Source organism: Xiphophorus maculatus, chromosome 21, assembly GCF_002775205.1.
Source record: "Xiphophorus maculatus strain JP 163 A chromosome 21, X_maculatus-5.0-male, whole genome shotgun sequence".
NCBI classification, from domain to species: Eukaryota; Metazoa; Chordata; class Actinopteri; order Cyprinodontiformes; family Poeciliidae; genus Xiphophorus; species Xiphophorus maculatus.
In genome coordinates, this window is record NC_036463.1 from 9,795,789 (window position 1) to 9,920,692 (window position 124,904).

The window sequence follows — 124,904 nt, forward strand, 5'->3', positions numbered from 1 at the left end:
CCTTTTTCTAATGTTGAGAACCCTTTTTCTCAAGATGAATTTTAATAAGGGTTGTGGGAGTCATTAAAGCATTTGCGCAACAGCAGTAATGCTGTACTGTAACATAACTATGAAAAATCATTTTAAGGCGGAGGCCAAACTATAAATGCTGAAACTCTAACCAGTGGGAAAACACTTGTCTCTAAACTTGAAATCTACACCTCTGTGTGTTGTAGTGGTCTCTAGTGGTTGTTTATAAAATGAGCATACAATTGAGACTGAACAATTTAACTGCAATATCATCTAGAGAAAAACAACAGGCAGGAGACCAATTTTTTTTATCTCAAATAAGTGTAAGCTTGAAGAAATGACAAAATGATGCAAAAATCACAAAATTTGAATCTCTGGAGATGAGGCAAGATGGACGATAAAACAAAGGTGTTTTCATAAAGGTGACCCCAGATGACGAGTTTCCTCATGCATATCAACACTCTCCTCTCACGCCCGAGCCAACGGGGAGCCTGGAGCGTCTGCAAATGAACGATCTGTCAGGAGGCTGTTTATATCGCCTCTCCCACTCCTTTATTTAACACTCGGGCATTAAAAGGGAAGAGCTTTTTAATTAGCTGTGGACTCTCCTATTTTAATCAACTCACAAGCGGAGTCCTGCTGTGGCAGTCCTGACAGGCGAAGAGTGGTGATGTTCTGACTATCTCCTCAACCTCCAAAATACATGAGTGAGGAGTTCAGCAGTCCAGTAGTCTTCAGTTTGAAGACCAAAGCAATATAGATTGTCAATTGCTTAGGTAATTGTGAGTATGTTTGTTTTTACATTTATAGTCTTTGCGGAAGGGCAAACACTATAAATTTTGGTGTCATGATTACAGTGGTCAGATTCATCACACGTATCAAAAGATTTGAAAAAATATTCTTAAGGCTAAATTAAGTCTGAAAAATCACTTGATTCTTCTCACAGATTAAGTTTAGTATCAAGTAGTAGAAGAAGCAGCTACATGATAAGAAAGTAGTGTAATCTTTGTTTTTGCTATATTCAGTTTGAACCTAAAAGTTTAATTTAAAAAAGATCTCTGCTGAGAATGAGACCCAGTGTCTTAATCAGATTGCAAAGATACATAAAAAAGACATTTAATAAAAGCATAAACCAATAAAAAAAATAAGGGGCGTATACGTTTTTATGGAGTTAGCAGTTGGATATCCACTACTGACATTTTTAGTCTTAGAAAATATTTGCGAGGAGATAAAAACTTTCTGCATTTTGAATGAACAAATATTTAAACTTCTTGATTTCATCTGCAGGGGATCACCTCTAACACCCTCAGGACAGAACAGGTAAATGACAAAAATTGTCACAGGGTACATAAAGTTGGTGCAGTTAAATAACTTCTTAACGATGACCAACCGCTTTGACGTCGTCCAGTCCGGTTTCCATGCTCACCTCAGTACTGAGAGTTTCCTTTTCAAGGTGTTAAATACCATCCACGTGAATACCGACTGTGGAAGGGTCACAGTGTTGGTTCTGTTGGATCTCAGTGCCGCATTTGACACTGTTGACTATGGGTTTATTAAACGACTGAAGCGCTGAATAGGAATCTGACACCTGAAGGGTTCCAATCTTGCCTGAAGAACAGGGAATTCTTTGTGCAAATACAGTAGGTAACGTTTAATCGGAGCTGATGGAACTCACATGCGGGTGAGAATTGTACTCCAAGGTACAATTCTGGGGCTCCTTCTATTTAATATGTGCATGCTCCTTCTAGCTCAGATTGTAACAAGTAGTAAGATTAGGAACCATAACTACACAGATGATCAACAGCACTACATTATGATGTCTCCATCTATCACTGAACAGATGCTTAGAACCAATCAATACATGAATGTCTCATAACTTTCTTCAACTGAGCAGAAACAGAACAGAAGTTACTGTCTTTGGACCTAAAAAGGCACAATCAAAAGATAGCATGTTATTATATCCAGTTGTTATAGCTAGAAATTAGAGATCAGTCAGTAATGGACTCAGACCTGCACCTTCAGACACATCAAGACAATTTTAAAGTTGGACTTATATCGCCTGAAGAATACTTCCAGGATTAAAGGACTAATGTCCCAGCATGATCTGGAGAAACATAGATTTCTGCAACAGATCTCTATAAAGTCAGTCAGACAGCGTGCAGCTGATTCAGGACATTGCTGATTGTGTTCTCACTAAAACTAGAAAAGCAGAGCACATCAGCCCAGTTCTGACGTCGAGCCATAGGCAGGCATTGCCTGCCTAACGTCGAGCGAACATAACGCTTGAAGTTATTTTCTGAGCTCGACGGCTCAGAAAATAAACTTTAAAATACTTTTCTTAGTTTATAAATAACTGAATGGGTTAGCACCAAAATACGTTAAAGATCTATGGTCTTTAACTAGGAGATCTGAAAGGACTCATGTCTCCTTGTTTAAATCTGCTTTGCTAAAGAAGCAACACCCAGTTTTATGCACCACAAATCTGTAACACACTTCCAGAAAACTGCATAGATTATTGATTAACACATTTCATGTATTTTATTATTATTATTATTATTATTATTATTATTATTATTATTATTATTATTATTATTATTATTATTATTGATGATTGTGATGATGGCATATCACGAAATGTAATGTTTGTTATGCACAATTAATAACGGTAATGTTTTCTTCATGTAAAGCACTGAACTTCCTTGTTCCTGAAATGTGCTACACAGATAAACCTGAATAAACTTTATGAAATGTGTGTAGGATTTGAACAAAATCCATCCTGCAAAAACTACGGGATGGAAAGATGGAAAGAAAAACAGAAAACATAAATGTTTTTCCATACTCCTACATTGATTCCTTGCTTTATTTGACTACATAGGAACTCTGCATGTGTTTATTGTAGTTGTTCTGCAAAAATTTACAGATTTCAATAAACTTGGCACATAAACAATCAAAAAAATCCACATTCATTAACGTCAGTGGCATCTCCTGTCCTTCAGTGCAGCTCCTGAATTCTGCTGTGTCTTTCATCTGTGGAGCAGCTTTAAGGTCTGCACCAAAAAACACCAACAGACACAATAAAAGTCACAGGAGCTTCTCTTTCTAGTCATTTGATGTAGTTGCCATGCAGTCAGTGGGACACTTTGGATTTTGTTTAGCTTTTCAAGAAGCATCTTTTATTTAGATGACAGGACTGAACAGATTGCACTGACCTCACACACAAACAAAGATGAAAACAAAAACAACTCAGAAAAATCAAAGAAGACATTTGCCAAATAATGTAATGCAATTAAAATCGAGAGAGCTGTCGAGTCCACTCCCTTCAGCCACCAGTGACTTTTTGATCTTTTATTACACGTTGGAGAGTAGCCCACTGTTCGACTATGATGTGCAATCTGCTCGCCTCTCATATTGTCATGCAAATACATTAGCTCAAGAGATGGCTTCCTCCACAGTGCTCTCCGTGGACAACACTCATTAAACTAATTACACATTGAACCTAAACTGAGAGGAGCGTAATGGGCTATGTGATATTCACGAGAAACTTATGCCGCTGGGAACATGCCAGCGCAAATTTATGACACCACCATTCCACACCTGCTTGAAACTCACACCCAGAGAAAGCATGATGGGTCTTTTAAAACTATTTGAGTAATTGGACATGCAGTTGTAAAAAGCAATAGAGGGGAAAACGGGATGCTATTCTGAATTTAACAGATTTTTCCTTTGTTTGAGCCAAAACAAAATTTATTTTGAGTCACGATAACTTTATAGGACTGGGATCAAATGATGTTAAATGATACAGTGTTTTAGAGGTTGCAGGTCAGAGCAATCCTGAACCGTCTCGCATTTCAAGCATGGGTGATCTGCTGTTTTCTTCATTTCCTACGTCCATTTCCTTTTCATTTACAAATAATGCAGAAAACCTTTTCACATCTAATTCATAGAACAGCTGGGTAGAGAAAAGGATAAGCCAATTCTAAAAGACACTGCCGCACACCGTAAAACTACAAAGTTTAATACACAATGTTTTGTTCATCAGACAAATACATTTCAAAGATTACAAATTCCTAAGGATTTAAACTCCCAGTGTAATACCTATATGTTTGATTGTGGTTGGATTCAATTAGTAGTATGAAAGGCCATGACAACAAAAATCAGATTTTAGCAAAACATCTGAATTGAGCAACAATGCAGATTGATTGACTGATTGCTTTGTGCCGTTGAGTCAGTCTAGTCAGTTTTATTTGTTCAATGACATTAGTGGTCATTTTTTGTAAATAGCTTGACAGGAAAAATAACACAGTTTAGTCAATAAAATAAACTCTGATTGAAATCTATAATTTAAGTACATAAATAAAAAACAATAAAAAGTGAGCACGTTAAAACTTGAACTGGTAAATGTCCCCAAAGACCAACCAAATGGTCACCTGAAGACTTTGTTGGAGCTTTGGAAAAGAAGGAGAAAAACGTTACATCTACCATGACTGGATGTGCAAAATGTGACTTTTGCATGAAGTTTTTACTCTCAAGATTAATCAATAGGAGTTTTATTTATTTGGTTTATATGTGGGGTTTTTTTGTGTTTTTTTATTTTGCATATTTCACATGAAAAGCAAAAATAAAACCTTTTTCTTCAATCTAATAGTGTGAAAGATAAGCTTTTGAGCAGACATACAGGAATATAAATTCTAGTGTATTTTGCCTCAATCTACCCGACAAAACTTTATGAAGCGCGAAGTTGCTCCACCATGAAGCAAACAAGCCTGTAGGTTTGAAGAGGGTGCGATTAGGGAAATGCCCTCTTCGCAAGTGAGTTACCACATGGAGTTTCTTATTACAGTTACAAGTATCATGAGAGTCATCTTTCTCATCCTATAAAAGTTTCTCTCTTTTTTGGGGGGGGGATTGGTCTTACCCAGGATTGGTGAATCAAATGCTTTGCAATCAAAAAAACAGAATTGAAGACTTACCTGAGCAAAAAATCTCAATCTCACATCACTGCCTTCTCCTACAAAAGGCCATGTCTCCTTTGGGGGAAGAGTAGATAAAACAGCTTAAATGTGTTTACTCCCATTTAAGCTGTTTGGTGCAATGAATTTGGTGCAATGAATAGGTAAAATATTCAAACAATTGTGTTTTGTACGTTTGAGTTGGTCTCATAGTCACAGTTTGAGAATTTTTTTCAAATATCCCAGTTGAGGCCTATATTCTATGCTAAAAACCACCAATGAAACAAATGTTTTATGTTGTTTCACCAAATACCCCTGAATTTGCATGGCCTCCCATTTAAAAAATATGATTTAAATGGGAGTTCATGCAGGGCAGGAAAGTTACAAAACAGCTAAACACTGGAGTGTTTGTATCCATTTATACATCAACGGGCCAATGCAGGAACAAACAAAAACTTTCCCTACACTTAATGGCAGCTTGGTGTACGCTCCTACTGTATCTGTAATATGAGAGTTAACCAACAGAAACACTGTGCAAAACAGATAAAAATTAAATAAGACCAAATGTTTTGTGGATTCTTTTCCCCAAACTTTTCTCTTCTGGAACAAGAAATTCTTGATGACTACAACTTTTTTGCGACCCTGTTTTTCATTACCTCCACCATTATCATTACCATGGGCATGTGTGCATAATCGCAGCTCAAAAAAAGGAAAGCATTTAATTCTCTTTGCTCTCCATGCAGCCATCTAATAGGCATGAAGAATTAATACGTTGCTGTTTTTATACTTTGCTAATAAATTTACGCTGCTATATTTATTACATCCCACACTGAGGCAAGGGTATCACTTTTCATTGGGAAGGACTATTTGTTCAAATGTTTTATTTCAGTGCAACTCTCTGGCTTTGCTTCTAAGCCTCCCCGCTTGCTTTCGTTCTTCTATTTTTCCTTTTTTTTTTTTACTTCCTCTACCCCCTCCTCACTGCACTAAACACATCCAGACAGGCTGTGATGGTGTGCGCTGGAAGTTTTCCATGCATCATAATTGTTTCGCTAATTTACTATGCTAATTGAGTAATTAATTCGGGAACAGGAGATTAGAAGGGGGCAAAAATACAGAAATAAATAAACAAGTAAAGCGTTGAACGTTACCGGCGGGGCTACCATTTTCCTCTGACATTAGGGATGCAGACTGACTTGAACGCTCAAGCATGTTTGTTTCCTTTGCCCAAGGCTAGCTGGTGGATGTGCTTGGCAGGCAGGCACGGTGTTAGCATCCCAAACTTCTCTCTGTGGGACTTCACAACCTCTAGGAAGAAATTGCTTGCTGCATCACCTCATTTCAGCTCCAGTGGAGTGGTCAAACTTAATGGTTACCAACATGTACCCATTGAGTGATTTTTATGTTCTACTAAATAGAAAACTGTGCGTGGAGGCATCAGGCACTGACATGACTTTACTCATGAGGAAATATGATTACTTTTCATAAAAATAGCCAGAAATTAGAAAGTTATTTTATATTAAAAGAGCTTGGAGTTGTAGTTACTGAAATCACCTGAAAAGCCATCATTCATTAAAACAAAAGAATGCCTGCTAAACAATTTACACGCAGTTCCTTGTATTTTTTATCAATTTGCTAAAATAGAAACCATTATATTTTCAAAACAGCTATGTCTGTACAGAAACCTTGCTTCTGTATCCATGAAGAAAGGTTTTAAGGTTCTTGTGCAATTGAGAGTGGAAACCACAAGATGGCACCCACACAGTTCACAAATCTCAACCTACTTTCAGTCCATGATGAAAAGTCTGTTTTGATGACTCTTCATTTTGTTCTTTGTAACGACTTCTGCTTTATAAAATATGGATAAAGTCATTTTGCCCGGTATCTTATGTTCTTTAAGGGACATTTACTGATGTCTTAACGTGCATTTTATTTAGAAATGCCCACATTTTAAAATATTTTTGTATCTGATCTCCACAATGAAGGTAAGCTGCAAAATGGCCAGAACTAAGGAAAGCTGGCTCCTCAAAGAAAATAATGTCTGAACATGTTTGAAACTGTTATTTAAAAAGCTGTACGAGTCACTAAGTTCAGAGCTTTAACAGGCAGTAAGAAACCACATGTATCCAGGACATGGAATAAACTGTGGAATTTTTTTTGTACTAAACCACTCCAGCTCTTTTTAGTTTGAAATATACTTGCATGTAATGTAGTCCAAGGACCAATTTCCTTTGGTTGTATGCCCCAGGACTTGCAATTTTATAAAGTGAGTCTGGAAGAAGAGTGGGGAGGCATACTATCCAAGTTGAGGTCCGGTATTAAACGACTTTGGGAGCCTTGTCCTCTGCTGGTGTTGGTCTGCTGTATATTTTTCAGTTCCAAAGTCAGCACAAACCCATCCATCAGGGACGTTTAGAGTTCTTAATGTTTGCTTCTGCTGACAAGTTTCATGGTGTTGCTGATTTTTTTTTTTTTTTTTCAGTTAAACCCAGTGCCTGTCTGCTCACACAGCCAAAAGTACCAATATCTCATTTAATAATAGAGTATTTCTGGGCTTGGTTAGCCAGCAAACTGGGCTGGCCTAAGACCTACAGAATCTGCCATAGGCTGATTGCTCCTATGCCATGCTGTACTGATATTGTAATTAATAAAAAAAGAGTTCCAGCAAAGTTCTGAACTCATAATGTACGCACACTATACGGACATCTGTTTATAAAGCTGACATTTCTTTATTAAACTTCCAGTTTTAAAGCCAAAATAATCTAAATAAACAGAAATTAACTTATCACTCTGCGTGGAATGAATTTGTATGTGAGTTTTTCTTTTTGAAATTACTGAAATAAATGTACTTTATCATAACATTAAAATTCATGACGTTTTAATGTTATGATAATAACACATCTTAATTAGATATGTTTTTAGCTAAAATTCTTATCTTATTCATGTCAAAAAACCCCTGTCCTTTCCAATGTATGCTGTCCTTTGGAGCCACAAAGCTTGAATCTCCCTCATAAAACTAGACTGCTTACAGAGAGTGTGGAAAATTACAAGTCTTATCTCTGGAAATGAGCACAATGGAGCAGCAACTGTGACTGGAAGTGAGCCTGTGGTCCACTGCTTCTGTGTCCAACAGTACAGAAGCTGCTACTGCTTCCTGTGGCATGAGTGTTTGTGCTGAAGAGCTGAAGAACACACATCAGTGTTGACATCATTGTGATAGCTGAGCACATATAACAAATAGATGATGACGCTTTTATTGCACTGTAAGTCAGTCTGGTATTCAGGTTTAATGGAAGCTATCATACCACTCCTTGGTGTATATTTTACATTTTAAAAAGTAAAATATACTTTATGTACATTCTTTTTAATTTTTCAATACATAATGATAAACAGTCATCTACATATGACAAAAATCTGTTGAGACATTATAAGGGTTTTGCTTAAAAGGTCAAAAAGTTATTTCACATCATAAAAATGAGCATGAGCTCCTTTTTATGTGATTCTATGTGATGTTTTTTTTTATCAAAAGATGCATGACAGGCATTTGTATTCAACCCTCCAAAGTCAATACTTTGTAGAATTACCTTTTGCTGTCACAGCTGCAAATCTCTACCAATTATGATCATTAGGAAACTCAAAACTGTTTTTGTAGACATTTTTGTCTATTGTAAAATACCTCAAGCTTAGCTAAAAAGTCTCCATAAACAGCAATTTTCATGTCTTGCCAGATATTTTCAGTTGGATTTTAACCAAAAATAACTGTCACAGATAAGGTTTGCGCTGTACATATTAATGCACAGTGTGTACATAATGTATATATTATTAAAATAGACAAGCATTGTAGAGGGGTGCCTCAGGTATTCACAGATGTCAGCTGTTCAGAGGCAGTTGTGGCCACTATCAGTTTTGGGTGTCTTCTGTATATCCAACAAAAAACTTATTATTATCCAGTTAGACAGATTTTAGTATAAGGATATATTTCTTCCTGGAAAAAAAACAATAAACCTCAAGCTGAAGTAAACACCGTAGCGTAAACATATTGTTGAAATGTATTTAAAGCACAGAAAAGGCAAGACCAACCCTCCTACAAGTCTTTTGTACAAATTGCACAATCTGCTTAACAAACAGAAATGCCTTAAACAAACAACTTGGACTTTGTTAACTTTAGAACCCAAGTTCTCATGATGGGAAACATATGTGACTAAATGTATATTTAGCTGGAGACAACAATAGGAAGATGTCTCTTAGAATGTGACTGGCACTCAGTCTGCACGGGCTTCCTCAAAAACAATCTGCCCTGAGGAGGGGAGCTTACAAAATGTTCAACAGATGTACAGTATTGGAGTAACTCATAAAAAGAAGAACACCATGTTCAGCCAACAAATGCAAAGAACCAAATTATTCTCCTGCAATGGAAACTGCGTCCATGTTAAGAAGTAGCACTGTGCATGTTTGGAGCTGTGGGTGCCTTGGACCACAGTAGTTTCCCAACAAATATCAAAAGAAATTGCTAGTTGTGGAAAAAAATCACAAAAACTTGGCCTCTCAAATGATGATGTTAAGCAGTTTTGAAACTAGACCTTTGGAAAAGTAAAGAAAAAAAAAAGACAGATTGGATCCAGCTGCCAAAGAAAAATCAAAAGCACGCCAAAGAAAAACACAGTTGGCTTCCAGTTCTTCTCAGAATGAGACTAATGAATTGAATAAGAAGTAAATCATTATATCAAACCTAGTACAACATGTAACACATGCTCATTCTGCTGAGAAGCAGAATGAGCCGACCGAATTGCCTGCACAAAGCCAATGCAAAATAAAAATTATTGGTGCAATTATCGTTGACCTCACTTTCCTCTACAGCTTCCAATGGGTTGAAAACATCAAATGAAAGTTGTTAACATTTATGAGCTCTTTTAAATGTAATTAAACAGGCAACAGAAACAAAGGGGTAATGAGCAGGGGCTTTTGTGACGAAGGTTATAGGCCACAGATATTCAGAAAACGTGAGGGGGTGTGCATGAAACCAAGATAGGAGGGTAGGGGAGAATGGTGTGTGTTCAATAATCGGAGCAGATGCACTTGGGAATTGATGTACAACAGTGTCGCATGTCCAAATCTATATGGTCCTTTTAATCCAATGAAAAATGAGAAGTGTGCAGTAACTTTGTTAGAAGTGCGTAATGCAGCCGGGGGAAATGGAACACGGGGCAGATTTGCAGGCCTCCTCCACATTCGGTGTAAGGGCTAACCTGATTTGCGGTGTGCCAGCTATGAGACCACTATCTGCTTGTATCTGCCGAAGCCCATCAGGAGTGATTAAATAAACATGATGGACAATTTTCTGAGGACCTTACTGTGACATCTGGTTAGCATATGCTCAGATATACACTTTCATTTGATCATATTTGACACTTTGCACTTCAAAATGCATCATACTCTATTTTTTTTCAAAGAGCTGACCCTCTAAATATTATACATAGATCATGTTTACATGCAAAGTGATACAATATAAAACATAGCAGAGACTGAACAAAATGGAAATAAAATGCCTGTTTTCCATTAAGTGTGATGAAAAAGCCACATTACCCGTCTGCGGCTTGACTTTGGTAAACAACTGAAGACTCATGTGAATAAGCAGCATCATCAGTCAGTATTACTGCCATTGAAAGACAGGCATTTTAAAATTACATGAATGATTCAGAGTTTAGACTATGTAAAAGCCAATAAACTGGACAGGTTTAAGTCCCCTGTCCAAGATTGATGACCATCTATTCCATGGTTATTAACTTCGTTTCCAAAAACAAAATGACTCAAATTACTTTGGTCCAAGGTGTAACATTTTGTATTGTATGAAAAAAATAAAACCATAAGCAGGCTTCAGTAAACAAAAGTTTCCCAATCTTCTTTTCAGTTTAGTCTTTTGTCTGAACTCCAACATAACATTAGGGCAAATCTAAGAAGAAGAAAAAAAAGAGAGAGAATTTTTTTGAACACGGGGCAGATTTGCAGGTCAAAGGTGAACCAAAAATGCTGAAATGCTGAAAGATCAAAGTCACAGTGCTGAGAAAAGAATAAAGTGATTTGTCTAACATCCTACCAAAACAATCAAACCAGAGCACCATGTAATTATAGTGTTATCAGATTGAAAATGAAGAAAATGCAAGTGGTCCAACGAATACGAATAACTGATCTAAATTAGCAATAAAGAAAAACACAGAACACTGGAGGCTACTGCTAGCCTCAAAGTCTAGCAGTACTAGACTCATACTTCTGGTCAAGAAACATTAGATAGAAGTCAATTAAGCTACAGTCATTTATACATGCTACTCTAACTCAGCATGTAGTTAGTGCAGTGTAAATATTTTATAGTTACTGGTTTACTTTTACTTCAATAACGTCAGGTAAAGACTGGTCATGAAGGTCAACTCTCGAGTCTTAAGTTCAAGCCAACAAAATGTTTATTTGTACAGGTCAAGTTGCAGATTTCAGTCACTTTGTCTGATTGGAGATTTATAAACTTTTACCTCTTAATAAATTTAATAAATAATATATATGAGGGTATTTGTCCTACATTATAGATAAGGCTTCATTACAGAGATAACTATTTAATCTTCTTCTTAAGTAAGATAAATATATGATTTAAACTCGTGCAGTTCGAGTACTGGCACTATCACTATGAATTATAGCTACTAGCTTAGCAAACATTTTTTTCCACACTCTGAACACATGTTCAAGAATGTGTGTCTGAATAGGGGATATAATAAGAATGCATGCAATGTCTTAGTGTGGATGTTGTCCAAAAAAAGCCCTGTGTCCATTTGTCCAGTCACTCCCATCTTCATGCATCTAACCACTCCGCTGTGATTAATTAGGAAAATTTGGTTGAACTGGTCCATCAGCAGCCTCAGGGAGAGGATGAAAATATTTACAGAACTCCCATGAAGGGATTTCATTAGTAGTTGTCTCTTGTTGGGCTGCCTCCTTTATGTGTTCATGCCAAAGATGTCTCTTAAAGTTGGTCTTGCAACTGTGGCAACTGTTAAATGTCATTGTAAAAGTGACAAAATGAGACAATAATGGATTTCTCTTTTGTTTACAGAAAGAAAAAAAATACCACCTCTTAACATTAATATGTGTGTCTTTGAACTCCGTAACATGCACTAAAGTATAGTACAGCCCGAAAAAAAAGACTGAATAAATAAAAGCTACAGCAGGCACATTAACCATTCTGTCCTTCCAAGGGTAAAACAATGCACACACAATCCTGGGAAATTGGTTAACATCAGTCTTTTGGCTAATGTTTGTTTCTCACTTTGCTGTGCAGTGATTGGCACATAAGACTCCCCGCTGGGGTGTTATTTCCTCCAGCCATTTTTCTTTGTCTATTCATCCCAGCATTCTCAGCTTGGGCTGACTGACCTCAGAAACTTCCAACACAAGGACCCATATGGGAAGAGAGTGCCTCATGTTATCTGGGGGAAATAAATACACATCTCTTGAGCCATTTACTAGTCTAAGACACCAATCAGTCTTTTTCATTGTACTTGGACTTGTATATCTCAATGAATTATGAATCAGAGGAAACATTCTATCGAGCTGATAGTTAACAAAGGAGGACAAATTTGAATTTTACAAGGACACCAGGATGTTTCACTTTTAAAAAAAAAACAAAAAACTTTTCACTTATTTTCCCTTGGTGATACATGATGTATTTAAAATGTGCTACTTGAATACTAGAACTATCCAGTGAAAACATTGTGATTGGCAAAACAGTCCCAGTCAGTTTGCCTACATTTGGAAAATATCGCTCTTTTATAAAATGCAAATGTAGTTATTCTATTGAAGAAACAAACAAATGAATATAAATGAAAAAAATATATGTTAAACACTATGCAATTTGCCTGTATAATTGGCATTATTGACTTTGTCCTTTCTATTATGTTTGAAAGATGGCTTAAATGCCCTTTTATTTTCTTGAGTCTGTTGAGAGGAGAGATGTTTGTAAAGACTGACAATTAGTGGGAGGAAGGATCTGTGAGCCTGGGATGCGTCAGACTATCACATAAGGAACACTCCAGCTCAGCAAACCCTTCATGCATGGAACCAGGAGACACGGTCCAACAGTGATGTTATTTTACAACTGCTACACATTTTAAAACATGATAAACAGATTATTCTTTCCAATTTGAAGAAAAAAGCTATTATTCAATGTGTAAAATTCAAGAAGACTCCAAGACGCTATTTAAATAATATACTCTGGGCTGTATTTTATATAAAACATGGGATTTTCTGCACATGTTTTTGTCAACATATTTGTGGATTATAACAATCATTAACCAAATGTCTCACTTTTTGGCAGAAGAGATAATGCATCTCTATAAAGACATAAATGACAGCAGGTGAAAGTATAGAGAAAAGTAGAAATTATTCAGTAGTACATCCAGCTTTCAGCTTAAAGAACTTAAACAGAAGCAAGGTTACAGAGGCAATTTCTCATAGCCCTTTTCCTAATCAACAATCAGGCTCCAGAAATAACAAGTTGCTTCACCAACAACAGGTGTTTAGTTTTGATGACAGAAACCTGGCTCCATTCATGTGTACCAGACTTTACTACGTATAAAGACAACCAGCGATAGGACTCTCTGCTTTGCTAGGATGATGTACTCCAGTCGGAGCCAATAGTGGGAGGTTGGCCGTTGTAGAGACATTAACACAAACTGGGTCAGGGACACTAACTCTGGGCAGCCTTTGCTCCCATGACCTGAAGTAAATGGTTGTGAAATACAGACCCATCTATTTAGCAAAGGGAATTATCTGTAGTAATGATAGCTGCTGTTTACATTCCACCTACTGCTGATGCTAGTGTGACTCTTCATTACAACATTAGCCCCTAGCTAAACAGGATTCCTAATAGCAGAGAATTTCGAATATGTGGATTTAAAAGCAGCTCTCAAAAAGGGTCAATGGCTCATAAAGTGTGCAACTTAAAGCTACTTTGCTCCCACACTCAGTTAAGTCTGACCATATGTCACTGCTGACGATTCCTGCATACACTCCACTACATAAACATGCTTGTACTGGCACAAGAACAATCACATTGTGACCTGATGATGCCATCTATCAACTGCATGATTGATTTGAAAGAACCAACTGGGGTATCCAACTGGTCTAAATAACTACTGTCTGGTGGCTCTTTCCAGTGCTGATGAAGTGTGTTGAGTTCAGAGTAATTTCATTTCATTGATCCCTCCCTCTGTCAATGTACAGAGCAAACAGATCTAGCAAAGATGGCATTGTGGTTGCTCTCCAAGCTGTTCTGCCCCACCTGAAGCACCAAAGGACCTATGCACACCTCCTTTTTGTTGTCTTTAGTTATGCTTTTAAAACCACCCTCCCACAGTATCACAGACTGAACTGGAAGCTGTTAGCCCAGAGCCTTTCCCAAACCACCTGTTTCTGGCTTATGGACTTTCTAATAAAGATCATGCAAAGGGTCATAATGGTCACCCACTAGCACAAACACCAGCTCTCCATAGGACCTTGGGCTGAGCCCTATCCTCCTCACTCTGTTCCCTGCAATCCACAACTCACAACTGACAAATATGTCAACAAATTTGCAGATGACAATAGAGTGGAGGAACTCATCTCAAAGAAGGATGAATCCATAGGAACAAAGTCAAGTAACTGAAAGTGTGGTGCATACAACAACTTTCTTCTGAACCCAACAAAGACCAAGCAGTTTATTGTGGACTTCAGGCAAAAGGAATAACCCACTACATGTTGAAGGGCATTGTGTGGAGAGATGGAAAAGATCACAAAAATTTTTGATCACCTTAAATAGAACATAGTCAGAAGCCTAAATTCCTTAAATTTGATTGACAGCAGAATATCAAATGAACTTTACCAGATACTCTTACAGTTTAGTTGAAGAGTAACGACTCAGGTTTAGAGAACTCAGAATACTTGAAGATATGGAACAGATATATAAAATGTATAGAAAAACATTTAATTTGTTTTATGAAATGTCCAAAAAGTGTAAAAATTAAGTTATCCCAAAATAGTATGTTATGGTACTTCACATAGATAACTCGAATGTGATATGATTTGCTTTTAAACAGACACTGAAGCTTCTGTTGGGAAGGTAAAGTTTGAAGCATTTTAAAACAGTTCTGGAAATCCCTACCAATGTGAAGCATGTCAATCAAGATGATGTGTTCAATGATCTTAAAGATTGTTGTTTTCATCTGGAGCCTTGAGAGCAGTTAGCAGTTTTTTGTTTTTTTTTAATAACATGAACAACAAATTTTCTGTTTTAATTAATTTAACAAACACACCAGAATACTCTCTAGAATAATCCATGTTATTGATACCAATTTTATAACTAACAGGTTTTATAGAATCAGAAGCCGCTGTTCAGTTACGGGTTCCTTTCTGACTGTAAATGCAATAGAATTAGAACACAAACACATACTGGAAACCAATACACTGTAAACTCCTCCTCTTCAGGGACACTGCAGCATAGCTGGCTGAGTTATAAGACCCTGATGCCATCTATAAACTGGCACTCCTCTTAAACACAGACTTGATAAGCTCCCACAGAAAGGCCACAGCTTAAAAATAAATAAATAAATAATTGGAATAGGGCAGTGGTAAATAGAAACAGAAAAATATAAGGCAGACTCACCAGAGACTGAAAGAAATCATACAGTTTTGCATGTCTTGTAAACATATTATCGGTGTCTTGATGTGCTGTTTAAATATGTATCACAAACAAGAGTTGAGGGAATTGCAGTTTACTAGAAGATTGGTCTTGACCTGTTGCTTATTTAGGTCAAGTGAACTCAGAGTCACAGAGTACGCAGCCAACTTTCAGGAACCTGGTGACGAAGAAGGGTGACTCAAAAAAGCTGGTAAAGGCCATTTTGAGTCTAGTTTTCAGACTTTAAGTTAATGTTTCCATTTGATGTCTACAGAAGAGCTGTGCCAGAGCAATACAGAATGTTCTAGTTAAAGGTCATGTCTCTTAGAGCACACAGGGGATTAATATCTACACAAGGATTACTGGCAAAGAGAACTCAACAGGGTTATGAGAGTGTTTTTAGGTTCCCTAATAATCATTTTTATTTCCAATTCTGGCTTGATGTGTGTCAGTTCTCATACAGCATGTACCTAGATTATGTCATTAGATTTGGTGTTTGGCATGATATTTTTTTAATTTATTCTCTTTTTTTTCATGATGCCTTAATGTGCTTTCCAAGCTGGATGAACTGAAGAATCTGTCATTAGACTCATGATTCATTGACATTTGAAGACTCAAAGTAAACTAAGAAAACACTTTCTGCACTATTATACCACCACAAGCAGCTTAACTGGCTGAAGGTGGGGATTAAATAAATGTGCTCCTTATATGAGTACCAAGAGTACTCTACTGCAGTACTCAGTTAAATAGTGAGTGTATTTTTCCTCATATAATCGTTGTTTTCTCCAACCTTGCCTTTGTCTGTACTACAGCCACAGATAATTGTTGAAACATTGAGTTCTACACTTCAGCTCAGTGTGAAGGACACAAAGGTGGAACGCTGCTGTTTTAACTCAAACTTTCCATACTGCTCAGTATACTTTTTTGCATCCTCAGATTAAGTTTTATAACTTTAATTATAATTGTTGCTTCTATTAGACCAAAGTCAACGGTTTGCAATATTGCCTTGGAAGTATTTTCAAATATACAGGTCAATTTACAGGTACTCAATATAATTTCATCTGAAACATCTTAAATGAAGCTTAGTTATTGTTGTTATCATGCTTAAATCTCTGCCTAAATATTTTACACTCAATTCTTTTCAAAAATTTGCACTTTTGAAAATGTAATTTGGAAAACTTTATTTATTTTATTGCCCCAATTCAGTTAGTGAGTTGCATATAAATAAGTTCCACTGAGACTGATTTATTTAATATGACACTACAGCCTATTATTTTTTTTTATTTATTTATGAATGTCCTCTATTTAACTTTCTGTCAGCAGTATGTTGCCATAAATCATGTTTCACCATGGAGATTATGTATTTATTACTGGTGATGTGCAGTGTTTGTAAGTGCCCGCTATGGTCAGACAGAAATTGGACTGTTAATACAATAAAATGTAAAATTTATAAACTGTCTCTAAAAGCAACGCAAAGGCAACATGTTACAAGAGTCATGTCAAAACAGAGAGAGAGGAAATACATGTAGCACAAGAAAACACACACCTGCAGGGTGAGGAAATACAAACCACACATATAAAGGTCCTATGTTTGAAGCCATAACCTTCTTTCTGTGAGGCAGTAATGCTAAAAACCATGCAGATGGTTCATCAGCAATAAGTGATAAAGCAATATGTGTTGGGGTGAAGTTGCGTCAGAACATTAGAGCAGTTTTCCCAATCTTGTCGACGCCAGGATGGACCAGAGAGGAGAGTTGTACAGGAGATACTGCAAGGACAAAACACCTGACGTGTCCAGAAAAACAGTAAGGAGAGATTGTAGCATCCTGAACGTCATCAGTGAGTGAGTCAGAGGAAGAAAATAAAACATTAATGCAGGCCATATAAGACGGCTGTGGTGTGAATTGTAGGTTAGTATCTGAGTCACTTTTATTTGTGTTATAAATAAAGGACTGCTTTATGAAACAAAAAAAAACATTATCTTACTAAACACAATTTCACAAAATATTGAATGTTGTGTCAATCTGAAACAGGCTTTGTTAGTTTATTTTTGTTTTTTGGGGAGTGGGAGGACTTTAAATTTACATTACAAGTTGTAAATGACATTAGACATTTAATGACATGATTTTCTTTTACCTCAGATTATGAAGAAAACAGAGCATTGATGGAAATGTACCTAGGAAGAAAGGCAGTAAAAATAAGCCATTGTTCGTGGACCTCTAGGGTGGCATCATAAAATAATTTTAAAAAGGCTAAATGTGGAAGGCATGAGAACAGTATAGCTGTCATCGGTTCAGGAATTTGCAGATATCATAGCCCATCCCTATTGAGAATGAAGGTGACTGGCTGGAAGGTTAACAAAAATGGTTACTATAAATAAAATTTTAAGAATGAGGGGAACTTGCTGAAGAACAGTCTCTTTGTCAATCGGGTTTTTGTAGCTGAGGTGTCATATGGAAGCCATTCTTCACTAGAAATGACATGACTATCCACTGGGAGTGTGATGAAAGGCTCTACAATGGCACATGAGCAAAGCGTAAGAAACATGTATGAACTTATGCGCAAAATGGTAAAAACCTTGTGTCCAACACCCATTTCCTTTGAATTAGAAGGAAACCAGGCAGTGGCATTGCTTTGTTAGACAATATCATTGCTTATTGTCTAACATAGAGAAGGTCGATAGATCAATCCCCATGACACATTCTCATATCCTTTATTGTTCGAGTGTCCTTTAATGAGACCCTGAACTGCACTTTGCCTCCAATGCATTCAGTGGTGAGTGGGTGTGTGTATCATAAAAGTAGCAACAAAAAGAAAAAAACTATGAAAGCTCTTACTGTACTTGATGTAACAATAATTATCCATTTGGTACATGAATAAATCTGAATCTGAATCTACCAATTACTGTAGGAATATAAAGCAGTACATTTGTTAGAGAACAGATATGTTTCCCAGAACCTTCAGTACATACGTACATACATTTTGTTTTGTTAGGGTTTCGGCACCCAGATTTTTCTCTGTGACAAAACAAGAACTTTTAGAGCTTTGAATCCCCACCGGCTTTCAGCAATCAGCCCCAAATTTCAATAAGTAATTGAGGCAACAGTTATTTGTTTTGTGTTTATCTTAAGATGTTAAAATTAAAAGCCAGGCCATATCTGAGAAAAGTTTGTTTATTTGTGGTAAAACAAGATAATCAGATACTGAGCCAATTCCCTTGAACACACTCAAAGACTAATTTTATTTGTTTCAAGAGGAATGAGGAGATGACACAACATCTCTGCCATGGCTCTTACTGGATGATGGAGCTGGTTATATGATTCAGAGGGGGCCCAGGGCTATTGACTCAGCTGAGCCTGCACTCCCCAACATTTCACAAAGTTACAGGACGGCCCAAAGGGGTCTGAATGGGAAGAGTGTACATGGGCTGTGAAAGCTCAGAGATTAATTTCAAAAGAGAAATTCAGAGGCTTGGCCTGTTTTATCTGATGTTTATTATTAATACCGGCTTTTACTTTTGACTTTTTAATTTCATAAGGCTGTTCAGCTCTTTTGAGAAATGGGTCAGGGGAGAGGTAGATCACTGATGGTCACATGTTTACATAAGGGAAGTCTGGCAGGGTCCTGGAGACGGTTTCGGTACATCACTGAGTGTTAAAAACATTTTCTTTGCACAGAAATATTCAGACACATTTACAACGATGAACACCCACTCACAGCTTTACAACGGTAACCAGTCAAACCTAATGTATAGCCAGATTTTATTACAAATTGGTTCCAATTTAACATTTCAATAGTAAAATCTAAGTTGAAAAAAAATTGAGAAAAAAAAGAAAAGTTACTTTAAAACACACAGTGGCATATTTATTTGTCTGGGTTGATTCTGTTAGATCCAGATATGTCTAAATGTATTGAAAGATGTCTTTAATAAACATAAATTAGTCTTCAGAGAAATAATTTTAGCTTGAAGGTGAATCTATCACTTCCTTTGAGATAGTCTATAATACTCCTGTAGCAGAACAGGTAGGTATCTTAAGAGAGTTAGATACAACAGTATGACAACTCACTGCCTTTATTGAATTTAAAAGTCTATAATACTTGCTTAACAGAACAGATAGTTACCTTATGGGAGTAGAAAACAGCAGTATGACATCTCACGGCCTTTATTTAATTTAAACGTCACCAACTGAAATACTTCACTAGACTGGAAGGAGGTACAAAAATGGTTTGATCCACTAAAGATCTTATAAGGAGCCCAAAACATTCATGGGAGAGGTTATGCTGAATGCGAAGTAGTAAGCCTCCCTCAGCATCCCCCCTCAGCATTTTCCCATCCCTCCCTTAAAGAATGTGTGGATGTAAAAAAAAAAAAAAAGAAGAAAAAAGTAACCTTGGGGAGCTCAGAACTAAACAACAACTAATTCAGCATCTGTCACAGGCCTTCCTCCAGTGTTTTAGACGCTTCCTGTTTGTGGAAAAGATTAGTTGTCTGTACATCTCTGTTAATTTTCTCCAAACTAAAGGAGTTCGGCAACATAGTTTTACATGCCAAGAATCAACCTTTGGGTCATTGATTTCCACAGTGTTAAGATGTACTGTAGTTGTAACATGGTTAAAGCTAAATAAAAAATGATAACAAAAAAAAAAAAAAAAAAAAAAAAACCGTGTTTAATCCTGGGTCCAAGTTGAACTAATGAAAAAGAGTACCCAGCTGATGTGATAGAGGACATTATGTTTTTAAGGTTTTGGTCATGTTACTGTCATCCTCCCACACAACCTCTGGTTGAGTCATCGTTTTGACATATGTTGGTCATGGGAGTAACAAGACAGGTCCATTCAGAGTGAGAGGTGCAGTAAATATTTTCTGAACCTTGACTACGGAAGAAGGATGGTGAGAGGGCTGTCCTTGACAGCTTCACGTAACACTGGGGAATTAAAAGACCACTTAACGTCACATTTAACATGTTTGGGTCATCTGAGGAAGATTTATTTTGCCTCTATGAATGTTATTGGCTATTTGATAGACCAAGACATAGTAGAGCATGAAAAGATTATAAAAAATATATGGTTTTTAGCTTCTTTTTTTTATCTATTTAACTCTGAAATATGTGGCATGGATTGAAATACAGCCAACTTTATTCTGATACCCCTGTATAAAAACTAGCACCAAAACTGACTAGAAAAGCATGAATCAGCCCATGGTAACTCTAGAGAAGTTGAAGAGCCAGAGCTCTTGTGGAAGAGTTTGTTGACAGTTTGGTTGTGCATACAAAATATCTGGTCTTAATGGAAGAGTGGCAAGAACAAAATCATAAAAGCTTTGCTGTTTGCTACAAACAGTGCAACAAGCATTTAGAAAATGGAAGCCTGGTCTAATGAGACCAACCTAGTTTTCATTCAGCGCATTAAAGCTCAAGATTGTTGCGAAGAAACAACCTAATACTACAGGAAAACTGTTTGTCTGCTGTCATTGGTGGTCATGCTAACTATCCTGCTCTACTGTGGTGGAGGGGATGTAGAGCAGCAGAGAGGTAGGGGGACATATTTTCTTCTTTATTTTACAACTTTTGTGTTTTATTTTCTGTGAATCCTCGAACTAATCATCTGTTCTGCTCTAAGGGATACTTTAAATCCCCTTGGAACAGCCAAAGATCTTACAATACCTTAAAAAGTAGTAAAAGTTGAACTGAGCTTTCATGGCAGGAAATATTTGATCATTTCCACCTGTTCTTTGTGTCAGTCCTGCCAAGATAAAATGTGTTCAGCTCCCACAGGAATGATGAGGAAGACATGCATAGCAACTAGAAACTGAAAGACTGTACAAGGTGGACAGTTTTCTATTAAAAACTTATGATGATCATTAAGACTGCATGTCATTCACCTCTGATATATGTTGCCTGTTGTGCGCTCAGAGTAATGTTGCAATACACAAAAGAGAGTTTGGAATATTTTAAACTAATGAATGCCATATGTGCAAAGAAAAAAAATGTATTCGTGTTCTGTATTTATTCATTATGATGAAATCCAAGATGGCTTGTTAATGCTAATTAAAAATGCAATCTGTTCACACAACGTGAATTTCATAGAAACCATACAGTATAAACCTGTCGGTGTTATGTACAATAACAGTACATAAAGCTTTATAAATGATTCTAAAATAAGCATATCTCTAATTGCATCGATTTTTTTTTAAATCTACTTTATAAAATTTGCTTACTTTTATTAAATGGGGAGACAATCCCCAATATTATTTTCTTTGTTTGTTTGTTTTTGTTTTTTTCGCAAATCATCAGTACCATAACTTATGGTGCCCCTAAGTACTTTTTAAACTTGATTAGTATGTAAAAACATTTAATTAATAAAAGAAAAGGTCTTGAAGAGCTGATGCAAATGTAACGTAATTATATAAAAATTACATTTTCATTTATTTTAAGATATTGGAATGTCTTTACCGATTTTTACAAGGTGTGCTAATAAATATGGAGGGAGAGATTTGTTTTTCCGTAAGAAGATTAAACAGCACCTTATTCAGTCTTGATAAGCACTTTATGGTCTGAACTCAATCTTCACATATTGCACAGTATTGTGTTTCTCTAGTAGGTGGTTCTGCTTTGGGTTTGGCATTTCACAGACTGTGTCGCTGTGCTGCACAAGGTCTGTCCTTCCCCGCAGTGCTCCCTGTGCTACCAGTAATTACGACAATTCATTCTACAACAGCTTAAGCGCTAACCAAGCTAATCTTGTTAGAATGATTTGATTAGCAAGAACATTAAGCACTACCATACCTCAGGGCAATAAGTGTAAGAGATGAAGCCTCATCCCATTTCTGGCCTTACTCATTCAGAAATGATGCAACATGCAATCAATAAATGAAATAAATAAGCCAGTATTTTACCTCTGTTGCACAACATTGCAAAACATTGTTTTAGACATATCTTGGATCGACCACTGAAAGGGGATTCTCTTTTGGTTTGCTGTACCGTCCACAAATTCAGACAAACACCATTTTTCCTTTCTATAATAGTACCATCCCTGAAGAAATAATATTTCCCACATCATATTCTCACAAATATCCATTTTTAAATCAACATCTGTTTCTGCTTGTAGTCCAAGAGTGTAAATCACTGTTATAGTGCTGGGTGTTGCAACAACATCCTGTCCCCACAAAAAAAAAAAAAAAAAAATGTTTGTTTTGTAGAATATACAGCTAGAGATTCAGGGCCTGATGCATAACTCTTCGTCTTCGCTTCCTGAGAGGTCTCATGGGGTCAGATGCAGGCCGTTGATTGTTCCTGTGGCAGCAAAGGGAGAGAATTTGCTGCCACAGACTCTTTCTGCTCTCAAAGAATACACCTAACCTAATGGATAGTTCTTATCATTCGCAGTAATTGAAGATATAATGGAGCTGAACTGTAATCCCGCTAGAGGTGTAAATGGCTCTGTTGCTGTGCAAAGCAAGATAAACTGTGACATAAACTGCCCTCTTTGAAATACAACAGGTATAAAACTGAAGAGATATATACCTGCATGTCATTGTATTTCCAAGAGTTTCTCCAGACTTTTGTGTTAGTTCCCTTTTGACCTCCTGGGTATTTTCACCTGTCGAGGTTCGCTCTAACTTGGACACTTTCAAATGGTAAGGTCACACCAGAGTGAGAAAAAGTCACCAATCGGGCTAGCTGCAGCTCCTCAGTTGTTTGTGTTTCCTTTATTTTACATTCACAACTTTGGTCATCTGCAACTCTTTGTTTACTAAAACTCTGTGCACCTATTACACAACAGCCAAGGCCTCGCTACACCTCAGCATGTTGTAAGTAGGGAGGCAACTTCTCAACTTCTGTCAGGATCCTGAAAGAGAAAATAGTGAGAGACAAATACCTTTAGTACCGATCTGTGCCTGAAGTTGCGTGTGGCCCCTAAAAATAGACATTCCTTTATAACGTAGCTGGATTAAACGTTCTCAAAGTGGGCAGGCTTCAGATTACTTCCCTTAGTGCTAAAGATCTTGCTTTAAATCATTATTTTTATCAAAGACTTCAGTCACAAGAGAGTTGAAAGAGATACATTGGAGAAGTGCTTGTCCATATATTTTATGCTTTCGCAGTTTGGGTTGTTTGGTACTTGGTATAAAATAGGGCCGTCTGCCACAGGACATTTCGTACCAACATGCATCAATTTATATCCACATAGCAGACATTTTTTACCCACTTAGGACCAGTAATAGCCGGTTTACATACAGCAGACCTTGCAACAGTGGTGAAGTTTGGGGGAATAGAACAGAATCCCAGAGAGTGTGTAATAAAATTAATAATAAAATAAAGAAGTAAAATAAGAACAGCTGAATCTCACGCTGTTAAACAGGAAATGTTTGGAGAAACCCAGCAATGACTGTAAAACCCAGCTCCTCCCTGCCAGCCCCAACTTTGCCCCTTTCTGAGATCCCCACCCCCGAACCTTTAACAATGCTGCTTGATTCAAATTGAGAGACAGCATTTAGCAGCTATTAATAACGCATGATGACAGGGTCCATCATAATCAGAGCCTGGTTGCTCCTTTCAGGATGAATCGAGGGCGACGGACAGGGTGCTGATATGATAAGATCACTTTATGGCCGTAGCTCGAGAAATGGCAAGAAGTTCAAGAAAATTCTAGGCATGTCAGCAATTTTCAAGTAAATTCAGTTTATACAAAAGAAAGTGATTAAAAACATACAGCCCTAGAAAATGCAAGAACATCAAGAATACCCTTTGCATGGCAGCGATATTCAAATTAAATCAGATCGTACAAAGCAAAAAGTGATTGAGAACATATAGGATATAGTCAAAACAGAAGAGCAAGGACTTTAGTGATGCTGTTTGTGTGAGAGTGTGACTATGACCTGTTGGGTAAATACAGCTGGACCAGGACAAAACTTAACTGGCTCCAATAAACTCCATTTGTCATTGTAGTGTGTGTGTACATGCGAAGGGGTGCGCGTGTATGTGTGTGTGTCTTGTTTGTGAGGAAAAAAGAGAAAAAAGAGAGAGAGAGAATTTGGAAGCGTGGGGAGGGGGTCTGTCTGTGTGTCAGGCAGGAGTCCTGCTCATCTCACTCCACGAGTTAAGTTAAATCACAGACAGCCGCTGGCAGTGGTCTCTCTTTGTCCCTCTGTTCATCCAGCTCTGAAGGCGTCACACGACCTCCTGGTTCCACAGCTGAAGGTAAGAGCTCACACTCTAACAAAAGTTTTAATGCCAGAAATGTCTGGGTTTCTGTTGCTTTTAGTAATTAAATAGTATTTTTCAGGTAGCCAGCTAGTAGCCCCCTGTCCTGGGGCAGAACGCTGGCAGTTATAATAATATTTATGTAATGACAACTCCACATGTTATTTGTAACCACAGCTTTGACTGGTGAGGCCCATTGTTGCTGTTTGTTTAGGTTATTCATGTCAAAGACATGCAAAGTTTCTGCTTTAGCATTTGAAATGGCATGAAGGGAATTCTGCAATATATTTCGAAACCTATGCAAAGTATCATGTTCATAGACCCATCGGATTAGATCTGCTTCCTGACAAAACAGAAGTTGCCTTCCTGCTGAAATGTCCAATTTTTAAAGAATGTTATCTAAAGGTAAGCGAAAACTGTTTGGGGAATAAAATCAGGTGGGCCTGTGTGAATAAAGGAGACTATTAATGAAGCATGAACTTGTTTCAGAAAGACTTTATTCTTGACTAGAATGTGAGATATATAAATAGGTCTAACTTTTGCAGATGATTCGTAAGCCTTAGATGTTTTCATATTTATAAGCAAGGCAGTGTCAAAGCTCTGCAGCAAAGTAATCCTCTAATGGACTAAAAATAAGTAGGTGAGAAAATGACTTCTTATCTGTTGTGTTGTAAATAGACATGTGAGTATAGTACAGTATAGCCCACTCCATGGGCAGAACCTTGCTCTATTTAATTGTCCAGGTCACATGTGGACTCAATTCTGTAGACAAACAACTGTGGACCTGACATTTGAAGTATACAGTTTCCATTAGCTGCTCTGCAGCAAACCATAAGACATGACCCAGTTACCTTATGCTAAACAATAAGCCCAGTGGGGGCACAAGATCTCAATACAAATCAAGTCTAGCTGCAACTATCTAACTTATCTCTATGTTTATTTTAAACTGCACAACACATTAATTATATTAGAGCAAAATGAATCTGTGGAATATCACAAAAAAATGACTTGGTTGCAACATTTGGTTCGTTATATTATGTCAGATATCAAGAATAAAAAGAGACATGGATTCTAATGATATAAACTGGCTACTTGGAAAGACTTTCGTTGTCCTTTATGCCTACAACTGATATAGATGTAGGAAGAACAGTGTAGAGAAAGAAAAAGAGTAATGAGGAAAATAGGGATTATTCACAATAGAATATGCAATAATCAACAATGTTGCAATTATTATTTTTTCTTAAATCTTGCAGTTATTCATACCTCTGGCAAATATAGATTAAAAGTCATTTCCATTCAAATATAAAGCTTGTTTTCAGTGGGAATAAAACCGGTGTATCTGAAATAGTAGGAAATTTATTTTATCTTCATTGGCAGTACAGTAAATATAGACAGATCATGTTCAGCTCAACCCACCTTTAATTATCTTTTTTCTATTTCTCTTGAAGAAAAATGTATTGCCACATCACAATGCTGCCACCACTCTTTGTGGAATATGAATGAATACATGCACAATTTTTTTCAAATAGTTTCAGAACACACATTTACTATGAAAAGCTCTTTTAGCACATACACAAAGACAGACAGCACCTGGAATTTAGAAGAAATCACTGCTTCAAGTTTTCTTCAGCATGCATAATCTTTTTCTAAAACTATTCCCACTTACGGCAAATAGATGCAACGTTTCTTAAATATTTTAAACTTTGGTTGTGCAATTTTATTTGTACAACTTCGTAACAGTCCGTTTTTGTACATAATCTTTTATATCTTCCAGTCAGATTGTTTTTGTATGTTTTCTAAAATAGATCTTTAGTGGTTTTCACGTTTTTGTTGAAATTTTATCAGGGGCACCTGGATAAAATGTTCACGGTGGCGACTATGCTGTCACTTATTTACTTCATTTTCCTCCACATAAAGATGCAAAATACTTTATATGCAAAATACAAACAGTACGAGAAGCTTTGAACTTCACTTGAAATGCCAGCTTAATAATTTTGAGGAAAGTTGTGAGAGGGTATGGTTAGATATAACTAATATTAATCCTCAGGGAGAGACTGATAAGTTATACTGTCTTGCGGTTTTAATGCAAGCGTGAGTTAGTTGTGACAAATGGAAGTGAATGTGTGCTCTTCTAACTTGTTTAGATGTGCAGGATGTGAACAGTTGAAAGCGCCTATTGTTAAAGGAACTTCCTGTTGACCAAACGAGGCTGAAATGAGAGGACGATCAGGTGATGGCTAATGCATGTCTCCTAATGGCATGGTGAACCTTGCTTCCTAATGGGCTTTGTATAAATCATTAACTCTATCAGCCAGATACTGTAGTTGCTTCTCGCTATGGCTGACCAGATGGTGGTGCTCATATCAGAGCGGATTGGTGCTACAGCTGCGGGCAGCTTCGAATAACTCAGTTGATGGGAACCTCATTTCTGTTTCGCCAGGGTTGCTTTCTCCAGCAGGATTCCCATGAGTTCACGCAGGAAGAGGCACATTTGAATGCCCCTAAAATAGGATTAGATGTGGAATGTTGCAACTACAGTGTCACTCAGAACTCAGTCAGTACGCTTTGGGTCGGAAAAGTCCACAAACTTCCTCAAAACTTTGATTTTATCTTTCATTGTAAGCAGCTTTGTGTTTGTAGACAGGCACAGTGACACACAGACCTTTGTCTTGTCTTAGAGGATGCAGCTTGCTCATGGAGCTTGTGAAGTAGATGTTTACCTTCCTGAGTGTGGTCACCCAGGGTTTATGGCTACCATTTAGTACTGTACCATCTCATTCAGAACTGAAGCTCACTGGACAGAGCGGCGCTTATTAACCTGTTGCCGATCAACCTTCTGTTGGAACTACCTCACAATTTTTACAGGATTCTCATACGTATGCATGACTTTCAGCTTTGCTTAAATAGCACTGCTCTAGCAATCACTATCCCCCTCATGGAAAAATACCAGTGGTCAACTGATCACATACTGGGATATAACCTGTACAGTCCATATGTTGTCAAATTGTTTCCACTTGCGGTCATCTGAAATGCTTTGACCACCAAGAGATTCACTGTAACTCTAGAGCCTGAAATCTTTTTACCTTATGTCTTGTTATAACCCCAAATTCTATGTACCGTACTTAATTGGATTATGTGACAGACTAATATTAGCCATAGTTGTGACTTTTACTGTACATGTACTAAATCATTTCATTATAACCATGGTTGTAAATTTAGGGTCATTGTTCTGCTGAAAGGGGAACTTTTACTCCAATCTAGGCGTAGGCAGCCTCTAAAAGCTTTTCTTTCAATATAGCTTTACATAGAGCTCTATTCATCTTTGCCTCAACGGTGCAGTTTCTCTGTACCTGCTGAAGAAAAGCATCCTCACAATCATGATGTTGTCACAACCATGTTTGAGTTATGAGAAAATCTTCTTGCACATGTTTACTGTGTCCCCTGTACGACTTGTGCTTGAGCTATGGATCTCTGCAGATCCTCCAGAGATACCATGAGGCTCCAGAGTTACCATGAAAGTTACCATGATGGTCCCATTGTCTGGGCTGTCAGATTAGGAGGACAGCCATGTCTTTCTAGTTTTATAGTCTTTCTGTTTCCAGTTGATGGATTGAACAGTCTTCTGAGAGATGTTCAAGATTCTGGATAGTACTTCGTAACCTAACCCAGCTTTACACTTCTCCACAGTCTTATCCTTGACCTGTCTGCTGAGTTTCTTGATCTTCACTGACATTCTCTCACTTGTGAGGCCTCCATTAAACAGCTGGATTTATATTGACACTAAATTACACACAAGGGAACTCCATCTACCAGTGAGATAACTTTTGATGGCTTCATCCAGTTTTGAGGTAACAGACCAAAAAGACTGAAGAAAAATTAATGGCATCAATTTGTACAAAATGCTTAAAACTATTAATCATTTTCATTTCAATTCACAAGTCACATTAGGTGATGCTTTGTGTTATTATGTTATCTAGATTGCATTAAAGTTTATTAAACTATGGAAACATTCAATGATTTTGAATGCTTTTGCAAGGCATTGTAATCTCAACCTCTAAATAATGGTGTGGTTCTTCTTTGAATAATATTTTGATTCACAGACAGAAACACAGAAAAGAATATGTCTAGGAAATCCCACCAATGACATCTCTGGTCTCTCTTTGCTCTGTAGCCATTACAAAGGAAGGTCTGTGCAGGAAACTCTGAGAACTTTTCATTACGGTGTTGCCCTTGGCACTCGTGCACCTTCCACACCAAAGACGCAGTACCCCATCTGCAACCGATACCACTGTTGCTTTAGCACTCGGAGAATTCATCCGCTAAAACCTGGTGGAAAATGAAGAGATCCCCGAATCTAAGATAAAAGCGTTCCACTTCACGGCTCAGACAGCTTTAACTTCACTCCGACGTCAGCACGAACCCAGTTTCTCAAAGAACAAAATGTAATTTTAATTTAACAAACACTAGCCTGTTATCTTTGCCTAAATCTTTCAATGCAATACTTTTTTGCTCTCTAGTGAGACAAAAAGAACATTTGAGTGAAATTGTATTGCTAGAGTGCCATCTTGTGGCAAGACGCACAGTTTCACCAAACTGGTACTTTAAGGGCTTAATTTCTGCCTTTTGTCATTATCTCACAAAACAGTCATCTTAATTTCCCTAAATCAGCCCATTTAATTTTTATAGCATCTTCAAGCTATTTACCTGTTCTTGAGCTCAAAGCTCAGCACATGTCTCTCTGTGTGTCTGCCTGGTTTAATGAATCCACAAACATCTTGTTTGCTCCTAATTAGTAACAGGAACTGTCTTTATGGCCTAAATGTTACATACACACGGCTTATGCTAATATTATTGCATCAGTTCCACTAATGACACCACAAAGCTATTCTATTAAACATAAAGACTATCAGCAAATGGGAGGATTTTTATTTTTACAACCATCTCTCATTCTGCTCATACAAATGAAGTAAAAAAATAAAAAAATAAATAAAAACTAGCCCTGGGGCAAATTTTCTGTGGCACGCAGGTTTGATTTTCTCACAGAGTGAAGTTTCCACAGTGCTGAATCCCTGCTGTCCTGTTTGTTTAGGTGTGTGCTGATTAGAAGTTCTCACGCTGGGTGCGATGTATCTCCGCACGCCAAGGGTTTCAAACATGACAGGTCTTTTTGCGGCGACCGGAGCCTCGGAGCTCTTTAACTCTCTCCTCGCTGCTCCCTCTCGCACCTCTGCCTTTAATGCCATTGTCATCAGAGCTCGGAGCTTTGCCATGAAAGCCTTCAATTAGCACAGGTCATAATGCCCGGTGTAAACGTTCATCTGGGCGCTGTCAGTCCACAAGTCTGATAAACACCCCCAACTCCCCCACCCCTTCTGCCCTTCATTAGCTGAGGGAGAAATTAGAGGAGGGAACGGAAAACAGACCGTCTGAATAATGATCTTTCAAAGGACATTTTTGGAATATTGAAAAACATGTGACATCTGTTTCTCATGGCTTCTTCATTTACAGAAATAACATAAAGCTTCAGGATGGCTTTAATGTTCAGGTCTTTAATGAGCTAGTGCAGGGCGGGCACTTTCATGGGTGCTCGTGTGGATTAGCGTTTATGGACCATGCCAGCAGTAATGACGGCTCCTCTCCCAGACTGTCTGTGACATTTCTGTTGTATTTTCTTTTATAGGACGTGCCGAGGCCCTCGCCCAAGGCCTGTATCAGTCGCCACAGACGCACCCCCCACTGACACGGTTCCCTGCTCTAAAGGATCTGGCACTGCAAAAAAAAGGGGTGGGGAAATGCCGAACCAAACGAGAGACGAGCCAGCAGGGATAAACTTGACATGTGGCATGTCTGGGAGCCACGAGTTCATCTTCACCCTGGTGCCCATCGTCTACGCCTTCAACTTTGTCATTGGCATCATCGGAAACAGCATGGTGGTAGCAGTCATCTACTGCTACATGAAGCTCAAAACTGTGGCCAATATTTTTGTCCTCAACCTCGCCGTGTCTGATCTCACCTTTGTCATTACTCTGCCCATGTGGGCAACCTTTGCAGCCATGGGTTACCACTGGCCTTTTGGAGGATTTCTGTGCAAGACTGCCGCTGGACTGGTTATGTTCAACCTCTACACAAGCATCTTTTTCCTCACAGCCCTCAGCATTGACCGTTACCTGGCCATTGTGCATCCGGTGCGGTCCCGGCGGTTTCGCACCGTGCTGTACGCACACATCACTTGTGTGATGATCTGGCTGTTTGCCTTTTTGCTTAGCGTTCCCATAGCCTTGACCAGGGATGTCCACTACATTGAAAACTCTAAAACCATAGTTTGTGGCATTCTACACCCAAACGACAAAGACGTCAAAAGGCTAAACAATCTCCTCCTGTGCATCAGCCTCATGAAAAGCCTGCTGGGTTTTCTGATACCTTTTGTCATCATCATCACCTGCTACTGTCTTATTGGGCGGGCCCTGCTAAGGGTGAAGCATATCCAGAAAAGCTCCTGCTCCCGGGATGACGAGGTGCTGCACATGCTCGCGGCAGCTGTTCTGGCCTTCTTCCTGTGCTGGGCACCCCACCAAGTATTTCACTTCATGCAGATGCTCACTCAGCTTATCTTGGCTAACAATTGCACCATCCTGGAAATCATTGACACTGCCATGCCGTTCACCATTTGCATTGCCTACTTCAACAGCTGCGTCAACCCCATCGTGTACAGTTTTGTAGGGCGCAACTTTCGCAAGAACTTACTGAGACTACTGCGATGCTCTCCACGCAGAGCTGCAAGGCCTCATCCTAGCATCAGCTCTAAGATGAGCGCTCTCTCTTTTCGTGCCTCTGAAGCACTGAGCCTCAAAGTCAAAAACAGCGTTTCCTGCGATGTCAAATGACAACGGCCAAAGACAGAAACTGTGAACAGATGAGTTGTCCTCCTTCTTGGTCTGCGGTGAAAACTGAGACGTCCAAAGCTTTAAAACCTCAGCTGTAAAATATGAGCAGTGAAACATTTAAAAGAAAAAGACCAAAAAACAATCACTACCTTATTATGTCGCAAATTTGGCATTCCATACTTTGTAAACCATAAACTTTAATACATTTTAGTAGCTTGACACAAAGGAGTCCTTTATGGTGAAGTGGAAGGAAAATGATACTTACATTTTTGTGATGAATGAAAATCTAAAATGAATGACATAAATTTTGTATTCAACTTCCCTGATTAAGTTTTCAGTAGAACTAGCTTTTGCTGAAAACACAACATCATGCTGCCACCACAGTGTTTAAGCATGGGGCATGATGTGTCCAGTGTGTCCGTTTCCACAACGGACACATTTTGGCCTTGCACATTGCATTTTGGCCTTTTGACCAAAATGTTTAATCTCGGTCTCATTTTATTAGAGTGGTATTTTCCATGTGATCTGCCTCCAACAGGGCATGGGGCACATGGATTTCTTACTGCTTACATGCCATCGTTCCCTGGTCTTCATGATGCTGTTTATTCAATAATGCTGTCTAACCAGCCTAGAATTATGTCGATGTGAAATTACCCACTGGTAACCATTTAATCATTAGATGGCTTTTGAAAGAAGTTGTCTGAGCTGTATTTTATTTGGGGCATCAGAGTAAAGAAAGCTGAAAACATTTTTATGCCATATTTTCTAGGTTTTTATTTGTTTGTTTTCATGTTCCATTTTACAAGTATGCCTTACTTTGGTTTGGTCCGTCACATAAAAATCATAAAATGTAAATAAGTTACATTGAAGTTTGTGCCTGTACTGTAATTGTAATAAAATGTCAAAAGAAGATTTAAGGGATTACTTTTTTGCAAGGTACTGTAATTATCCACCAACATTACATTCCCAAATATGAATCTCTATTTATATTTGGGAATTTGTACCACCTCTGAATAACTCCTGAAACTACTGTAACTACTTAAGATAGCATTGCTCTGCTAGAAAGGTTTGTGACTAATTAAAGCTCACTTATCCCATTATTTTTAAAAGATGTGCATGTTCTGCAGGATTTTGTCAGCACTGTGTCTTAATGAAACAGCGTAGTTATGTATTGCAGAAACTTCGGTGTGCATTCTGTGTGCTCAGCAGGTTTTCCAAAAGCTTTCATCAGTGATCAAGTGTTCTGATCCAACCCTGCATGCTCTGCCTCAAAATGTTCTGCATGTTGTCATGTAAATTTAAATGTGTAATATATTAGACTGAGATAATGTGATATTGCTTTGTGATGCTGACAATTTATGTAAAAAATGTATATGTGTATGCTAAAGTTCCATGTTGGGTGATATTTGTCTTTGTGGTAAATATATATGATTTTGGGTTTTTTTTACTCTGTAAGTGTAAATTTTGTGACTAAATATGAGACCAGAAATAAATATTTGTGACTAAATGAGACCAGAAATAAAATTAAAACATATCAATGAGTTGTTGTTTTTCTACAAAGATTAGTCAAATCATACATGAATAACATGAATTATGTTTTTGGGAGTAAATGAGAAATCTCCAAAAAGACAGTCTTATGAAGGCAGCTAATTCTTTGCTTTGCACAAAAAATTAACAGGTATTGATAAATAGCAATAATAATAATTAAATTTAACAAATACATATACTTTTAAAGGCCAGACATGTTTGTCTTCAGTGATGGTGATATTTTATTAATTTTGATTAACCTATCCATTACTGCAAAAATCTAACTACTCTATTAAACTATGCTATGTTTGAGTTTTGCTTTTGTTTTTTTTTTGTTTTTCTGGCCCATGATCATTTTTAATTAGACAATGTCGGCATAATATTTGGACAACAAAACTTAAAAGTTTTTTTTTTAAAAGATTTTTCAGGTAGAAGGGTTTTGGACTGAAGCTGAGGCTGGATGAATATCTCATTCATTAGGGATCTGACTAAAACCATAGAAGTAGATTTCTACCATCTCTCGGAGTTAGATATTTACTAATATTGAAAAGGCAAAATTTGATCCTTTTAATTTAGGAATAAACACAGATGATGTTGAGGTGTAATAAAGATTCCTATGAATTATTCTTTCTTTTTAAATTTCAACAAAGTCTGACTGTGTAAAACGTTAAAGATCTGGTGATTGATCAAAAGTTTGAATAATTGAACTTTGGTGCCCTCTGCAGGTCAACCTTTGGATCTCAAACAGTGAGAGTTTGACGATCATCGCCATCAAGGTGTACCTGCGATGTATGTTGTGTTTGGGCTGAGCATCAGTAAGCAGTCAATGCACAATTCAAACTTAAAGCATTATATTCAAATTGAACATTTCTATAGCTGAAGGCGTTCTACAGCTGTGATGGACATTTAAAACCATTCACTCTTCAGTATTTTTATCAGAGATGTTCAGTGTGATTTAAACACCAGGCTGACGGTGACTCTTCTACCAGAGCTTACAGCTAAACGAAGCAGAACACCTGGAGAGAAGAGAGAAGATCAATGTCATTTGGTTGAGTCCATATTAAAGTACATAAGAAATTAAGTTTTATAATATAAGCCTTAATCCATATGAACCAATAAACAAGAAGCAAGTTCACTATAAATCTATTGTGTACCTGGTAGCTATTACCTAAAATAGAAAAAAAATATTACATAAATAATCAATAAAGGAGCACTTAAGCTGACCAACTGAAGTGGGCAAAAGAACAGTGTTTTTAAGTGAAAGCTCAAGTTGAAGAGGTGTGTTTCAGTACAAATCTTGTTTTACTTCCAATCATAACATTAAATGTAAGTACCTTATAATATTTATTCCTATATAGGTCCTTTTTTGTACAGATAGAAGAATGAGCTAATTCCATTCCCTCTTCTAACCCCAATCGTATCAGCAAATGATTCAAAGGCACCACAGCTTCATCATACCTGCAAAGAAAGCTTCTCTGACCAATGACCCATATTGGAGATTGAGAATGTTGTGGATTTTTATCCACACTAACAAGTCTGTCATTAAAGTCTTCATCTCCAATCACTCCCACACTCAGCTGCTGCTCTTCCAGCAACCTATGAGATTTCTCCAGAGTGCAGCGGGCAACAGAGATTTACCAATGAAATAAACATGTATGAGTCAGAGTGTAACTTTATGTACATTTAAAATAACATGTATGAAGTCATAATATAAGGAATTATTCTTTCACTAGTTACTAATATTTTTTATGTGTCAAGGCATGATTTAGAGAGAGAGTTTTCAACTATTTATGTCTAACCTCAAATGTACAAAAATAAACCCCAGCTTTCAAAATGTCAACATTTTTTAAACATCATCACAATTACAAATCCATGAGTGAAAAACTAAGTATATCTTTGATGCTTCCACAGAATTTAACTGTAAAAATACTGATCAAAATTAACTGGTCATTAGAAAATATTACCATTCCCAATCTTAATGGATGTCTCCACAAAAACACACAAAGGCCAGATTATACCTTTGGGTGTTTTTGAAAAATAAAAATTCCAATGCAGACTCTACCCTCAGTTACCTTTCAATGTTTAGGTTTGCAGCAGGACAATTGGAAATAAAAAAAGCAAACAAGAATTACATTTTTGGATGGATTGCAAAGAATAAGTACATTCTCTCCTAAAATAATATATAGTTTTCAAAAGTGTGAATGAACATCTGAAGAAATATCAGAACATTGTTCTTAAGACAGATGAAGTTAAAGTACCTTGAATGAAGAAAACAAACTAGCAACTTTAAAATATGTTAGTAGAAAGGTGATGATTTGCTAGACCTGGACACTAGTCATTTAGCAGTATTGAAGAGTTAAATAGTAAGTTGTCCTTATAACCGTTATAACTGTGTAAATCTGAGTCCTGCCATCTATCAATTCATAGTGTTATGGAAAAACAATTATTGATAAAGTCATACAGAAAAAGACCACTTCAGGTTATTTATATTAAATCATTTCCATGCTTCAGGCAAAGATCAGATCATTAATATCCATGATTTGCAAAACCCTGGAATTGAAAAGGTGCCATTCTTCCCATTCATTTTACCAAGATTTAAACACCAAGCTGACGGTGACTCTTCTACCAGAGCTTACAGCTAAATGAAGCAGAACACCTGGAGAGAAGTAAGAGAGAAGATCAATGTCAATTGGTTGAGTCCTTATTAAAGTACATAAGAAATTAAGTTTTATAATATAAACCTTAATCCATACGAACCAATAAACAGCGTTTTAAACAGCAAAATTTGCATAACATCAATGAGTCAAACTTTCAAGAGCTAGATAGTGCTAGCAGGTTATGAGTGCATAAAAACTTCTGATAATGTCGTCTAATGTGTTTCTGAAAGCTTAACCATGAATTCACCCCATCACTGTGTGAGTCTTATCTACAGGCCACATTTAGCTGCAGCAAACCATTTACTCCCCGCTCACATGCCTCATTCTCATGGCTCTTTCACCTCTCACCGGGGCGTCCGAGGGGTGCACAGTTAGAGCTCACACCCCTGCTCTTGGAGCTCTCACACTGACTGAACCTCATTGCACGGCTCTGCCCACTCTGTTGCTCGCTTGTGATTTAGGCTCTCCACCGATACTTTACCAAACAAAAGAGCTCCAGGGATCCTACATAACTCATGTGTTCCCTAGGAAATATAATTTCCTGCTCATGCCTTTCTCTGGAGGGGCTGGAGGTTAATTTCCTTCTAGCAACTCACGGAAGTCTACTGTTTCCTTTTTTGTTTGTTCTGTTTTGGTTTAGTTGTTTTGGTTTCATAATTTTGCTAAAAATATGAGGACCAAAAACCGGTCGTAATACAGTGGAGCCCCCTTGTGTAGGCTCGGGGTTTATAGGTATGGTGTGAATTAGGCTTTGGCCAAAGATAGGGATAAGAACATAGCAGTAACAGTTAGGGTTAAGGGAAATGTCAAGGTTAAGCATAAATGGAGTTACTAAAATGAATGGAAGTCAATACAAAGTCCTAATGTTTGCATGCATGTCGGTGTGTGTGGGGCGTGTGCGTGTGTGATCCCCATAAAAACAATTTCCAGATAAAAGTATTCCTACCCCTCCAACTGACAATTTTTCTACCAAAACAGACCTGAGGTGGGCCCACAGATGGAGCCATTCCAGTGGTAGAGGTCTGATGCCTGGGTGTGTTTGTCTTTAAGGCTCTTAGTCCAGCAACACAGTAGGTGACAACCATAAAGCACCGTTTTGGCAGCATCTCTGCCCTGTGAAGCATCTGCCTCAGTCTGGAAAATGAGCCAATGATCTGTAGGGAGTTTACATACACTGCCGCAAATCACGCTGGCATTAATGTGATCTATGGTTATCTATTTTAACAAAATGAAAGTCTAATTTTTAGCCAGTCTTTATATTTTTGTCAGCTGTGCTGTTAAATAACCATAATTACATGCATTTGTTTGTTACAACTCAGTTTATAAGACATTGGTACTTTTGTCTTATCTCTAACAGCCATCTGTCAAAGCTCCATCAAAGTGTGTGACATATAAATACATTTGAACTGTTATGCTGTTGCATTTGTTTTTGCCCACAAGGTGGCAACAAATTATCTTAGCCAAGCAATCTTGTTCCTGGCTTCATTTAATTGGAAAAGATTCATATCACCCTATTGGCAAATGTAACACTGAGGGACAGATGGGGTGCATGTTACAAATGTTAACTTGAGTGACATTTAAGAATGATGTCATGGGAGTAAATCCTGTTATTGCTTGTTGGAACATTTGTGAATTACCTTTGATTTAACAAAATGAGTGCACAAGTTATTACATCTGTATTGCAGAATCAAATGTTACTCCTCGTATTAGCAGAAGGTCTGAGGAACCATATTGGCAGCAGGGGAAGAAAGCAGAAAGCATCATGTGATCTGGCTGTCTCAGTGGTATAAATTCCTCTTTGTTTCTTCAGTCAGACCTTCTTCAGCTCTAAGCTAAAGCAGCAGCGACTTTGACTTCTCCACTTATGACAGGTGTGTAAACTCTTCATATTGACATTTAATCATTGATTTTATTTTATTAATTCAGTTTTTGAATGCATTTTATTTTCATGATTATTTTTATTGTATATATTGTTGATTTACAAAGACTTAACAAAATACGAACAAAGTACATTTACTACTCAAAGATTTGACATTATGCATACATTACAACTGCATTGTATGCATAATACAATATAACACTTTGAAGATCCTGGGTTCATTTCAGTTTCCATATTCTACCTGTTCCTCTCTGGATATTCCAGTTTCCTCTCACAGTCCAAAAATAAACAATAGGTTAATTGGTCTCTGTGTATTGAATGTGGTGACCTGTTCTGGGTATACCGAGCCTCTCGCACAATGATCTGTATAGATAACCACCAACACTGTCTGAATCAAGTTGCATTTTTGGCTGGGCTACTCCAAAATATTTGATATTACTGCATGTTAGAAAAAACATATTGGCTAAATTAAAACTTTACATTAAACCTAAATATGCCAGGAGTATGAATAACTTTGTGTTTAACAGAATATTATGAGGCTTAATTGTGGCAGAACTTCCACCTTTTGTTAAAAGGAACATCAACTAAAGTTACTGCTCTACAAGGATTTAAGTGCAGTGCATACATAAACATGATTGACATTGCCAAGACCCTTCTTCTGGCTTCTATTGATTGTTTCTGGTTAGCACTGGGAGCAATAGGAGAAGGCAGAGGAACCAGATTTTATTTTATTTTTTCACAAATGATCTGTCTCGTACCATGCTGATACAACATAGTGACAGTTTTAACAAAAATGTAAATTACATTCTGCAGCTATAATAAACGACTGTTCAATGTTAGTTATTTAGCTGTGAACGTTCATTCTTTTATTTTTGTCTATTAAATGGTGTCTAATTCCATTGGTAGGTCACCTATCCACCACAGAACCAACCCAGACATTATGGAGAGACCACCATCAACACACAGAAGGACAATCTCCAAATGTTCTAACATGCATGCCTGTGAACTGCAAGATTAACTAGATCTCCTGGGGTAAACCTACGCAGACATATGGTAGAGTTAAAAACTACCTCAAAAGCACATGTCTCATTTGGTGTGTATATTAGTGTAATTTACAACAGGGACCAAGTTCTGTGATCTATTCCTGCATGTTCTGTCAGTAACTGAACAAAAAAGTGAAGATCTGTTGCATTTTTAGTGTAATTTTAACCATGATGTACGACTGACTAAAACCACATGCTGCCGTGTATTATGTGGTGTTGACAAGTCTTGCTCTTCTTAAAAGTTGTTTTTTTTTCTAAATTTGCTGTCAACAACATATTCTAAAATAAAAAGGTCATATAAATTCTTCATATTTAAATATAATCACATTTTCTTTAGTTTAATTCCTCTGAAGTGGATTTTCCAAGACCTACGTATTTAAATTTGACATTTCCTGGAAACAGACATCAATGATTACTCAGTGCTTACAATACTGAGGCAACTATAAATAGCATGAAATTAAGATATTGTTGCTATTTGGAATAGAATATATCAAGTGACCTTGGTTGAAGTTTCCATAAACTTCTATTAATCATTGACTAGAGGTATTGGCAAAAATAAGTCAACAGGTGCACACAGTATGAGAACTTTCAGGGAGGATGTATGATAGGGATGCATCTTGGATTTGGATTGGTGGATAGGTGAAGGGCTGATGGCTATAAGTGCTGTCTGCAGGCAGGGTCAGCTTCATTGCCAACATGAAGCTCCTGTTGTTTTTCGGATTTGTGGCTGTTGCCTTGGCTGAAGTCATTCGCTTTGAGGGGTAAAGTTTTCATTTCATCAAAGAAACACAAACGCTTTGTTGTGAATTTTAGATGAATGTCAGAAATTGTCGTGCTAATTATGCCTTTGCACTTTTGTCATTGCTGTGAGGTAAAGCATCATAGAGTTAAATTTACAGTGTGTTAACAAGGAAGTCATGCAAATCAGGTCTAAGTCTTCAATCTGCTTGCATTCTCACATTAACGTTCAGCACCACACAAAGGTTTTGAAACACATTTCCCTTAATATTTCTTTTCCTCATGCAGCCAGATGTTACTGCAATATTCAGTCTTAACCAACATTTCTCCATTTATGCACTAATACTTTTTACTTTTTTTCTTTTACTGATTTTTTCCATATACTCAGTTGTTTCTATTTGAAGAGTGTTTGGGTTTGTGTTTGTCAGTGGAATATTTTGATATAGAAATATGGCTCACTATCCAGGGTAGTAAGTCATGGTAAGTTAAATGTCTATTTCAATGTATTTCATGTCTACAGTGCAATCTGATAGATTGATTTTACAATCTGATAGATTGATTTTACAATCTGATAGATTTCACTGTAGCTTAAAGTCTAAAATACTTAGTTTAATTAAAACTCAACAGGATGATTCTACAATATACTGATGCCATAATAATACAAGTTGCTAACCTAATTTACTTATTAGGTCCAACATTTCATTAAGCAAGTTACATTGATACATGTAGTTAACTCAAAAAGTTTCATACTAAAAACAGCAGTTTTCATAGAATGGGTTATGTTGGGGTAGTGAGTGTGTGTTTAGTGCTTTTTCAGAAGAAGGGAATAGCAAAAAACTCCCCTGGTATTTGTTTTGCAATTTCATATGGAGCATTGAATTTTTCAACCATCAATAATAATTAGAACACATACTGTAAAAAGACCCTGATTGTACTTTGTGCACTTAATTAATTGTAACTTGTCGCAAACAGACAATGTGCTTCAATTTCTTTGGCTTGGTCTCTTCTGAAAATAGTAACGATTGCTCAGCTTTACTTTAGCATCTTATTACATGAGTACACAAAAGAAACTAACATCTGTCCATGATGTTTTCTTTACTTAAATCACTTTCTTTTTTCTTTCTCAGAGACAAAGTCTTCCGACTGAAGCCGAGCCTGGATGCACACGTGACCCTCATTAAGGATCTGGCTAAGAGCATTAAGGTCTACCACCATAGCCACTCACTCTACACTGCTGTTCTATTGCAAGGCTTCAGATTTGTTGATGCTGACAAGTGAAAAAAGTGACACATGACCAATAATTTTAAAGACTTTGTAGATATACTTCAAAAGTACTTTTTTGTTTAATTAAAATGAAAATGTACATTGACATTATTGTTTTACTCAATAATCAAACCTTTTTTAGAAGCTTGTGGTTGAACATTTCAATTGACAAATGTCGGACTCTACTGCCACCTGCAGCTCGACTTCTGGAGCCCCGACAGTGAGGATCTGGTGACTATTGACATCAATGTGGACATCCATGTGCCTGCCAGGTACCTCGACATGATGTACACCACGTTGGAGCAGGGTGGGATCGTATATGAGTAAGTCACTGATAACGTTTTTACATAAATGTACATTTCTGTAGATGTAGTTTGAAAACGGAATTTTTATGATTCTACTTACCTTGCTCTATCATCGCTCCTCAGGATTCTCATCGATGATTTTCAGTCTGCTGTTGATGGCCAGGCTGACAGCGGTGCCTCTCCCAGAGCTCACAGCTATACCAAGTACAACACCTGGAGTGAAGTACGAGAGAAAAACAACATCCATCATGAAAACAATACCAGCCTCTGGTTTTACTTCAGACTTCATTTATGCATTTGTCTTGTTTGTTTCAGATCGAGGCATGGGCCAACACTATTGCCTCCTCCAACCCCTCCCTGGTGAGCAGCCAGGTCATCGGAAACACTTATGAGGGGCGTTCAATGATTCTCCTCAAGGTATGTCAGCTTCACCCAGAAATAGCAAATAATCCAAACTATTCATGAATTTTACTTTATTGTTCAATGTCTTAATCTAATCAAACAACCACAGGTTGGCAAGTCATCCACCTCACCTAAACCCGCTATCTTCATGGACTGTGGCATCCATGCTAGAGAATGGATTTCTCCTGCTTTTTGTCAGTGGTTTGTCAATGAGGTAAGTAAGAAACTGACATGTAGGTTACAAACGTTATTTTCTGTATGAACGTTGTCTGATTAAATGTTTTGGGGTTTTTTTCCCTCAAAAATTCCTCAGGCTGTCACTACCTATGGCAGTGATTCTGCCATGACCACCCTGCTCAACAGCATGGATGTCTACGTTCTGCCCGTCTTTAACATTGATGGCTACGTGTACACTCACACAAGTGTAAGTTATGGGATATTAAAACCTCAAATTTCAGTCAAACATAAATTGTAAAATGTGCTTCTATCTTCTTGGGAATAACAGGACAGGATGTGGAGAAAGACTCGTTCCAGGAACTCTGGCTCATCTTGCATCGGAACTGATCCCAACAGGAACTTTGACGCTGGCTGGTGCAGTAAGTGCAAAAATGAAGACTAAATGTATTAGACTAAATATTTCTTGCTGTAGGTCTGTTGTGACCAAAAGTATTATAATCCTATCTAACCTAAAACTTGAACAGTATAGTCTAGTTTAGTGGTAGCAAGTAAGAAAAAAGTGTCTTTTTTTGTGTTTAAAAATGTTTTAAATAATAAACTCTTTTGATGTCATAATTGAAGGCTTTCCTCTATTTTTCTCAGCCATTGGCGCTTCCAGCAACCCTTGCAGTGAGACCTTCTGCGGCAGCACTCCTGAGTCAGAGATCGAATCAAAGAATGTTGCCAACTTTATCCGCGACAACAAGTCCACCATCAAGGCCTACCTCACCGTGCACTCATACTCCCAGCTGCTGCTCTTCCCTTACTCCTACACCTATGACTTGGCTGCACACCACAGTGAGCTGGTGAGTCCATGAAGACTAAACGTTATACTCTTAATCATCGGGTGATATGTGCAGGGTATATTATTTGGAAGAGTCTGATTTTTATAAATAAAACAATCCATGAAACGTATATGAAAAACATCTTCAAGAGAAGTAGGCATAGCGAAACCTGAGTGGATAAAACTTTTGTAATGTCTCCTAATGTGTTTCGGAAAGCTTAAGTGTGAACTCAACCCAGTGCCATCACAGTGTGACTCTTATCTACAGGCCACATTTAGCTGCTGAAAACCATTTACTCCCCACTCACATGCCTCATTCTCATGGCTCTTTCACCTCTCACCGGGGCATCCAGGGGCTGCACAGTTAGAGCTCACACCACTGCTCTCCAGCTCTGCCCCCTCTGTTGCTCACTTGTGATTTAGGCTTTCTGCCGACACTTTACCGAACAAAAGAGCTCCAGGGATTCACCATAACTCATGTGTTCCCTTGAAATATAATTTCCTGCTCATGTATTTCTCTGAGGGGGTTTCATTTCCGCCTAGCAACTCACTTAAGCTTTTTGCAGTTTTTCAGAGAAACATTTCAACAATGTTTTGTTTAAACAAGTGCAGAGAATGTAAAGATGCAACAAGGGGGTAAAACTGTATATTTTATAGGGGGAATTGCTGTTTGGATCTTTTTCACGTAAGACAAAATTCCCCAATTGTAAGAGGTAACTTATGGTGGATAATGTCAGCAAAATGAAGGAAAATCCTGTGTTTCAAATAAATGCATTCACATGCTGTCAGATGCCAAGAAACCATATGAGCAGAAATATTACGCTATAAACAGACGCAGTCATAAAAGAAGATTAAGACACTCGCATTAAAAATATCACATTCTTTTCATTAAAATGTTTACATTTTTATGACGATCTTTATTATCTATCGCTGAAAAACATTATTAGATGAGTGAGACATTTGAGGGGTTTCTTGCATGAAAAGCCAATTTCAAGTAATCCCACAATTAATATTAAGATCAAGATCATAATCTACATTTTTATGTCAACAGTAGCAAGAGCCTGCTGAAGGTATTGTCATTTTAGCACCCACTGGCTGCTCAGACAGCAGCTAGTGGTCTGAGCAACTAGTAGTCAGAAAGTCGTGGCTACTTTCTGGATGGTGAAATAACTAAATAAAAATATTTTGGGGCCTCCTTAAATTTGCTACCAGACAAAAGCTGCTGCAATAATCTTTCTGAAGGCCTTAGAAAGATATTTTAAGCTTACCATTATGTTCTTCAATAGCCACAGACACACCATGTCTGAGATTTAAACAAGGAAATCTTCAATGGTGTTTTAATCAATTCCCTCGAAGGTGATGATTGATTTTGTTGTAGGTGAGAATAAATGTGGGAGTGTCCTGATTTATTATTAACCAGATATTATATACATTTTTATTTTACATTTTGAAATGTGTTCTGGTTGAGTTTTACAATATTCCTTTTAATCTACCATTATCAAAATTTATATTAAGGATCCATAAGTTCAAAGACGATTAGAAAAACCTACAGGGTTTCCCAATTTTTAGCGATAGTAGATGTTAATGTTTGCCTTTTATGATCAGATCTTTTAAAAACCACCCTTTGTCTTTTATTCCTTTCTCTATAGCTGCAGGTTGCTGAGGGAGCTACCGCTGCTCTGACTAGTCTGCATGGTACCCGTTACACCAGCGGACCAGGAGCTGCCACTATCTGTGAGTATACACAGCCAACAATTATTTATTGGCCTTTTAAGGGAAATGGAGTATTTGATGAATGACTGATAGTTTACACCTCAGACAGTCTGCATGACTATTTGGTCAGTAAGCCTGAATGTCATCTAAGAGGAGGGACCTTCCAGAGACAACAAATGACTACCTATCACTTTACATCAGCATATGTAGCGCTGTGTAACTTCCCCACTCTTTATTTACCCTCAGACCCCGCTGCAGGAGGGTCTGACGACTGGGCCTATGACCTGGGAATAAAATATTCCTACACCTTTGAGCTGCGTGACACTGGCTATTATGGCTTCCTGCTGCCTGAGTCTCAGATCCAGCCCACATGTGAGGAGACCATGCTGGCCGTCAATTACATCGCCGCCCACGTGCTGAAGAACCTCTACTAAAAAGTGCGGTAGCCAGGACTCCCGCCCCCTGTAGCTCCACTACAGCAGCCCTTACAACCTCTAACCAATCTTCTGCCCTGTTTCCATGGATACGGCCATCTCCCGCCATGTTTTCTCACTGCATTTGACAGAATGTCGAAATGAGTGCAAACAATAAAATCAATGATCCATCCCAACATGCTGAATCATTTTTTTATATATGTATCCTAAGCCCTTTTCAATCTTGAAAGATATCAACAACAGAACGACACAATAAATTGTAGCGTGTGTAATACTGGCACATCAGAAAAACTATCGCGTTTTTTTTTAGATTCGAACCGTCTTATACAGATGGCCTTGTTCCAATGGACGATGTTTATCTGTTCTTGAGGATTTCAGTCCAGCAGCACAGTAGGTAACAAACACAGAGCTGTCCGTGGCAGCATCTCTGCTCTGCCAAGCATCTGTCTGAACATAACCAATGGTCAATGGTAATTTTATCACCCCTACTGCGAAATCGATTTGGAGCATACTTATTTATATAGAAGAAACACCAACACATAACGCAACACATCCACTGTTCAAGAAGAAAACAGATAACAAACCTGAGTTTTCTGAAATTGATCAGTCAGCATTAAAAGGTCTCTAGAGAAGAGCTTCATCCTATTAACTATAACAGCTGCAGGCACTAAAGAAGTCACACAACAGGCCAAAATAACACAATGCGTAAAAAAAGTTTCATTGGTATACTTTACAACTAAATAAAGATATATATGTAAGGAGTCTTAACAGAATACATAACCTCATTTTGGTTTTTCAAAAGCATTATGAAAATAAAGTTGTGACTCTTACAGATCTTCAAAACTTCAAAAAACAAGCAATTAACATTTATTCCACCATAACCGGGTAATATCAATGAATGCCTGAAGTTAGTTTGAGAAAATGGTGTATATGGAGGAAAGTAAAGTCTGACTAAAATGTTCCTTTAGCCTTCTAACTACTATAGTAATTAGGATACAATATATACACTCACTGACCAACGATTTAGGTATTCTTTGCTAGCACTGGGTTGGATCATTTTTACTTTAGGTTGCAGATAAATTTTCATGTAGACATAGTGTCTGACAATAGTGCATTCAGGGTAATGTTAATTTACTCCTACAAATAATTAATTTAGGTCCAGTAATTCTTTATTCAGCCTCTAAATGAATCAAGCATCCAACTGAAAAGATTATTTTTGCTGAGTTACTGAGATGTGTTGCTCAGAGTTTTCCACAATCTTTTTAACTTCATGGACAATCCACTCAGAAAAGGGCTGAGATCTGTCCCTATAAAGGAGAAAAGCCTTCTGTTCCATTTTTTTATCACTGTTGCAGCTCTGATGCTGCAACAGATGTTTGCAGATTAGATTTCCCTCTCTCCACATTGACTTATTGAATATTTGCCATGTTTTGCTGCAAACACTGAAGGACCTACGTTTTCTCAAGAAATAAAGTCTGTTCTGTCCTTTCTACAACATTGCTGTTCAGTCTCTTTTCCCCTCCAGTCTCTTTTTCATTCCGACACCTGGTAATTGTAGAGTCATCATAGTATTTCTGCAGATGAAAGGATTCTGACTTTTAATGGAACATAATGTCGCATCAACCATGGACTGTTTGTCAGCTAAGCCAAACTGTAAAGGTTTGTCTACAATACTCGACATAAAAAAAGAGGTCTGTAGAAACCATAAAAAATTCGCCTCAACGGAAAATGCTTTACCGCGGTATATATTTTTTAACCACAAGATGGCAACAAAGATCTTCTTTCTATGGGAGCCTGGATCAAATGTAGTAAATTTAATTAAGATAACACAGTTGCTTACTTCAGTGATGCTTACGGATTACCTTAAGGAGAAAAATCATGCTTCCACGTATGAAATTTCTAAACATTTTAAATATTTTAAAAATAATCATTTTAAAAGTGACCATGTGTGTGCAGAATCCTCAAAGGTATCTGGTGCTTTTAAGTTGTGAATATATGAATCTGGATAGGTTGACACCCCTGAACTGTAGAGGCTGTGAAGGATCATATCGGCAGCAGGTGGGTGTGCGGAGACAACACCACGTGACCGGGCTGTCTCCGTGGTATAAATTCACCTCTGTCTGTTTAGTCAGCCCTTCTCTTTCCACGCAGAGCAGTGGTCTTTGAGTCTGAGCTACCCCAGCAGTAGCTTCGACTACTCCTCTCAGCCATGGCAGGTATGTAACATTTTAACACTTTCTAACGGTGTTGACGAACCAGCCGCTGCAGCTGTTCAAGTGACACGTTACGCGCAGGCATGTTTGCTGGAAAGTTTGTGTCGCAAACCAGTGATTTGTTTAATTTTTAGTTGGTTACTTGTATGACTGTATCCTAGTGTAAAATAAAGTGACTTGCGAGTTAATGTGTAGGGAGTGAATTGTGTTTAAATCGTACGCCTTTCACGACAGGCATTCAATTATCTACAGCTGGTCCTAATGAGTGGGGTCCTAGTTCGCTGAGCTCAGAGTTTAACTTAAGATAAACTCTTAAAGTCGCATTTGTTTTTCTTTTTAACCGTTTAATTCAAATTTTGTACATTTTAATACTTTAATATCCATGTGCTGTAAATATTCAAGGACTTGTCTGCAGTCAGAGACTCAACGCAACCTGGAATATTAAAACTTTTTTTTTTATTCCTAGATGTATTGGGGCTACATCACTGCCTCTACCAATGGAAAAGGGGGTGTGATGTGAAAGGCGTGGTACTGAAACATGGCATGCACAATTAATGGGAACCATTGTTCTCAAACTGGCCCAGATTTAGACACTACATGCCTGTGCGCTACTTGGTGTTAAACATTAAATTGCATAGCACCATGGGACTAACATACAGTTCTTATGGGATTGCAGTTGGATGATGCACAAGTGCTGCAAAACCATCCCAGATCCAGTGATTAAATCATTTCAGTTTTTATAAATTCCCTCAACAAGCAAGTCCTTGTTTGAGGACATGGTTTGGCAGGAAGGGTTTTTTTTCCCTTGTAATGTGATGCAGCAAAGCAGTGTTTGTGCCACACTGATTATATAAACTTTTTTTTACTTTTGAACTAGGTGTTGGGTTTTTTTTCCCCAAAGGAAAAGAAGGGGATTTTTTTTTTTTTTGTTCTTTAAGCTCTAACGTATGATTTGCAAAAACATAATTTTAAATGTGACAACCAGTTTACTTCTAACTGTACAGAAGTCAAACCTGTACAGTCATATTGATGTCTTAAATTGAGTTTAGCTTAAATATAATGCAATCTGGTATAATATACCAGTCAATCTAAAATTGTTGCTACTACAATCTAAACTTGGGGACAATAAGTCCCCCTGCCCCCTTCTAAAAGTATAGGAAATGATGGGGAGAACTTGGTGGATTTATTTTGTCAATCTTGCACAAGTTTTTAAAATCTTTGAATGTATATCCTATCACTGACTGAAATTCTTGCAGTTTTCTTTTTGAATGTTTTAAGGTGAATTGTGTGTTTTTTCTAACCCCACAGATCAGGCTTTTGTGACACTGGCTACCAACGACAGCTATGCTCGAGGTGCCATGGTTCTGGGCAAGTCTCTTCGCAACCACAACACATCCAAGAAATTGGTTGTACTTGTTGGCCCACAGGTGTCTAACCCTTGCCAGTAAGGAAAATTCAGTCCAGTGTCTGTTTGTACTCCTGTCAGCTCTTGGGTTCCGCTTGCATGATTGATGCATTACTCAGTTCTAACTCAATAGGTCCGTGCTGAAGAACATCTTTGACGAGGTGAAGGTTGTGGATGTGTTGGACAGCGGTGACGCAGCTCACTTGGCTATGATGAAGAGGCCTGACCTGGGTGTCACGTTCACAAAGCTCCAGTGCTGGACCCTCACACACTACTCCAAATGTGTTTTCATGGATGCGGACACTCTGGTGAGCTTTAATGTTTGCTTATCCCCAGAAGCTTTGAGAAGCTGTGGAGACTTGTGCAAACGTGTTTGCTTTGTACTTGTTCTGCATCTTAGGCGCTGTCAAACATAGATGAACTCTTTGAAAGAGAGGAATTGTCAGCTGCTCCAGATCCTGGCTGGCCTGACTGCTTCAACTCTGGTGTGTTTGTTTTCCGGCCCTCTGTAGAGACTCATGGCAAACTGCTTCAATATTGCACAGAACATGGCAGCTTTGATGGTAAGCTAAAATGGAGCATTACTGATTTTGCTACTTTTGTGCATTTTATCAAGTAGTCCTAGATTAACAGATTTTACACGAGTCTTTCCTCTTAAATGTATCTGGACACATGCATGTCCAGACACTTGCTGTCTGGACAAAATCAAATCAAATTTTATTTGTATAGCATAATTTCAGCAGCAAGGCATTTCAAAGTGATTTACATCATATCAAACACAGAAGCACAATGCAAAATAGAATCAACAATCAAAACATGACATTAAGTCAGGTTCCATCAATAAATTTGTAATTGATTACGTTTCAAATACAATTCCAAACAGGTGGGTTTTTAGTGGAGTTTGCATCCGTAAAAGGTTTACCGGTTACACTCCTACTGTGTTATATGGAACAAAATACCTATTGCTATTTTTATTCCTGCTCACAATCACACAGTTTAAAACGATGTAGAAAGCTTTTTAATGGGCTTCTGGCACAAGACTCCGTACACCTCTTTCACGGATTTTCGAGCAGGGACTCCGCCGTCCCTCATGGATTTTTGTGCAATTCTATGGTACCTGTTGGTGTCTAGAATTTACAGGGTTTGTATCACGCGCAGTGATCCTCAGTCACTCGCCGTTTTTCTTCCGGCACCAGGCGCCGTACACCTCTCATGGAATTTCGCTCTGGAACTCCGCCATCCCTCACAGATTTTTGTGCAATTCAAGTGACCATCTTTAACTGTAATTGACCCAGTTGGGTTGTTTTGAAAGTTCTAGACCTACAATAGTTTCTGAAATCATGTCTCAGGCATTCCATGATCTCATTAGTGTAAATCCTAAACAAAGGGAGTCTGAAACATGACTTTGTCCCTGAGTTGCCTGCTTTTCAGCCCAGTCATCTTCAACACTTTAGCATTAACCTGATTTTTTTTTTTTTTTAAGTAAATTCTGAAGTGCATGATTTAAAGCTTGTTTATCTTTAGCTCCAAGTGCAATCTTTATCTCACCTAGTTTCTGGACAAAAGGCCTCCTGTCAGACTTTTTAACGCTGAGCTATTCTCGGGTGTTCACTTGAGGTGGAGTGAAGGTTGCGTCTGAGAGGCCCTGTCTTGCCCGAGAGGCCCTGTCTTGCCCGAGAGGCCCTGTCTTGCCCAGAGGCACTTGGCATTTGGACTGTTAAGCATGGTGCAACTAAACTTTGGAAGTTTGCTCCAGATCTCAAATATTGGTCATGGTTGGGTAGCCAAAAACAAATCGGTTTGTTGTGAGATTTCAGAAAATCTTTGATAGGGTTCACACTGGAGTTGATTACACTCAATCATGATGATGTATTCAGACAGCATAGATTGGTTGCAAGTCAAGACTGGCCATTTGAGCATGGCCCTCCATTTAGGCACAATGAAACTTGTAGCATTAAATGGCTATGTTGCCTGATCTACTGAATTTCTAAGTCTGGACACTGTAGAGATTAAACTGAGGCAGTCTTAATAAGAGATGTTCTCTAAATTTGCACTTGCATTCTGCATAGAAAGTGATATGCATATTGGATGGTTGTACTCAAATGGCAAAATTAAGATTTTGAACTACTTGGACTTGTACTCCAGGTCTGAGACTTGAGTCTAGGGTAACCACTGACATGTAATGAAGATGAAGCTTCTATATACTTTCTGCTGTAAAAAGGATGTGTGATAATGGCTGTGTAGAGCTCTCAATTAATGTTGGCTGTAGCTTAATAATGAGACAAATTACTTGATCATTTCAGAACAAAAGAACATGAAATTCTCAAGCTGGAATGGAACCATTATTTTCATGTGCGGGCAAATGGGTAAAATTTAAAACTGCATTACTTTAACATCTCTGGCATATTGTCAAGGCAACTTTATTCTATTTGACCAAAGCAAACCTTGTTTCAATTGAAGTCTAACAGGACTCCCAGTAATGCAAAGCTCATACTAAGTGATAAATGGACTGAACATTTCTGCATTTAGCAATCTGAACACTTCAGCACTAAAAAAATCATTTTGTCTATTCATAGCACTTTACACGAAACTCTCATTCACCCATTCGGACACACATTTATGCAAAGATCGGTAGACAACTTGGGGTTAAGGGCCTTGCCCAGGGGCACATCGACCCAAAACAGGAGAAAGCTGAAATCAAACCTACAACCTTCCAATTATAAGATGACTACACACAGAGCCAGTTGCCTAAACTAAAGGATGACCTTGCAGAATGAATGGTCTTCCTGTTTATAAAGTATTGAAGTAAATGGTTTATGCAAGAAGGAATGCTGGTCATTTTACACCTTAAAAGGTGATCCACTATTTGGTGCAGCTTTCTGGGTTTTGTTGTGCTCTGGATAAAGCAAGGCATCAACTTAATGTAAAACTTGTCTGGGAAGTGGTAGTATACCACATTCAAAACTTGTGCCATTTAAGTCTTAAATGGTTAATTTTCTGTTTCTCAATTTGGCATGATGTCTACTATTTAACCTAAATGGCTCCCACATCTCCACCATATTGAGGGCTTCCATCAAGCTTGCATGATGCTGGTATCTGCAACAATGTTGAATCTTAACATGTGGCAATGCTGCCAATAGGCACAAAACTGAGAAACTTTGTGTAAGGCAGGGGTGTCAAACTCCAGTCCTTAAGGGCTGGTGTCCTGCAACTTTTAGATGTGCCTCTGCTGCACCACACCTGAATAGAATAATTAGGTCATTAGCAAGACTGGAGAACTGATCTACACAAGGAGGTGGTAATTAAGCCATTTCATTCCAGTGTTTTGTATATGTGGCACATCTAAAAATGGCAGAACACTGGCCCTTGAGTACTGGAGTTTGACACCTGTGGTGTAAAGGATTAGTGTGTAGACAACAAATGACTTCCATCTTGTGCCAGTGTGAACATTGTATCCTGCTCAAACTTAAAGAGCCTATATACTTGGCTTCAAAACTGTTGAATAAACATGCAGTTGTTGACTGGCAGTGCTGACCCTTGTTAGTGGGCAGAAATGACTGGCTGCTTTTTTTTTTTTTTTTTTTTGGAGAAACCAATTAGATGGCCTTGTGTAGGCCAGTGATTTCAGCAGCCTGAATGAGTCTGTGCTTGGAAGTTTTCTGGCAAGTAGGTTGCACATGACAATAAAAGGACTCTCCTTTTTCTACACTAATCCCATTAATAAAAGAAAAGGTCATTTTATTGGGTTTATTTCAGTTTTTAAACTCATGCCAGTGTCTATCAATGGTGTGGTCTTATTTATAGTCATGGAAGTTCCTATCACATGTGCTATGGCATGTGATGAGGCTTCTTTGACCTTTAACATTCTACTTCTAGTACATTATATGTGCAGCATTTCTGAACATGCGGGGGGAAATTGCTGAGTATATGAGCAGTTGAACCCAGAGGCTATATCTCAATCTGTGGCTTTCATGCTAACTGCTGCCAAGACAAACTGGCAAAGTTAGAGGCACATTCTTTCTGTGCTCTGCTCATCCCTTCAAAATGAAGATTCTGTTCTATATTGAGTTCTGAGATGATGGGTTCAGACAAAATTGCTGTGTTCACTTTAAACTGGAGCTTGTGGCTTCATAGTTTATTGGTCAGGACTCTACAGGGGTTCTAACAACTTTTAGTTAAGTAACTTGCCACTGAAGGTTAAGTCTGCTTCAGTGGTCAAACTCATGAAATGTTTGTTCACTCCAGCATCTTCATTTGAAAGGGAGAAAATGCCTGTGCAAATATTTGTCTAAACAGATTATTTAAAGTCGACTGGCCTTGAATGGGGCTTGGCATTGTTGGAGCTCTAATCTAGTACACCTAATTTTAGTTTATGGACAAAGTTTGCTTTTTAAAGGGGAAACAAATCACACATCTCCTGTGACATGTTCTAGTTTGCATGGCAACATGCTGGTGTCTGTAACCCTACTAGGAGTTGGGCACTCTTCAAATTTGACTTCTTGACTGCATAAGAGCTCAGATCTGCCATACTCTACCTAATTGGGACAAAGGCAAACTACCTGTAGCATGCACCAAATCAAATGGCTTTTATTCAAATATCCACAGCTGTCAGTCAAGTAGTTCAGACTTGTGGGAAAATTTATGTGATTGCATGCATTGAGTTCTGATGAATGGAAGTGGAAATGCACATTCTCCAAGGCATGCTTTGCTTCACTGGTCACCTACTTCTTGTGGCATTTTTAAATGTTTGCAATTTTGAAAGTTCTCTTGGCTGGGCCCATTTTAATAGAAAATCTAAGTTTGACTAAAGGGGAAAATGTTAACACTATACTAGCATGTGAGCAATATTAAAATGGATTTAAACTGAAGCTGCTTACTAGAGTCAAAATCTTGCCATGTCATGGTCTCCAAAGTAACTGTCCTATTTCTATGACTAACTTTAGTGTACTAAAGGGTCCCAAACATCCATTCAGTTAATGTGTTGTAGTACCCTAATCACCTGTCAGCTTTTATCATGCAGTTGTTCAGTTTTGGCAAAGACTAACTTTCACTTGGCTCAATATTTTGACAACAAAACTCTGGTTGAGTTGCATTATGCTTTTTAGATGGTAACTCTGGGAATGAGGCTTATGTATGTAGACTGTTCTCATTGAAGCAAGAGGTTATTGTCCATCATGGAAATTTTCCAAAATTGTTTGGTGTTGGGCAACCCATTAAGTCTTTATCTTGTCACTACAGGAGGAGACCAAGGTGTTTTGAATGGTTTCTTCAGTGACTGGGCAACAGCTGACATCTCAAAGCATCTCCCCTTTATTTACAACCTCAGCAGCATAGCCATCTACACTTACCTCCCAGCATTTAAGCAGTAAGTGTCAATCTACAGAACTCGTGGTAATGATGAGGGGGGGAAAAAAAATTCAACTGTAAATGTAATTTGAATAAACTAGTGCTTTCATTTGCCATTTCCTGTGTATAAAAACACAATTGTTGCAACACATCAGTCTGTCAATGTAACTTCGAACTTGTGAAGACCAAAGATGTAAGTAGACTCCCGATCACATGAACATGTTGCAAAATTATGACACGACCTCAAGTTACTGGGGAGATGAGCAGTGACATTCCAGTCTCAGCTGAAGCGTCACCCAGCAGGCTTCAGTCTGGTTTGGATATCCATCCTGAGGTCGCAGCAGCTGACACCCTCTCCTAAAATAGTGCAGATTATTAAAGGTCTTTTTATGTTTGCCTCCTGGATCGCTCATTGTGCACCATCTTAAACCCTCCCACTCTTTCCAGCTGCATCTGTATATCAACGCTAGTCTGGATTTAGAAGCAAACCTCTTCCAGAGGGTTTCAGTTTGGCACTTCCTTGTCCATAAATTAGTCTCTTGTGTTTGGTAGTTGTCAACAATAGAGCTTAATGGGTTGGCAAAAGGAATGAAAACAATGTTTTTGTGTTTGCCTGCCTCATACTGTTTTGAATCCAATTTTAGCTGTGGACTTCATTCATACTGTCCCTCAACACTGTTACATTATGTGTAGGAGACAACATTGTCTTTCATGCCAATATAGTTCAAACTTATAGAAGCCAGAAATGTTGTTTCATACAGTTTGTCACATCTTGCTTTGCCCTCTACAGGTATGGGGGAAATGCCAAGGTGGTCCACTTTCTTGGAAAGACCAAACCATGGAGTTATACTTTTGACCGCAAAACCAGACAGATTTCAGGAGGTGTGCAAGAGCCTGCAATGCATCCCAGCTTTCTCCTGAATTGGTGGACTCTGTATGCCAGCACTGTGGTTCCAATGCTCCAGGAACATTATGGCGACAAGCCGTTTCACTCTGGATGTGTGGAGGTGATGAAGATCAAACTTTAATTCATATATACTTCTACACATACTTAATTGGGTGTAGCTGATTGGGATCAGAGGTGCAGATGTTTAAGCTGATACTTTGTATTTGCATTACATAGAGGCTGATATTGACTGGGTTTTTAGTCCATTAAAGCAATTTTTCCTCAGCTTCCAAGGGCTTGAAGACATTTCAATGAAATTTCTGAAAGTCCTAGTGGCGTTTGGCTGTTTAAATGACGTAATGCATGTTCCGTCTGCCTCACCGGTTTCATCCTGCTGGCCACTGGCTGAAGGACATTTTAGCCATATTTTTTACAATAGAGACCAATTTAAGTTTGGGAATTTCTGATCAAAAACTATAAAAGTCTGGTGAAACTGGAGTGTTCTATAAATCCTTTTAAATTTTACAGTTGGCAAGTTGCAAGTAGGACATTAGCGTTGCAGTGAGAATCTTGTACCAGCTAATGTCTTGTAGCACTACCTTTCCTGAGTTGGCTCAGAGTTTGTAATAAACTTTATTACAGTTTCCAACTTGGCAGACTCTTTTGTGCTCTGAGCTCTTGAATACAAGAGACTGGCATTGTTGGTAGAACTGCCTGCAAATGCTTTTGGCTACTTTTGCACTGCAAGTACATGCTTTAATTCTGCCTCTTTTCTGTCTTTCCATCCATCTCAAAGTTCAAGCACAGTGACTTGGTCACTTGTGAGACTGTACAGGTATGGAGAGGATTTGGTTTAACTGTTGGCACCTGCCTGATTGCTGTTAGTTATTCACTTGTTCTAAACTGAAAGGCTTGGTTTGTCTGCCTGTGCTCATTAATACAGATTCACATGGTGTGGTTATCACAATGGGTGTCAACATTTATTTTATTCATTTATTTTTTTTTTGTCAAATTAAAGTTACTGATTTGGATCTCTTCTCCTAGGGGGAAAGTGGCTCCTCACATGCACAGGCTTTCCAACCCATACCAACTTCAGAAGAACGCAAGGAGCAGTGGGAACAAGGCCAAGCAGACTACATGGGAATGGACTCATTTGATAACATAAAGAGGAAGCTTGACACTTTTCTCAAATGAAAAGTGAAATGGAAAAAAGTACCTGCAGTCTGACCAAATGGTCACTGTGTCTCTAAAACTCTGTAAATGGGTTGCAGTCAAACTTTCTTTCCCTTCACCAGCACAGTCACCAATGTCCAAAGAAGATTAATCTCTAAGGAAAATCACTAACTGGTTTAAAAGTCAATTTGCCCCGTTACACTGTGAAAACACATGACAAGTTTACAATGGCATGTACTCAAGGTAGACTCTTAGAATTCTTGTCAGTGCTGTTTTATTTTTTTTAACGCAGATGTTAAATATCACTTTTTTTAACTTTCAAGTCAACATTAGTTCTGTGCTAGAGTTGGCTTTTTTCTAGGATGTTTTACAACGCTTAAAGGCAGACTTGGTCACCTTGCTAGCTAGATTCCTTTGTCTCTGATTGGGTTGTGCTGTAACAAGTTTTACTTGACGACCAGCATCATTGCTGCATGTAACTGTATTTCCTCAAACAATAAAATCAATGGTCTCTTTCTATGAGCTTTCTTACCTTTCAGGCTGTTTTGTGTCTCGGCTCAAGGATTTTAAAAGCAGGATAATGGCTCTAAAAAATAAAAAAAAAAACTGGTTCAGTTTTTCTGCTTCATAATCTAGCAAAAACCGAGGGTATGCCACAAAAGATCTGGAGTGTCAACTACGCTAGAAAGTTTGTTTAGGGGAGATTAAAATTGACTGTCATCTGCAACATGAGCCTATTTAGGAACATGAGCTACAGCTGTTAAGCCACTCCTGATGATGAGATGATCCAAGAAGAAAAGACTGCTTACTGGTCCAAATCCTGCTCTGTCCCCTTGAGGTAAGGGGACAGAGCAAAACTTGAGTCCAAATTCAACATTGACTACCATGAAATGTTTGAGCACTTCATTGCTTTCCTCAATACTTCATGAGGTAAATGTTCACCATAAAAGTGAAAAATGGATTCTTTGACAACTTCACATTGAAATTTGAGGATCTACTGGGTTTATATGAAACTTTTTTTTTTTTTTGAGGAAAAATCTGAAATTTATTTGAATATATTAAGCCTCCATTGTTTTCACAATTTTAATTCAGCCAGTGGAGGGTTTTCAAGCAAGCTTAAGGTCGTGCTACCGGAATCCTCAATGGGCTCTTTGCACACAGGGCGCTGATGTGATCTTTTTCTAAAATATTTGGTTCAGAATACACACCTTATAAAAAGTCTCACTTGTGAGTATTTTCCCAACTGACTTGGGAACTGTGTGTGTATGTATATTCAGAGGTTTCTCCGAAGTGACGTTGTTCCTATTCGGTCAAGTCTGCTATATTTTTACTGGATGTTTTTTTTAGGCAAGAAGGTTCCCCATCAGTTACTTCCGCTTTTACCGTGTCCCGTTAGTCGGCGTCACCGTGACGCAAATAATTTCAGTAAAAAAAAAAACTAAACCTTTAATCTTAACACTGTCTATGGTTTTTACACTGTGGAACATTTGTAGCTGTTACATGAGATGCTTAAAAAACGTTTTTGTTTTTTTTTTTCTTAACCTTTATTCGACGTAGGGAAGGGGGCGTGTCGTGTCGTACAGTGCCGTGACCCCACGCTGGTGGGTGATGTAGTCAGCTTTTCCAGGAAAATAAACTCACAGCTGCTCCAAGATGGCTCCTCAGTCCGCTTTCCGAGTGGCGCTCCTGGTGTCCTTCTCGGTTCTCCTCACCGTGGTGCTGGGCTTCGGGCTCCCCGCTCTCCTCAACGCCATCATGAGGTTGCTGGGACTGCCAGAAACGAGCGTGACCGAGTGCATCGTCGTGATCTACGCGACTTTTGTACTGTATGTCGCGACCCCTCGATTCCCAAGGGGATCGGTTGAGGTAAGGGGACAGAGCAGAAACGTGGTGCTTTGTACCCGCCTTATGATTCTGCTGCACATTTAACCAGACTGTTTGAGGAATGTGTCAATATGCACAGCAGATTTATGAGAGGAAACTTCAGGACTTTAGATTATCAGAAAATTTCCTTGAGTGCAAGGTTAACGGTGCATGAGGATTAACCTTGCAATGTCGGCTGCAGCTCTGTACCTGATAATCTTATTTACAGTGAAATATTTAGTTTTTTGCCTGTATTATGTGGAGTCATGACTGCTTTCTGTTTTATAGGTCCAAGGAAAAGCCGTGCTTATTACAGGTTGTGATACTGGGTTCGGTCTTTCACTTGCGAAACATCTGCACACGCTCGGTTACACAGTCTTTGCTGGGTGTCTACTAAAGGTAATAATCCAATCCTTTTCAGAACAATTGCAGTGAAATCATTTTTGGTGTTTTTCAAAATGGAAACTAAAGTGTGGCCAGTCAATACTTTGCAGAAGCACTTATTACTGCCACTGAAGCTTTGGGGATTGTCAGTTTTGCACATAGTGACTAAACATTCTTTGCAAAGTAAATAAAGCTCTATCAGAAAGCAAACTCTGATTCTGAATTTTCATGAATTCCAGATTTGTGGAGTGCACAATTAGGTTTTCCTTGTTAGATTTTCAATGCTGTTGCATACATACAAATACAATTTGATTGATTGATACAGTTATGAAAACATGCAATTGTGATACTTTTATTTATATATTATATTCTATTCTTTCCTCACAAGTTTTCATTTTCCATCCTCATCAAGCTTCTGTTGAGCTTAAGCATTTTGACCAGTGAAATCTGTGTCTGGGGTTGGGCCCCAAATGGAGGATTTACTAAATGTTGTTTATGAGCCTGACTATATTCTTTACATAATGCAGGACAAAGATGGAGAGGGTGCCAAGGAGCTTGAGGAATTTCATTCAGAACGCATGAAGGTGGTGCAGCTTGACGTCTGCAGTGATGACCAGGTGAAAAAGGCAGTTGAACACATCAAAGGCAATCTGGAAGACTCACAACGAGGTAATGTTAACAGTTTATTACCCCTAAATACAGATAAATGAAACGTGGGCTGATTCATTATGATTCTGTAAATCCGTCAGGTCTGTGGGCTGTGGTGAACAACGCTGGGGTGTCGACCTTCGGAGAGGTGGAGTTCACCTCCATGGACACCTACAGGCAGCTGTCGGAGGTCAATCTATGGGGCACCATCAGGGTCACCAAAGCTGTACTGCCATTAATCCGCAAGGCGAAAGGTAAACCCATGGAAGGTTTTTCTCTGTTTGTTACTTATTAACGCCCACCTTCGTGTAAGCATGACATATCAAAAAAATGATGCGTCCAAAGTTCAAAAATCTGAAAGAGAGACATTGTGTGTACAGTGAACACACAATCAAAGCCGGTTTTAGAGAATTTGGGGAGCAAATGTAAAATATATGATGCATTTTGTTTTTACCAAAACTATTTTTTATCAGATATACACTGGTTTTTAACACAAGACACTGTAAAGTACAACATAAGCTTAGCAGCTAAAAAGAAATTCATTAAGTAGAATGTAAAAACAAAAACACTACATTGTAGTAAATATAATACATTTGATTTCAAAATGAATTACAATTTTAAGAATGCACAAAAATACACTTTAATGGTTATTGAAAAATAGCACAAGATGTTTATTCAAATTCTTTTCTTACTTTATTGGCAGCTGATGCAAAAGTCTTAAGTTCTGGCACCTTTTTTTCAGGCTGATCTGATTAATTGGGTTTTTGACTTGGGGGGGAAAAAAAATTTCAGAGCACCTAATATTAATATCAAAGATAACCTGAGGAAACACACACACACACAAAAAAAACTAACCGATAAATATAAATGCGGTGTGTTTTATCCGCTTGCAGGCCGTGTTGTGAACATCGCCAGCATGTACGGCAGGATGGGCAACCGGCTGCGATCTCCTTACTGCGTGTCGAAGTACGGCGTGGAGGCCTTCTCCGACTGTCTGCGCTACGAGATGAAGACCTGGGGAGTGAAAGTGTCCGTCATCGAGCCGGGGAACTACATCGTGGCCACCGGCATCCTCACCCGAGACATTGTGGCCACCACAGCCAACAAGCTGTGGAACGAGGCCCCTGCCGAGGTGAAGGACGACTACGGGAAAAGCCACTTTGAGCAGTACATGGCACTGATGCGCTCTTACTGCAACAGCGGCGAGAAGGACATGACTCCGGTTCTGGATGATATCGCAGACGCCATTGGGTCAAAGCGTCCGTACACGCGGTACAGCCCCATGGAGCCGCACTGGTGGATCAGGATGCAGGTGATGACCCACCTGCCTGGCGCGTTATCCGACTTGCTCTACTTCTAAAAGTGAAGTTTTAGCTTCCTCTCTATCTCCTATTTCACAATAGATCAGTCAGAGTTCACCCAACGTAGGGTTTCTGATTCCTCCGCACCTGAAATCGTTCACTGGTTAAGCCTCAATACTTTTTAATGTTTTAAACTGTAAGTAAATAGCTGCAGTTGACTTTTTAATATGTCTGGCTTAGACTATGTATTCAGATCTATTCTCAGTCATTTGTTTTTCTCATCAGAGTTCTTATAGCTACCAATAACGCACTTTTATTGCTTGCTGTGATATTATCTAAAACAACTTTGAGCTTGTTCCTTTTTATCTTTTATTTACCATGATACTTTGCAATGTTTTCCCTCATGCAACTCGTTAGGGAGGTTGAGAGGGACGAGGGGGGCTATGGCATGAAGACAAAGCGAGCTTGAAAGGGCTCCTGCTGTTCTGTTGTCGGAACAGACCGGGGCCGGACTTTGAGGGCCGCTGTGATGTTTGCCCCAGAGTTATGTAACAGCCACACAAACTCACTTCGTCCCACATGCGCCATGAAAACCAGCATACTACTTCACACAGAAGGGACTAATGAGGGTACTTGGAAGAAGAAGAAATGTTGTTGGACCACCCCTGTCTTTGTGAGTGAAATGTTATGCAATATATTGAATTATGCAAATGAACAGAGTGATTTATTTTAAAGTACTGCAGTCAGTGTCATTTTTCAAAACCTGACTAAATAAACCAAAAGTCATGAATAAGTTGTTTGAAATCGTTCTGAATCATTGTAAATGTAGTTTTACTAATGACCGCCAGGTGGCACACACACATCATAGATATAACTGCTGAAATTATAGACACTTCTCCATGAATTAGAGCATAATTCAGGATTCATTACACACAGATATAAACAGTTTTTTATGAAGTTGTATGACTATTGTTTAGAGCTAATAAAACACTAAAACTAAAGTATTACATAAGGTCAATTACAAAAACAATATTTACCTCAAATGTTATGAATAATTTGGAAATCTCACTAACTTGCTGAAGAGTCTGTGTGCTTAAGAGTGCTGTATCTAAGCATATTGAAGGAAAGTTGAGTGAAAGGAAAAACTCCAGAAGTTTTCCACAGGGAACAGGAATAACCACAATATTGACAGGAATGTTAAGCAAATCCCATCCAAAGGACTGCTTCGACATGGTCCAAACTTTTCCCAGTAGGCTGACATGTTTGGGTTAAACAATGAGTTATTCGTCTAAATCTGACGAGCAGAAATTTGGATTTAAATTACCTGCAAGAGAGCATCAGCAATAAATAACTGAAATGTGTGGTGAATCTGTGTTGAGCTGAATAACAGAAAAAGGTAAAAAAAAAAAAAAGATTTAATATATTCAGAGCACCTGTGCTCTTTTTATATCTACATAAAAATATAGCGTGCATTAAAAGTCAAGCAGACAACTTTTTTTTTTTTTTTGCTTTTTATTACATCTTTAACACTCTAAATCTTCTAAATTATTACACCTGAAGACAGTCTCCCCTCCATAAAAACAGTATTAAGAGCATAACATTACATTTTTTTTCACAGCACTGCCTTTTTTTTTAATCATTCCACAGCATGGATCTGTTTCTTCACTCTCACTTACAGAAATAAAAAAAAAAAAAAAAGAAAAAAAAAAAGCTTTGTGAGACAAATATCACCACAGAAATGTAAGCAGCACGAAAGCACCAAAATCAAACACGGGCCACTTGTTTTTAATATTATCAAGACATCTGTGTGAAAGTTTAACAATATCTCGGGTGAATTTAGCGAGTTCAGAGCGCACGGTAGTTTACGTCCCATCAGGACGAATAGTTTGACGAGCAGTCTTGATAATATCTGTCACAACTGACTTTTATTGTCTCTTTAAAGCAGACATTTCTTTTGTACAGCTACAAGGCTCTGCTCATGCAGCCTCCTTTTTATTGTAAAATAAAAAAAGATCCCAGTAACAATATCTAAGCAGGGAGATACTGTAGTTCTGTTTTAATATCAAGCTAAATATTTAAATATTGAGTTCGTTCATATTTATGTGGCTAATCTGCAAACAAACAAACAAAAAAACAAAAAAAAACAAATGTGAACTCTTACACTAGTTGTAGATTAAGATGTAAAAATGATATCTTAAACTGTTGACGTTTCGAAACACAAGTTACTTGAGGTGCTCATACAGATTTAGGTCATGATTACATCACACCTGGAGTTATGTTTATCACTCAACGTCCGCACGTGTTTATCGTTTACATGTAGGCATTCACTGTTCATCTAATACTTGATGAAGTCAGCTATGGTAAGGTCACTTGAAATGGAACACACCAACTAAAAAGGGCGTATTATGCATGACCAAGAAAGGAGAGAGGGGTAAGTCCATGACATTTGGTGAGCGCTAAAGGAGGAAATGCTCTTTCCTTTGAGGATATGTCCGGCCGTCCCGACACATCTGCTAATCGCTCTGCTGATGCACATGCAAAGCTTTAAGCAGATAGCAGTGATAAGAGAAGAAGGAAGTACGGGTTCTACAGAAAAAAGGGGGGGAGAAAATAATCGGGGAGCTAAAGCTTTGGTTGCCGTAAAGCTGTGAAGGCACGTTAAATTCTCCCAAATCCTTTAAAGTGGGGCAGAATGTGTTGGCGGATTCACTTTAATGCTTTGTGGCATCACAGATGCTGCAGAAACTGGGGGCCAGGGAGGAAGTACTGGCAACAAGCAGGTGAATAAATGAATCCAACAAATGAATCCAGAAGATAGCTGCAGATTGGGTATTTTCAAAACCCTGGAATTGATGATATGTGGATTTGATCAAATCCACATATCTGCAAAAGGGAATGCTAATTAATTGCTAAGTTTAATTATAACTCGACGGTTATCTCCAAAAGCTGTTTTGTTTTATGTGTGCTACATATTAAGACATCTGTTCAAGAAACTGTAAAATTAGCACTTTAAACACATAAATCTGAATGAATGGTTTAACTATTCATAAAACATTTTCAGCTTTAAAAATTTTTTATCTGAAACAAAATAGGGTGGTAAACAAAATCAGGCTTTTTTCAAGTTGATGAAATCTAACCAGTGGCTGGGACTCAAACAAATAAACCTGTGAACGCACTGCACCCAAGTACCTCCAGTTCACACTGGAAGCAACTACTGAGCGAAGAAGACAAAGTAAGCCAATTTCAGTAACAGAGATCTGAGAATTTGTTTTAAAGTAAACAATTGTATTTGATGACCTGTCAGTGGTTTATTTGGGCTGCGAGAGAAAGCAAGACTTTCAGCAGATAACAGGAAGGTTAAACAGTGTAGCAAATTTGCTGCTTTGTTATTCTAAGCTTTTAAAATCAGTTTTGAAAATGCTGGATGATGAAATGTTTAACGTTTACATGAGTTAAGGTACAGAGTTACATTCTCCAGAAAATACACATGGAAACTGGTATTTTATCAATGCTAGCCCTGCTAAAAGCCAACAGAAAATGCTGGACTTCAAAGTGTACTTTAATCCTTTTGTGTTTGTTCTAGAAACTAAGACTCTCACACACAGTGTGACATCACCACTACTCATCAAATAATGACGTAAATGTTGTTTAAATCTTCCTGTAACAAGGTTCTAAAAGAAAACAATTGGGGAAAATGGATATTGATAGGTACAAGACTGATCATTCAGATTGGTCCATCTCTACTTCTGCCAATCACCTCAGATGCTTTCATCAAAAACCTTACACCCAATCCTCCATCAGCTGCTTAGTAGATGATTGACTGGGCGTGGCTGTTACAGTGGAACATGCTCTCCAATTCCTTAGTCTATTTTTCCTTCCCTCATCCTCTTTTCTTTTTGTGCCCTGGTCCAACCAGCTGCAGCTGGAGAACTCATCATAGCAGGCTTTGTGATGATGATGATCATCATCACCATCCCCCTGCTGGAGCTGCTCCCTGCCAGCACTCCTTCTGCTGCAGCTTTGATTGCTGCCCTTCCACATTCAGACTCTACCTAGTCCCCTTTCAGTGAAAAAAAAAAAAAAAAAGCTCACTCCAAACCTTCGCTGTACTTAGAAACTTGGATCTTTTCTGCCTCCGCAAGGAATAGGTAGTTTTTTTTTTCGCATAACATCCATGCTTTGCAAGTATGCACACTTGATCTCCCGGTGACCCTCTATTCCCTTTAGTAATCACTAATTTAGGAGCAGTGAGATCACCCTGTTGGCTGCCTGAGCCAGTCCTCCTCTTCCCCTCTCTGTTCCAGAGAACTAGATTTATACATTTTCTTTTCCTGATGACAAAAAAAAAAAAAAAAAAAAGAAAAGGACTCTATGACTCCAACGGTGAGCTTTAGACACAAAGATACTCCCAAAACCTAGAAGTGCACTGACCAATTGACCAGAGATCAGAATAGACCAATTTGGTCAGCTTTAATTTGTGAAAAATATGATTTCTCCTCCTCCTGTCATTAAGCACACTTAAGCTATAAACTTTCTACATAAACCCATCAAAAAGCAGCATGTGTCATTAAAAAAAAGCAAAAAAAAAAACAAAAAAAAAACAGACAACTGAAGTTTGCAGAGATGAACCAATCAACCAGCTGGAGATCAAAATCTGCCAATTTTTTGCTTAGTCAGCAGATACAGGATAAAAAGATAGAAACAAAACTAATATTCCCACCATTTTAATTCTACAGATTGCAGTAAAATGTATTTTGATGCCATTTTCCAATTTAGAAAAGGGGGAATCAGACAACAGCGGGGGCAAGGACTTTGGTCCATTAATGTGGATAATCTTGTAATTCCTTCATAAGCTGTTGGATTCCAAACCTGCAACACATTTGTTCTCATGTTTTATAATCCTTTTGGGGGAGAGCTGGGAAATCATTCAAAATCAGAAACGACAGATCAGTTCTCAGAACCCCAAAAGTTGGTAGTAGTCAGAAAAAGTTGATTTCTACCAGCTGTGAATGGATTCTTAACGGAAAATAAAAGGGAGTTTGGTTTGACACTATTCTACTTATTTGCATCATGAGATTCGCCGTGTAATTTGCCGCCTCTTTGTAACATTCACATGATGTGGATACAGCAAAATGTGGCACAAGCAGTTCTATTGTACAAAACAACAACAACAAAACAAAGCCTACTTTGCACAAGAAATGGAGGAAAACAAAACAAAAAAAAAGCAAATGCATTGTAACATTTCAATCTCAACAACACGGATCCTAACAAATCTAAATAAATATAGTTTGGTCACTTGATTTTTATCAATGATTAGCTGAGGTTGTGGATTAATGTGTCCACAACCACAAAGAAAGAAACAAAAAAAAAAAGCTTTAAGACAAACATTAAAGTGAGTTGACGTGTAAGACCTGCAGGCATGGCTCTGAGTAAGTCGTCATCTAAAAATATCTCAGTCATGTGTAGTTTAAAAAAAATAATAAAAATCACATCTTTAAAGGAAATTGTTAAAAAAAAGATTATATATTATCAACATAAAGAAATCTAAATGAAACCCCAATAGATACCAAGGGTGAAATACATGCCGTTGCCTATGACCTAACGTGGATAATTTAAAATGCGACCAAGAGGCCTGTAGTCAACTCTCCGGGTCCGTAAGTCTTTTCTTCAGCCCTCTCTCAACGTCTCTCCCATGCTTTTTCCATATCTCTTCTTGGAATGCTCACAAAGTGGCCATTTAAGTCCTGATGATGTGTTAAGTCTTCAGGCTTGGAGCAGAAATGTTAGTGTGTGTTCTGGTGTAAGAATCTGTTTTATATATGGAAGCCATTAATCTCTGTGCATGTCTGTGTGCGCGCGTGGGCGGGTGTGTGTGTGCGTGTGCGTGTGTGTGTGTGTGTGTGTGTGTGTGAGGATCGGATCAGGATGCGGCCAGGGCTTTGATCAGGTACAGTTTGTCTCCCTGCTCACTGGTGAAGATGGGAGCCTTTTTGTAGTGTTCGACAAGCTCTTCCATAGAGTTGAATTTGCGCTGTCCGATGCAGTAAAGGCTCTCCTTCAGCTGCACTTTGAAATGCTTGTTCTTGCTCTGCGCTTTTAGGGAGATGGAGAAGTCATTTGGCTGAAAAAGTAGAAGAAAAACTCGGATTAGTGACCACAGACAACAGGAACGATTAGAAGGAAAAGGAGGAAAGGAAAAGTCCAGAATTTTTAAGAGAAGGTCTGTTTAAAGTTTAGCAGCAGATAATACATATTCAGATTGGCTGGTTCCGGAGACTGCAGCTAATGGCTGCACTGAAAGGGCCCAAAAACAAAGCGGACTTAAACTGTAAAGTACCTCTAATCTTAAAAATGTCGGGGGTTTATGTTAATGCGTAGCAATGAGTATATTTAAGCCATTGCTACGCATTCATTGGACGGTTTTTAATACTGATGATTATTTACACAAAAGACGGAGAAACGAGATCGTGCAACCCCAGTAATATTCCTGTGTGAAACGCAAACTGAGAACTGAGCATTAGAAAACATTCATAGTCAAAGTTATCAAACACAGAAGCGAAGATGGTTTGAAAAATAAAAAATATGTATATATAACTAGAATATTGTTAACTTGAACTGCTGTAAAAGGTTTGCTTTCAAGTATTTTTTTTACTGGTTAATGCTAGTCGGAATCTGTGCAAATAACACATGAAATACTGTTCTTACAAATCATAATGATCACAGTCTTAGAATGCTGAAAATCTGCTTCAGTCTTGGCTCTGCAGAGACTAGCACTTAGCGATAGTCTTCTGGGTACAACTTATTTGCATTTATACTAGACAAAGATGGCAAGAACTTTACAGCAGAAAAAAAAGAAGAGTAGAACCTATCACAAACATTTAGGGTAACAACACCTTCAAAACACCTAAAATAGTCACATGTATTTTTCAGGTGCCCTTAAACAGTTCTGGGAAAAAGATGTTAACAGAAACTATAAATAGGACCCAAGTCAGCTAACTGACTGGGTAAATAACAGATTTATTTTTGTATTCATTGTCTTGCTGAAAAAGTCCACCCTCATTTCTTGTTTAGGTTCTTATCAAGAATGCCTCTGGCACTGTTCTCCTTCCTTCCATCACTGAGATGAAGTCTGCCAGGACTGCATTATCAAAGACGGCCCAACATCATGTTTCCAACCATCTGATCGCAGTAAACTCCCAGCAGTGAACTGACTTGTCATAGTCTTAAACCAACTTCAAAGACATTGAAAATCTTTTTACTTCAACAGTGGAGTCTTGTGCAGTAGACATTTCTAAAATAAATTGTGGTTTTTATGAAAATTCAGGTCTTCTTTGAACCTCTCTGTAAGTGAACCGAAAATCAAATAATTCTTTTCACTCTGCTGGCAACCTTATTTGTGAGATTTTTGACATTGTCTTGGGAGAGGGCTGGGCTTTTATTCTTCTAACATGTCTCTTGTGTGTTTCGTTGGTAATGAGAAATCTTGCATCATCCCCTTATGTAACACACATCTGAATTTACTGACTAATTGGCGTTGATTTCTTTGTAGGTGTGGATTATTTGGATTGGTACTGATGTTAACATGACATTCTAACCTGATTACTCCCTTCAAGAGTTTGAGAAATGTTGGTGTGTTCAAAAATTAATCCTTTCTGCTGTGTCTACTAGAGGTAAGACAGTAGCTGCTTATAAACTTTTAACAGAACATAATTTCAAAAATTCTGAACAACTCCTTTAATGAACAGATCTTAGTGACTGACCGATGACTCGCTATCTCGGATGAGGAAGTCTCCCTCCGTGCCTCTTTGATTTAGCGCCACCTCTGCCTGGTGGCGCGTCACTTTTCCGTAGTACCACTCCTTCCCGGCAAAGCGTCCACTGCCTGAGGGCGAGATGTAGTCACAGTCAGGCGTTGGAGGCCCGGCTGGCCCTGCTGTGGATTTATGGGAGCTGGAGTCAAGAACAGTAACATAGTTCTTAGGCACCAGGCCTAACTGTCCGTCTGCTTTGCGGCACTTCCACCACTCTGGGTCGTTCTCTGGTTTCTCTATGACCTCCATCACCTCGCCCCGCTCAAAGTTCAGTTCCTCGTCGTTGCCAGTGCTGAAGGGGTAGAGCGCCTGAACCGTGTGCAACACTCTGTTTCCGTTCGTGCTGCTTCTTACCACGTCCACCAGCTTCTCAGTCAGTGATCCGGCAGCCGGATCTCCCAGGCCGCCCATGCCTCCTCCCCCCGCCGTCCCATCCATGTCCTCCGTCACGTAGTTGGACGGGAACCAGCCAGACCGTCCGTTGTAGCTGCCGCGCCACCAGCCGTCGCTGCACTTCTCCATCACCACCACCCGCGTGCCCTTCACCAAAGAGAGCTCGTCCTCGCGCTCCGCAGAGTAACTGAACTTGACGAAAGCGGGCACGTTGAGGTCGTACAGCCTTTCGCCGTTATCTGTGCTCAGATCCGTGTCGGCGTTGGAAGCGGTGTCTCTCATCCCTCCCTTCCTGCTTTTTACCTTCCCAATTCCTTGGAGACAAAAAAACAAAAAGATGATTAGCAGTGAGATCTACGCATGCAGATAAATTTGTTGGTGCCCCTTTTAATGGTGGTAAATCACCTATACCACCTATCCCACTTCAAGAAAAAAAATAAATTCATATTTTACAGTTCAGCCAGAATTTACAGATATAGCAGTTTCTTCATTCAAGTCAACAATCTCAGAAAATTAAACACATTTGGGGTCTTGAGATCATCTTCAGAAATCAAACCAAATACAACTAGTCCAGTAATTATTTTAATGTCAGAACAAATAAAAAACAGGGGAAAAAAGATATATTGGCTTTTGGCATTGTTATGCCCTGCTTAACATTAACTGACATCTAACATTTATATGCAATGACCAGTGTCATAGGAAAAGGCTTGTACACAGCAGGGGTGTGGCAACAGTAATTTGAAAATCCAATTGAAAATCCTGAAATCATATTAAATATCTGAATACAGTTGAATAATCAGAGTGAAATTATTCTACTGCATTAAAAAGAAAGCAAAACATTGAGGCTATTGACATTTTGTTAGCAGAGGTTTCAATAAATTTGCCCATACCTGTGTGCCAAAATAAACTTTTTTTCCCCCCTAACTTTCTAATGGTGTGGGACAAGTCTCAACAAGAAATGAAAAGTAAAACAAAAAGAGAATAAAGCAATAATTAGTATTACAGGCTTTCTAAATATCCTTTCCTTTTCACATCAGAGCCCAAACCCCCCACGCTCCAAATCTAAATACATTCTTGAGGATTAGGTGTAGGTGCTGAGGAAACAATAAAAATCTATGCTGGCATGGTGGAATAAAACTGAATGGGACGAAAACTTGTTTTGACATGGGCCTACAAATCCTGTAGAAACTGTTTTCTTTGTGACCCGTCACCTAATACTAAAATCAGACACCTCACCCCCACTCCAGTCGGCCTGCACTCACTGGAACAAAACAGTTCAGCCAGCTACAGCCTCATTGCTGCTAATCACATTGCAATAATCACCTTGGCCTGCACTGCATCCTGATTTGAAACTCTTCTACTTCCCTCCAACTCTATAGTGTTACTGTAGTTTCATTGCTGAAGAGCTGTGACCATTTTATAACGTTTAAACTCCAGCTCAGCCCAACCAGACACTGATATCACAGACGGTGACAGATTTAGGCTCATTTCTGATTACGTTTGCAAGGCTATTGCTTGCATAATCAAAAGACAGCTGGGTGAAATTACACAGTGGAGCAGGGTGGAGTCTCCGGGACTGCGCTGGGAGGACGGCGTGTGTCGTCTGTTATCCCAGCCGCTGGGGAAATGCGAGTGTCCTTTACCGCAGATGGATTGTTACTGAAAGGTGCCTCTGACTCAAGGAGAGCAGACAAATTTCACAGTAGGGCTCAGAGTCCAACGTCAAATTGCTTCCAGGTAGAGCCTGTTATTAGTCCCACCACTGTGCATAAGTACAGAGTGCAGACAGGGTGTTAAGAGCTGATGTCTGGAGGCGGAGGTTACGTGCTGCACACACGCCAGTTAGGCATCTTTGTACCAACTCAAACAAGACAAAAAGATATCGGACGACAGATCGGAAGCTTCCGTCACAAAAAGGAACATATCAGATAAATTCCTGACATGCACAATTTAAAAAGAGATACTGCAGTTGGAACCTTTATGGTTGGAAGTGACCTAATTTAGCCCAAATGAAGGTTAGAGGCCATCAACTACTGATAGAGACATCTTTAGCCTCCAAATGAGAACAGAGAGATAACAAAGTTTATATTTTATCTAAGGAAAGGCTTATCATTGGCCTTGTCACTGGTGTCCATTTACTGCTTTTGTCTGCTATGGTCCCTGAATGCTTTGCATTAAAAAGGCAGAGCCACAGCATTTGCATAGATGCTCAATCTGCAGCCAGGTAAGTAATGGGAAGTTCTGATTTGCCTGCACAGCTAACAGATACAGGGGCTGCTACTGAGAGCAATGCTTCTCCTAAAGCCTCATCTATCATGGTGTTCTGGAGTTATGCAGAAGAATTCACCCGTTGGCTGTGTGGGAGAGCTTCCTTTACAGTTTAGCAGAGATAATATCTTTTCACATCAAACGCACGAAATGGAAATGCTTTTCCAGAGAAGGGCACAGCTGCACTGAGCTCAGGTGGCGCTAACAGATACTGGCTAGTGCTTCCTTGATATTGAGCCAGGTTTGTGTGTTCAATTGAGTTTTGGACATTTGTGTACAAATCGCTGGAAATCTGCAACAGTAATGTCACAGAAGTAATGCAGGAAGGAATCTTGCAGAGCTTTCCAAAACCACGGACTGGAGGTAATTTGGTTGGAACTGGATTTTGTTTAGATGAATAAGAATAAAAGGAGGCTGAAACAATTGTGCACCACAAGTTTCTGATTATTTGTGAAACAGTCCAAGAACTGCATATTATTTTTCCTTGCACTTCACAATTATCCAGACTTTTTGTAGGTCCATCACAGAAAATCCTGGTAAAATCCAACTAAAGCACAGCAAAAATCCGGGTCCAACAATTGCAGATTTCTGGCTTTCTTTGAGTTCTGATCTCCAAGAAAGCTAAACTTATTTTACTGATTCATAATCAAACAGAAAATGAAGGACCTGCATGATTTTTTACCATGTTATCGTTATCAGATTTTTAGTAAACAAAAGCACTTCATAAGCAATACTTGATACTGTGAAGGTAGATGTGCTTGTAAACTCTCATTGGAGGAGGTTCTTTTTATTTTACATTTTGAGGTGCTTGTCACCATAATTCACATTATGGCAGGAATTGGGCAGAGAGAGAAAGGGAAAAGTTGGAGATATGCAGCAAAACTCCAGAAAGTTGGGAGTGGAACCCCAGATGGCTGAGTTAAGGACTAATAGCCGCCATGGGACCACTCTCCAGTGAAACCCTACAGAACCCAATTATGGTTTTGACGCAGTTAAAGAAAGGAGGCGGGTTTCAGTATATGAACTACTGGTCAAGAGAAGCATTGTTACAACTACAAACATCAATAAAGTAGAGATGAGATTAAATTACACTTCGGTAGACTGCATTTACTGTGATGAGGTGTCTTCAAAGTGTGCTTGGTTGCACTGAATCTTATTTAAGTGTTTTAGAGTGAAACAGGGCTGAATACAAACGGATGCCATATGTTTCAGATTATATGTAAAAAAATAAAAATGTAATTAAAAATGTTTAATAATCCTCAAATTCATATTTACATATTAGTATTTACTTGTCTATTACATCTTATCCCAATAAATACAGTGAAGATGGTGGTAGGAATTACCTGTACCGAGGCATATTGAGGATTTAAAAAGTTATGTTTTCATTTTTCCTTCTATACTGCTCCCAGTTAAAGATAAATACAAGTGTAGGGGATCTAAACGTTTCTTCTAGGTATATGAAAGTATAGTTAACAGTGCTGCTGATGCACGCTGCCGGTCAGCTGGATGAAAGGAGGCTATCACACTTAACTCTTGCTAGAAGGACAAATTCCACAATTTGTAAAGAAAAATCTTAAATCCATCACTCAGTGAGTTAACATTTTTTTAAACTACACTTGCTAAGCAACTACCTGCAGATGACAACTGTGATAAAGAGCCAGCCCATACCAAATCACAGAAAATAGAAAAGTTCAAAGGTCATGACAGTGTACACTATAGCTGGAGATGCCAAATTAAATTTCCCAATTTCCAGCTCAAGGGAAAAGTTTAGTGTAATAAAATGTTGCAAATATTTTAATTTCTTTTCCTACGTGGTGCCATGTAACAGTTCTTTCTCTGTATGTCACACAAAACATATACAAATATTGTATGTCACTGGGTTATTTAAAATATATAATCGTGATGACTGGAAAGTGCCATTTGAAAGAAGAAGCAGACACCGCTCAGAGATCTAAAAATAGCCCTCTCTCCATTTTGCCTCATTTTCTACACCTGACAATAATCCTAAACAAAGACAACCACTTGAACTTTGTGAGCACATACGGTGTGGGACGTTCAGCTTCCCCTGAAAGCCACAAACCTTGTTGCGGCTCTGCTGCAAGCTGGGAAAACCTTATGAGAGAAATTAAAAACACCGTGCACTGGAAACTTCTCTCGTACAACATCACATGCCTCTTATTTTTTTGTGCGCTTCCTGAGAGAGGGATGTGGGGGAAGGAAATTACACAGAATCAGATGGCTGTAAATCACTGCAAACAATGACAAAGAGCATAACATGCACATGTTGGGTTCCTTCAAAATAAAATAAAATTAAAAAAAAGAAAGAAAGAAAAAAGAAAAAACAGAAGTTTGTTTACAGATGAAACGCAACAACACAAAGAGAAGAAAGTGCCGGGAAGTCTGTCCAGCTACCGGTGACATACAGGAATGAGGTTTTTTTCTTCTGTCCAAACTCTGGCCTGCCTACGCTAGTTGGCTGTCCATTGTCTGCCAGGGCCCTTTCGACCTCCCGGCTTCCCTCCATTCCAGGGCTCTTCCTCTGTGGACGACAACACCCCGCGTCAGCCTGTCTGACAGGCCTTTAACATCCCTTTGCTTTGACACAGACACTTTTTCCAGCCAGTCAGGTTAAAGCAAACCGTCCTGCTACTTCTTCTGTGGCAAGTTGCCGTCACATCCTACTTCACAATTCTAGTGAAGTTGCTTAAAATTACTGTGTAGCAATGTCTGTCATCTGATTGCAGACACTCAGGAGGAGCTTTGCAAGTTCATGACAACAATATGTCTTCGGACATGTAGTGGAAAACAGCAGTCCTCAGCCATATGGTTTACTCAGAGACGTACGCATTAAGTGTAATGACAACATGTTGAGCCAGAAGCTGTGTGAGTCAATCAAAAGGAGAGGGACAGCGCACACATGAGTGAGTCGGCGTATTTGCGGTTGGGGCTGCCTTTTAGAGGCCATGGCTTCAATCAGGTCTGCCAACATGGCTGACGGATACACAGGAAACGTGCAGAGCTCTTTCAAGTTTCAACTTCAAATGCAGGCAGCCATCGATCTCTGTGATGGGGCAGAGTTCAAGGAGAGGTGCTGCGGAGCAAAGCTGCTGTCAGACGCTACAGTGTGTTTGAGGTTGCGATCTGTCAGGTTGTATCAAATCAACCAGTTAGAAAACTACTTTCCGTACTCCACCTGATGGTAATCCATGCTCACCTTCATCATTACAACAGCGCTGGAATCATGAGCGCAAATTAAAGGATGGAGACATAATTTTTAAGTCTGTTTTCATCCCATTATCTTTCAGTTAACCAGAAAGACATGAATAAAGTAGGGCTGATCAATTTCAGCAAAACATCCATTTGCATCTATTATAATGAATCTTGTGACAGTAAATAACCCACATTTCTCCCATCTTCTACAGTCATCAAGATGTCTTTACTAACAGTGTACCTAAGCAACTCAATCACTCAAACCTTTACCCACAGTGTATGGATTGACTTTGGAGAGAAAGTTAATTCAACTTGCCAAACAACATTATTGGCATTATTGTCAATATACATACATGGATTCACTAATAAATGTTTAGGATTCTGTGTTGGTTCTACCCAAACCAGATGATAGTAGTAGATTTTAAGACACTTTAAGGGCTTAGTTCAATTCAGTCGAGTTATTATTTGTAATAGTTCCACTACCTGCAGTAGAAAGATTAAAACATTTTGGATATTAAATAACCATGTAATGTCAGTCAGATGTAAACCACCTGTTTTAATTCCCTTTAGTAGTTTGAAAATGACTCAAAATGAAAGCTATTATTAGCGAGTATTAACAGTCTGTTAGTGTTTTGTTTAGTTGAAAGTCCATGTTTCTAAGATATGCATATCTATGACTAACTTGTCCATCTCCCGCAATGGTGTTCTCAATTTCCCAACAAGCTCTTAACCATACAACATCTTTCTGTGAAGTTACCCAATAGATTCACAGGAAATCTGAACTAACCTTTGAAAATATCTTCATCATCCTTCAGTGTATAGCAAAAATAAAATCCTGTTGAATTGAGACTGCTCTCTTTCTCTCAGAGTAATGTTTACAGTTTGAAGGCTAGAAAAATATTTAACATTCAAAACTGATCTGCGTTTCTCCAATTTGTATTGGAGAAACACAATACAAAGAAACACATTTTAAATAAATCTAGTTGTGGTGTCATTTAAGCAAAAACGATATTAACATTTAAATGCCGTAAGATGTGCTCAGGATTTGAACTAATACTCAAATGAGTTATTATGTTTAAATTCCTGCAATGACTGCAATGTAACTGATTTCATAACACAGGAAACAAGAAAAACAACAGCTTAAGATTCAATGAAACAAATCTACATTTTGGACGATTGTCCTAATAAAAACACGTATTTCAGATGTGATACATGACTATTACATTATAGCCAATCAGAAAGTCAGCAATCTCTAATATGCTTACTGTTCTGGCTTTGTGAAGACCACTACTCACTTCATCTGATGTAAAGAGAAAACAGGAAAAGCAATGCGTGGTGATACAGCTTTACAGCAGAAAAAACATCTTGGGCATGAATGACTTGGACTATTCACACTAATCTTGGCCTAGCTATGATAAGAAGTTTTTTCCTTTCTTTGGTCTCTTAAGTCAGGAAACAGGAGTGAGCAATGTGGAGGAAAATAAGCGGGAATTGAAGAGCGAGCCATCCAACAGACAATCCCAAACGACATGATTCAATTTCCCTCCGACTTCTCACTTCCTCTTTGGCTCGCACTGAGCTAAGAGAGAAATGTGGCTCAAATTAGAGTTTCCGCTTGCTGGGGAGGCTGAGAAACAGGAAAAAGGAGGGAGGGGAGCCAGAAAGAAACAGGAGGGAGAGAGAGAGAAAAAGTAGCAGCTTACAGAGTTTACACAAGCAAAATGCCTGTTAGCTCATCTCTATCTTCTTCACCTCCCGCTAGAGAACAAGCAGAGCAGTCAATGAGATTCCTGCAGACAGAGCCAGGATATATCAAGGTGAGATTACGGCCCTGTTAATTTTTTTTTTTTTAAGTGTCAGTGTGGCTGTAAACCATTGACATTCCTCTGATAACCATGAGAGGTGCATAAGATGGGAACCCAAGTCCCATCAATCATCAAGGACTCCCTTCCTCCTCTTTGCACAATGACTACAGTGTTCTACATGAGAACCCTTCAACTGTAGCTCATGATCGGCGGCAGGGGGACCCTCCCAGAACCAGGGAGCTCGCCCTAAGGGAAACATAAAAGAATACAGCCATCTGCAATGTCGTGAGATACTCCTGAACCGGCTCGAGAGAATGACAGTGTAATCCACTAAGATGTAGCCCACCTCAATGAGGTAAACGTTGGAAGAAAACAATGAAGCAAGATTCTAGCCTGTGTGTGAGTTTTGTGCCTGCGTGAATTCAAAGAAAGAAGGATTGCCGGGGCAATTACAGGCTTGGGCTCAGCAGCAGGCTTTTCAAAAGCATATCCACCCAGTGTCTGCAGCCGCTCACACACACTGGGACAGCCTCTCTTTGTCAGACCAAATGGGTTCACACTAAAATCTGTTGCTGCCCGCTCTGATCCTGACACTTTCATTCGGTTAGCTTGAAACAGACATTCGGACAAAGCAAAAATCTGATACATTAAGTTTAAAAAACAGCAAAAAAAGACCTGCATCTTTTTCCTGAGTTGTTCAAAGAAACCAAACTGCTCAGGGAAGTTCAGAGGGATAAATAAATAAAAATCAGATAAGTGGAAACAAAACAAGTCAAAACAACTTTATGGAGTAACTAAGGGCTAGAAAAGTTTAAAACTCACGAAAGAAATGTTTGAATAGGTTAGCCATGTCCATTTTGGGCTCGCTCGCTGTCTCGTTCGCAGTCCCTGTTCTCTTCCCACTGCAGCTGTGGAGTTATTCCATGTGAACACCCTGAGAGCTGGGCGGACTGTAGAGAAGGGCAGCCCACTTGCAGGCCATGTGATCAGGGGTTAGCCAATGAGGGCACAGGTTAGAGAGGCCTCCAGTTCAGCTCTGGAAGACAGACTGCAAGAGGCCTCAAGAAGTAGGAGAGAATGGGGAGTAGGAAAGGGTGGGGGTGAAGCTTAGACACAGAGCACAAGAGCTCCATGCTACACAAAAAGTCTAGAAGGCGATTTTCTAAACATATATACAGCAGATTTAAATGAAAAGGATTTTGAAAAATAAAATAAAATAAAATAAGAGGAATCTCTGGGGAAGCAGCAGAGTGACTCAGTGAAGTCTCACATGACAACAGCTGTTTGAGAAACACTCATAAGTTTACAACAAACTCAGGGAACAGAAGCCGTTAATCACAGAAACACTCCCAAACAGTAAGAGAGCCGTCTCTAGACACATCATGCCCTCTTAAGCGATGACACAACTTCACACCCAGCAACAAAAAGATCAACTTTTCCTCCCACACAACATATCAGAGTGTGAGCCCGGAGTTGCTCCTCTTACTTGCCAATGTGTGACCCAACCACCCACAGCACAGATTAGGAAAGAGGCATAGTTAATCAGAGATTACACAATGCCTGGTATTTTTTCCTTTTTCTTTCTGTATTACAAAAACTGTAGATCAACAAAGTGGTTTATTATTTAAAGTGGAGAAAAAAGATAGAACCAAAAATCTGAAAATGTGGAGTGCATTTCAGACATCTTTTTAAAGTTTGATACCAATAATCTGAAAAGGTGCAGCAGCAAATCGAGCCTGAAGGGACAACCGTAGGGTAACATGACCATCATTGTTTCCAAATGTTTTGTGCTTGCGTTTACACGGACATGATCTGCATTGCATCTATAGAAAGTTTAATTGTGGAGCCAGTTGTCAAACCTTTTTGATTTTGTCAACATCAACAAAAAGATAAATGAATAAATAAACATTTATGTTTTAACTGTTCTTGCATTGCCTTGTAAATGGGGCCTTAGTCATGCAATCCAAAAGTCTGGGGTTAATAGAATGACAGCAAAGCGAAATTAATGAGAAATTCTGGTGTTGCTGTTGACAGTTTACCAGGGTTTGAGATATTTCGCAAAGAAGAATGGGCAAAACTTTCAGTCTCTAGATGTGCAAAGCAGGTAGAGAAATACCACAACACCCAGACAGTTGTAATTGTGGTGGACAATGGCTCCACAAAACAATTGACTCCGGGATGAACGTACAATCAGACTTATGAACTAATGGGACAATAATGTGCTGCTCCATTAGATACAATCTCAATGAAATACTTTGACGGTTATGGTTGTACGGGGTGAGAAAACTTTTTAGAAAACAAAACAAAAGCCCTTCTAGGATTATGCTGGTGTTTTAACAAGATTGCTGCAACTTAGTTTTTTATTTTGAGTGTATGGTAAGTTAGACATGACTTGTGTTTGTCCAGCCAGGCAGCTGTTCTTAAAAATGTAAAGATCGAATATGGTGACAGCTGGGATGTTGTTAAGAGGCCATGAGCTTTTGTTTATGGCAACATAACCTCCTACACACACACACACACCAACACCGCAGAGGAAAAAAATCATGTCATACAAATCTAGATACCTCTGAGTAACACATGCAGGACAGACTTCGCAGAAAATCTTTGCTCAAGTCATTGAGTTGAATTATTTAAAAACATTTCAATTCCTCTTTCAGCCACACTTTTCAAAAATATTGTCACACTCTACCCAAAACTGCTGTGCACACACGCTGACACAAACACAAGAAAAAACGGGAAGTTGCAGTCCAACAGATAAGTGTTTTGCAAACACTGGTGAATGTGTGATAATTGTGAAATTATGACACATGACAAGGAGCACTCAAAACCACAGTTTTTTTTTTTTCATTTTTAATATTTTCACCATTTGTTCATGTAAAAAACTAATTTGGAACTACAGTATGACCGTTTGCATCGACTGGCAGCTTCTTCGGTACACATCATCTTCATGCCACATCAACAAGTAACGGACTTATAGGCAACTTTGTTGTCGGCTTACAAGTTTAAAAAAAATGGTCTTTTTTTAATAGTCAATTTAAAAAATACAGATAAAGCATCACTGCAGAGTTGGTAGTGTGTAAAGAATCACCAATCAAAATTACATTCTACAATAATACATGAGAAATAATGATATTTTCCAGATCTAATACCAGGACTGACAATGATTCAACATAGATGGCAGAGAAGAAGAACTCAGTTAAGACAAACAATAACTTTCTCATTCATGCTTAGCTTCAGCTTATAAATATTCTCTACTATTAAATCAAACAGCACACTTCTGAGTTTAGTTTTGTAACCTTGTAAAATAAAATGGCTGAGAATTTATGTTTTGTGTCAATAAATGTGCAGGTAAAAATAAAATCCATGCTATACTAATGTTATGCTTGTAAATCAGAATGTAGTTGTAAATAAATTGTCACCTTGTAAACCAAATAGACAATTTCATCTCTGTGGATTCATAAACAAAGATTTGTGTTGGTAAAGAATAACAACATCTACACATGCACAAAGCAGACATTCTCAGTCATTTTTTTTTTTTTTACAAGGTTACAAAACTCAACTCACAACTATGCAGTTTGATTTACAAGTACAAAATATTTATGATTGAAATTTATGCCCATACTGGTCTTACATGGTTTGCAGCAGCTGGCAATAGATACAAATTTATATTTAAAGGAATCAAAACAGTCATGATAGAAAGTCTAGGAACCAAAACTAATTTATACTTGTTACAAAGCCAGAAAGATAAAAAATATCTATAACTCCCTTACCTGAGTAAAAGCTTCAAAGTTGCACTTAAAGTCAGGCAAGACGATCAAAAGTGGAAGTCCAATTCTAGGTGCATGCAAGCAATAACCTGAGAATAACATGTCTGCACTCTGAACAAACACTCTGGTGAATAACGTGCAACAGGTTATATGTCACAGTTGTGGTCAAAACCAATATGAAAGTTGGCCTAGATAATGCTTTTGAAGCAACGCTGTTTCAGTTAATAATTAAAAGAAAATCTACATGTGAGAGAGGAACCCCATCAAGATGCTGAAGATATGTAAATATTTACAAAAGTATTATCTATGCAGCTTAACTGGAATATTATGAACTAGTCGAAAAAATAAATAAGCTTATATGGAATTCAAACCAGCATCCTTTCTCATGATTACTGAGAACCAACCTACTGTAGAAATAAACAAAAGCAAAACCAAAGGAACAAAAAGTAAATTCTCTTACCGAGTGTGTCTTTGAGATTCTTGACAATCGAAGCTTTTCTAGCGCTGTTTTTCCTCTCCACATAGTTGGACGGGACAAAGCCAGTTTTGTTGGTGGCGTTCCGAACCCTCCACCAGGACTTGGAGTCGTCCAGCAGCCAGAGGCGCTCGTTCTTCTTGATGTCCAGCTCCTGGTCCTGCTGGGCCATGTAGTCGAACTTGGCGATGACAATCACCTCTTCAGTCATCTTGACCTAGGGAGACCGATGCCTCACAAAACTGTTTAGAAAAAAAACATAGTCGACATAGTTTCCTTTAAACTTTTAAGTGTTTAGATTCACATCAAAGATAGAGCCCAGATAGGTATAGTCCTGGTAGGAAAACCGAAAAACAGCTATTTCCATAACAACAACAATGTTTTATCGAAGAATGTGTAGGACTACAGATGCTCTATTAGAAATGACAAAACTCAACAGAATAGCAAAGTTTCTCATTTATTTCACCAAAACATTTTCTGCTGATCTTAACAATAGCATCCACAAATATATTACAGTTACAATAGACATGAATGCATTGCATCTATTCAACTACCTAATATTTATTTACATCCAAACAGCTCTTTGCTGTATTGATCTTGCACACACTGACTTTGCAATGTCAGAAATCATTGATACATTATGCAGCCTTATTGCAAACTAAATGAACTCCCTGTACATGTTTTTGGTGTCAGTTGCAGATCCAGCTGGCTGTACAGAAGGACTGCAGAATAACTAAGAAATCCATTAATGTTTGAAAATCCTTGTATGAACTATCAAAACTGCAAAACACTGCTCGGACTAATATTAGCTTTCCAAGAACTTTACATTCATGCTCTCTATGCAAGCAACATTTTTGTGACGGTTGTTGCTTAATGCAGCACAGAAATGTTTTAGAAAGTAAAGAGGTGGTAAAGTTATTAAGATTATGCATGTTTGCAATGAACTGAAAGCACAATGTCATTAACTAATATTTTATTATTACTTTTGGCAAGTCATGTCATTACCACAACATTCATCCATCATATTGCCATGTCATGTAACTCTACCGTGAAGTTGCATTTTGGGTGGCCACTTTAAAAAATAAATCTGTATGTTATGAGTTTGGCTGCCCAAACCTTTATGCAGTGAACATAATGTTGCTGATCAGACAGATCTGGATTTTCCCAACAATCTGTTTGTACCCTTAATGATCTGAATGCTGAAACACAGACTGCTGCAGCTTCCAGTCTATCATATGATCTCTTCTGCTGTGTTCTGATATCCTCAGCTGTTCTCAGAGAGCAACGCTGAGAGTAGTTGAAACACCAGTCACTAAAAATTATGACATTCAAAGGACAGTATTACATTTCTAGGGCAGAAAAAATATTTTTTTCTGAAGTTTTGCATGGAAATGACAAACTGAAACTACAATGTTATATTTTAGGAACCAAGCTAATACAGTAAATTAGCTTTGCCATAAGTATTAAAACATCTGCAGCAGAAATTTCTTTGGAAAGGAAGCTATACACCTTAAAACCTAAACATTGTTAACACTATAGATAACTTTCTTAACCAAGTCAACCCTCTGTTGGAGCTGAGGAGACAAACTTAATGGAAAACTACAGACAGGAAAACATCTCTGTTGCTCTAAACTTTAAGAAAAATTAAGGAAACAGCAGGATCCTGATCATAATAGGTAAATAAGTTGTTGAAAATCCTAATCATCATCATCATGACATGACACTGGTGAGATCTATGTTAATTTTTTTTTGCATGGCACTGTCTTCAGAGAATTGACCTAGAACTAGGTCAAAATCCAGACTTTTCCAAACTGTTTAGGAACAGTGGTTAAACTTCTCTGATCTGTATCCGAGATTTTAAATCTTGATCAAAATATCCATAATTGATAAGTGTTACGACAAACGAAAAGGAGTACATTTGGAGACTGAAGCTGGACAGCCATACCTGTTCTGCATCAAAGCTGAGAACAAGCCGTTCTGATACTTCTGCTGACCTAGAACAAGAACAGAAACGATACAAGGAAGTTACAAATTAACTCCTCAAACTCTTTTGTTTGAAATACATAATTATGTGCTACAGTCTTATACAAGCAGGCTTCAGATGACATAATAACACCCCTTGCAGAAAACCTATGCCAAAAAGGTGTGAGCCAGGGTTATCCAAATATACCACAACAACCGGGCAGAAATTCCAGCACCCATTTCCACAGTTTAGTCTTGTCGAGCAGAATTTCCCTCCACCAATTGTAGTATTGAAATAACAGACAAATTGCTTTGATACTCAGTCTTTAAAGCCAAGAGCTGTCAGAGAGTCTTCAGAATTACACAGGGGACGATTTCCTTTGATGAGCTGACAAAAAGTTGCCTTTCTTTGCCTGCCGTCAACTTACGCCAACAGGATGGTAAAGATTACTGTAATGGTGCAACTGGAATCTCTTTCTGAGCCGTGATGATAAAGAGAATTGTTTTAAATTTAGATCTGGCCTAGATTGGTTCACATATGCAAACCGCAATGCCAGTGTGAGCTAAATTATTAAATACACAGGGCTCTATTATCCACAGTGCTCCTTAGCTTCCCTCAACACATCTAAAATTATGATTGTGAAGGACTGAGAACCACTGTGAAAGTTTGTTCACGTTGAACAATGCGCACATTCACAACAACCAGTCTTATGACCTGAACAGCCACAAGCAGAGATAAGCTATGCTTAGTTTAACATTGCAGATCCTTGGGTCAGCTATGGTGGGGAGCAAGGCCTGACTGAAGTGGCTGCTCTGATGTCACGGGAGTGGATGAAGTTTCACCTCTCCCCCACCCCAACTGACTACAGGGAACAGACACTGACTTTATTGAATGAGAGAGGCTCTTAAATTTATTTGAAGCAGCAGTGCTGTCTAGGTTTCAGCCACAGCTGGCCTTGAGATGGGCGTATAACCTGATCTTTGGGCAAACAAGAGTGCAGGGAGCGAAGCAGACTTTCAGCATGGTTAACCAAGACATGAATAAGATGTCGATCGGATTTAAATCAGCTGGTACCGACAGAAAATAAATAATAAACAATCAGGGGGAGATGGGTTACTTAATGTACCAAAGAGCAATTGGGTGTACACTGTGGTTAAATCTTAAGGCATGTTATTGCCTGCTTCTTTTCCATTAATTGCATTAGTGAACACTGCGAGAAATGCAAGGGAGCGGCACACAAAAACAAAGAGCTGATTTACTTTCCTAGAGTGCCTCATTCACTCAGACAAAAGGCAACAATCTCTCCACTCCCTGGGCTGGACGAAGTAGCTGTGTGTGCGCTCCATCTGCCTTCACAATAACCCTCCGTTACTTTAATATCTCCACTTCATGCTTTTTTTTTTTTAAACCATATAATGCTAGAACCATCAGTACTCCGTTTCTTGCCTATCTCACATTTCAGGTTGAATCTTGCATCTATTCTTTAATCATTCATCTAAAAGGCCGAGTGTAAAAGTTCATGTTAATTCTTCAGTGACTTTTAGAGTAGATCAGAAACGGTGGGTGACAGATGCTCTGAGATAATCACACAGCTGCAGACTGAGCAGAGACCAGTCGCCACGCAGAAGCACTAAACACCAGGTCAGACAGGTCAAACTGCTCATATGGTGGCACTACGGATATTCATTTACACTGATCCCAACCAGCAGCATATGTATCTTCTCATTCAGAGTGTGGTAGCACTGAATTGGTGCTTAATTCCCTTTGTTCTCTAGATTTAACTAAAGACTTTCTCTGTGAGACGCGCCATAAAATTGGTTTGTGATCGGAGGTGGCCAATTTTCAGCAGAAAAAAAATCGTTCTCATTGCTGAATGAATGAAACCTAGGCACTACCAGTACATGTAAATGATAAAACTCATCGGTGTAGAAGTTTTTATGTATTTCTATTAGTAAGATGTTTTAACAAAGTAAAGGATAAAAGATTGAAGAAGTACTGTACTTCAAAGGAAACCATTTTCCCCAACACGTCACAACACGTCAAGACATGTCTGCCGTGCATTTAGGCTGCTACTTTAAGAGACAGCAAGATGTTAGCAGATAGCAGAGACTGAATGTGTGATATCAAAGTTGCTCTATTTTAACCTTTGAATTTTAACTTTGGCCGTCAACTTGGGATAACTCCTGGTATGAAAGTATGCCAAGTTATCATTCCATAACCAGTAAGAGTTTCACTCAAATGACTGATGAGATGCCAGAGAAACTGTTGGAGTGACAGGATTTTTCTCCAGCTCTATAGAGTATTAAGAAAGCACCGCAGTCTTTCTCCCAGCGGTTGCTGCACACTGCTGGCCAACTGGCTGATAGAAGTCGCCAATACTTTTTCCACCTGACTTACAAAACTAGACAAATCAAGTCTTCAAAAATAGAATTATTCATGATATGGAAACTAAAGGAATTTCGCCCACATCTCAAATTATTTTAACATTGTTTCAAGCAACATTTGCTAAGCAGATAACTACAGGCTGGATACTGTGGCAGAAAAACTGACCAACTTTCAAGGTAAAATCAGCTTGTAATACTCCCAGATTTCCTTTATAAACAGAGCTGTTACCTTGAAGAAATACTTTCTGTACACAGTTTTGTCTCTGTGCATGCCTGGGTTATTCAGGTTCCTCCCACTAGCCAAAAACATGCCAGTAAAATGACCTCTCTACATTGCTCTGACCTATCCAGCAATTGCAGGAGTTAGCTTACTCTTTAGTAACTTTGTTAGCCATCATTTTCAATTCTGTCCTTCAAAACAAATTTTTTTTTATTTATATATTTTTTTCCATTAGAGGATAATTCGGTTCTTAATTTGTGACATGCAAAAAATGTTGTAATGATTCTATTGCAAAAGAGCTACTATCTGTCTTCTTCAGAGGTTTCTTCTGTACCGCTGTAACACAGACAGCTACTGGAGATCCTTCCTGCTCACAGCCAATAGCATCTACAACTCTTTGAAAACACTCAGTACCGGTTACAACATTAAAATTTCCTGTAGGATTAATAAACAACTTTGGAATTAAACTATTTGATGATGTGTTGAAGTAAGAAGGATTACAGAGGGGGGAAAAAAACTGGGTCAAAAAATAACATATCTGACGTTTTTTGCATTTGTATTCAAATTAAATTGGGAGCTGAAATGTAAGCAACAACTTCAGCAAGCCTTTTGTCTTCTTGGTGCTAACCATTAAAATTGAACAACAGTTCTCTGGGGTAAAATGTAACCAAAGGTCATCTCTGGTCATCTGATAGGAAAAAATTAAAGATCAGAGCAGTTCGGTTTTAATTTAAATCATTATGCAGGGCATTAAATTGGGCATGGGATGAGCTCTCAATGTGTTGCTTAAGACTTTATATTCATGAACTATTCTAGAAACAAAAACAAATGTAAAAATATTTTTTTTGTTACATTAGTAACAAAAAACATTTGTTACATTAGTTTTAGTTTTTTTTCCCCTTTACACATGTAGACCAGAATAGAATGTATGGGTAACCATTTTCTATATTTTGACTATAAGGGGTTAAATGTCCAGTCAGTGAATGACATAGAACATAATTACAGATCAATTGAGCCTGTCTCTACAATGCAAATGGACACAGTTTTGTAAACTTTGAGGAAACAAACCATGTTTTATCTGGGGAATGAGCCAAACCAAGGATTAATAAGTGATCCTCTCATGTTCACCCTTCAAGCACTACTGATAAAAGTATTATAAAATATTGTATTTATAATACAAAGTATTATACTTTCTATTTATAATACTAATAAACAAAGTATTTATTGGTACCAAATAAATACTGGTCCCTGTGTTTTAGCCACATCTTTGTGAAGATGTTATCATAAAAAAATATTTACAATGAAATCTAGAAAGTATATTTGACTTTAAAAACCACAAATACTTTTTGTCAGTGGTGAAAAAGCAGATGCAGGGTGCAACCTTGTGAATTCTCTTCTTATGGTGAAACACCAGTGACATAAATTCACCACATCCTGTACGCTACAGCTGCTGCGAAAACCTCTGCTGTGTGTCTCGGGAGATGGAGGAGAAAGGAACCCCCGACAACAGATCCAGTCAAAGAGCACACCTAGTGGTCAGTTTCAGCCACAATCCTGTTGGTACACATAGAAGAATTGTCAAACTGGCTTTAGACAGTTTTAGGAAAAGTCCATTTGCATCAGATATTTAAAGTTTAGTAGCCAGGCAGGGGAGAATGAATATGTGTCCTAGTTTTCCTCACACTGGGAGCAAACTGCTGCTGCTCAGGAGGATTGCTGCGGCACTGACACAGCAACGGCATGAGCTCACAGAAGCAGACAGGGTAACCTAATCCCTGTGACAGCCCGCTAAAAATCACAGAGCTCTGCTGCCTTCAGGAATGTGCTCTATGTGTTCACTGCTAACTCAGCCCCCTCTGGCGCTGCAGCTCTTCCTCTAGCACGCAAAAAAAGTTGCATTTTAGCCACAGGGACCAGCCTGTTTCACAAAGCGACAGGCAGAGGACAGCAATGGACCAATAAACACAAGCTTGGGTTCGCTTTTTTTTTTTCCACCCTGAAGTGCATCAGCGAAAGCTCATGAGACTGAAGCTCATCCCGGCTGTCCTGGGTTCTCTCAAAACAAAACAGCGGCACCGCAGCAAAGGGTCATGGGAGACTTGGCAGGCCAGCTGTGAGACAGGAAGTGTGGACACAAGAGTGACCGGATGATGGGAAAGTGATGCTATCTGACAGAGCGTGGACTTGACCCCTGGGCTGAGAGTAGTAAAGATAGCTTATCTTTGAATCAATGTGCGTAATATAACTTGTTAAGGAGATGAAAGTGTTAACTTAAACACCAGTGATACTGAGAGAAGGAATTCCTCATTGGAAAACTGTCCTGATTTGGGATCACACTGAAATTTAATAAGACGGAACTGATAGCCTTACCGCCGTGATTGTTTGAAAGAAGTCGGTTATTCACCCCAGGGGATCCCCCTTAGCAGTAGGAAATATCCTAAAATAGATTGTGGCTTGTGTCCTTTGGGAATAGACAGATCTGCTCTCACAGCAATAACCAACAGCAAAAGTTTTTAGTTTTCTGTCGGAACCACTTCACATCAAAGGGCCCATTCTTTTCTCCAAACAGAACTGTGTATAATGTCATAGATAAGCCACTGTTTGGAGACTGTTGCCTGGCAATTCCCCCCAAAAAACTGTTCAGGCTGGAAGCACTGGAGTACTAACACAATAATTAAGACAGAAACTGGGTTTGTTGGAATTAAGAAAACCACATTTTAAAAACTGCAGCTTGCTGAGCAACATCTAATTAGAGAAAACTTACTGCTAACATCTAGAATGCCTGGCTTAAAGCCTTAAATTTTAGCAACTCAGAAAGCAATTCAGACTGTAGAAACATTATTGATGGACACCCAGTAGAGTTAAATGGCTGATAAACCACCCTGGCAGGCCAAACATAATGAGCTAATGCAAAAAGCCTTTTCAATGTTTTTTTAAAGGACTTTGGATTGAGCCAAACATCTCTAGTTTAAAATCTAAATACGTAGATATACTCAGACTTGATTTGAACCTATTTTGACAATAAATTGAGATTTGCTTTTTATGACTATTATTTTTTGCATTAGAGACACCTAAGATGAGCTCTGACTTACTTAGAAGTTACTTAGTTACACTGACAAATTGTCTAAATGTTCAATCAATGTTGTAACTTGCAAGCTGAATGCATCACTACTATTGATGCCCAAAACAAGAATGCAGAAAATCTTGATTCCTGACTAAAATGAACTCCCGGTTTCTGTTGTTATATTTTATGTCACAAAGTTATATATTTAACGCAGCTAATTTATTAATAATAATAATAATAATAATAATAATAGAGAGCACAACTTATATTTACATGAATAGAATCCAAATCTAGGCAGGTCACATCATTTACTTGGCTAACAAATCTGATTTTTATCAAAATGTTTTTAATCCTTTACGGTTAAAGAGAAACTTCATTGGGTGGCTCACAGTCAGTCTGTGTCATGTGAGCGATTGGTTTCCAACCCTGTGTTGGAGAAACACCTTAGGATTGGTCAGCAAAAATTGAAGTGAAGACAAATTTCAAGCACGTGTATGGTATTGATTTTGTTCATTATGTAATTTTGATAAAAATGCACAAAAAAAGACATTTATATCCACGGTTTTTAATCATTTATATCCACGGTTTTTAAAAATATTTTAACATTTTTTTAAATACTCCAAGAAGTTCAAACTCTGAATTAGATCCAGAGCAGACATAATTCAAGGACTTCCTTTTAACCAAGATGCTGTATTTGAAATAGCTAATAGAATGTAAATAACAGATACATCTCTAAAGGTGCAGAGATTGTAGCTGGAAGGAAGTTGAAAGATCTATTTCTTTATTTTAATTTTAATTTTTACCCCTCCAGGGGGTCTTTTGTGGGCTCTAGTGTCCCTTATATGAAAGTAGGCTGACAGGAAGGGGGAAAGACATGCGGCAAACGTCGCTGGGTCCGGGAGTCGAACCCGCGATGGCCGCGTCGAGGACTCAGGGCCTCCAAACATGGGTCGTGCTATCCCCTACGGCACCCCCGAAAGATCTATTTCAAATATGTTTTATGTAATATGCATTAGTGTTCAGAAGATGCTCACAGTCAACCTCTAAACATATTTTAATGTAAGCCCTTCGTTATTAGAAAATACATGTTGCTTAATGTCAGGAATAACCGATCATGAGACACTGGAGAAAGATTAGGTCACACAACCACTTCATAGTGCTTTCACTTCTCCGTTTCACTTTATGCTTCATTCCGGCTTCAAATTCCCCAGTCTGGTTGTTACGGTCTGGCCAACAGAGACACCGTCACAGGTGAAGTAACATTTCTTTTTAAATGGAAAACTGACAAAAGAGATGATCAGGTGATGCAATGATGGTTTATCTGAAGGTAACCCAGGAAGGTTTTAAGTGGTTTACTCTTTCTGTATAAGGAATTGCAATTCCATTAGTTAAACTAAAAATTAAAAAAATGCATGAGTTTTAACTTGAATCTAAAACTCATGAATGCTATTGAAACTTGCTATTAATTCATGAACTAAGAAGTGATTGCTCTGCCATACTTTAGTTGCTATACTTTTTTAATGATGGTTTTCCATGTAAATAGGTTGATGGTTTCATTGATGTTTAAGCTATGACAATTGCAGTTTATAGGCTTGATTATGAGGCATTATATTTTAATTACAGATTTAACTATAAATAGATGCAGCAAATCACTACCTAGAAATCTAATCATCCAGTTTTCTTGTGAAAACAAAAGATGAGTCCTATTTAATTCTTTACAAGTCAACACCAAATTTCCAACATGTCTGGTGGGAGCTAAATCCTGATCAAAGCATTCAACATACAGATGCACACTTCTGATCAGAGCCATCAGATTAAACAGAGAGCAAAACCAGGATAAAGCTGATGTGATATCCAAAGTACAAAAGTAGAGCTATAAATAAAGCCAATTTTTTCCCCCAAAGATAAATGAAGCACTCTAAATGACCTCTTATAAAGGTTAAAGTGGATCACATTGTAAGAAAATATTCACTATTTTAGGAGTAGAAATCAGCTAAGCAGAGTGAGAAAAAAAAGTGACAATATCATTCAAAGGGTCTCTTCTTGTGGGTGCACACACTGAAAAAAAAATACTTAGATGAACCAAATCGGTGATCTATATCAGCACTACACAGCCAGAACAAAGCCAGCTTATCATTTACTCATGCTGTTTCTAAGCAGCCTTTTACTTTTCAAGATAAACTATAGTAGCACAGCAGAACAGTTTCCAAGAACCCTAAATATGAGCCAGACTTTCACATAGTCACACAGAAAACACAGAAAAAATAGAAACTTACAGATGGCTCCAACAATTCTGTTGCCAAAATGAATCACTGGAAGAGGTCATCTGTATGGAAAACTGATCTAAACAACAGATTTTCCCTGAAGATGCTCTCTAAAGTCAAAACAATCTATTATTTAACTGTATTGTTACTAAACTAGCTTAAATGCCTTTCAGACTAGAATATTAACACTATAGACCTCTGCCAAAGAAATCTCAGCTCTGCACAAATCAGCATCAACCAGATCTTTGATAGGAGATGGGGAAGAAAGAAAACATTTTCCTCAGAAGGACTTTGAACATTTGTGCATGACTTGGACGGCCTACACAGACTCCAAACAGCAGTGAAGATTGTTCTTAAAAATGGGCTCCTTTACACTATTCAAGAAAAATTGAATTCCTGTTTTTGAACTAGTTTACATACAGCAAGAAATACTTAACATTTAAAATGATTTATCCAGAACCAAAAAATATTTATTGTGGAAGAGATGATTTATGTAATTTACGTCAGCAATTTTGCTCAGCAGTCTTGCAGTATGGCATTTTCACTTCCCACATAAAGAAAAACAAAAGATTAGAAACTAGAACTAAGCACATAATAATTTTTTTTTTTCATAAAGAAGTGATTTTGAACATGGTGTTTTATAAGCAAATACAAATGAACCTCAGGCACTATCTTAAAAACATATATCCTTTTTCACACACTTAGAAATGGATTTATATTAAGATTGCTAAATAACAGAACAAGAGTCAATGATCCTGTCTGTCTATATTCATTTTGTAGCTAGTTGCTAAACCTGAACAACCAGATATCAAGGAGGTGAACTTTCCCAAAAGTAACTATTGATTTTTAAAAAAAAAAGTAAAGAAATAAAATTTCTGATGTCAACTCTGGCTTTTCTTAGCGAAAGACATTGCTAAATAATCAACAACTACTGCAGTTAGCATAACTAACATCAGATTATCTGTGTATTTTTCAGATAATAATTAATCCACACAAAATTACCATCACTTCACTAAAGGGGATTTAATTTTGATTGCTGAATTTTGCAATGCTGTTAATGTTTTCAGCATCACAGAAACCAGAAGGCCTTATAAATGGCACAGTGTCAACTTAGTTTAGTTTTCTCCCCAGTTATTTGCACTAAATCAATCCAGCATTTCCCTCTTCAACTGTTTGCATGAAACACTTAACAAATCCCCACCTTGTTTTTTCTCCTTCTAAACACTAAAATATCTCCATAGATGGCCATGCTGAGTAAGTAGACGGTCCACTGGCATGTACAAAGTTTAAGTAATCTGTGCAATCCCAAAAACATAGACACTTCACATATGTCTGTCTCTCCCTCTGAACTACATGCCTACAAGCTTATACCTCCAATGTAAAAACAGCATAAATACAAACAACAACTCATCAAAACGGTCTCTGGATTGGTGGTCTCAACCCAAGAGCCGACCCAAGAATGATGCCAACGTTGGTATCATTATTGGATCAAATCAGTCCAAAAAATAAACAGCATTTAGGTTGGACAATTATGCACAGTATATTCTTGTTTTACTGGGATCGCCTTCATGTACAACTGAATTTGTCACAAAAGCAAACTACAGAAATTTGAAGTTATAAAGTGGATTCACTTTTTTATAGCAAAGAATTTATAAAGAAAACCAAGCAATCAAAATAACGACTTCAGGGCCTGAATGATTCTACCCACAAGACGCTGTGTGTACAACAGTGCACTGTGTAACTGTGCTGTAAACTTCACACAGCACTCGTGTGTTAGTGACACTACGGAGTCGCCTAAAAAATCTCTTTTAATCTGAAAGTAAACTTGCATTTCTAATAAGAAAATCACGACAGAAGTGCCTTCTTGTTTTTGTCATGGATACAGAACTAGAGTTAATATAACATTGTGGTTAGATAAGTGCATACATCCTCATTTTCATTCTGCCAAAACCACTGAAAGAAAACCCCTAACCCTAATGAACTAAGACAGAAACAAAAAGCTGAAACTGCATACTTCTTTTACCCGAAAGAGGAAGTCTCATCACTGACTCCAAGTGTAAAATGATTGCAAATTTCTCACCACACACAGTCTACACACTATGACATTTTGCAGTAGTGGGGAGAAGAAACGTGAACAGCGCTTTATAACTTTGCCTCAGTATACACTTAAAGACACACAAAAGTACTTCTCAGTGGCATCAGAGAATCAAATGCAGAAAGGCTGAGTGAAGTGTTGAATCGCTCACCCCATTTTCTAGATTTTTGACATTGTTCGGTGTTTCTCAACTAATTAAGTAGCAGTCACTTACGTGATAAAACACAATCAGCACACATAATGCACTTCAGCAACCTATCCACAACTGATTTCAGATGTATTTGCATGTAGAACATCTATACAGCTGACAGCTAAGCTTCCAGAGCTAATAAATTTAAGGAGGAAAATCAAGAGCTACTCACTGGGCTGTTCTGGCAAGTCCCTTCACCATGATGTTATATCTCATACTAGTGGTGAGAAAGTAGGTACGTTAGAAACAACCCAGATAATTCTAAGGAGTCTGCAGCTCACAAACACAGAGGCGGAGCTTTGTCATGGGAGATGAGAAATAAGACTTTTTTTTTTTTATATGATTAGTCAGCAAGGATACAAATGCTTTTAAATTAACTTTACACCTCATTTACAACAATACTGTTTTGAAACAAATAGCATTGGCTTCCTCTTCTGGAGAAAAGACACAAGAGTTAAGAACTTATCATGTGCATGGCAAACCCCCAAATTTTGTTTGACACTATCAGCTCAATTGTTTTATCGGCAACCCTACAATACCTAGTTTAGTCCAAAGCAAAGGGTAAAGAATTTTATTATTTTTTCGTTGGGTAGTTCAACAGTCATCTTTTCATGTTCCCTCTTGTGACTTGTTTCCTTCACATACTTGATTCTCTTTCAGTCTTGTGACCTTACATGATGTTTCTGATTTGCTCAACACAATAAGACCCTCATCTTGCCCTACTGACATAACACTAAGCTTTGTAAAAAAGAAAAAAAAACCATTTGAGTCCATTGTCTCTTTAATAAATCAATTTCATCTGAGAAATGTAACCTTTTTTAAAGCACAGTAGCACTTTAGTTGAACTATACCTTAATCTAGATGCAACTTTACCTCAGAATTACAGGTCAATGTCTAAATTCGAACTCAAGTCAAAATGCTAGAAAATGTGGTAGCAGATTAAGTTGTGACTATTCTGAATAATCAGAATTTTTTTTTAAATTTCAATTAGGTTTACTTAAAAAACATTCTAGGGAAAACACATTACTCAAAAACTCTAGTAACATGATGTCAGCAGACTCATGGGAATATTCATTTCTGTTTTGATTAGAGCCTTTACCTTTGTTCGACACTGTTGACCACATTTTAATTATGTGGTTAACAGAAGTAGAAGCTTCGGTGTTTATGCCAATCAGCTAATGGAAGATTCCACTGAACTGAGGTGGAGTACCTCAGGGTTTTGTTCTGGGGCCTATCTTGTTTCTCTTGTACCTCTGGGTTTCATGTTACAGTTCAGTAGTACCAGTTTTAGAGGGTATGCCAGATATATTGGCATCAACATCAAAATCGGCCAATGGTAGGCATTTTCTTAACTTATCTATATTGGTTTAATGAGTAAAACTGAGTCAATATTAACAATGTTCATTTTCATCTTGTTTGCATATGTGTTTCAAGAGAGGGAGGTGGGTTGGCAATGTGGTAATTGTTCAGTCATGTGACAGTGATGGTAATTCAGCACAGGACTGCGCTGTGTTTAACTTGAGCAGAGATGCAACATACATGCTGTGGTTGCTTTTACAAAGTGTAAATAATGTATGGAAATATATCTAATATACATATAACATTGGTAGTTATAGGTCCTAACAGCAGAATTAAAAATTGGATATCGGCCCAAATTTTCATATTGGTGCATCCCTAATCTCTCTTCTGATGATTTTCAGTCTACTGTTCATTCAAAAACTCTGGGTGCCATAAACCTCCTTAATTTGTTGTTTATCTTAGATCAGGTCTCAAGGCTGAGACACTAATTAGTGCAAAGGGATGATAAAACGTCACATTAAATAAATTAGAATATGCATTCCAACGAAGCTTCTTTCTCACATTAGAAGTATAACCTTCAAGCAGAGATTAAACTTACTTTTTATTAAGCCCCAATTTTTGTACTAAAAATATGTTTTATTGGTCTGACGTAATATTCTTAGATGTGTTTTCATTAGCTGTAAGTGGAAAATCATCATAATTAACAGATAATGGCTTGAAAACAGTCTGTGTGTACTTAATTATATAGTGTTTGAAATAGTTATTAATGTTTTGACTGTTTCTCGCTTAAACTGCTAGCATATTTTGTCTGCAGGCAATTCAGAATGCTGCTTTTAACCAACTACCTGAGAAATCACTTTTCTCCTTATTAGGCATCAAAAACTCCACTGATTACCTGTTTATGTTAGAGACAATTTTAAAATGTTGATTTCTCCCATTGATGGTCAAGTCCCATTTTACAACTCTGACATTTTCTACCTCCTAGTTCTGCCCATGTCCGCACGCCAGAAACTGTTAGTTGTTCACCTCAGGGGACCAGAAGGGTTTGAGTTTATCATAGCAAACTGTGGAACAAGCTGCCTCTGTCTATACTACCTATCTTTTGATTCTACACACTTCGTTAAAAAGAAAGCTTTAAAATAGACATCTTTATGGTGATGTGCTTTACTATGTTTGTATGTATTTATATGCATCCTTAATTGTTCGCTATTGAAAACACTGTAATTTTATATCTATAAAAGAATCAATTTTAGTTGACTTGGAGAAACAAGGTTTGCATTTAACCCTTCAAAAAGTCAACATGCATGGGCAGTCATTAGAAAAGATGAAAAAAGAAGATAGCAAAAGAAAAAGAGGAAATGGAAGACAACTTTTGCAACAACCTAGACTGTGGAGACAACATGATGAACACAATCCCCATTTCACCACGTGGAACCGATTCCTCAGCTAGAATTTAAAAAGGGAAATTTTTGAGCCACATCACATTTCTGGCTTTTATTGAAATGCAGTTAGCACTTTTCCTCTCAAGACTTGGCCGCTTCAGGCCACTGAGATCATCATCATCCATGTACGTTGTTGTTATTTTCAGTCATGAAAGGCAACAATTACAAAACGAGTGATTCAACAGGACATCTAATTACACAATGCCACCGCCAGTACAAATGTCTGCAGCTGCTTAACTGCGAAACCTCAATTGTGCACAAAAACTGACAGCTGACAGGTGCAAGTTTTCCAAACAAGTTGCCCCGCGGCTATTTTTGGAATTCAAATACGAAAATAAAACGAGTGCCTTCAGGCATAAAAGATCATTTAAAAAAAACTAAAGGGAACTAGTTCAAATCCGTCACAAGTACGCCCTCAAAGGCAGCTGAGGACAACAAAAGCAAGCAAATCACAGTTCTGCACTAATCCACTATTGCGCTCAAACATATAGCTTGTTTTGCTTTGGATGGCAGTCAGCACCATAGTAGTTCTACTGCAGTAACAACTGGGTTTAGTCACTTGTCATAACTCATAAAAGAAATTTATCGGAATTTGGTCCCTCCTTCAGAATTTTCTGCTGTTTGTATTTACGTCTGTGAATTTGCAAGTCATTGTTTGGAGGACTCAAGCTTTCTGCTGCTGACTGAACAGTGCACTTATGGTAAGACAGTAAATGTATGATGGCATTTAATGCATAAACTGTGGAACTGTAGCACTGAAAAGTGTTACTAAACACTCTAGGCTTTTAAAATCGTTGCATTAGAAGCCTTATAAAGAAATCTTGTATTGCAGTAAAACATGTTCTGCCCTTCCGTCTCAAATGTAAACATGAATACCTTCAGGAACTTTGACTTTGATCAGAAAGCTCAAGACCAACAAATAAACATTACATGTTGGTCTAATAAGAAAAAGATTAATATGCCTATTTCTAAGTACAGTAGAGGACCTGTATTAGGGGTTTGTTATTCTTCCAAAAACCCTGCAAACCTTGTGAGTGTACACCAGTGTTTCCCAACCCTGGTCCTCGAGGCACAACGCCCTGCATGTTTTAGGTATTTCCTTGCTTCAATCCAGCTGATTTCAATTGATGACTGATTAACAGGCGTTTGTTGAACTGCAATCAGTTGAATCAGGCACATTAAAGCAGGGAAACCTCTAAAACATGTAGGACAGTGTGCCTTGAGGACCAGGGTTGGGAAACACTGGTGTAGACAGTGGATACTTTTAGAATACCAGGAGGTTTTAGATGATCTGTTGGACAATCCAAAATACCTAAACAGGTAATGTCACTAGATCCATACGGTCTAATTTCCATAGGAATTGCCCAGAAATAAATAAACCTTCTTTCATGGCTATGACACAGTGCATTTTGTTCTGCGTCCTGATTGGCTAAACAGTTACCGCTCTTCTTCTCTACCTGTGTGCCAATAACGTTACGGTATTTATACGTTATACAATTTGGCAAATTTTGGCAAATATATTTGCCCAGAAGAAAAAAAGAGCGACAACAACTACCGATAACTATGTTCTTCTCTCGAAAAAACACACCTGCACCACAGGCTTCAGAAGAAAAAGACACTACAGAGCGGAGTCAGGCCGCAGCGTCATAGTCAGAGGCACAGTGAAATATGTGAGTCACAATTTGTCCCACTGTACTTCATAGTGATGATTAAAATGATTATTTTACTGTTGTTATTTGTAACAAAGCGTTAAAACAAACAAAGCATTTTTAAAAAAAATGCTTAGACCTGAAAACAGGTTTTGTTCTTTGGTTTCAATGTAGAGTATTTAATTATGCTGTATAATAATTTAAAAAAAATAAAGGTAACTATTTCACAGATGTCGCCTATCACGGGTTCTTTTTGGAACGCAACCCCCGTGAAAAACGAGGGTTCACTGTATTGGGGTCCCATAGTGGTTGGGATCCTGTGTGAATTTGACATATTGCAGTGCAAATGGCTGAGCCTTATCTTACGCTACAGGTAGATTATTCTACCCTACATTTTTACAATTCATAGCATACCACCTGTGAGAAGGGAGATACTGTCCCATAACAACAGAAACACACCGACAAATGCCACTAACCACAGAGAGAATGTGTAACTTGGTCCTTATGACGTGTTGATAGGGCTTGTGTTGCTGTGCAATTTATTTAAAAGGTCATAAAAACACAGGCGGGAAAATCTTGCCAGAAACACACACTCATTTCATCCATTGTGTAGCCGAGGCATGACATTTAGTCTCACTTAGATTAATAAATGCAGGAACAATGTTGCATGAAAAACACAGAGCTTCTAAAATACAAACCAGCCGCATTAGGCCTCTAATTGATGGTTTAGTTGAAAATGTGGCTGTATAGTTACCTGCTTTCAGTTTCAGACATGTTTAAAGTAAAAATAATTCCTCAGTGATGATGCCTGCAACTCCATTAGATCTGCATTAGATAATTTCATCATAACAACACCACTAAAGGTGGTCAGTTTTGTTGGGGCTACATTTCAGATCAGCTCAAACATGAAATTTGGGGAAATCACCTTGGCTTATAGGAAAACCATGATACATACTTGATACTGGCTTCTTGAGGTCATGATGATTATTCAATTGACTGTAAAATGTGACAAAAACATGTTGGAAGGAGGTAAAAGGTGATGTGCTTTTTATTAATACCATTTCACCATATAATAGCAGTCACACAAAAAAGCAATTAAAGAAAAATGTAAGAACAAGATGATTTTGTTTTCACAGGGAAAAAAACTTGTTCTATCCCTGCTTAAATAATATCTACTTTAATAAAAATGTACTTTATATCATTTTTTAGATAGTTTGCTCTGATACATAAATTAAAGCCAAATATCAGAATAAACTAGGGATGAATGATATATATTGGTATCGGCATGTGGTATTCTTTTGGTCATGTGATAGTAATGTAGCAAGGTATAATGGGATGAAGCAGATTAACAATGTCAGAATTGTGGTTTTTAAATGGTGATGTTAAAGGTGTTGGAAAATGTACCTAATCTAAATAATATTGCTTATCGGCAATAGCAGTGGTATTAATATTGAGCAAAATTTTCATGATGGTGCATCCCTAGAATAAACACTGTCTAAGATCAGTATTAGTGTATGCTTATTAATAATGCTAAATGTGCAGAGAACTACTCTATTCTGTGTTTTATAAGATAACATTGGGAGTAAGACTGCACAATATTTCACAACATTGCATTATCAGTGTGTGAGATATTCCAATAGCAAAGGACTGTTTGAGCACAATAATTGTCAGGTAATATGTTATAAACTTTCATTTTACACGTTAATCTAATATTTAGAGTTTCAGGGTAGCAGATACAGTGGATACAAATTACATACCATCATAATATATTCCAATATTATCGCCATTGTGACATTTTCAAATACTGAGCAACCCTTATTGGGAGCCTAATGAGTCAATATTAGCTGTTTAATTTGCAAGACTGCATGCTCAGGTAGCCAGCCTTCAGTAAGCTACATTATTAAAATGTTGTTCATGGCTTGAGTTTCTTCAGTTTTTCCCCCTTGATTATCTTTTTATTTTTTCTTCTAAATTTGACTTTTTGAATGAATAAAGTCGTATTTAAAAGAATTTAAATTATGACATATTGTGTGATTTTTCATGTCAAATTTCACAGTCTATATTTTTCATGTAAACATGCAATTCACTGACTGAAAGTTTTATCCCAAGCATCTGGATCATATACATTAAAGTGTAAATATATCTACAAACTAAATTGTCCCAAAGGAAATAGGAAGACACATTTAATACACATCTGATATGTGCATTAAATTTACATATGCCTATTGATTAGAGTTACACAATATATCAGATCACTGTCATCATTACAGTATCAATGTGTGCATTATCTCAAATCACACAAAACTCTTTAGGTGCATTATTTAGTAAGTAACTGTATCTCATGTACCATGTATCTACTTTCTATGACAGTAATACATTTAGCTAGATGAATGGACTTTACATACACATTTTAGCAGTCCCATTATGTATGGGAAATAGTTGGATAGTTGTGATAACAAAAAGAAAAATGTGGGTGAATCACAGTGTACTTCATTACTGCAACACACGATTTCCCTTTGTCAGAAAGGTAGCTTATTATTACACTTTGTAAAAGCATCAAATCTCAACATCTCAAAAGATAATTCAAGAAAATTATCTTTTATTGAATTAAAGAAAAGATCATTTGTGTAATCTACGTAACCAAAGTAAAGAGTCTCATGCTTTGGGCTGTGATATCAGATTAGTTCCCCAAATATCCCCCTATACTTCATCACTCAAATGTAAATATGGTTGAAAACATAGCACAGTATAAAATATGAAGTGATTTATGGTTCAGAAGATGCTTAGTCCTTGCATGTGTTTTATGATTCCATTTGTCATCTAAAATTTATCACGGAAACTTGCTTTTTCCAATCTCCAAAACATCCATCTGATTAAGCTGAAACCGCCTTTCATGAAAAATATTTTGAAAATCTTTCAAACCTGCCTATTTTATAATAACGGTACAAACAAAAAGCCACTGTGCTTACTAATAGAGCATCTTCTTCATTTTCAATCTCAGTCAATGAACATAACTATGCTGAAACAAGACAGATTTAATGTATAACCAGGATTTGTTGCACCCAAATGTTTGCCTTTTATGTCAAGTTAAGCTTTTCAGTGTGGAGCCACCCAACTTGGTTAATCTATCTGTGAAAATTCAGCAAACACCAACATCTCGTTTTAGAGTCGAAATTAATGTTAACCCCTTTGCGGACTGTATATTGGACCAAGCTGGCTATGCGACAAAGCAGAAAGGCTGGCTTTCTCTGTTTTTGCCTCGGTTACCTTTTAGCTGTTAGCCTATGTGGGTTTTACCGTTAAACAGAGGGGGAGCAGCAGAGGAGTGCGGCTGCAGCAGAAGGCAGCCTGGCACATTCCCTGTTCAGTCATGCCACGTCTTACCTGACTGCTGATGGCCACCTCTTCTTATCTCCTTTTAAATATTTTGTATTGATGGAGGCGTCTCGACAAAGATGCTCACGGTGGATGCCCACAGTCCTCTCAAGCCAGCGGCCAAATATTTTCTTTCCCAATCCGAGAAGCTAGCCTAGCTGACTAGACGCAGCGCCCCGTTGGAAAAGCATTTCTGCATCAGACCGTGTCAGAGCTCAGCAGCAGCTAGGGTAGCTAACTAGCTGAAACAGCTACACAGTACCCACTCACTCACTTCCCGACTGCTCGTCTGTGATTGGCTGCGGGAGGATAGACTGTGTTCTGAATGGACGAGCTCGCTGCCAATCAATGCCACTGCAGCTGTTAATGTTCTACATTCCCATAGAACGTCCTCCTGAATTTTGCCTTCCAAGGGTAAAACAACCATACCAGCATAAGATTATCCTTTGTCAACTTCATAAGGACTGAAAATTATTTTTTTATGTAGTATTATCTGCCTAATTAATTTTTTTCTATTTTATTTACTGCTTAAATAAAATAAGCATTCAATGTTTAAAATACATTGAATAACGACAGTGACAATATTTTTTTTACAAAAGTCTAAAGAGGGTTTATCACCAAATGAACACAGAAATTATTCACCAGAGCCAAACCAAAATTCTTCAGTGGTCATGTAAGTTCTCAAAGCTAAATCCTATATAAAACATTTGGAGTGAACTGAAGAGAAGATGGAATAAGAAAAGACAAAGACTCTTGATCAGAGACACAATACAAAGTCTTTAGCTAGGCGTGTATGATTTTCTTGCAAGGTCGGTCCATCAACTTGGAAATTGTTGGTCTCTTTTATGAAGGCAAACATGTAAGATTCTTATGTGTTGCAGATTTACAATCATTTACAGAATCTTTTTTTTTTTTTTTTTGAGTTGTGGCCAGTGAGTACTTCCAACTTCACAATGTTTGGCGCGCCTTTGCAAAACGTTTGGACACAAATGTTCTAGTTGGATTGTGAGAAGAACTGTCAGAAAATCCTTTCCCTGTATGCTCCAAACTTGTGAAATGTTAAAGCAAAAGTGTAAAAACTGTTGCTCTGCCAAGAATACTGTACAATCAAAGCTATCAGCAATTGTGCCACCAGCAATTTTGCAATACACATTAATTACTTAATGTTTTTGTTTTTGCTTTTACAGATCTTTACCAAGGGTGCCAATGCAGAGTGATGTATTTCAAGGTATCCAGGTTTCATAAAAAAATGCTCAGTAATCTGTATCGCTCACTACATGTTTCCATAATAATAGAAATAAGCATACAGAAATAACACCATCAAATTCCGTTCAGCCATAATGCATCTTATAAATGTGTCTGTGGTTAAGAGAGTTGCAGAGTAACTTGGAAGGTTGTGCAGCTCGCTGCAGGATGCAATCTGTTTCCTGCTCTAACAGATGGGCCTCCTCTACGTGTCTTCTTCGTTCTGCACCCAAAAGCCAATCTCAAAACTACTCAACGTGAATTGTCAAGCAGGATTCTCAGTTTTGTTGGGCTTAATAAGCTGTAGGTCATGATAGAATTTATTGCAAAAAGCAAGTAAACAAATGCTGGTTGTTCCAGTTTTAATTGTAAACAAACAGGATTTACACATATCTTTTTTTTTATTTACAATGACAGTGATTCTTTGCAGATGTGTCCAACATTAAACTGAGTCTCACTTATAACAGACACCCTTGTAATACAGGGTGCACACATCACAACACAACTGCTTCTGCTGAATGAATAAAAAGAGGAAGAGTGATGTGTAATTTGTACAATTGTTGTGATCAAAATGCTATCTCTTCCTGACATAAAGGAAATGGAAGTAACACAAACAAGCTTTATCCTTCAGCATGAAAACAATTTAGGCAGGGGCACTTCCAAAAGCTGAGATAATATTTGTTCAGGAATTTTATTATAGTGTTGTGTAGAATTGGATGATCAAAGCGATAAATATAAATGCTAAGAATATTAAACTGAGTTATAAAACAAGTAAATGTAAGACTGTCAAGCCAAGTAAATACACACGGCTAGCCTTGGTGGCACCACTGATATCAGCTTTCTTCTTTCACTCCTGGCTGTCAGAAACATTAAGTAGGTCATGAATGCCACCTGCTGGGCTGTTGGTGAAGCACGTCAGTTCTGAATCAGCAATGTGTCCTTGTTCATGGCAAGCATTTTTTCATCACCATTGTGTCTCTATTTCGTTCCTCGGCAGTTCGTTTTGACCCTCAAGGCGGCATCTTAGAGACTGTTTATCTTTGCTCGGCTTCCTGAAAAGACTAAAAAAAAAAAAATGGAGGAGACGTACCCGGTGAACTGCTGACTTAACTGATACAGAAAAAGAAACAGCAGATGGACCGGCATTGTTTAAGGGGGACTTTAATTCAATTCAGTGCACTTGCCTCTGGGCATTAGTTTGACATACAGTACATCTGAGAGTAAGCAGAAGCCACAGTCAGAGAGAAAATCACGTTTGTCAAATATAAACTAGCTAATGGGATTGGAGATGTAGTTTGAACAGAATAAATTGCTCAAGTCATTTATTCTAGTTTGGATTTTTCACACCTAATTTTGAATTTGCCTTATTGAATCTAGTGTAATTCTAAACAAAAGTATTTGTGTAAACCAAATTTGCATAGTTTCTCTGTTGTTTTGAAAAGTGTTGAATTTGGATTGTGTGAAAGTATACAAAAAAAATTGTGTATTCACATTTTGAAGTAAAACACAATTATTTTTGCTGCTTTTTAGGCCCCTGCATCCCATGATTTGAAATTCACTTTTTATTTTCACAAGCACAATTAAGTCACTGTACTTTAAGGAATCTGTATTAAATGAGTAGTTAGGGTTTATAGAGCTGCCTAAGTAAGTCCATATGCCAAAACAAAACAGTGAAATAGCTCTTTAATAACGTGGTGAATTGAAAACTATCTTCAGCTTCGTGTTACTTTGGGATTTGTAGAATAAGAGTATTTTGCACTTTTGGTTCGAATGTTATGTAAAAATAAAAAAAATCTGTAGAGAATTTAGTGTTGAAGCATATGAATTTTCGAAATGGAAAGTGTCTTGGAAAAAGTTTGTTAGAGCCATCTATTCTTTTGTTAGTTTGGTTTTAAAATTAAAACATTATAGATATGGGACTCTCACAATAACGCTTAGCAAAATTGCCACGGTTTAAAATGATCACTGTGTTTACTCAAAAACTAAAAACAGAAAATGTATGATATGTTTTTAGCAGACACTGCTCTTGCTTGTTAACTTTACTTTCAAAACAAATTTAGCTCAATAATAGGAGTGATAATCATGATTGAGAATATTTTGAAGCAGCTAAATATGTCTTTCTGGGGAATGAGGGACAGACCAGCAGTGCACAGCAACACATTGGGTGTGGGGGGCAGTGGTGCACTTTTCTATGCTCTGCTCAGCTCACTTTGACACTTTCTTTGGCATCTCAATCAGTTTAAAACTTAGAAAAGCTGTGATAGTGAATTGTAGTTGTTTTGAAAGCAACTATTTAGACCATGGTACTTTTACATCTGTAAACGGCCTATTCATAAATCATTGTGTTTTAGTCTCTAACAACAAATCAGGTCTTTCAGTGAAGCATTTTCTTTTTTTTTATTCCTTGTTACAATATGAATGGTTTCAGGGCTGACATTTACACAGTTTTGGCAGTGTGACGACAGAAGATTATATCAACACCTTGTGGCATCATAATTCACTCGTGCCTCGTTTTGCGGACATTTTAGTCTGTGGCACAATTTGACATTAAAGCATCACTATACGAAAGGGAAATGGTCACAATATTACAATTGTCTTTTATTTCACATGTAAATATTAACACTTTAGCTACACAAACTGGCACTCTGTTCACAGCACAACAATACAAAATCATCAGATGAAGATTCAGACATTCTTTTAATTGCACAACCAAGCAACACTGTAAACAGATAGACTGACAGATTCATTTGATAGGCGAGTCTAGGATTTCTTGGTAATCCTGCCGAATGGCCCTGCTCACTCTGTACAGCTTGACCCCGGTCAAAGTGAACACGCTGACCATGATGACAAGGCCTCCGATCACATCGTACACTGAGGGGATCATCCTCAGCACGATCAGCTGCAAAAACATTGAAACCACGATCTCTAGGTGCTGCACGGTGCTAACTAAGGCTGGATGAAACTTGTTTAGAGCATAGTAGACTCCAAGGAACGCTACCGTGGAGCAGATACAGATCCCAATTAAATAGCCCCAGGTCTCCCCATCCAGGGGAATAATAGGCTCCTGCATTATGAACATAGTGGAGGCGCCCCAGACAGTGCCTGTCCAGCCGAAGGTAAAGAGTGCTGTCCACATGCTGACGCGCTCTTTGATGGCTCTGTAGACAATCATGGAGAGGGCGGCGGTCAGGCCTGCCATAACTGTCATTGTATAGCCAAATGCCTCCTTCCAAAACCCCAGCCTGGACTTCTCCTCATCTGCTACATTCGGCACCATGACTAGACACAGGCCGAACACACTTCCCACCACCGTGACCACATCAGTGTAGCTCAGCCTCTCATCCAGCAGCAGGAAAGCCAGTATGGCACTGAAGACAGTGGTGGATGCACGCCACATGATGGTACCGTTGCTGGGGGGTACAATGGCAAAGGATGTGTAGGCGCAGGTGATAGAAATTACATTGCACACACCATAGAAGAAGAGACGGAGCCGGTAACCCTTGGGGCCAAAGGGTGCCTCATGGTAGTAGAGGACCACCATGATTGACAACACTTGGATCACAGAACGGATGAAGAGCAGCTCGAGAGACGGAACCTTAGAGCGATCTGCTGCCAATCGGGTAATTAGCGCCACACATCCATGAGCTGCTGCTGCCCCAAACAAGGCCATCCAGGTCACTCTGGAAGCCAACACATTAGCCTCGCCAAAGCTGGCCAGCTGACCCTCGACCCCCTTGTCTCTTTGCACACTTGGCTGCTTAGGCTGAGTCTCCATGGTTCCAAAGAAAGTCCTGCTGCCTTTGGCATCAGACACCAGTCTCTTTCCAACGTTTGCCTCTGCAAAAGAACCAAAATCCTCAAAAGAGGGTGCATCGTCGTACCCTTCATCACCAGGCTGGGGGAAGTGGGTGGCATATTTTACTGTGACTGTGTTTGGGTGAATTTTGACCCGCTTCTTTGATCCAAACTGCAGGGAGGCTGAAGCTGCATCCATGACGTGTGAGGTATTTAACAGTGTTATCTGGAAAACAGGGAAGTAAAAATTATTATTTAAATTACATTTAGGCTCTTGCATTAAATATTCATAGCCCTGGAACTTTTTCACATTTTCTCAAATTATAAATTTTATAATTTCTCAAATGATAAAAATTATAAGATTTCAAAAATTATAACAAATTATACATTTCTCAAGTTATAAATTATAACTTAAGCATTATATTGTGGTTTTACTCAGTACACTAACAAAAAGTGATACATAAAGGAGGAGTACAAGGAAAATGATACATAGTTTTGAATTATTTTTTACAGTAAAAATATGAAAAGTGTGGAATGTATTTGTATTTACATATAATCTCAGAGTTAACACTTTGTGGAGCCATTTTCACTCTAATTACAGCAGGAGGTCTTTGGGGATATATGTCTACCAGATTTGCAGAAAGTTGTGTCCATTCTTCTTTGAATGCTGAGTCAGATTGGGTAGAGCATTTGCACACATCCATTTTTAACTCTTGTCACAGATTCTGATCTGTGATTAGATCCAGACTTTCACTGGACTGGTCTAACCCATAAACAAGCTTTGATATAAACCATTCCATTGTGACTCTGGGTTTAAGTTGGGGGTTGCTGTCCTCCTGAAAGGTGAATCTTCACTCCTGTCCTGAATGTTTTCTAGTCTCATTCTAGGATAGCCCTGTATTTACCTCCATTCATCTTCTTATCAACTCTGACACCCATTAAAGTCCATAAGTAACAAAAACAGTCTTTTAACAAAAATGGTGCCATTACCATATGGCACATATTGCTTCCTCTGAGCAATGTTAGTTTTCAGTAAAACATAGTATTTCATTTAGGTCAGTACAACCAGATCACATTTTTTCCACATTTTCTGTGTCCCCTACACAGCTTGAGGCAAACTACAAATAGGGCGTTTCTTTTTGCCACTCTTCCATAAAGGACAAATTCAGCATTTAATAGTTACCCTGTCAACAGACTTTCTCACCTGAGCGGTGGATTTCTGCTACTCCTCCAGGCCATCTAGGCCATTATTAAGGTTTGCAATTCTGCTATGCTCTGTTCATTTTTTATATGATGAGTTGAACTGTGTTGTCAAGAGATGTTTATAGCTTTTAACTTTCCCACACTTTTCTCTCTGACTCGTCTGCTGTAATCTTTGGACTTAATCCTTTCTGCTCAGAACTGTTCTTTAACCAACTTTCCCATTTTTAATTTTGTTTTCATTGACAACCATGTATTCATTGTCACATCTATGCAGTACTTTGTGTTGATCTATCACATTAAAACTCAATAAGATAGACATTTGTGCTCATAGGGGCCGAACATCAAACACTCTGAGGCTGATGCAGTCTGATGGGAATGAGATTACATAACAAGGAATCCACAGAGGGGGCTGATGCATAAATGTGGGCCATGTATGAGATGAATGGAGAGGCACACCATAATTAAGCTACATCTGAATACGCCATGTAGAATGGATACAGGAACAGTCATCTGGAAAATTAGTTTGATTCTTTACTCATCAAATTTTGCATCCTGGAGTCAGATGAGTCAGTGATTTATATTTTAAATTATATGTATTATACATATATTTATATTTTTATTCCCCCGCCCATATTTTGCAGTCAGTCCAGCACTAATTTTAGAATCACATAACAAAAAACAGCATGAGTCCAAACCACAAGGGGGCAGAAAGATACTTCTGACTGTTATATGGTTGGTCCTCTTTCATTAAGATTAAAATTAAAATACAAATTGATGAAAAACGGAAGTTGAAGAAATGACAAGATAAAAAGACGTCTAAATTAAGGCGTATAGGAAACGCTGCAATTAGTGTTTTTTTTAATTGCCCTTGAATTTAAAGCAGGTAAAATCGTTTCTCCTCACGAATTGCGGGATAAAAATAAGAGCAATTCTTCAAATTAACGAGCGCCATATTAATAATTATATAATTTTAAGAGACCGCTATTCTGACAGTCGTTTACATCGACATCCCCCCCCCCCCCCCCCTTTTTTTTTTTTTTTTAGTAAGAAAATGTTATTTTTAAAAACATCTTACCTGGTGTTCTTTAATGAATTCCTAATGATGTTGGATGAAGCAGAGGTCTGTGTCATAATAGCAGATTTGGTCGGAATTCCTCATCCTTGCACTTGTCCATCTGCAGCTCCCATTCCCCCATGTTCCCTCCCCCTGAAGCGGAGCTTCTCTGCAAGACGTCTGCAAGACTATTTGTTTTTTCTTCTTCCTCTCCAAACTGTTTAACCAACTCTGCCTTTGCTTCTGCCGCCGATGAATCTGAAGCTGCTGTTGCTGGTGAGGCGGGTGATGACGATGATGAAGATGATGATGATGATGGTGATGGAGGGGGGAGGAAGCAACGGTCGTTGTCACAGCCAGCGGTTTCTTCTTTTCAGTCTAAATCCCACCCTTCCACCCCCCTCTCCCCCCAGCTACATTTGCTCTCATTCGTCTTTCTCTAATAGTGGCAAAATAGGAAGAGGATGTACGCTGGAAGACCATCGTCATTATCATCATCATAATAATAATATAGCCCGAAAAAAAAATTGCACATTTGCTTCCTTCTTTAAGATGTTTGTTTCAAAAAAGAAAGGGGTGTTGTTACATTTGTGATAAGAGTGCAGATGTACTTCCTCTTTAAAACCATTTGTTGTAGATGAACATGGAAATTCCATTCATGAAGTTTTAATCAGATTATTAATCCTCCTGAGAACCCAAACTTGCTCTTCTGTTTTTGTGTGCAACACTCATTTATGTTTGCTCCAGTCACTTAACCAAAAAATAAACAAAGTTGATCATGAATACTTAGTGTTTGAAATTCTTGAACTTTTTTCTACTCTGTGATGTGACAACCATAAACTTTCATGTATTTACTTGAGATTTTATATAATGAACTATCACAAAGTAGTTACTTGTGAGGTGGAATTAAAATGAAACATAGTTTAACTTTGTTTTTTTTTTTGTGTTTTTTACAAAGAAAGACATGAAAAGTGTGGCATGCATTTTCTGCCCTATTTAATCAAATGCCCCTAAATAAATCACATTGCAGACAGTTGCTTTCATGCACCCCTATCTGAAATAAAATGTACTTTTGTGTAAAACTTTAGACAGCGTCTGGAGGAAAGCTAGCTCTGCCCACCACCCTTAACACGATGACTTCCTCATGATTGAAACATGGTGGCAGCATCATGCTGCATGCTATTTTCTCTACAGGCAACTGGTCAGAGTTTGGATACATTTATATCTACTACATTTTTAATTTGAGTTGTGTCTGTATCTAAACTTACTTGAATTTCAGGAGTCCTGAAATTTGCTTCAGGATGGCCGTCATGGGAACTTCAGCTTGTTTGACTTCCCATGAGGGAAGTACCTAACACAACCATTCTGCCTTGGACTAAACAGATACTTTGGGAAAAAAAAGGTAAACGCTTGCAGCAATGAAAACAGCAGGACCACAATAAAATAATATGATAATGTCATCTCTACATGCAGCAGGTTTATAGAACTTAAATTAGATTGTGAAGTTTACCCCCCAGGCAATGCACCAAGATTCCCAGCTGGTGATATAAGACTGTAATGCCACTGGCTCTGAAACATGACACCGATTTTAATTATCAAGGAGGACCACAGAAGGTGATTTGCAACGCTGGAGCAATTAACTCTGTGTCAACATCTGCATAAAGCTCCATGCAATCACAATAAATCTGCCAGTAGGGAATGAGCGTGTAACGTAATTGCTTATTAATGAAGGAAATTGTGGTCGGAAAACACGTGTAATTGTTTTCTGCACATGACAGGTAGCACAGTTACAAACTGTGAAACAAAAACAGTTGAGTGAACCCTTAAAATAATATTTCAAGGTGACATAGTTCATTTCGCTTTCTTTTTTTTTTTTGTAAAACTGATAGTACATGTCACTGCGAGAGCTTCAAGTTAATAATCCATGTATTATGATTTGGAATGAAAATAGAATCTTATATTCCTCAATTCTTCAATGAAAACGGCACCTTTTATGTGGGAGGCGCTTGCCTTCAAAGGATAAATGAGAAACTTCCATCCCTATGCTGGATAGTTGGTGTGAGTTTGTGCTGATATACTGTATGGTGTGCATATTGGCCAGACAGTTCCATTTTTATCTCATCTGTTCTGGTTCATCCAGGCAAACATTGACAACCCCATGTTTCCCTGTCATTTAATATCCTCCTCTTTAAAAGGGTGTACTTTCTTTTTGACATGACAGCAAATCCTGTTGATCACATGTTTTTATTCCCACTGTAGATTCCTCTGAACTGAATTAGTGAATCCTCATCTCGATGAAGGGAATACAAATTCAGATATGTCTTACAAATAGCCATCCATCTGGATATTAATATGTATAAAGCCATAACAGCACAAGCAATTACCCATCCTAGGGCTGTTTGAGCACTTAGTGTTTGAGAAATAATAATAAACAAAGCATGAAAATGTCCACTGTAAACTCTGCATGGCCTCACAGCTCATTGAACTAAGATGAGAACTGGGAGGCAATCATGCCCTGTCTTCTCATTTTATCATGCAGGGCGTAGGATTAGTGCAGCTGACCCGGACTATTGAGGAGGTGCTCAGAGGTCTAAAATACTGGAGGTATTTTACAATCTCACAAAACACCCAAATGATTCTCTTGTTTCTAGAAAATCTCTGGTGATGTAAGAGTAAGGCTAGATTTATTTATTTTAAGTACATGTTTAGGTTTACGTCTTCTATGTTTGGTGGTTCAATCAGACATTGCATAAGGAGAGATAGCTTTAAGCTGAGATGTCAGTTAAGTTGTACATTGTATTACTAGAAAGCATAATTTCTGATGTTTGATCTATTACACTGTGTGAAGTACAAGAATTTTAATAAATTTAGATGTTGCATGGGCTGGTTAGACATGAAATGACAAATCAGGACTATCTTTTGAGAATGAAGCATAAAAGAATCCTATTGACCTGCACTAGACTGTAGTAAAACTCATGAAAACATAGTCGTTCATACTGATGGTGGGGGTGTACTTGGGTGTTCTTTGTTCTGATGTTCTTACTGATGATTGCTTCCAGCAGGATAATGCACCATTTAGTTCACACCATGTCTTCTCAAGGAAATTCACAAAAGAAAAATAAATAAATAAATGAATTAATAAATAAATAAATTCAACTGAATCATACAGACAAATTCCAAGTCAAGTACATACAGTACATTCCAAATTGATCTTTGTTATCAAACAATGTAGTCAGTTTATATTTCAGATTGGTTAAGAAAGTTTCATACCTAAGAAAACCCAGTCGACTTTATTAACTCATTATCTTTCAGTATTCACTTTTCCTGGACAAGCATGTCGTTTGAGTGGACTGTGGGCTGCATTGTGTTGTTGACTTTTCAGCAATACTCTTACTGAACATCCTTGTAGCAACAGCAGGAAAAATAACTCCCCTTTATGATGAAGAAACATCCGGCGGAACCTGGTTCAGTATCCGTCTGCCACGTCTGACTGGAGCTTTGAGAAGACACAGCAAAGACACAACAAAGACACTGAAAGATTGATCTTGTGGCTTTATCTTGAGGAGAAACACAGCTAAACAGGCATGCTCTGGGACAGTTTTCAAGTACAGGATGAAAGGGAACACATACACTTAGTCACAATAAAAGCTCAGCCAATAGCTTTGTCTAGGAGAGAGACCGTTTTAAACACTATAAGATATGCAGGGACAAAGATATCATAAATAGAATGAGAACATTTAATTGTTGGCAACTAAAAGTTCTCCAATGGTGCCCTCCAGAAAGGCGTCTCAAAATGCCAGACCAGATGTAGCTACTAGAAAAACCTGAGAGAAAACACAAAGTTGTAGCTGGCAAACAGCAACAAATGCAACAATGTAACGTACCAGTATTACAATGTTTCAATATTGTACTAGCATTGTCTTCCACAGGTCTCTGCCCAGCAGAGCACCTTCGGCATGTAGAGAAACATAAAATCCCCTTCATTACAGGCAGACAACAAATTTGCAGGAACTGTGTGACGCTATCATGGAGTTATGGACTCAAATATTTCCAAAAACCTGTTGAATTTACATTAAAAAGGAATAAGGCAATTCTCAGGGCAACCAGCCATGTGAAAAGTACCTGCAGCAGATTTACAAATGGACGGATGTTTTTCAATGTGTATTACTCTGTCTATTTCAGTTGAGCCATTTCGTTCTTATTTTGAGTAGCACACCCCTCTCACGAGGTTTGCATGATAAATAAATATGCAAATACCACTTTGGCATTTTCAGTCACACAAATGCTCTTTTCCAGAAAAAGTTGCCTCTATTTCTGCCTTGGCTATGAGCTTTTGGAAGAATTAGCACAAACAACACTTCACAGACTGAAAGAGATAAATATAGCAATGGGACTGTTTTTTTATGATCCCTGTGATTTAACATTGAAACAAACAGTGAGACCTTCTCCAAGGCTGAAATTTGAGGCATTTCTGTTCATGCACCCTGAAGCTTATCTCTTGCTTCCAAATGCTCATGCTAAAAGGACCAGCTTCAGTCACAGTAAACACACACAGTAATTCCTTACCTGCAGCAGCAACCGCTGAAGCAGCAATTTCACTCAATATATTCCAATGAGATGCTCTCAGCTACAAATGGAATTGTAGATTACTCCTGCAGGCTATTTGGGAAAATGTGAGAGCCCCCGAGCGCATTTGTATTGATTACATGTGGGTTTTTATTTGCCCGTCAGTATGCTCCCTCCTAAATGTTACAGATGTGGTACTTATTTACCACCCATTGTAACCCTCAGCCATTCGTCATCGATCAGGTAGTTATACAGTATTTCTGTTGTAATAGCGCAGGATGAGAAACTCCAATCCCTTCTTGTACTCTGACAGGCTGAGTTGGAAAATTCATAAGGTGAGAGAAGACTTGTCACTGACGTGAAGCGGACAAAGAATACTTTTTTCAGCTTTTGAAAACAATGAAACTGAGTTGCTTGTGGGTGGTAAATGAATGCATGTGGTTCCTGTTTTGTTAAAGCATGAGGGCGAGGAAACTTGCCAACTGTGTTTGTTTTTTAACAAGATAACAACCGCTGTCTATCGTGTAACACAAAAGATTTGCCAAACCGGATGATCTAAAGTTAAAATATTACAGCGTTAGTTTACTACATAATGTTGCTTTCCAGTAAAATGGGTCACTGTTTCCTCTGTCTGAATGTACACCATGTTAAGGTTCTGCCATCTGTCTATGTCAAAGCCAAACTTTCTTCTGCTTGAAGGTACTGACAGATATTGCTCCTAAAATAGCTCATCCCTGGGAGCTGGCTTTTGGCACTTTTGTTTTTCGTATACGTACCGTGACCCCAAATTATACACTGCCTCATACTTACTTATATGAATACCAAATAGGCCAGGGCAGAGATGTGTTCTAAATGGAGCATTTTAAATTATGAATGAGCTAGGGAAGTTTGAGGCTCTCTAGATTTGATGCTCTCTTTCACTGTGTCTAAGAATAAGATAAAAAAAACGATGTCTTCGGTCTGTCTAAGATGTGGAATACTGAATGATGCTAAAGCTTGGGATTTTATTAACGTTTAACCTTATTAGTGGTGTCAGAAGTTTTGTTAAGATTTCAATGCAGCATTACAAGCTGTGTTAGAACAAATGCAATGTGCACCCTGCTAGCCCAGGGTACAGGACTCCCTTCTTTCTATCAGGGCTGCCATAATCCTTCATGACATGGACTCAACAAAGTGTCAGAAACATTCCTAGTCCACAGGACATGATGGCTTTACAAAGTTGCAGGTTTGTCAGTTGCACATCCATGGTGAGAATCTCTTGTTCCCACACTCTTAATGGCGCTCTGATGGATTGAGGTTGCTGACTATGAATGTTGTTGGAGAAGAGTGAGTTCACTGTCATGATCAAGAAACTACTTTAAACAGCAATTATCAAATCACTGTTAAAAAAGAGCAATTTGGGTAAGCTGCAATTGCAAAATTATAGCTTTGGACATGGCAAAGCTGGTAGATACACACTCTATAAGACTTGCACTTGTAATAGCAATCAAAGGTGATTCTATAAAGTGTTTGGGGATAAACACAGATGCATACCATTCTTCTCTAATATGTATTTGGGAAAAAAAAGCTAAAAATGTATCTTTTTTCCTTCCAGTTCTATTTATTTACTACATTGTGTTGGTCTTTCATATAAATTCCCAATAAAACTCTTTAGAGGCTGAACAATTTCAAGAAGCTTGAAGACACTGCACATCCCCAGCAACATGAATCAGTGTACACACTCTGACACAATAGCAGATGATAAAAGTATAATTTGCCTATCAACTGAGCTATGTCACATCTCTTTTATTTACTTTGAGAGACAGGAGCTGAAACGTTGAACCTTTTCTCTGAGGACTGAAATGACAGCTGCGCCATTAGCTGCTGTGTGTGGGCTCAACAAACTGGAAGCTGTAAAAATATCATAAGAGAACACTTAAGTGGATGAGACATTTTCGAATTTCATCACGGATGGACATTCGTCTGTCCAGTCGAGCATATGAGTGAGTAATCATCACAGCATCTGAGCCCAAAAGAGAGGTTATTCATGTGTTATACTGGGGGACAACAGACACAACTATAAAGCAGCAGTGCAGTGGACCCAATAAATAGCTTGTGTAGGAGTAAAATTTAGGCACTGAAGATAATAATGAATGGAGCTCCTTTAAATCTGATTAAGCCTTTCTATAATAGCAACTGTAATGAAGTTTCCTCTCAGTCTTCGCAGTCTTTTAATGGAAAGTAATAAGTAACTCAAAATTAGATGAGACAAGGCTGTGAGGAAGAGGTCGGAGTTGTTCACTCTTTCTGCACATGATGGAGGGCAAAATAAAAAAGAGGTAAAAGTGGTCATTTTGAGAACTTAGTCTAATATATACGTATCTAAAGATGGTATTTATGGAGCATGAATGTCAATGACCCCCATTAGGGGAACTTAATCTGTACTCATCACTAATCTCATCCTCTACTTAACCTTACATTAACAGTGAGGAGATGTTAGCCTTACATTAGAGTGAGACCAGGAAATGTCCAGTTCTGGTCCTGACTTACCTGTTCCTGTTCCTGTTCCCTTTCTGACTTCTGCCACAGACCGACTTGATGCAGTAGCAGCAGTTGTACTTAATGCTTCTGACACCACACTGGCTGTGAGAAAAACACCACAGGCTGTCAATGCTGGAGAGACTCGGAGCACTGATCACAGTGTTTTATTAGGACCCTGCAAATGTTGAGGTGTGACAGTGCAAATTAGAAATGCAAACCTGGGATAGGCAAAACAAAAAAAGCTAGAAAAATAAACTTGATGCCACCTAATCTGACATTTTAAACAACACATGATGAATCTTTCATTTTAAAAACAGTAAAGCGTGTTACGTCTCTAGGACAGGATCAGTTTTGCTGTCTTTCCCTATGTTAATCTAACAAACTTTGACTTGGTTTCTACTCGAAGAAAAAAAGAATGTGAATGATATGCAGGCACATTTTACAGGAACACTTCACACTGCATGTTGCATCTTGTTCTGTACTTCCTCATAATTAGGAACAGATTTAATATCTAATGTCTGAACACTTTATTAAAAAGGAGAGACAGTAAAACATGGCTTTTAATATGGCTATATTGTGGAGGACATGGAGTCAGTTCCCCTTTTGCCAAATTTTTGCAAATAGGCTAAAATGTTCAAAGAAATTTGCCAATAATTACATAAATTAAAATGATAATTCTTAAGAAAATTATTCCTGGAGAACGAAATAGGAAATAGTGACTATGCTAATTATTAATCCCAGTCTTATGTTTTTACACAAATTTTGGGATGTCCGTTCTGTCTGAGGTTGTTTCACTCTGATATTTGCATTAAAACAAGCTGTTGGTACCGAGAATGAAAATGCTAAATTATTATTTTGGTATCCCCATACATGGATCTTCTGTCTAATTGAAAGTCCACTGGGGTGCAACAGTCAAGGCCTTGAATGCAATCAGACTCAAACAAAGACAGATTGAAATCAAATTGACTTCAGCTCCTCAGAATAAATGTGTCCTTCAAAGTCAGTTGTGCTTAAAAATAGAAGCAGTTCAGAATTGAGTTATTGGTCATCTTCATCATTTACGCCACATTCATTCTGGCCTGACAGCAACATGAGGGCATAATAGATGCCTTGTGATGACTCCTTTCCCCAAACTGTTGTATTGGTGCCGAGACATGAGACAGTAATAACAGTGTAAACCAAAGTTAGATTGTTAAAGCAGCATGATACATTATTTGATAGGGAATTAATCACCATCTGTTGCAAAGCGGTGCTGTCTGGAACAGGGGGAGCAAAGAAGGTCGGATGTGAAGGTGATTTATTATGGTGGATAATGGCTTGACTGGAAACTTCATGTTAAATGTACTGAATAAAAAAATTGTCTCATTTATCATTGTATGCACTCCTGCTGTTATTACATATTAGCTTTATTAAAACAAAGGAAGAAAAGAACATTTTTGGATTGGAGGTAAAGCTTTTATGCAGAGCGACTGTGGTTCTGTAGGTAGAGTAGTCGTCTTGTGATCAGAAGGTTGTAGGTTTGATTCCTCCTGCTACATGTTAATGTGCCCCTGGGCAAGGCACTTAACCCCAAACTGCCAACCGATCTGCATATTGGTGTATAAATGTGTGTGCAAATAGGTGAATGTGACTCTAGTGTAAAGTGCTTTGAATGCCAAAATCATTGGAAAAGCGCTATACAAGTTCAATGCATTTACTTGTGATCAAGAATTCATAGCATGATCAAAGTGAACCATCAAACAAAAGTATTCACCCACCTAAACTTTGTTACAATAAATACACAAACTTTAATGCACTTCATTGTGAATTTATGTAATAGATAGACAGTAAATAGTAGTGAAAACATGTAAAGAGAGACTCTGAGGTTTGCCAAGGAACGCTGGTAACAGGACAGGCTATTTTTTAACAGGGGGACAAATAAGTTTGTCAGAGTTCATGGGAAGGTGGATGGAGGTAAATGCAGGGGAATCCTGAAACAAAACCTGATGAAGACTGCAAAACAGTTGAGAGTTGGGTGGAGATTCATCTTCTAGCAACACAATAACACTAAAACATCAAGTGAGAGCCACAAAAAAAATATGTTGGCCCTCCATATTCAAGTGTGGCAAGACTTAATTACTATTTCAGGATATTCTTAATTCTTTCTGATTGAGTTTAAAACATTTTACACAGAACATAAGCAAAACAAAATCAGAGTAAAGGTGTGTAATTTGTATCAGGGGCGGTTCATCTGCTGCTGTTCTGAAGTAAACTTCCAAGGCAACCAATTACCCTTAGAAGTCACCTACTTAGAACACATATACTGCAATTTAATCTCAGTATAAATCCAGTAGCTGGGCCAAAAGTTTGTTACGAGAATATTAGTGAACGAATAGCAACATCAAGACAAAAGAATACACAGATCACCTCCTGGTCTCCTGTTAAAACACCAGTTTCCTGAGTATTTTCAATTATACAATAAATCTTAGCTTCTAATTTATGATCGTCAGTGTGTTCATATGTGCTAGTCACAGAACAAACCTTCCTGGGTGACAGGAGATCAATGCAGACAAATTAATAGGTTTAGTTAATTAATCAAGAGCCACTGCTGTTTCAGTCTCTTCTGTCGGGGAGAGAAAACAAGTCATAGCTGTAATATTCTGTTTCTTCCTCACTATTAGCTAAAGATGTTTTCTGTCCAGCTGCTCCAATTTTACCATCTCCAGATGATCCCTCATCGTCTTAGTTCAGGGTCGTTTGGATCTGAGTTTAGTTGAAAGGAGCTTTTTTTTTTTCAAACAGCACTTGTTGCCTGGTACCACAGATTATTGATTTAAAAGCCCTGGCCGAGCCTGTTAGCTTTACCTTCACAAACACAGTTGCCATGACATAAAAGCCACCGCTGAGCTGATGTGTATGCGCTGAAAAGGTGAAGGATCCAGACAATGCGAGCTAAATACAGTCACTTTAGAAAGCAAATGTCACTCCCGCAGGGGATAAACTCGTAAAATCAACTCTGTGAAGCTGTGGTTAGCAGCAGGCTAAACCACAACTTCTGCAGATGCTACTGCTGAGTCAGATATCTGAGGCTCTGAGCATAGATGCAATTCAATCAGCAGGTTTAGTCATGAATTCAAGAATGTAAATATAATTTATTTTTAAAAACTGTAAAAAAAACAAAACAAAAAAAGCCTCCACAATAGCAAGACTTTTTATAAATCTGCCAAGAGAATGTTTCAGTTTGCTATTCTCTGGCATTTCTGACAGCAACTTTTAATGAGGCTAAAAATATAAGTGTCTCAACACCACCTTCTCCATGCATTTAAATTCCTTCCTGACTGAACATTTCTCAAAACATTTTAAAGCTTAATTTTCAAATGGATGTGTAACAGACAAGACTTGTTCATTTTATGCCATGTTACTTCTGTTGTATAACCATCGGGCACCAGGGTGTAGTTTATCAACATTTTGACGCCTCTGCATCGGGAGCCAGACAAAATTCCTCATCGACCTCACCGAATACAGCTACGGCTCCTCTTATTGACCGCCTTGCCTCTCCCGGGGGGCATTAGCCTTTTGCGGGCTCGTTACCAGATGGAGCGAGTCAGCAGTGGTGTACAAAGTAACCCCGTGCGCTGTCATTGAGTGAACAGATGGAGCAGGAGGAGATGGGTGATCTCATATGGAGCAAGGAAGCAAAAATTACAGAGGGAGGCTTACTGACTCTGTGTAACTAGGAAACTCAGCGACAAAAACTGAAAAAAAGAAGAAAGAGGACAAACTGGTTTTTCAGAGGCGAAAACCAGAGTTACAATAGAGTGATATCAGTCAACGGATCTTCTTGTGGTATGAAAACTTCCTCAGAGTTCAGATCCAGATTCAACTGGTAATACATGTCAAAACTTTAAAAAATGATTTGAGCAAATCCTCTCCCTTCAATCTGGAAGAACCTGAGATACAGACTCCCCAAGAGTTGCAACTTTACTTGCATTAAATGAAGCATATGAAGCTGCTATATTTAATGTAGCATGGCAACTGCAGTTCCTTCTTTGTGTCTTCCTGGGGTTATTGGGACCATTGGGATGGTACATTCTAGTTCCACAACTGTGCCGCTTATGCTGGCAGCATGTAGAAGTAGCTCTGTTACATTAGCTCTGATTTGTTCTTTAAAAAACAACAACAAAAAAAAAAACCTGATGTTCATAATTGTTTAGTTTGATACATTTTGCTGACTCCAACATCTCTCTGCCCGACTTTAGCCATATGGCCAGATAAAGATTTAAAAAGGAGCAGCAAAAGCAAACGAGGTGGATAAGCAGTGCTTGCCAGCAATTTGTGGTGTCATTTGGACATGTTGTTGTGGAATATCATCTGTGTTGGACAGAAATGTAGCTGTTAGTATGTTATTGCAGACATAACGTCTGTCTCCTAGCAATAGTCATCAGTCAGAAGCATCTTCGGATTTGTTGCAAGACTGACTGCTACCGTAGGTAGTTTCTGCTCACAGCATCAATATCAAAAATTACTATGAAGAATTATGAGTTACAACGATGTTTCATTTCTCTTTGGGATAAAATATTTTTGAATTGGATTGAATTGATATTGTTCCAATGAAAGCCTCAGAGACTGAAATGAAATGCTTGGCAATTATTTCTGCCTACAGCATTTGAACCTAAAAATATTCTGAAGATAAAAAAAACAACTGTAATTGACAGAATCTGCTGGACTTTATATAAAGAAATCTAAGAAAAACAAGTGACAATTAACAAAATTTTCTACAATGAACCAGCATAAGCCTTAGATGGTCAGAAGAGTCACTGACTGAATGATTGTAGCAGTATTTGCCATCCATGGGGAGATTAGAGGAATTTATTTGCCACTTCCCTTCAAAATCATTATGAAGCACAGCAGGAGACATTTCTTTTTCTCTCACAAAGGCATTTTCAGGAGCTGCTGGAAAAACTCCCTGCCCTAATTTCTGCAGCTCCTCCTCTTGGTTTCAAGCAGCATCCTTAGCACATGTTAAAACGAGACAGATCCACACCCCGCCAACTGCTCTGCTCTGCAACTCTCTTCCTCTTGTTCGCACATTCGCTCTTCTCCACGAGGGCCTGGCCCGGAGGATGCCGTTTTATGTGAGCGGAGCAGCTGTCAGAAGAACATCACAAGTGCTCTCTGCAGAGAGCAGAACATTCTGAAGTGTGGAATATGCTATTTGTAGGATTTTTTTTTTTTTGTGCAAAATACAAAATTAAAGCCCAGGACAGAACAAGCCCTGCTACAAGTAATTGGGTCATGCTGCTTTATCGCGCTTTCACCCAGAACTCAACATATCCCTCTAAGAATGTCAGCTTTCTTATTGTAATGTAAACATTTGCACTTTTTTTGTGCTCAAAGACAAACAATGACAGAGAACAGGACGAGGTAGAGTTGTATTTGTGCCAAAGTGTGCTGGTACGTTCAAGAGAGCATTTGGGACAAATGTGGGAGAGACTGAGAGGAGGGGCTTGAGAGGAGAACAGATAGTCACGACAAAATAAGGTATGAGTCATATGGTGACGTAGATGGGTCAGGTAGCACCCATGTGTAGAGTTATCACTGACCCCAGAGGCTGCAGGCAAGCAGCAGACGTGTCGCGGGAATTCAGCACCAAATTGAATGTTTAATTTTATCGTCTATTGAATGTCGGCTAAAACTGCAGAAATTGCGGCAAATCCAAGGGAATAATGGAAAATATTTGAATGCTTAGTGTTTGAAAGCACTTATTAAGGCTTCAGTGTGGCAGAGTATTGGTGCTGGTGATGACAAACTGCTGCCTTCTGCTTTATGGTCCAGTGTTTTCCGGCTCAAATGTCATTGATTTAGTTTTACAGCCTGAAGCTTTACTGTTTTTCTGCAGCCACTCTGCTCGCATCGGCCGTCATTGCAGGTTTATGAAGTGTTTTCTGCGAGACTGGCAGTAAACATCATAAAACCAGATGTCAGAAACACAGATTTAACAACTTCAGGGACAAATAAAAACAACATTTAGTCATTTTTAGTATCTGATATAGACTAAAGTAAAGGTGAGCAGGTTTGCTGGTTGCTATATGTAATATTTAGGACTATTTACAGCACACTAAAATGCTGCAGTGAACCTTTACATGTTAGGACTTAACACCAAGTGTTAAAATTAGATTTTGATCCATCAAGCACTCTTTTAATATGATTTATGACATTTAAAACTTTTAGCGTTTTCACATTACAGCTTTAAGCTTAGATGTACTTAATTAGGTTATTAGACAAAAAATTAGTAGGTGGGAGAAAAATGTGAATTTGTTTTTAAATTACTTTATGAATAAAAATCAGTCGACTAGTTAGGCATTTTTTAAAACCACTTTCTGCTACAATCATAACCAACCTCCCCTGGGTATATCTCCATCAACTTTGCACTTGTAGAAATTGTTCTTGTCTCTTGTTCTGTGAAAATAGCGCAGTTAGTCAGATTTGATTGAGCGCATTTCTAATCATCAATTTTCAAGCCAACCAACAGATTCTCACTTTGAAGCATTTTCATGAGACACACCAGCTCATAAAAATGCTTCCATCTTAACCTCTCAACCACATATTTAGCTGTGTTTTTGTTTCTTCTTATAGAAACTCAATTAACCATCTATCTTCACATCATGATCTTACTGGGCTCCCTGCACCTACTGAAGAAAAGCATATTCACACCATGATGCTGCCACTACCAAAAATCACTAAGGTGATGGTGTGTTCAAGGTACCCGCAGTGGTAAAAGCAGCTGTATTTCTGCTGAATGAATTGATATCTACATATGTATTTATGAATAATCTGAAATGTTGTTTAATGTGTATGAGAAGGGCTGACTATGTATGTACGTGACAATTTTTATAACTTCATTCAAAAACCATATATCATGTGGTATTACTTGAACGTATTTTGTGTTACATTCAAATAAAAATCTAATTAAATACATAAAAGTGTGAGATGATCAAGATGGTCTTTTACGAGGTGCTGCATGTGAATCTAAGAGTACACTGGCTTCAGTACATCTCCTTTTGAATCCCTGACTCAGATCTTTGAGGGATTTAGCACAGAAAAATAAATGCATAAAACCATAAAAAAATAATACTGTTGACTCATACGCTGTCCTGCAGAGAATCGAAGCTTAACGCGTAAGCAGCTTATCTGCAGGTTCCTCAGGTTGCATTCTGGATTCTCTTTTCAAAATCAGTTTTTTTTTTAATTTTGTTCTATTTGTGCAACAACACTTTTATGTGGTTTCATGACTGCAAAGTCACAAGATTTGCCATTTCAGTATGTTTTCAGCTTTCTGCTAAATTTTACCATTGTACGGGAAAGGTTATCATTGTAGAAGAAAGAGAAGGGTTATAAAATGTAGATAACTGTTTGCGTTTAGATTTTTTATTAGCTATGGATTCCCTCCCTCTGCTGCTCATGTTTGCATACGTGGTCTATCGACATCACAGTCATCGTGTTATTAAATCAATAGGCAAGATAAAAGCCTCCTCTGTTTGTGCTGAGGAGCAGATGATGATAACAGCTCCTGGCAGCAGCCTCAGAGCAACGTTATCACAGAAGACAAAACCGTCGGGGAGCAATTAACAAGGGGTAACTCTTTTTTTTGTAAATTGCGACCTAAAAACAAGAGGATGTGTAGAACCTCTATTTGAGACCAATGAGGAAACATGAAACATCTTATATTTAGAACCTTATATTTTCCTCTTCTGCACAGTAGATGGCTTGAACTTGTACGAATATTACAGGTCCAAGACAGCTGTTGTGATACAATGATAAAAAAAATCAAATAAAATATTTTTTCTTATTGCTTTTTGATAGAATAAATGGAGAAAGAAGGAAAGAAAGAAAGTGTGTGCATTAAAACCGAATGAGGAGTCAAATGTAACTCCTACTTTCTTTTACATTGGAATTGGTAGCTGGGCACAAAGAGGCAGCAGTTTGATTGAGTTTAGAATTCAGATGATTCTCAGCTATGGCAAATTACTTGTGTTTAAAACCAAAAGAGCCACTCACTGACCCGAGACAAACAAAAGGTGGACATCTTCTCCAGCTGGTGCAGCTTACAAGACAGATACAAACAGATGTCGTCTACATAGATGTGATGAGAAATATCACATATATCAGATTATTGTATCCAGAGATCTGAAACAATAGTGTAACTTGTTCATGCAGTTCAGTTAGTGATTCCTAAAATGCTTTAAAGACTAAAACTAATGAATGTTGGGACTAAACCAGACATTAAATAGGCTTTCGCACATGGCACTTGCTTTGCACCAAGTGTTGCAAAGCAACCAAGTGCTTTGCACCAAGTGCCATGTACTACTAAAAATATTGTTGTCTGTCTTTTAAAAATAATAATTATTACTATTATTACACATTGTGAATGATCCTACCTTTATACTCTAGCCACTTCATCTTGAACACTACCAAACTTCACATGCCATATGGATATAATTTCTGAGCTGGAAACATGATATTTGCTCTCACATCATTAACTGTAATTGCATGTTGCTTTAAATGTCACGACGTGACTCAATGCAACAATCAGCAGCTAGCAGCTGGTTAATTTCTGAACACAATGTTAAATTCCCACCCACCCAACAAGCTAAATTATACTGCAGGTGCAGCACAAGATCAAATCAAATCATATGTTTTAAAAATGAACACCTTGCAGGTGCTGCTCTGCTCCTCTGACAGTGTTTGGAAGTGTTGTGTTCCTTAAACCTGTGGCTCATGAAAGGAAAATAAGGGGGATGATGTGCAGAAAAACATTCGGTTAACTTTTCGTGAATTTTTAGACACAAAGCAGAACCCTGTAATTACGTCCTGTGTGGCAATTTTCAGTTGCCATAGGGACACAGACAATGAAATTAATTATAGCCTTAGTGTCTAACCATTTTTTTCAAGAAGGTAAAGGTGGAATACTGGGGAAAGCTGCTCTTCTAATATTTCAACACATGTCCTCATCTCCCACCTGAATACTTGAAAGCTAATTTAGATGACAGGGAAAGATTAACATAAAGCAGAGGAATTAGCTAACCTCTTTACTGCTGCTGCTACCAAAGCTCTCCATATGGAACATGAAGGGAACATTAGGTCTCCAAGAGGGATGCAGCTTAAATCAGTGAGGCGCTCCTTTCAGTGTCTCCCTCACGTCTGTGTGACTCGTGTAACTGCAAACAGAGATGAAGAGCTGCAAAAACTCGCAGCTGTGCAGTCAGACGACACTGGATGATCACAGTGGAAAGTTGCCATCAGCGCCTTAAAAAAAAAAAACGAGAGAAAAAAACGCACACCTACCCACACACACGCCTTCAAACACACACACACATTGAGATGCAGGCAGATGCTCAATGTTCCTCTTCAAATTATGTTTTTTGTTATTGACAGTGGATCATCTGCTGATGACTCAGTACCAGACAAGAGATAGTCCGGCTCTCTCTGACTCACCTGATCCCCGTCTATCACTGTAAGTGGACACACGGGTCTAGGCAGGAAGACAAACCCACCTGTCAGACCCTTTTTACAGGTCGCTAGGCAAACAGAGTTGTCACTTTGTGTGTTTGTTTTGTCCTGACACCAATATGTGAGCTTGGCTGGCTTTGTTAGGAAAAATATAAACTACTCACAACTATTCATAAAGCAACTTAGCAGTAGCTAACTGTGTGACAGCTCTTCAGAATCAGACTAGCATGGATTTTAATTGATTACATCAGTTTTAATTTAATTTTAAGCATGTAATAGTCCTCCTTATATGTTAAATAGCACTCAAATATTGAATTTTTCTTATCACATTACACACCAAATGTATTCAAACATTTATGTTTCAGAGTTGATTATAAGTCCTTTTGACGTTCAGTTAAAAGAATAGACTGGGAAATAATTTGAGAGTCTTCACTGTTCATAGGAAATGAAAAGTACTTATCTCACTCTTGGACTTTCAAGCATGAACTTGAGTCAAAGTGCAAATAGCAAAAGTAGCACTTACCCAGTTCCACCATTTTGTCACATTGCACGACCAGCAGGATGACTCACGCCTGCCAGATCAACAGAGAGGTTTACTGCAGTGCCTGGGACCTTTTTGCATTACAGTCACACACTCCAATGGATTCAGGGGGGGATTTTAAGTGTTAGGTTAGGTCAACACAGAGAAGCATGCAGTCTTGACATGGAAGCAATCTGATACTTGGTTTTTGAAATGTTTAACAGATATTTGAAAACTGTGCCATGCATAGATATCTACCCCACTTTGCTTTGATACCCTTAAATAGAATCCAGCTGCCACATGCCTTTCAAAGCTTTGCTCAGTAAACAGTGTCCACATGTGTGTTTAATTTAATGATCTGTGAAGGCTTCAAAGGTTTGTTAGAGAACATTAGCAAACAAAAGGCCACATGAAGGCCATGGACACATTTTACAAGGCGTTGCTCAATACAAGAAATCATGAAAATGGAAAGAGTATGCCAAAACAGCACAACGACTTTGCTGTCCACCTAAACTAACAGACCGGTAAAGGAAAAGACAGAAACCATGCAGGGGACACAGCAAGGATGATGATGTAAAATCCTAAATGTGGAGGAAAATGAACACCGAACAAGCAACACTAGAGCAGGGACAAGTGGTAGAGGCAGCATCATGATGTAGGGAAGCAGCAGATGCTTTTAATCGTGAGTTGCTATTTTAAATGGCTGGTCTGAAACGTCCTCCAACATTGGTTTGATCAACATTGCAAATGTCTGTTTCTTTTAAGTATAGGAGGAACAAAATAAAACAAACAAACAAAAAAAGCAATGCACACCACTCTCCAAAACGATATGAGTAATAATCGCAGAAAAAGTATACGCTAAGGAGGATGTCAGTGTTGCTTTGGTCTAACAGTTTTCCACAGAGCTGCACTTATTT

The 124,904-nt window shown here is 38.3% G+C and overlaps 6 protein-coding genes across 9 annotated transcripts; 4 read left to right on the forward strand and 2 right to left on the reverse strand.

Moving 5' to 3' along the window:
- The first annotated feature begins 24,736 nt into the window (after positions 1-24,736).
- On the forward strand, positions 24,737-33,275 carry agtr1 (angiotensin II receptor type 1). Its single transcript, XM_023326653.1, has 2 exons — positions 24,737-24,854; positions 30,538-33,275. Exon 2 carries the CDS (start codon positions 30,650-30,652, stop codon positions 31,739-31,741), a length of 1,092 nt encoding a protein of 363 aa, XP_023182421.1. The 5' UTR covers positions 24,737-24,854; positions 30,538-30,649; the 3' UTR covers positions 31,742-33,275.
- A 6,226-nt stretch (positions 33,276-39,501) lies between these two features.
- cpb1 (carboxypeptidase B1) lies at positions 39,502-44,878 on the forward strand. The gene is made up of 11 exons (XM_005797814.2): positions 39,502-39,608; positions 40,713-40,788; positions 41,047-41,171; positions 41,277-41,376; positions 41,469-41,570; positions 41,665-41,769; positions 41,869-41,979; positions 42,061-42,151; positions 42,375-42,577; positions 44,205-44,289; positions 44,515-44,878. The coding sequence occupies exons 1-11, from the start codon at positions 39,544-39,546 to the stop codon at positions 44,700-44,702; spliced, it is 1,251 nt and encodes a 416-aa protein (XP_005797871.1). The 5' UTR covers positions 39,502-39,543; the 3' UTR covers positions 44,703-44,878.
- Positions 44,879-46,810: 1,932 nt separating this feature from the next.
- Positions 46,811-56,256, forward strand: LOC102232525 (glycogenin-1). 2 transcript variants are annotated; one of them, XM_005797815.3, is made up of 8 exons: positions 46,811-46,918; positions 48,224-48,359; positions 48,454-48,628; positions 48,721-48,883; positions 53,559-53,685; positions 54,457-54,673; positions 55,349-55,387; positions 55,597-56,256. In XM_005797815.3, exons 1-8 carry the CDS (start codon positions 46,912-46,914, stop codon positions 55,744-55,746), a joined length of 1,014 nt encoding a protein of 337 aa, XP_005797872.1. In that variant the 5' UTR covers positions 46,811-46,911; the 3' UTR covers positions 55,747-56,256. The 2 variants fall into 2 exon arrangements, with proteins under 2 accessions (XP_005797872.1, XP_005797873.1); XM_005797816.3 differs by lacking the exon at positions 55,349-55,387 and having other exon boundaries at positions 46,812-46,918.
- A 1,070-nt stretch (positions 56,257-57,326) lies between these two features.
- Positions 57,327-60,725, forward strand: bdh1 (3-hydroxybutyrate dehydrogenase 1). The gene is made up of 5 exons (XM_005797881.3): positions 57,327-57,591; positions 57,877-57,987; positions 58,500-58,641; positions 58,722-58,874; positions 59,514-60,725. The coding sequence occupies exons 1-5, from the start codon at positions 57,379-57,381 to the stop codon at positions 59,978-59,980; spliced, it is 1,086 nt and encodes a 361-aa protein (XP_005797938.1). The 5' UTR covers positions 57,327-57,378; the 3' UTR covers positions 59,981-60,725.
- Positions 60,726-61,971: 1,246 nt separating this feature from the next.
- On the reverse strand, positions 61,972-99,841 carry nck1 (NCK adaptor protein 1). Of its 3 annotated transcripts, none has more exons than XM_005797817.3 (5): positions 99,605-99,841; positions 81,596-81,644; positions 79,636-79,892; positions 67,682-68,439; positions 61,972-66,042 (listed from the first exon to the last, which is right to left on the reverse strand). In XM_005797817.3, the coding sequence occupies exons 3-5, from the start codon at positions 79,859-79,861 to the stop codon at positions 65,842-65,844; spliced, it is 1,185 nt and encodes a 394-aa protein (XP_005797874.1). In that variant the 5' UTR covers positions 79,862-79,892; positions 81,596-81,644; positions 99,605-99,841; the 3' UTR covers positions 61,972-65,841. The 3 variants fall into 3 exon arrangements, with proteins under 3 accessions (XP_005797874.1, XP_023182332.1, XP_023182333.1); XM_023326564.1 differs by lacking the exon at positions 99,605-99,841 and adding an exon at positions 92,003-92,026; XM_023326565.1 differs by lacking the exons at positions 79,636-79,892; positions 81,596-81,644; positions 99,605-99,841 and adding an exon at positions 76,231-76,355.
- A 3,377-nt stretch (positions 99,842-103,218) lies between these two features.
- Positions 103,219-107,287, reverse strand: LOC102233223 (solute carrier family 35 member G2-like). Its single transcript, XM_005797818.2, has 2 exons — positions 106,914-107,287; positions 103,219-104,861 (listed from the first exon to the last, which is right to left on the reverse strand). Exon 2 carries the CDS (start codon positions 104,832-104,834, stop codon positions 103,584-103,586), a length of 1,251 nt encoding a protein of 416 aa, XP_005797875.1. The 5' UTR covers positions 104,835-104,861; positions 106,914-107,287; the 3' UTR covers positions 103,219-103,583.
- Between the last annotated feature and the right edge of the window lie 17,617 nt (positions 107,288-124,904).

What these genes read in the sequence shown, in the direction of transcription:
- agtr1 (XM_023326653.1), top strand. Translation starts at nt 30,650, where the DNA reads ATGCCGAACCAAACGAGAGACGAGCCAGCAGGGATAAACTTGACATGT.
- cpb1 (XM_005797814.2), top strand. Translation starts at nt 39,544, where the DNA reads ATGAAGCTCCTGTTGTTTTTCGGATTTGTGGCTGTTGCCTTGGCTGAA. An exon ending in ATCTGGCTAAGAGCATTAAG is followed by an intron (nt 40,789 to 41,046) that starts GTCTACCACCAT and finishes TGCCACCTGCAG; the next exon opens with CTCGACTTCTGGAGCCCCGA. An exon ending in GTTCAATGATTCTCCTCAAG is followed by an intron (nt 41,571 to 41,664) that starts GTATGTCAGCTT and finishes AAACAACCACAG; the next exon opens with GTTGGCAAGTCATCCACCTC.
- LOC102232525 (XM_005797815.3), top strand. An exon ending in AGAACATGGCAGCTTTGATG is followed by an intron (nt 48,884 to 53,558) that starts GTAAGCTAAAAT and finishes TTGTCACTACAG; the next exon opens with GAGGAGACCAAGGTGTTTTG. An exon ending in TACCTCCCAGCATTTAAGCA is followed by an intron (nt 53,686 to 54,456) that starts GTAAGTGTCAAT and finishes TGCCCTCTACAG; the next exon opens with GTATGGGGGAAATGCCAAGG.
- bdh1 (XM_005797881.3), top strand. Translation starts at nt 57,379, where the DNA reads ATGGCTCCTCAGTCCGCTTTCCGAGTGGCGCTCCTGGTGTCCTTCTCG. An exon ending in TTGCTGGGTGTCTACTAAAG is followed by an intron (nt 57,988 to 58,499) that starts GTAATAATCCAA and finishes TACATAATGCAG; the next exon opens with GACAAAGATGGAGAGGGTGC. An exon ending in TCTGGAAGACTCACAACGAG is followed by an intron (nt 58,642 to 58,721) that starts GTAATGTTAACA and finishes TAAATCCGTCAG; the next exon opens with GTCTGTGGGCTGTGGTGAAC.
- nck1 (XM_005797817.3), bottom strand. Translation starts at nt 79,861, where the DNA reads ATGACTGAAGAGGTGATTGTCATCGCCAAGTTCGACTACATGGCCCAG. An exon ending in GAATCTCAAAGACACACTCG is followed by an intron (nt 68,440 to 79,635) that starts GTAAGAGAATTT and finishes TTTGTCTCCAAG; the next exon opens with GAATTGGGAAGGTAAAAAGC. An exon ending in TCCGAGATAGCGAGTCATCG is followed by an intron (nt 66,043 to 67,681) that starts GTCAGTCACTAA and finishes CTACTTTTTCAG; the next exon opens with CCAAATGACTTCTCCATCTC.
- LOC102233223 (XM_005797818.2), bottom strand. Translation starts at nt 104,834, where the DNA reads ATGGATGCAGCTTCAGCCTCCCTGCAGTTTGGATCAAAGAAGCGGGTC.